At 39.2% G+C, this 144,179-nt stretch overlaps 1 protein-coding gene and 1 non-coding gene across 2 annotated transcripts; one reads left to right on the top strand and one right to left on the bottom strand.

Annotated features, from left to right (window-relative positions):
- Positions 1-41,523: 41,523 nt before the first annotated feature.
- On the bottom strand, positions 41,524-41,595 carry TRNAY-AUA (transfer RNA tyrosine (anticodon AUA)). The gene has a single exon. It is a non-coding gene; the product is annotated as a tRNA-Tyr (tRNA).
- Positions 41,596-51,527: 9,932 nt separating this feature from the next.
- ITPRID1 (ITPR interacting domain containing 1) lies at positions 51,528-140,877 on the top strand. The gene is made up of 13 exons (XM_055589370.1): positions 51,528-51,671; positions 52,950-52,998; positions 53,310-53,353; positions 68,721-68,772; positions 71,278-71,364; positions 73,350-73,552; positions 77,343-77,917; positions 83,203-83,260; positions 131,947-132,029; positions 132,625-133,920; positions 138,882-139,009; positions 139,997-140,108; positions 140,575-140,877. The coding sequence occupies exons 1-13, from the start codon at positions 51,530-51,532 to the stop codon at positions 140,875-140,877; spliced, it is 3,132 nt and encodes a 1,043-aa protein (XP_055445345.1). The 5' UTR covers positions 51,528-51,529.
- Positions 140,878-144,179: the final 3,302 nt, after the last annotated feature.

Here is a 144,179-nt window from a genome sequence, read left to right as displayed (position 1 = left end):
CTGCCTTGGAAAATAGACAGCTCCCACTTCCATTCACATGCCCAGCAGAATCCGGGTGACCATTAGGTGAAGATTTGGAGTGGTTTTAACCACTGAATGGAAAGGAGTGGATTAAAGTGGATTGGCTGATTTAATGTTATTTAAACTGTATGGGCTTCCCAGGTCATGCTAGTGGGAAAGAGCCCACTTGCCAGCGCTGCTAGACATAAAAGACATGGGTTTGACCCCTGGGTCAGGAAGATCCCCTGGAGGAGGGCATGGCAACCCACTCCAGTATTCTTGCCTAAAGAATCTCAAGGACAGAGGAGCCTGGCGGGCTACGCTCCATAGGGTTGCACAGAGACAGACATGACTGAAGCGACTTAGCATGCATGCAGACAAATTGTGCATGGCTTCTCAGTGATCATGTCCATATAATGATAGCAAGAATTGTATCCCCAGTGCCTGGTGCAGAGAAATTGCTCAAGTAGTGAGTGCATAATAATAATTATTATTATATATATTCATACTTTTTCAATCAAGTGCCTGCAATGTACTAGGTGTTATGCTGAGAGATTCACACGTCATTCAGTTCTGTCCTCAACCAGTGAGCTGTAGATCAAAAGATTCAAAACCTTCCCTTAATGTTGATGCTTGCACACAGTATCTCTCAGTAACTGTTCTCTTTAGGGGCCTAGTTGGTTAGTAAATGTTAATCCAACAAGCTGACTCACACAGTATTACTAAGTGCTATTGTTGTCTTCCTAAGGGCCTCTAGGGCTTCCCAGGTGGCGCTAGTGGTAAAGAACGTGCCTGCCAATGCAGGAGACACTGGTTCAATCCCTAGGTTAGGAAGATCCCCTGGAGGAGGGCATGGCAACCCACTGCAATATTCTTGCCTGGAGAATCCAATGGACTGAGAAGCCTGGTGGGCTATAGTCCATAAGGTTGCAAAGAGTTGGACATGACTGAGCGACTTAGCATGCATGCACAAACAAGAGCAGTGTCTTCAATGCTTTAACACCAATGTTCATATATGAAGTGTTTGAGCACCTTGGAAACCTCATAGAGGTTTGAGGGAGCATGAGAGGGTCGCTAGTTACTCACTTGGCTAGCTGTTGGAGATCTGTCCATTTTGAGTAGGGTCTAACCAGGTTCATTGTGTGTGTGTTAGTCACTCAATCATGTCTAACTCTTTGCAATCCCATGGACTGTAGCCCACCAGGCTCCTCTGTCCATGGAATTCTCCAGGCAAGAATACTGGAGTGGGTAGCCATTCCCTTCTCCAGGAGATCTTCCTGACCCAGGGATCAAACCTGGATCTCCTGCGTTGCAGGCAGATTCTTTACCATATGAGCCACCAGGCTCATTATCATACTTGAAAATGTTTTATAAGCAGTGTATCTTCAGGAAAAAGGAGACAGGCACTCTGCTAGGCATTTGAGTGGAATTGTTATTTAATACTCAAATGCCATGAAACACATATTATTATTTAAATTCCTGTGGAAAATGAAACCAAAGCTCAGAATGATTAGCTAACTTAACAGAGGCTACATAGCAAGTAGTAGAATCTGGTTTTAAATATAGGTCTTTATATTTCCGGAGCCCCCAGAACTGAAAGGTTTGGGACTAAGTAATTTAGTCCATTACTTCTAAAACTTTCTCTGGGTAAAAAATCTGATTTCCATGAGATATTCATGAGGGTATTGTGAGATATTCAATAAGGTGGGAAATACTGCTTATTTCACCCTGAATTTGGAGATTCTTGGTGCACACTAGCTCAGTAGAGATCCTGAGAATTGTTACTATAAGGACTCTGTGCTGAATCTATGTTTCCCAAAGGTATTTGACCACCAAGTCTCTTCCCACCACCATTAGTCATTGTTGTTGCTATTCAGGAGATTGTTCTTTGTTTCCATGTAATATATGTTAACATACCATGGACCTTGGATTGTTAGCTCGTAAAACCACAGTTTATTCTGCTTTGATAGGAAATCAAAGTCATAGCAATTACTGATACTCAATATGTATGTGTGTGTGTGTGTACGCATATAAGAACCTGAGAGAGAGAGCAAGTATGCGAGCCTGAGCCCTATCACCATGTCTAATTGGGAAGAAGGGAGTAGGTAAATACAGATAAATTTTGATACTTCAGTTCAGTTCAGTTCAGTTCAGTCGCTCAGTCGTGTCCGACTTTTTGCGACCCCGTGAATCACAGCACGCCAGGCCTCCCTGTCCATCACCAACTCCCAGAGTTCACCCAAAAGATACTTCACTTGCTTTTTATTATAAGTAGGCTCAATCATTACCCCAACTTTCCTTCTTAACCATTATCATATTAATATTGCAGATGGGAATTTAATGGAAAATAATTTTGGGATTAGCATGTTTTCCTGGGAATGGTAGGAATTGGAAGGTGGGGTGGAGTGGCTTCCCAGGTGGTGCTAGTGGTAAAGAATCCACCTGCCAATGCAGGGGACATAAGAGATGCCAGTTTGATCCCTGGGTTGAGAAGACCCCCTGGAGGAAGACATGGCAACCCACTCCAATATTCTTGCCTGCAAAATCCCATGGACAGAGCCTGGCGGGATGGGATCCATCCATCCATACAGTCCATGGGGATGCAAAGAGCACGACAAGAGTGAAGCAATTTAGCATGCATGCACATGTTGGGTGGAGTAGGAAAGCAAGGTGAAGGTGAATTCACTTCCTGGTGTGGACAGATGATGCTATAGTCTTGGATATGACAGAATGTACCAGCTTCTCCTAGGAAAGCTGGCAAGTAGAATGCTTATATAAGTAGCTGGAATCACCAAGGCCGGGAAAGAAGAACCACAATTCCCCTTCTAGTGGGCCATGACCATCTGTGCCATCTAGAATGCCCTCCCATTTTAGATTGAGAAGTGAAGTCAACAAATGGAATCTGAACAAAAAAAGGGAGGAGCTATCCCTTCACCTTGTCTGAAAATAAATATGAGAATTACTAGATCTCACCTTTCTTTAAGGATGGACAATAATAGTGAAACAGAATGGTGACTATGAGAGAAAAATAACCTCTGAACAGGGCACTTGGAATATCACTGGAGAAAACAAGAAAAGGATTTCTACAAATCATCCACGCATGATCCCAGATATGTTTGGCACAGAATAAAAAGACATGGTCTCTTGTGAAACATGAACAGACACAGTCATAAAGAGAGACCAGATTGAGATTAAAAGGTAGGTGTGTGGAATTAAAATGGACTTAAGTGAGATAATAAAGGATTTCAAGGAATCTTAAAATATAATAGCAGCATTAAAGTTTGCATTGAAAGAAAGTAGAACTTATATGTGAAAAAATTATCAGTGATGGGAATGACACATTTATAATTTTTTTCAAGAATACAGAAGCAATATGCAAAAAAGAAAATAATGTTGAAAGAAATGATTATAAACCCTAAGGACAAACATGGATGGCCAATTTGCAAATAAGTATTATTTCTGAATGAAAGCTTAGAAAAAGTAGAAAAGACATAAAATTATAATAATAGAACATTTTCTGCAAACTCTATATGAATTCAAAGAAATAATACATATATCTAGACATTTGGATAAAGACAAACAACTGGGATAAAGATAAAAATCAATTATGATCCAAATAAGAAAAACAGATTTCCTGCAAAGAAAGAAATGTTAGTTTATCTCAATTTCTCATTTATAACCTACAATGTCAGTACACAATAAAGCATTGTTTTTTTCTCTCTCAATGAACAGTGTTTAGACCCAAGAATTTCAGACTCGGACAACTGTGAGAAGGCAAATAGCAGCATATTTTCTGATAAATGCAACTCATACAATATACCAACGACATACCTACTTTACCTGAGAAAATGATTTATAGATCCATCCCAATTAGCCAGGAAGTAAAGCAAACTTCAGAGCTCAAGAAAAAAGTCACAATATAAAAAGAGTGACTGAATACTTGCTGGCCTATTTACACTGTTCTTTGTCAGAACAAATGCATAAATGTTAAACATATTATACACATTAAAATGAGATACTATAGAAACTCCAATCGATCTTAAAAGACTAAAGTACCACTAAAGTTTACATTGGAAAAAAGTAGAACTGACATATAAAAAAAATTATCTACTGTAGATATACAATTTAATATTTTATATATACATAAAATAAGCAAGGTTATAGATGATGTGAATAATATCATTAATAAGATGACTTTATATGTATATATATAGTCTCACATTTACATTCATAAAAAACTGAGAATCCAAAATTTCAGTGCCCATAAAACATGTATGCAAATCAATATATATGAGCTAATTCATATGAACAGTATCAAAAATTCCAAACAAGCAATAGTACAGACCTCAAAGTCTTGATCTCTGGCCTAATGCAATAATACTAGAATTTAATAACAAAATATGGATTTATGAAAGCTTCAGCAAATTAACAACATTTCCAAATAAACCACGTTGAATTTTTGGATTTTGGCTTCCATCTAAAGTGCTAAATTTGGAAAACTCAGCAGTGGCCACAGGACTGGAAAAGGTCAGTTTTTATTCCAATCCCGAAGAAGGGCAATGCCAAAGAATGCTCAAACTACTTCACAATTTATCTCACACATGAGCAAAGTAATGCTGGAAATTCTCCAAGCCAGGCTTCAACAGTACATGAACTGTGAACTTCCAGATGTTCAAGCTAGATTTAGAAAAGGCAGAGGAACCAGAGATCAAATTGCCAACATCCGCTGGATCATTGAAAAAGTGAAAGAGTTCCAGAAAAACATCTACTTCTGCTTAATTGACTATGCCAAAGCCTTTGATTGTGTGGATCACAACAAATTGTGGAAAATTCTTCAAGAGATGGGAATACCAGACCACCTTACATGCTTCCTGAGAAACATGTATGCAGGTCAAGAAGCAACAGTCAGAACTGGACATGGAACAACAGACTGGTTCCAAATTGGGAATGAGTATGTCAAGGCTGTATATTGTCACCCTGCTTATTTAACTTATATGCAGAGTACATCATGTGAAATGCCAGGCTGGATGAAGCACAAGCTGGAATCAAAATTGCTGGGAGAAATATCAACAACCTTGGATATGCAGATGACACCACACTTATGTCAGAAAGTGAAGAAGAACTAAAGAGCCTCTTGAAAGTGAAAGAGGAGAGTGGGAAAGATGGCTTAAAACTCAACATTCAGAAAACTAAGGTCATGGCAGCTAGTCCCATCACTTCATGGCAAATCAATGGGGAAACTGTGAGAAACTTCATTTTGGGGGGCTCCAAAATCACTGCAGATGGTGACTGCAGCCATGTAATTAAAAGACGCTTGCTCCTTGGAAGAAAAGCTATGACCAACCGAGACAGCATATTAAAAAGCAGACCTTTGCCAACAAAGGTCTGTCTAGTCAAAGTTATGGTTTTTCCAGTAGTCATGTATGGATGAAAGATTTGGACTATAAAGAAAGCTGAGTGCTGAAGAATTCATGCTTTTGAACTGTGGTTTTGGAGAAGACTCTTGAGAGCCCCTTGGACTGCAAGATCAAACCAGTCAATCCTAAAGGAAATCAGTCCTTAATATTCATTGGAAGGACTGATGTTGAAGCTGAAACTCCAATACTTTGGCCACCTGATGCGAAGAACTGACTCATTGGAAAAGACCCTGATGCTGGGAAAGATTGAAGGCAGGAGAAGGGGCCGACAGAGGATGAGATGGTTGGATGGCATCACCAGCTCAATGGATATGAGTTTGAGCAAGCTCTGGGAGTTGGTGATGAACAGGGAAGCCTGTTGTGCTGCAGTCCATGGGGTCACAAAGAGTCGGACATGACTAAGTGACTGAACTGAACTGAACTGAAAGTGCTAAATGTTGGAAATCTTTGGAATATGTATGTTGTTGCTTGTTTCAATCTCAGATTTGGGTAGGTGTTAAATAAGATGTCACATTACCAACTTAAGGAAAGGTCAGTTATTTAAAGCAGATTGGACGTTTTTCTTAATAGCTTTTATTACCAAGTGGTACCTCACCTTTCACATCAAATTGCTTTTGTAGGAAATGTAAACTATTTTACAAAGTGGAGAGGAAATTTGACTCCAAACAAGCCTAAGTTGTCCTATAAAGGCTGAAATAAGCAGAAAATATTTGCTAAGTTGGGTATGTGCTCAGTCACCTGGCCCCACCACTTATGAACATTCCTTTCCTGCCCTTTGAGGGTGAGCCTTCAATAGTAAGAGAAATACATACCATCAAGCTCTTTTGTTCTCATTCCTTGGCCTGCCTTTAGCAAGCTTATCTGAATTGTTTATTCTTTGCTTAAGTTGAAAAACCAGTCCCATGAAGACTGTAGAATCTTCCCAGAAGTTCAGACCTTGATTCCTGGCTCTTCTCCAAGCCCTGCACAGGGGAGATGCCAGCCATGTGGGTCACTGACAGTACCACTGAGGACCCTTTGGCTGTGCTCAGACCTAGTGGGTTGGCTTGATTTTGCTTTCTTTCATAATTCAGATGTTCATCAGCTTTGTCCTGTGGTCTTAATGTGTTACTCCATAGCTCAGAAGCCTAAAGGGAAAAATTTCACAGAGTTTTTCAAAACAGAAAGATGTATTTGACTTTTTTTTTTTTTTTGCTATAGCTTTAAAAAAAAATTTATTCATTTTAATTGTAGGCTAATTATTTTGCCATACTTTGACATGAATCACCATGGGTGTACATGTGTTCTCCATCCTGAACCCCCCTCCCACTTCCCTCCCCATCCCATTCCTCTGGGTCATCCCAGTGCACCAGCCCTGAGCACCCTGTCTCATGCATTGAACCTGGACTGGCGGTCTGTTTCACATATGATAATATACATGTTTCAATGCTATTCTCTCAGATCATCCCACCCTCGCCTTCTCCCACAGAGTCCAATAGACTGTTCTACACATCTGTGTCTCTTTTGCTGTCTCACGTATAGGGTTATCGTTACCAACTAAGAAAGATGTATTTGACTCTTAAGCTGCTCTTGAGCACGATGCTACATCCCTACTCTAGAAATTTATAGAGATTTGGCTTTGTTGAACCATAGTGCTCAGTGATTCATATAGTGAAAAAGAATATCTTAAATTGGGTTTGAATTATAATGCGGGTCCTATTTCTGGGCCCCTATGCTGGGACTTGGTTAGGTAGGTGCTGGGCCTCCTAAAACAGGAAGTGGAAAACACAATTTTTGCCCATGACTGGCTCTAATTGCTCATATTTTTAACTTATCTTCTAACAGAGACTAAGGAAGATAGCAAACATCTAGTAAATATTTACTGAAAATGTTGGATCCCAAGAACAAGGTGTATCATGACAATGTTTACTAGATTTTTCTAGAACCTTCTTTGTTTTAAATATGCTGTATCATTATGCATAGAGGTATAATTTTGTTTTGATTGTTGGTTGAAGAAATATGGCTCCTGTGGTCTGGGCTTCAGATAGTTAAAGGAAGATAATCTGTGGACCTGTGTGAAGCAACACACTTTAAACACTTAGCATATCAAGGAAAGTCTTTCAGCTCTGGAGTGATAAAGATCCAGGTTTGCACTCCACCTTCACCATGCACAACTTGTTTGGTCATGGGAAACATTGATATAAAACTAGGTGATATATTGTGGTAGGGAGAGTTGATGTTCTCACGGCCACAGTCATAGAAAAAATATGGAGGGTGGAGAGGGAGAGTACTATGAGGTCATAGTTCCTGGGACTGAAGGTCAGAAACCTTCATTTCCTAATACTGCATACGTTCATAGTGCCTCCAACTCTGTGCCTCCAGCTCTATTTCCATTAAAAGGGTCAGGTTGCCCACAGCTGTGTTCCTAAAACAACCAGAAGGGAGAAGAAAATCCAGAAATCCCTCTATATCTTTTAGCAAGGAGGTTTACTGCCACTCCTGCTCTGTCAACAGACCCAGGAGGATATTTGCAGAGTAGTTTGCATTTCTTAAGTTGTAAAGAAATATTTTCCTCAGCACCACTGTTCTGTGCAAAGGTTGTGAATTCATTCCAGTTTGGTAGGAGCAGGAAAGAAGAGAAAGAAAACCTGTTGCATATGGGAAAACCTTTCACAAGTAAAATTCTATGATAATGAAAGCCTTAGAACAGCCTCTTTATTTATTTGGGTTAACATTTTTCCTTTCTCTGGTAGAAGCACAATACATTCTATCACAGGCAGAGCTTCTCCGTATCTCACTGTGATAGAATAACAGCTTCATAGCTGAATTCCACCTGTACCATTCTCTCACCACAAAGTTTGGCCAGTGGCCTAAAATACTTGGCTGCAGAAGTGGGAAATCAGACTGTGAGTAACTGGTGTGATTAGCTCACCTCTAAACTCAGGGTAAATGAAAATCCCTTTGGTGAGAGTAAGGGGTAGAGATTGTAATAGTTACAGCAACTTGTTTTCAGCCCTGAATAAAAAATTAGCAAATTGACTTGAGTCCAGTGATCAGGGATTCATCAGTAATTGAAAAATAAAGGACCAGATCCACTTACGCAGTCAGATCATGTTCAGAATTTAGAGATACCCTAAGCTGGTCAGATGGCAAAGAATCTGCCTGCAATGCAGGAGACCTGGGTTCAATCCCTGAGTTGGGAAGATCCCCTGGAGAAGGTAATGGCTACCCACTCTAGTATTCTTGCATGGTGAATCTCATGGACAGAGGAGCCTGGCCAGTTACAGTCCATGCAGTGGCAAAGAGTCGGACACAATTGAGAGATTAACACATGCTGGGAACTACAGGAGTCTGATATGGCTGGAGAGTGAAGTGGCTTCTCTGTTCGAATGACTTAATTACTTATATCTATACGCCTTATAAGCTGGTCTGTAGCACACCATAGGTCTTTTTTCCACAGTAAACTCCACAGACAAGTACTAAGCTATCAATACAACACATTTGGACTATTTTAAAGCAAATGAATATTTATTAACTATTTTGTATCTCAAAGCCATTCTAGAGTCAAGTAGGTATAATATTAATATCCACAGGTATGAATGTAGCTTCAGAGCTCTTCTGTCTGATGGGGATTCCCTTATTCTCTCCTACTATTTAAACTCCTAAGGACATAAGGAAGGATATCAGCTCTTTCCTACAGGTTCATATCACCAACTGAGATGCCCACTACTTCCAAGGGAATGTGGACTTAGAAGGAAAAAACAGAAAGATAGCTAAAGAGCAAACCACATTGAAAGGGAGAGAACAACTTGAAGAGCCTATACTGGATAAAGGAATATTAATCAGCCAGAAAAAAACTTTAAATGACTTCATATATGGCAAGGCACCACCTTCATCAAATTATTAAAGTTAACACTACCAGTAGTGGGACTAAGTGACTTCATATGATTTGATTTAATGCACTGAGTAGAACATAGAATCACTTTAGTGTTATTTTTGCAAAACGCATAGCCTGAATCTAATCATGGGGAAACATTGGACAAACCCAGGTTGAGGAATATTCTGCAAGATAATGCTTCAAAATGTTGCTGACATTATATTCAAAATATTTAGGAGTGTTCAAGAATAAAAGAGAATAAAAAACAATATAACTGAATGCAGCTCATGATCCAGCTTTTGTTAGCTCTGTCTTTTGTTATAGAAGACGCTATGGGGAACAAAATGGGTGAGTTCTGAATAAGGTCTATAAATTCAATAATAATATTTTATCAGTGTTAATTTCCTGATTTTGAACACTGGCATATTAGTATCTAGGAGCTTCCTAGACACTAATGGCACAGTGGTAAAGAGCTCACCTGCCAATGCAGGAGATGCGAGAGATGCAGGTTCAATCCCTGGGTAGGGAAGATGCTCTGGAGTAGGAAATGGAAACCTGCTCCAGTATTCTTGTCTGGAAAACCCCATGGACAGAGGAGCCTAGCAAGCTATAATCCATGGGTTTACGAGGAGTTGACTGAGTGACTGAGCACACACACACACATAGTAGTATTTAGTAGACTGCTCTTGCTTTTAGACATTAAACACTGAAATCCTTAGGGATAAAGAGGTATCATTTCTATAATTTACTCTTAGATGATTCAGACCTATATATCTGTATCTGCATAAAGATCATCTATACCTATAGATAGATAGAAATACACACACACACACATACATACAGGGGCTTCCCAAGTAGCTCAGCTGGTAAAGAATCCACCTGCAATGCAAGAGACCCTGGTTTGACTCCTGGGTTGGGAAGATCCCCTAGAGAAGGGATAAGCTACCCACTCCAGTATTCTTGCCTGGAGAATCCCCATGGACAGAGGAGCCTGGCGGGCTACAGTCCATGAGGTTGCCAAGAGTTGGACACGACTGAGCGATGAACCACAGCACAGCATACACACACACACACACACACACACGGAGAGAGACAGAAGGAGAACACAGCAAGTATGGTAAAATGTTAAGAATAAGGAATTGAAGAGTGAGTGACACATATACATCATTTGTACTATTTTTGTAAGTTTTCTCTAAGAATGGAATTATATAAAAATTAAAAGTTTAAAAATATGACTCCCACACAAATTTCCTGTCCCTTTCCTTGCTTATATTTCTCTTCTAAACTTATTATCATCTGACATTTGTTTGATCATTTGCTTTTCTATCTCCCTCCACTGTAATATAAATTCAATGAGACATATTTTATCTGAGCTGTATTACCAGCATGGAGAATAATACCTGACATATAATAAGTGTCAATGCAACAAATAAATGGATAATAACTACTCAATAAATATTCTCAAGAGAGAATATTTACTTTCAGCCTTTTTGTGTAATAGCTACAACCTGGAACAAGAATTCATAAAGAACTTTTGAAAGTACAAATGTTAAATATATTACAGTTACATTATAGTGATATCTAAGAACCTGAAAGAAAAAAAGAAAGTCCTGAAAGCCTCTAAGCAGAAAAAGATCACCTACAGAAGAATGATAATCAGAGAGACATCAGATTTCTCAATAGCAATCCTGGATGCGAGTATATAATGGGATGCAATTTCAGAAGATTGAAGGGAAAAAACATTGAATCTAGAATTTTATATCCAGCTAAATTTTCACTTAAATTTGAATATTAAAAAAGATAGTCTCAGAAATATAAAGAATATCAGAATGAATAGCTATACAGAGAACCCATAAAAGAGAAATTTACATTATAATAGTATAAGGAGAAATCATAAAAATTGAAGTACTAGCCATGAATCAATTTCAAACCATCAACCAACATCACACAAACTAAAAAGAAATCTGCAATGACTTAAAAGAAATCTTATGATTTTAAATATATAATCAATAAATAAGATAAAACAAATTTTCTAATATAGAAGGTGGATATAAAATAAAGAAGTTAACACTTAAAAATAAGGAAGGAGGAAATAATAAAGATTTGAGCAGAAATAAATGGAATAGAGAACAAAAGAGCAATACAGAAGATAATAAAATCAAAACTTGTATCTTTGTAAAGATTTATAAACTTAAGCCATGACTAATCAAGAAAATTTAAAACGTTTTCTATAAAATATTTTGGAAAGTTAAGATATAACTATGGACAAAATAGAAAGCTTGTAAAGTTTAAAATAATATCATGAACAACTACAGGCAACAATTTGAAAAACTTGAGCCAAAGGTATGAATTTCTATAAATATACTAAATATCAAAATTGGCACAAGAAGAAATAGAAAACACCAATAAATCATATCATCAAAATAACAATCTAAGGTCTTCTGCCTACTTTCACCAACAGAAAGCCCCAGGCCCAGATGGCTCTAAATGAGAGTTCTATTCATTTTCAAAAAAAAAAATTTTTTTTTAAAGAAGGAAACTTGATTAACCTTTTTCTTGAGGCTAGTATATTTGTAATTTTAAATCTAGATAGAATAAGAAATGGAAATTGTACATATTTTTCATTTCAAAGCATAGATTATGCTAAGTCACTTCAGTTGTGTCCAACTCTGTGCGACCCCATAGATGGCAGCCCACCAGGCTCCCCCGTCCCTGGGATTCTCCAGGCAAGAACACTGGAGTGGGTTGCCAAAGTCAAATTAGATATTAGCTGATGCTTCTCAGGTGACTTAGCAGTAAAGAATCCTCCTGCCAATGGAGGAGGCGTGGGTTTGACCCCTGGGTGGGGAGGATACCCGGAAGAAGGAAATGGCAACCCACTGTAGTATTCTTGCCTGGAAAATTCTATGGACAAAGGAGCTTGGTGGGCTATGGTCCATGGGATTGCAAAAATGTCTGAAAAAACTTAGTGACTAAAAACAACAATGGAATACTTAGTGTCTTTAAAAGATGACACATTACTTCAACGAGGATTTATCTCAGGAAAGTGGTACATAAAAGGAACACTTAAAAATGAGTAGAAAACTAAGACTAGAAGACAGTCTCCTTACTTTGATAAAGTGTGCATATTAAAGATATCCAGAAAACATCACTTGAATCAGAAACATATAAATTTGATCCTTTTAATGAAGGGAATAAGACAAGGGTATGCCCTCTGTCACTACTTCTGTATTGTTTAAAATACTGTTAGATATTCTATCCAATATAATAATAATAAAAAAGTACAAGATGGAGAAGAAAGAAAAGGTATGAAGATAGAAATTAAGGGGGCAACATAGGTATTGCTGTGAATTATATGATCATCTGCATAGAAGGCTTAACAGAATTTTCAAAATATGGTAACAAATAAGAGAGTTCAGCAAAATTGTCAAACACAAACTTATCATTCTTCTATACTTGTATTAGTCAGAGTTTTTCAGAGAAATAGAGCCCACAGGGTGTGTATATGTGGCTGTGACTGTAGATATCTCTCAACAGATAGATATATACAAAGACATATACATGATACAGAGACAGATATAGACATACACACATACAGAGATAAAGACAGAGACAGAGAAGGATTTGATATACTAAATAAATGGCACCACAAACAGGAGTAAGAAGTGAGTTGACTGAGGATTGTTTAGTGGATAGTATTCAAAAAACTGGCTCATAATACACATAAAATAAGTTTAGGTCCACACTTTATATCATATCTAAAGTGAACTCCAAAGATATAAATGACCTATATATAAAAGGTAAAGCTATAGAATGAATGGGAGAAAACATGCTAATTTTAAAAATCATTAGTTTGGAAGTACTTCTTAAATAAGAACCCCAAATCACAAACCATAAGGCAGATGTTGGATTTGACAACATCAAAATTAAAGACCTCTGTTTAGTGAACTGCTCTATAGATTATGTTAACATATGGGTGGCAGATTAGGGGGAACATATTTGCAACTTCAAAAACCAACAAGGGATTAATCTAGAAAATACAAGGGACTCTAATGAATCAACCAGAAAAAAAAGTGAACACAATAGAAAATAGGGAAAGGTTATGACTATACAATGCTGTTAGTGAAAGTGTGGTAAGAGAAGCAAAAATTTAAAAATTCAGACACACTGCTTTATACTCATCTTGGTGAAAATCAGGTAACATCCAGAGTTGGCAAGCTCTTGGATAATGAGATCTCTCCTGAACCACCGGTGGAAATGCAGACAATAAAGCACCCTTCTCGAGAGCAATGTGTCAGAACTAGGTAATATTAGGAATGCATAAACTCACTATGGTAGGCAAAGGCCTGACTGATCTGTGGAAATGAATACGTACTGCAATGCCATAAGGAAAAAGCAAACAAAAAAAGCAACTAGATTATTCAGTTCTGCTGTGGCATAAAATTTCCTTTGTCACTCTAAGGTGGGCCATTGATGTTACTGTTTCCCACCAACCCTACATTCCCACCCAAAACATTGAAGAAGGTAGCCCAAGATTTTGCTCTGGCGTGACCTTCACTTTTTGAAGCTAACTAAGATCTCTAAACTCTGGAGGTGTCCCCTTGAATTAAAAAGAGACCCCTGGGAGCTATGGTCATTGAAAACACCATAAATCCTTGATCTTAAATATATCATTTACACAAAAGTAAAGCAAAATATAAGCTTAGCCATGTCTGAATCGTCATTCTCACCAATCCTGATTCTGGACCAACCTTGGTGACTTTGACTAGATGACCTTGATCTTAAAATCTCACTACTAGGTATGTAGTCCTGATAAACTCATATACAGCATTATGCAATACTAGTTATGAAAGTGGAGAAGGAAATGGCAACCCACTCCAGTATGTTTGCCTGGAGAATCCCAGGGACAGAGGAGCCTGGTGGGCTGCCGTCTATGGGGTCGCACAGAGTCAGACATGACTGAAGCGACTTAGCAGCAGCAGCAGCAGCAGTCATGAAAGACATGAACAAGAATGCACATTATTTAAATGCACGTGATTGGGTAGCACTAGAGCTCAGTTGAGGTTTTATCAATGGTAGAATGAATAAGCAAAATAAATTGAGTTGAGTCTTGTATGATGAACAAGAACTATATAGGCAAAGAAGTAGGGGAAATTTATGACAAAAGAGGAAGCAGGATCTGCACAGGCATGATGTATGGAAAAATCTTTTGAGCACTTCAAACAAGGTAGCTGAGAAAATTCAGAAAAGAAATGTTCAAGCATAAACAGGTAGTGTTGGTGGAGACAGAGAAGAAAGGAAAAATCTGAGAGCAAATTAGGAAGAATTGAAAAGGCTTGATTGTGCTGAGAATGAAGAAGATGATATATACCTATACACCTTAAATAACTGCCATGTTTCTGACTTGGACTCTGAGTAAATGGTTATATCATTTATTAAGATCAGAAATACAGAGGATTATTTTCTGGGGTTGGAGAAGGCAGTGGCACCCCACTCCAGTACTCTTGCCTGGAAAAATCCCATGGATGGAGGAGCCTGGAAGGCTGCAGTCCATGGGGTCGCTGAGGGTCGGACACGATTGAGTGACTTCACTTTCACTTTTCACTTTCATGCATTGGAGAAGGAAATGGCAACCCACTCCAGTGTTCTTGCCTGGAGAATCCCAGGGACGGGGGAGCCTGGCGGGCTGCCATCTGTGGGATCACATGGAGTCGGACACAACTGAAGTGACTTAGCAGCAGCAGCATTTTCTGGGGTTAACAAGTGCAAGGCTGTGAACAAAGATAAGTTATTGGCTCAATTGTACAGCATTTTCATGTCTACTGGATAAGAAAGTCACATAGACAAGTGATATTATAATCATGTACACAAGATGCATTAAAGGCATTCAAAAGAGATATGAAACTCTAAGATGCTAGAGGGAGAGGGAGTCCAAGTAGAGGCAGGAGACAGAACCTAGGAAAGCCAGGTGAGTACAAGAGAGGTCAAAGCCAAGGTGGAAGGAAACAGCCAGTTTTATGAAGTGATGTCCTGGTCAGGACATTGGAGGTGGCTAAGGGAACATGGACATTGTGCCATCCAAAATCACTTGAGAACTCTGGAAAATTTTCAGGAGTTCCTGGAGACCATCCAAACAGTACACATTACTAACTGTGGACAGCTCCCTTCAAAGGAAATGTCCTCAAGCAATGATACTGCAAAAGGGTACCCAGACTTGGAGATAGAAGCCAGCATTGTGGTTCAGGTCGTGTGACGTCGGACAAAGCAAGTCACCTTTCTGAGTGTTAGCCTCTTATATATTAAACATCAGTCAGTTCAGTTCAGTTGCTCAGTCGTGTCCGACTCTTTGCAACCCCATGGACTGCAGCACGCAAGGCCTCCCAGTCCAACACCAACTCCCAGAGTTTACTCAAACTCAAGTCCATTGAGTCGGTGATACCATCCAACCATCTCATCCTCTGTCGTCCCCTTCTCTTCCCGCCTTCAATCTTTCCCAGCATCGGGGTCTTTTTCAATGAGTCAGTTCTTTGCATCAGGTTGCCAAAGTATTGGCATTTCAGCTTCAGCATCAGTCCTTCCAATGAATATTAAGGACTGATTTCCTTTAGGATGGACTGGTTGGATATCCTTGCAGTCCAAGGGACTAAACGTAGAAGGAGAAAAAAACAAACAAACAATAAAAAACAACAATTTTCCTGCCCTGGGTAAGGGCAAGTCTACAGAAACAAAGTAAAATTAATGTATGTGAAAGCACTTAATGAATCTGTAAGGCTAATACTAATGGAGCATATTATAATCACTAATGTGAATTCACCAAGGAAGAAATGTTGACAATAGAATGTGCTTGCTAGTTTAAGGGTTTGCCAGTCTGTGGGAACAGGGAAATGTCAAGGACTGAGGTCTGACCTAGGGATAAAATTACCAATTCATTCCACCTTCCTTTCAGGGTTCTTATGACAATTAACTTGCCAAGTTTCAACCACAAGACCATATGTTTGTTAGATCAGGTGGGGAAATGTGGTTTATCCTGATTGTTTGTTTGTATTAACATTATTAGTGCAATGCTTCATTTATTATGCTGATCCAAATTCAATCTGTCAGGAGGTTTCTCAGGACACAAAAGTATAAAAATACGTAAGTGCAAGTGATTTTTAGGCTAGGAGAACTAAACACCTCTTCCCCAGCAGATCTTGTGGGCAATCAACTTGGACCTTACACAGAGTTGTACTCATGCTGATCATAGTCCCAACCCTTTCTAAAGCTTTGAAGATCCTTCCAAAGTGTCAGAGGAATATTCCCATGTGCTAATGACAGCTTTAATATTTAACAAACTTTAATAATTCTAATTATTTGGAAGTTGGTATTTCAGTGTTCTAATTCAAGCTAAGTCATTTACCCAACCGAACCACTCATTTTGTGAGAATACAGAGTAACTAAATATATGTTGAACTCTTCCCTTCAATGTTTCCCTCTCACAATTACAAATGATAAGCTGAGTTCAGACACTAAAGTGTAGAATCGTTATAAGTAGCCAGATTCACAATTATTGTTTTCTAAGTCATAAGTCAGCCCACCAGGTGAGAATTCCTTTTTCTTCAGCCTTATCTTGCCCCTTTGCTACCCCACACTCTGCCTTTCAGCCATACAGACAACTTGCAGTTCCCCAAATGTATCACCCAGTTCAATAATTGTGTGCCTTTGTTTATGCATTCTCCAAACCTAGCTCAATCTTTATTTATCAGGAAAGCTCTTAATCATGCTTCAAAACTCATGGCAGGCATTATGTCCTTGGTGAAGTGAAGCCTTCTCAAGTTCCCATTAGATGGTACATCCCCTCTACCTCTCTGCCCTCAGTATTCTTCCATGGGAACCACTGGCTGTGGCCCTCCAAAGGCAGCAAGCTCCACTGGAGAGGGAAGAGTGATTGATCTTCACATTTCCTTTTCCCAGCCCATGGTCTGGCACAAAGTAGATCTCCAAAAATCTTGTGGGGCCAAGGAATGCAGGAAGTCTCCTCTAGTCTGGTTCATTTGTCTGAAGGAGTTTCACTAAGTTCCCTGTTTCAAATTCTTCCTGATATAAAAGATCAGGAAAACAAGTCCCCCCCCACCCCCCGCCTTAGGACAAATGGGCATGGATTATGAAAATGTTATGCAAGATTAAGCAAATGCTACTGACTTTCCTACAGGAACTGTCCACCTATACAACTTTCAGATAGTTCGGCGGTCGAGCTTTTGTTACTAGTGGATGGTGCTGGTGGACAGGACTGTGACAATCGGTTTCTTTAGGGAATAAACTTTTCTTGTTCCCTCAGCTCTACTCCAACTGGAGGAGGTAAGACTGTTTGTCAGAATCTTTCCTTTGTGCCATAGCAACCTGAATGCTCTCCCTGATCTCTGAGAGGAGACACAGGAAATCAGCTTGCTTTCACTCTCTTCCTATCTGTAATAATCTTTTGACTGAAACTAAGCTAACAGGCTTGAGTTGAATGAAGGTGAAATTGAGGGGACTGCAGCTGTTAGAAACAAAATGACGTTAAATGTCATTGGTGATGAGGAGGTTGAAATTTCACTGAGGAACAGACAGAAAAAGGAGAATTAATTCTCCATGAAAAAAGTGAAAAGTGAAAGTTGCTCAGTTGTGTCTGACTGTATGTATGTATAGTCCATGGAATTCTCCAGGCCAGAATACTGGAGTGGGTAGCCTTTCCCTTCCCTAGGGAATCTTCCCAAACCAGGGATCGAACCCAGGACTCCCACATTGCAGGCAGATTCTTTACCAGCTGAGCCACCAGGTAAGCCCAAGAATACTGGAGTGGGTAGCCTATCCCTTCTCCAGTGGATCGTCCTGACCCAGGAATCAAACCGGGGTCTCCTGAATTGCAGGCAGATTCTTTACCAAGCCATGGATGGAAGCAAATAAAAATGAGAATCTGGAGTTGCAGCTGAGAATGACAAAAAAAAATGTGGTCATGAGCAGTAGCTAATTCCAGGAAAGGAGAGGTGTGTGTGTGTGTGTGTGTGTGTGTGTGTTTGGGGGCGGGGGGTAGGGGGGTGGGTTGTTGGGGAGAAAGAGTGAGAGAGAGAAAGAGAGAGAAACTCCAGGAGGTAAAAACTGCTTATAAGTACAATGCTCCATTTCTGATTTCCAGATGGTGATATTTTTGTGTAAGGATGTCATTCAGAAGAATATTCAGAATGCTATAATGAGAACGATATTTTAGTACCTCAACTTTAAGTTGCTAATTAATGAGACATACTAAATACTAATGAAATTATTTTAATAAGACAATAGAACATATTTACATGTATATATATATTTATATATCAGCATATAAATACAATTACTTTATATATATATATATATACACACACACACACACACACACACTCACACACATACACATGTATGTGTGCCTTCTGTTTGCCCTCCTCTCCAATTGTTGGATAGAGGTGTCCACTCTGTTGGATAATGAGAGAAAAGCATATACGTGGTAGAGAGAAACATGGTCCTCATCCCAAAGTTGTCAATGTATTACCTTACGGATCAAAAGAGACTTTGTAGATATGAATAAATTAAGGATCTTGAGGTGGGGAGATTATCTGGGATTATCTGGGTGGGCCCAACTGGACTGTAAACTCCCTTATCCGAGAGAGGGCAGAGTGTCAGAGTCAGGATAGGAGAGGTGATGACATGAATAGAATGTCAGTATCAGAGAGAGATTGGAAGATGCTGTGCTGAAGCTGGAGGAAGGAGCCAGGACTGGAAGAATGTGGGTAACCTCTACAAACTGGAAAAGGCAGGAAATGGATTCTTCTCATGAGCCCTCAGAAAGGAACACAGACTTGCTAACCCTTTAATTTAGCCCAGCGAGGCCCATTTTGGATTTCTGACCTGTAGAATTTTAAGACATTATAATTTGTGCTGTCTTAAGCTACTAAACTTGTAGTACTTTGTTGCAGCTTGATAGAAAACTCAAACAAATGGTAATAGGCTCTTGTAGATGAACTTGATGTTTCAAGGGATCTGTGTCAGTGGGAAATAGGAGTAGGAAAACTGGAGAATGATGCTGATTTAAGAGATGGCAGAACTACTGATGTTGGAAGGGTCTCAGGGTTTGACTTCAAAATGTGCAAGTGACTTGTCCTTTTTCATCATTCTTCCTTAATCTCAGGTCCAAGGAAACAACAATGTAATCAGAATGACACACATATAGCAATATCCTTGCTTTATCACATAGAGTATTTTCTGCATATTGCAGAAATTTTTTCAAGAATAATTTCAGTAGGGCCTTAATGAAATAATTATCCTCATATTAAATCCTTCCATAGTTTAACCACTCTAATTTGTTCAAACCTTTGTAAATTTTCAAGGACAAATTTAACTACAAATAATAAATTATTTAAAACCTACAGTGAAAAGGCTTTCTGAACCAATTCCCACTGAGCAGACATTTCCTGAATCTCAATCTTCTATCATCTTCCAGAAGATGCAAAAGAAGAAGTTGGGCAAGTAACGTAATTTCCCTGGAGTTCTTATTTTGTGAAATTATGCCTAATTCATTGAGATGGGTAGAGAATGTTGAATCTTAGATCTGGAAGGAACCCCAGAGATGGAAGTAGCCCAGGTTCCTCATTTTACATATGAGAAAACTGAATCAGTTACTTCAGTTACTTGCCCAAGATTTCCCATTGCATTGCCCTCTACCTACGCCCCTAAATGAACAACATTCCAGGCTTTGTACTGGACAGTAGCAATACAGAAGTGACAAATTGTTTTGTCCTTAAGAATTGTATAATCTAGGAAGGAAGACAGACAAATAAAACAAATACATAATATTTTGTAAATACAATGATAGAAATAAGCATCAAGAATTGGTTAGATAGAAGGAAGGGCACATAGACCAGATTGGCATCACTCATCATGGATATTCATTGATTTTTAAAATAAAGGCTTTTATTGGCTTGTTTTTATTTTACGAAAGCAATTGGTCCTTGGTCGGTTGTTTTTAAAATACTATCAATAAAATGAAGAAAGTAAAAATTCTCCATAATCATATCATCCAGAGAGAACTACTTTTTTTTTTTTTTTTTTGGAGAATAATTGCTTTAAAATGCTATAGAGGTCTCTGCTGTACCTCAACACGAATCAGTCATAATTATATATATGTATCCCCTCCCTCAGAGAAGGCAATGGCACTCCACTCCAGGACTCTTGCCTGGAAAATCCCATGGATGGAGGAGCCTGGTGGTCTGCCGTCCATGGGGTCGTTAAGAGTCGGACAGGACTGAGCGACTTCACTTTCACTTTCACTTTCCTGCTTTGGAGGAGGAAATGGCAACCCACTCCAGTGTTCTTGCCTGGAGAATCCCAGGGATGGGGGAGCCTGGTGGGCTGCCGTCTATGGGGTCGCATAGAGTAGGACACGACTGAAGCGACTTAGCAGCAGCAGCAGCAGCATCCCCTCCCTCTTGAGCCTCCCTTTCCCTGCCATGCCACCTCTCTGTGTTGTCACAGAGTACCAAGCTGGGCATCCTGTGTTATACAGCAGCTTCCCGCTAGCAGAGATAACTACTCTTAGCATTGTCTTATCAGATCAGATCAGATCAGATCAGTCGCTGTTAGATCTACATAGATATATCCACACAACCATGCAATATGTATGTATTTCTAGTTTGTCTCTCTCAATATATGTATAATTTTAATAGATATATATGCATCCTTCTGCTATTTGTCACTTATTTCAAAATCACTGAATATGAGGGTTAAAATAAATATACTGAGTACCATCTTGTCCAACTGCAAATAAATAATTTTTATAAATTTTTAAATAATTTAAGATATACAGAAAAATGCAAAGATAGTACTAAGAATTCACCATATCCTCTTTGCTCTATTATTAACATCTTACATTAATAAGGTAATTTATTACAATTAATAAATCAATATAGATTCATCATTATTAATTACAGTCCTTACCTTTGTTTCCTTAGTTTTACCTAATATTCTCTGTGCCATTATCCCATCCAAGATACCACATTACATTTAGTTTTCATATCTTCTGCGTCTCCTCTTCACTGTTAGGATTTCTGACTTTCTTGTTTTTGATGACGTTGACATTTTTGAAGAATATTTATCAAATATTTTGTAGAATGTCAACTCTGTTGAAATTTGTCTCATGTTTTTCTTATAATCAGGCTGGAGTTATGGGTGTGAGGGAGCAAGGTCACAGAGTTAAAGTAGCATTCTCATCACATTGCATCAAGGGTGCAAACAGTTAATATCAACATGCTACGGCTATGTCACTTCAGTTGTGTCCGACTGTGTGTGACCCCATAGACGGCAGCCCACCAGGCTCCGCCGTCCTTGGGGTTCTCCAGGCAGGAACACTGGAGTGGGTTGCCATTTCCTTCTCCAATGCATGAAAGTGAAAAGTGAAAGTGAAGTCGCTCAGTCGTGTCTGACTCTTAGCGACCCCATGGTCTGCAGCCTACCAGGCTCCTCCATCCATGGGATTTTCCAGGCAAGAGTCCTGGAGTGGGGTGCCATTGCCTTGTCTGAATATCAGCATGACATGACTGCTAATGTCCTTTTGATGACATGACTTGATCACCTGGTTCACGTATTGTTTTTCAGGTTTCTTTTCTGTAAAGTTACTCCCTCTCACCTTACTATACTTTATTATTTGGAAGAAAGTCACTATGTTAATCCCATATCCAAGGAGTAAAAGTTAGATGGTGCAGTAGCCAAATAAATTATTTGGAGTTCTGCATGGGAGATTTGTCTATTCTCCCCAAATTATTTATTTAAGTAATCACTCTTCTGTATCAGTATGGATTCATGGACATTTATTTTAGATTTGGGATTATTATTCAATACTGTTTTATTTATTGTGTGCTCTTATTGCTCTTATTGATCAATAAGAGCTTTTCCAGCTGGCTTTTGTATCTCTTTGACATCTTACAGCATTGTGTGTGTGTGTGTGTGTGTGTGTGTGTGTGTGTGTGTTTAGCACTCCCTTACTGTAAGATGTTACAAGTTTATCATTTATAGTCCAGCCATCTCTCAAGCTGCATTTGTTCCTTTCACAGAAGAATATTAGAAGCCAAGTTCTGGGTACTATGCATACGCAAGTTTATTACTATTGGGTGTTTTGTTTCTAGACCTTCTCATCTGACAGATAGAGGAAATATATATGTGTATGCTAACTCATCCATATAAACATAGCTATAAATATTTCCATATGTAACCATCTGTATGTATGTTAAGCTAATTGTGAGTTAATACTGATGTCCTCAACTCTAATCCATTACCACCTGGATTCTTCTAGCCTCTTCCCCTTGTTTATTTGTAAATTTCCCCTCCAACTGTGAGAAACCTGGCTCCCACATTGTTTGTTTCTTTTCCCTTTTATTTTCACTTAGCCAAGCTAAGAAGTCATCCCTTTTATTGATATTTTCAAAAAACCAGTTTTTTGGTTTCATGGATTTTTCTCTATTGTTTTATTTTTAAGTTTTATTGATTTTTTGCTCTTATTTTTATTATTGTATTTTCTTCTGCTTGCTTTAAGCTTATATTGCATAGGTTATAGGTTTTAGATCTTTATTATTTTCTAAAATATGCATTTAATACTATAAATTTCCTTTTAAGCACTGGTTTTGATACATCTTACAAATTTTTATAATTGTGATAGGTTTTATTTTCATTTAGTTCAAAATATTTTTAAACTTATCTTAAGATTTCTCATTTAACTCGTGTTATTTAATCTCCAAATATTTTGAGATTTGATAGTTATTTTTTCTGTTACTGATGTCTAGTTTGATTCTACTACAACATGAAAACATAGCTTTGTGATTTCTAGTTTTATAAATTTATTAAGGTACATTTTATGGCCCAGAATGCAAAACTTTGTTGAATGTTCTTTGTGAGCTTGAGAAGAATGTTTATTCTCCTATAGTTGAATGAAATTTTTTATGCATTAAGTTGGCTAATAGTTGGTTAATAGTATAAGTATCTTCACTGATTCTCTACCTGTTTTGTGTATCAGGTACTGAAAGAGGGGTGGTTAAGTCTCCAGTTACAATAGTGGGAATGTCTGTTTCTCCTTTCAGTTATATTAGTGTTCGTTTCAAGTGTGTCTATACTCTTGTGTTAAGTGTATACATTGCCCAGTCCACAAATATACTCCTCACTGCTTAACAGGCCAATAAATTAAGAGATAAGTTGTTGGGGCAAAGGAATAATGATTTTATTCGAGAAAGCAGCAGGCAGAGAAGGTGGTAGACTATTGAACCATCCCACCCGGGTTAGAAGTCAGGCTTCTTTTATACTAAAAGTGTGGCTGGTTATCTCAGACCTCTTGGTGCCGGCCAGACTCTGGAGGAGATGTGATAACCGTTCTTGCAGTTGTCGACATACATGTGATCATAACATTCCTGTAAAGCTTCAGAAAAATGAATGTTATTTTCCATTCTGCAACTTATCATCTTTATATATATATATATATATATGTGAAAAGAGTTATACAATGTGGTAGACCTGGGTTCGATCCCTGGATTGGGAAGATCGCCTGGAGGAGGGCATGGCAACCCACTCTACTGTTCTTGCCTGCAGAATCCCCATGGACAGAGGAACCTAGCAGGCTACAGTCCATAGGGTCGCAAAAAGTCAGACACGACTGAGCAACTAAGCACATCCATGCCTTTAAATGTCAAGCTTGGAAGGCAGAGCTTTGAGAAAGTGTTGCTATAGGCAACACTAGTTTACTGTTTGATGAAAGAAAGATGCAGAGCCAGTATGACTAAGCACAGGCAACAGAGCACAAAGGGTAGAACTAAAGGAATAGATCCAATATGGAGTCAGATTTGTTTTCTGTTAAACATACACATTTAGAATTGTTGTGTCTTCTGGAGAATTTGGCTTCCCTGGTGGCTCAGAGGTAAAGCATCCACCTGCAATGCAGGAGATGCAGGTTCAATCCCTGGGTCGGGAAGATCCCTTGGAGGAAGAAATGGCAACCCACTCCAGAATTATTGCCTGGAAAATCCCATGGACAGAGGAGTCCAGTGGGCTACAGTCTGTGGGGGTCACAAAGAGTCGGACACAACTGAGAACACACACGACCAACAACAACCAACTGAAGAATTTGTACCTTTATCATCACATAATGCCAATTTAATCCCTGCTAATCTTCCTTTTCTAAAGTCAGCTTTGTTTGTAATGAATGTAACTAATCCAGTTTTCTTTTGATTATTGTGGTGTATCTTTCTCCATCCCTTTTACTTTTAATCTATTTGAGTGTTTGTATTTAAAAGGGATTTTAATAAACATCAAATTTGGAGTTTTTTTAACCTTTTTTTTAACCCACTCTGACAATCTCTGTCTTTTAATTACTGTATTTCAAGCAATCACATTTAAGGTGATTATTGATATAATTGGAATAATGTCTCCATGTTATGCCTACTGTGTTTGCAATCATTTTCTATTGTATTTGTGATTTGTTTCTTTTTCCTCCTCTGTTTTTTTTTTGTTGTTGTTGTTCTGGTTTTACTGTCAACTTCTATGACTCTATTCTCTTTTCTCTCTTAGCATGCCCTGTATACTTATTTGAAAGTGTACTGTGTGGTTTCCATAGAGTTTCTACTACTCATTTTTAACTAATCTAAGTTAAATGTATTCTTCATTTTTGTTATAATATTTTTATTTCTAGACTTTCCTTTATATTTTTCTTAGTTTCCCTTTCTCTGCTTATATTAACCATCTTTTCTTGCATGATGTATACTTTTTCCATTAAACCTTTAACATACTAATCTTAGTTATGTTACATTTCTCATCGGATAATGCCAACATCTGTGTCATAGTTGAGTTTGGATCTGATCACTGTTTCACCTCTTTATACAGTGTTTTTTCTTGCTTTTAAATTTTTGTTGTTGAAAGTCACACATGTCGAATCAGGTAATAAGAACTGAAGCAAATGGCCTTTATTATAAGAATTTATGCTAATCTGACCAGAGATTGGTCTATATTAAATGTCAGCCATGGCTATGGATGCCAGAGGCTTTCAAATTCCTCTAGTGTCCTGGTTTTTATCTCCCATCTTAACTTTGGTTTTCCCCAAGTACTCCTCAGAAAGAGAGAGAAAGAGAAGAGAAGGAAAAAGAGATTATAGATCTTTCAGCTGTAACCCACTACTATTATATCAGAACTCTGCTGGTGTGTGAGTAGAATGTGGGAAAGAGAATGCATTCTGCAATCTTTTGATTAGATCTCAGTGTTTTAGTGGGCCTCTAAAACACTGAGGCTGAGACTCAGTGGTTGGGGTTGAGACTTTCACAAATGTTTCTCCAGTTATATAACTTCTTCTCTCCTGCCCTATTGTCATACCTGGAAGAAGCATTCCCAATCTATTTCCTTGAAGTACTGACCCCAATTGACCATGCTTTTTCTAAATGAGACAAGAAATCTAAAGTGGTCTGTAATAGGAGGAATGTTCTTCCACAACTGGGGTAAGGTTCTGGCAAAACATTTTCTCTTGGAGAACAGACCTTTGTTATGGAGAAGGATCTGGTCATATTAATATTTCACAATGATTACTCTTGCCCTATGTCTCCTAGAGCCATGAGAGTCTCTTACATCTTCATTGTGAGGACCTATTGGGTTTCCTGAAAGTAAAGCTCACAAAAATGGGAGAGATTCTCCTGGACTTCATTCTTGAACGATCTTAGATGCTGCCCAAGTGTGCCATATTCACTCTGTTCATGGTGTGGAATAGTAGAGCTTTTTACTTACTAACTCGATGAGGTTTTCTGATGTAAATGGTAGCTGTAATTGCATTGATTCTTCTTGAACCACTGAGGATCCCTTTGGATTAAAACGGCTTGGAGCCATTAGCATAGGCAGTACTGAGTAGTTTCTAGGTTAGCAGATCCATGAAAGGGAAATGACAATGGACAGTCTAGGAAGTACATGTTAGTAATATAGTACCTATTCAGTAATGCCAAAATTGTTAAGTACCCACGACAGTGTATAGACAAGATGAGTACACTCACTGTTTTCAGTGAGATGTCATGGGATATTAGGTATTTTGTTTCCTAATCAAGGGGCTTCCCATGTGGTGCTAATAGTAAAGAGCCCGCCTGCCAATGCAAGAGACATAAGAGATGCAGGTGTGATCCCTGGGTCGGGAAGATCCCCTGGAGGAGGGGGAGGCAGCCCACTCCAGTATTCTTGCCTGGAGAATCCCACAGACAGAGAAGCCTGGTGGGCCCCAATACATAGGATCGCCTAGAGGTGGACACGACTGAAGCAACTTCACATGAACACACTTCCAATCAAGAGTGTGGTAGAGAAGGGGGAAAAGTCAGTGCCCACTTCCTCTACTACTGTCAAGGAATCTTGTTCAGTTTATCAGACATTTGCTGAGTAGTTATTTCCTATGAACAAAGTAACTGGGAATACTGTCCAGCTGCCTGGACTGTCCTAGATAACGTACCCCGAATATCATTCATTTGCATTCTGAGAACATTTTATACCTCAATTACAGCGATGAGCAGTTCACAATATATGCTACAGTTTTGAGTCATGGCTAGTGGTCCCATTTCAGGATTAAAGATTAGAGAACTGCCTCCTTTTCGTTACTTTTCTATATGGTCAGATTTAACATAATCATTGTTAAAAAGCAATTTCAGTTCCTTATTGACTTTTAGCTACTCTGTAGAGTGTGTAATCTAAGTTGTAAGAATGTATATTTTCCCTCATGGGGATCAGTAAAGAGAGGCAGTAAAGAAAGTTTTTCGTTGCCAGTAATAATGCAGCCCATAAACTTTTAAAATATATCTTGAATTGCTCTGCTTCTAAAAAACTTTATTCACCTAGCCTCTGTTATCTTAGGTTATTTTACATGGTATTATAATTTTTGTTTATGACTCTATTTCCATCCTAAAAAACAGTCCCTTAATTCAAGGAGAATATCTCATTTTTATATCTATAGTACCTAGAAGAATGCCAGCCCAGAAATCTTGTGCAATAAATACTCATTGAGATAAAATTAAAATGAGTAAGATCCTAGTTCAATTTGAAATTCAGCCTAGATTTCATGATTGAGCTCTAGACCTATGTATCCAAATTGCCTGCACAGTTATTAGTATTACAATCATCATTATAAATACAAGCTCAATGCATCTAATGACAATTGTATTCAGTTTATAGGCCATTTTTAAGGCATTATTGCTGTGAACCCTACAACATTTCTGTAAGGGGAGCATCTGTAAAATAAGTATCTACATTTTACTGATGAGAATATTCAGATTCAGAAATTAAGACCTGCCCAATGTCTCATAGGTAGTAAATACTGGAGCCAGAGCTGAACTAAGCACCTGTGACTCTAAGTCCTAAGCAATTTATGTCTTTCCTTTGTCCTACAGAGTTTTTTCAGTCTAATGCTCTTGAAATTTGGGACTGAACAGTTCTTTGTAATGGAGGGCGTGCTCTGTGTATTACAACACGCACAACACTATCCTTGGCCTCTGCCCCTGAGACAGTATCCTTCATCCCACTGTGACAACCACAGATGTCTTCAGACATTGTCAAAGGTCCCCTTGGGGGCAAAATCAGTTCCATTTGAGAATCAGAGGTCTAATAGCAGGCACATGATTGTAGGTGTTCCGTGACAAGCATAAGCAAAACAAAAATAATATAGGGGAGTCCCATTCCAGGTGGAGGCAGCATTTGATTTGGATCTTTACTGTAGAAAGACTGAATTGACCAGGGTTTGTTGTGATAAGAATGAATACCAATATTTGTGCACATGCATGATGTGACAAATCTAACTCAAAGGGTTAAATTACAGTATAAGCATAATTAGAGATCTCAATAAGTAAAATGCCATCTTAATGTCCATCTACTGGAAATTAAGAGTTATTTGGAACATGGAGCTATTTGGGGTCAGTTAATCTCATGATATGCATTTAGCATCTCAATTTATCATATTATCTACTAAAGATTATAGGAAAGAATTACCTCTCATTTATTTTTGTAGCTTATTAACCTATAAATCATCTTAATCATCATTTAATTGAAGGGTACATGGAGCTTGTATTTTCTAGTATGTTTCTGGCTCATTGGGAATATTCAAAAAATATTGAGCCTGAGTGTCTTTGCATCAATGTAAAAGGAAGGAAAGCCTACCTTTAGCTCTCATCTGTGTTTAGCTAGGGCTCTTGGACCTGCTGAGAAACTCGCACAACACACATGATAACCAGTTCTCTGACTTAGCTTGCTGGACACAGAATAACTGGGCTAAATCTACTTCCCCTTTATTTAAAATAATTGGAAAACCAAGAAAGATTCTGACAACTCTGAAAAAAAATATGTTCTCTTTTTCTGAACTAAACATTTGGAAAGTATATAAGAGCAACTTTTTTTTGAGTTCTTAGAATATATATATATATATATAATTGTTAATCATATGGATTTGGAAGTCAGATAGGTCTAACTTTGCCTGACTCCTGGGTCTATCCATTATGACTTATGTGACTGGGGACAAGTTGTTTAATATCTGTGAACCTCAGTTTACTCATCTATGAAGTAGAAATAATAATAACTTACACCAAGTAAGAAAATGTACAACTTTTAGTGTGGGATTTGGCACAAGTCAATAATAAAGGAGAGCTATCATTATCATCATCTTATTTTTGTCAACATGGGTATGTACAGAATTCCTATATGGGAAGGACTCAGCTGAAATGAGAGTGGGTATATCTTTGAACTTGTGCTGACATAATCCTTTTTAGAGGATCAGAAACACTCAATTAGTCTTAGTAAAGAATGTGGGTCTGATGAGATTCTAGGGAGGCTGAAGCTCTATCTCCCTATCCCAGGCTGTGTCTCTGATCATTAAAAACCATCACCACCATCATCACTAACATGATCTCCATAAGAGACATTTTCACAGGATATAAGTGGAAAAAGTAAAAGTGGGAACATTCCCAAAGAGCTGGAAACATACTAGAAAACACAAGCTCCACGTACAGTTCAACAATCAATATATCTTTTAATGTTTAGTAATAGAGGGTGAGTATTTGTGAGTAGAAGAGCAATGTCATGAAGCACCAATCAGGAGAAAAGATGCACTAACAGAAACAATGATTCTGAAATGCTGCCCTTTGGGACTCGCTACATCAGGTTGCTTTGGAGAACTTAAAAAGGCAGATTTTCTCATCCTATCCCAGACCTACTGACTAAAATCTCTGGCACTAGAGACTTCCATGCACATTCAGGTTTGAGAACCCTTGAATCAAAAGTCTCATATCTCTGTCATGTCTCCCTTTAATATTCAATAGTTCAAACCCATTAGACGTTTCAGCAATACAACTGACTCTAATCTAGACTTATCAAGCAACCTGATGATTATAATTTGGCTTCTCATGTAGATCAAAGGTTTCAGTTCTCCAGAGCTTACACTTCTGATGTTGACACTCTTGATTCTTCCCTTCAACTTGCTCTGCTTCTCTGTTTGGACCTCCTCTCACTCTGCACTCCTTCCTGTAGTGAACTCACCTGTCACTTTGGCTTCAGTTAGAAGCTATTTTGGGACTGAAGACGCACGTGAACCCAGACTTCATTACTGAACACCGACTCTTGTAGTTCAAACTGCATACTGATACTTTTCTTTGGTGTTTCCACAAGAACCCCAAACTCTACATTTGCAAAACAAAACACACTAGATCCATTTATAAACGTATAACTCCTTCTGTAATCCCTGCTCACTACGTAAAATGATACGGACCAGTTGACCAAGTTGGAAATCTTAGAAAAATCTTTGACCACTGTCTTTCCTCACTTTGTAGATCAGTTAATAAGATCTGCTGATTTTTTTTCTCCCACGTGGTTCTAAAGTAACTCATGTCTTTATCTCCAACTCTGGGTCATGGCTGTGGTCATAAATATTTCTCACTTGGTCCCCAGCCTCATGTCTTCAGTCATGTTCCTTCCACTCATTCCATTCTCCATATTAAAGCAAGAGGAACTTTTTATAATATAAATCCGATTGTGTCACTTCTCCACTACCCTCAAAATTAAGTGCAAACCTCTTAATAGAGTGCAAAATCCTTTATGATTTGGTTACTCCTTTCCTCATCTGTATCACTTGACGTTTACTCTATATGTTATTCAGTTATGTCCAATTCTTTATGACCCCATGGACTGCAGTAGCCATACTTAGACTCTTGCAATTCTTCAATGATACTATTTTCTCTCTTGCCCCCAGACCGTTGTATATACTGTTCCCTTTCCCTGGATCACCCTCCATCTCCCTTCCCCATGCATTTATTTTCTGACACCCTTAAGAAGACTACTGCAGACGAATGAGACTATAAATGAACTCATTTAATTGGAAAGACATTAAACTTGTATCTCTTCTTTTAGCCTATTTTCCCAGGATGACATATCAATGGTAGAAGAATTTAGGATGTTTGGCAAAACTAATACAGTGTTTCAGGTTTAAAAATAAAATAAAATAAAATAAAAAAAGAATTCAGGTAAGGAATTCCTGACACTTTCACTCTAGTGTCTAATATATCAAAAGTTCATTTTGTGATATTGTCAAATGACATAGTTTTCTGGGTCTCACTTCCCTTATCCCTGCCATTGTGTTACAGGATTTCCAAAGAGATCAAAGTTATGAGAATGACATATTTATTGAAAATACAGAAAATTCATGACATTAACTTTGTCAATCTCATTTTTTTTGCTACCCTCATCTCCCTACTAATTGGAACATCCCTTTTAGCTTATTTCCTTTCTGTCTTACCGCTTTTACTGACTTGTTTCTCCCCTAGAATCAAGCTTAGACTCTGTATTTTCCAGGATGGTTTTTTACAAACCCTCAATGATGAGCTGAGGGTTCTAACTATGAAATCCCATAGAACCCTATCCTTTTACCCCTCTAAACTTAGTAACTCAATTGTCATTTTGATTTACTTTATTGCCTACTTCCTTAGACAGTGAGCTAATTCAGCTTTAACTATTTCTTTATTGCTAAGGAAGATATTATTCTGCATGCTGGGAAACAGAACTGGAAGGAAGTGTTTATTTGGAAAGCTGCTGTTAGAGTAGCAGTGCACTGGCTATCAATTTCCCACAGTTTCACATATTCTGCTGTAGTCTATGGTATCTTCTCTTCTGTTGTTGGAAGAGGGTGTTTGCTATGACCAGTACCTTCTCTTGGCAAAACTCTATTAGCCTTTGCCCTGCTTCATTCCGTACTCCAAGGCCAAATTCGCCTGTTACTCCAGGTGTTTCTTGACTTCCTATTTTTGCATTCCAGTCCCCTATAATGAAAAGGACATCTTTTTTGGGGTGTTAGTCCTAAAAGGTTTTGTAGGTCTTCATAGAACCCTTCAACTTCAGCTTTTTCAGCGTTCCTGGTTGGGGCATAGGCTTCAATTACCATGATATTGAATGGTTTGCCTTGGAAATGAACAGAGATCATTCTGTTGTTTTTGAGATTGCATCCAAGTACTACATTTCAGACTCTTTTGTTGACCATAATGGCTACTCCATTTCTTCTAAGGGATTCCTGTGCACAGTAGTAGATATAATGGTCATCTGAGTTAAACTGACCCATCCCAGTCCATTTTAGTTCACTGATTCCTAGAATGTCAACGTTCATTCTTGCTATCTCCTGTTTGACCACTTCCAAATTGCAAAGAAATAGAGGAAAACAACAAAATGGAAAGGCTAGAGATCTCTTCAAGAAATTAGAGATACCAAGGGAACATTTTATGCAAAGATGGGCTTGATAAAGGACAGAAATGGTATGGACCTAACAGAAGCAGAGGATATTAAGAAGAGTTGGCAAGAATACACAGGAGAACTGTACTAAAAAGAGCTTCACGACCAAGATAATCACGATGGTGTGATCACTCACCTAGAGCCAGATATCCTGGAATGTGAAGTCAAGTGGGCCTTAGAAAGTATCACTACGAACAAAGCTAGTGGAGGTGATGGAATTCTAGTTGAGCTATTTCAAATCCTGAAAGATGATGCTGTGAAAGTGCTGCACTCAATATGCCAGCAAATTTGGAAAACTCAGCAGTGGCCACAGGACTGGAAAAGGTCAGTTTTCATTCCAATCCCAAAGAAAGGCAATGCCAAAGAATGCTCAAACTATCACACAATTGCACTCATCTCTAATGCTAGTAAAGTAATGCTCAAAATTCTCCAAGCCAGGCTTTAGCAATACGTGAACCATGAACCTCCAGATGTTCAGGCTGGTTTTAGAAAAGGCAGAGCAACCAGAGATCAAACTGCCAACATCCGCTGGATCATCGAAAAAGCAAGAGAGTTCCAGAAAAACATCTATTTCTGCTTTATTGCCTACGCCAAAGCCTTTGACTGTGTGGATCACAATAAACTGTGGAAAATTCTGAAAGAGATGGGAATACCAGACCACCTGACCTGCCTCTTGAGAAACCTGTATGCAGGTCAGGAAGCAACAGTTAGAACTGGACATGGAATAACATACTGGTTCCAAACAGGAAAAGGAGTACGTCAAGGCTGTATATTATCACCTTGCTTATTTAACTTCTATGCAGAGTACATCAAGAGAAACGCTGGGCTGGAAGAAACACAAGCTGGAATCAAGATTGCCGGGAGAAATATCAATAACCTCAGATATGCAGATGAAACCCCCCATATGGCAGAAAGTGAAGAGGAACTAAAAAGCCTCTTGATAAAAGTGAAAGAGGAGAGTGAAAAAGTTGGCTTAAAGCTCAACATTCAAAAAACTAACATCATGGCATCTGGTCCCATCACTTCATGGGAAATAGATGGGGAAACAGTAGAAACAGTGTCAGACTTTCTTTTTTGGGGCTCCAAAATCACTGCAGATGGTGACTGCAGCCATGAAATTAAAAGACGCTTACTCCTTGGAAGGAAAGTTATGACCAACCTAGATAGCATATTTAAAAGCAGAGACATTACTTTGCCAACAAAGGTTGGTCTAGTCAAGGCTATGGTTTTTCCAGTGGTCATGTATGGATGTAAGAGTTGGACCTTGAAGAAAACTGAGTGCTGAAGAATTGATCTTTTGAACTGTGGTGTTGGAGAAGACTCTTGAGAGTCCCCTGGACTGCAAGGAGGTCCAACCAGTCCATCCTAAAGGAGATCAGTCCTGGGTGTTCATTGGAAGGACTGATGTTAAAGCTGAAACTCCAGTACTTTGGCCACCTCATGCGAAGAGTTGACTCATTGGAAAAGACCCTGATGCTGGGAGGGATTGGAGGCAGGAGGAGAAGGGACAACAGAGGATGAGATGGCTGGATGGCATCACTGACTCGATGGACATGGGTTTGGGTGAACTCCGGGAGTTGGTGATGTGTCGACAAGGAGCCCTGGCGTGCTGCAATTCATGGGGTCGCAAAGAGTCGGACATGAATGAGCGACTGAACTGAAGTGAAATGATGATATCTTATTTAAATATCAGTAACCTCCGATATGCAGATGACACCACCCTTATGGCAGAAAGAGAAGAGGAACTAAAGAGCCTCTTGATGAAAGTGAAAGAGGAGAGCGAAAAAGCTGGCTTAAAACTCAACATTCAAAAAACTAAGATCATGGCATCCGGTCCCATCACTTCATGACAAATAGATAGGGAAATAGTGGAAACAGTGACAGACTTCATTTTCTTGGCCTCCAAAATTCATGCAGAAGACGTTTTAAAAAATTCAGTGATGCACACATAATTTTTCTGAATTAACTGTGCCTCTGAAAAGGAATTGATTTTCCCAGGACCATTTTAGTAGCAGCTTGGTTAAGATCCAATCCTAGCCTCCTAATTTCTAAGGCAGATTTCAACGCATTGTGTACTGCAACCTCCCAATAAGTTATCTACATAAACAATACATATATAACTAATGGCTAACTAAAATATGAGTAATTGATGGTTTCTTAGTGGATGTAATTACATGTCTACTTTTATTTAAAAATCACTTATATAAAATTAGAACTTAAAATATGGACTTCATTTTCCAAGTGTAGTTCTGGATATGATAGTTCAGTTACAGTATGCCTTGCGAGTTAGCCTTTGTCAGACTAAGTTTCTGGTCTTCTTAGGGTTAAATGGGTTGTGGATGCCCACAGGAGGAAAAGGAGGCTGTGGTGGTATCTCAGGTCTCTAGAGACTCCTGGACTTCTGAGAGTAAAGATCTCAGATGCTGGTGGTGGAGAGGTGAGAGAACCCGAAGAGACAAGGGTTTCTCCTAGGGTAGGTTTCAGACCAGTTTATAGGGCTGTTCAGATTCTACTCATTGATACTAGGAGCTCTGCAGAGGAGCCTCACTAGCTGTCATAGAGGGAGAAGGAAGACTCGATGAGGCCCTGTTACCTTAGTCCCCTTGAAGGTAACCTCAGCACTTTCCCTTAACATATTGGGGCTCCTGTTTGTTTGAAATTAAATGTAATTAGAAATGCACGTGTGCATTTCTTAAAACTCTGCTAATGCAGCTTTTCAAAATGAAGAAAATTTGCTAGCGGGCATGACTCAAGGATAGAATCATTTTTAAGGAATGCTTTTAAGCATTATGTCCTTCACAAGATTGCATGCTGAATGTGACTGTGAAATTTAAGTTTTTAAAATGAGGCTGGTAATGTGGTTGTTTACCTTTCAATAATGAAATTGTCTGATCTTTCAACTAAAGTACTTCATAGATACTGAAATACCATGGAGGATAAGACTGACTGTTAGCCCTTAGAATTTGGTCCTCTTCTTTATGGGTTTGGGAGTATGTGTGTATATTTATGTTCTGTTTGCTCTGAAAATTTCCAGTAGAAGTTCTTGAGAATTGAACCTCTCCACCCAGAATATCAAGTTCCACTGTCCTCATTTCCAATGATGGTTTGCAATGCAAATCATCAGGTTGTTAACTCTCAGTACCATAACCATGGTAACCAAATGAAGACAAGTTTGCTTTACTTCCTCAGTGAAGTGCTTTCCAGTCCTATATTCAGACTTGATGTCACTACCAGCAGGTCAGAGGGCATTAAAGGGACAGCAAGAGGATTCATAGAAATAAAAGCACAGCAGGAACCATTGTATCTATTCCCCACACACTCTTTTGAGTCCAGGACATCTTACTAATAGCTTCTTCTTTTACTCACTAGTACTTTTTTGCTGCTTTCTTTCCTTAGAGGGGAGAGTAAAGAGAATCACTATATATCTTTATCCCCACCTTGATCATGGATCTTGGTAAGCAGACTGTCCTGGCTTTCTGTGACTACTTTTAAATAGGCACAAATAGAAACCTAGCTCACAGTCCTGTGGTCACAAAGACTATTTAGTGTTAGAAGCTGTGATGCTCGAGGAGCCAGGAAAGCATCCAAAACCTCTCCAAACACTTTTTGAGAATGACTACAGCAAGTTAACTCCAAGGGCCACTTCTCTGCTGAGACTCCTTTCTTCTGGGATAGTAACTTTCATAATTTATTTGTTTCCAGCCTGTGGGGGAGGGGATATTAGCTCTCTGTTCTCATTTTCTCTCAGTAGGAATTAAAGGGCAGCTGTGGCATGTTCTGAAACTTTTTTTTTTTACCTGCAGCTGTGTGACTGGGTAATTCGTGGGAAGAAAGACTATTAGCAATAAGGTAAGCAATCTAATTGTCATGGTTTCTGGCCTGGATGATTTCTGCATCTCTGTGACTTCCTGGGTGGCTGTCATTAACACACAAAGGTCTAAAACACAGGGGATGGGAATGCTCTAGGCTCAAAGTGGTTACCTTATTCTCCTGTATCATGAATATTGTTTCAAGCAATGTTCATAAGATGAGATACAGAAATTCTATTTCCTTCCTTTTGTATCTGTTGTCTGCATCTTGGATCTCTTGATTCTTTTTTTTCCTTACTATCTGAAGGAAATTTATTACATTAGGATAAAGCCAAAACCCTTTGGCTTTTATCTAATCAGTGAATTTAGTGAATATGAAAACTGAGCCTAATGTGCTCTGGCCATGTGACCTTTTTTGGTATGGGTGGAAACTGCTGTAGAAGTGAAAACTTCTTTTGCAAGAGTAGAGAAAGTTGATTCAGGGATAGGCTTGCCAGACACCCTGTAACGCTTGAATTTTAAATAAATAGCAATTTGTTTTTGGTGTGAATATGTCCTAAATAATGCAGGATCCATTCTTATGCTAAACATTATTTATTTTTAATCCGAAATTTAAATGTAACAAAACACCTTGTATATTTAGTTGCTAAGCCAGACTATTTGATTTAGGGATGAACACTGAAGAGTTATAAGGACAAGAAAAGAGAGTATTCATTTTTCTTACCACAAACCTTTTGCTCTAAAGTTTCGTTGAAAGATCACCTAATTATCATTTTCTTGCTATATATACTAAATTAGGAAATGATTTACTATTGGGATTCAAACCTTAATAGGAAGAAGGAATAGTCAAAAATAATCATAATGAGGCAGGTATTCTCACTATAATGAATTCTATCTGAGAATCTAATTTGGTAACTCATTCTCCTTTTAGTTTTCATTTTTCTTGAATATTAGTAAGATTTATGACCTTTATGGAGAAGGCAATGTCACCCCACTCCAGTAATCTTGCCTGGAGAATCCCATGAATGGAGGAGCCTGGCAGCTTGCAGTCCATGGGGTTGCTAAGAGTCGGACACAACTGAGCGACTTCACTTTCACTTTTCACTTTCATGCTTTGGAGAAGGAAATGGCAACCCACTCCAGTGTTCTTGCCTGAAGAATCCCAGGGACGGGGGAGCCTGGTGGGCTGCCGTCTATGGGGTCGCACAGAGTCGGACACAACTGAAGCGACTTAGCAGCAGCAGCAGCATGACCTTTATATTTTTAGTCATTCATAGATTTTCTGTTTCTGAACTGCCTGATTATTATACTGCTTCTATTTCCATGTATATATGTTTTGATTGCTAATTGCATGCCATACGTTAATGTTATGAAAACTTTTAATGTCACATATACTGCAAGTATTTTTACATTTTGTAAACATTTTGACATGTCTACTATGTTTGATAGAGTAAACTTTAGATTTTTATCTGGTCAAATCCATCATGATTTCCCTTCATTGCCTTTGGTGTCATTTCTCTCTAGACTTTTACCACCGTAAGATTAGGAGAATGTTCACCAATAGTTTATTCTAGGGCTCTTTTTATTTCAGTTTTCACATTAAATCCTTAATGCTATTGAAATTTATTTTGATGACTTGTTTAGGACTGTATTTTCCTTTTATTCATTGCTTTTTAGTTAATATTTAATTTAGAAACAATTGTATATTGACATACAATTGTAGAAAATAATACAAAGCCTTCCTGCCTTAATGCAGAATCTTTTTAACAATGAATACATAACTTATTTCTGCATGTACACATTTTATCCAGAAAGATTTTGTTTTCCAAACATAGTCAATGGGTACAAAGTTGTAATATCATGATCATTTCTTAAGTCCATTTATAATGAATAGGATCTACTCTCTTTGCTACATTCCCTGAGATTCTATGGTTGTGATCACGGTGGAAAAGGAAGAATGACGATGATCTCTCTGATATCAGAAGAGTAAAGAATACTGCTAGAATTTGCCTCAGTAAACAGTCTGGAAGGAAAGGGAATTTAGACATAGGAGCTGGGTTAAATCTTCTATATCTGCATCTATCTATCTATCTACCAAGACATTTGTTATAAGGAATTGGCTCAGACAATAATGGAACCCAAGAAGTTCCATGATCTGTTGTCTGCCAGTTGGAGATCCAGGAAAACTGGTGGTGAGGTTCCAACCAGAGTCAGAAGCTTGTGATGCAAGAGTGCCAATGGTGTCGATCCCAGCTCCAGAGCAGGAATAGACTCATGTCCCAACTCAATCAATCAGGCAGAGAGAAAGAATTTTTCCTTTACCTTTTCTATTTAGGCCCTCCACAGATTTACTGATACTCATCCACAGTGGGGAGAACAATCTGCATTTCTCAGTCTACTGAGTCCAATGCTAATAGTCTCTTTTGGAAACACCCTCACAGACACACCTAAAATAATAATTAGCCGGATATTTGGGTATCTTGTGGCCCAGTGAAAACAACACATAAAATTAATCATCACAGCAACAGATAAGACAACACAAGATTTCAGTAAGTTAACATTGAAGAACATCTGTTTAATTGTTGCAAAGGCACAAGGTAATTGCCCTTTGGTAAAATTTATGCTATTATTGTTTACATGTATTTTAAACCACTTGTCTGGAATGCTTGACTACCCATTATCCCATCTTCAAGAGCCAGGATTCATATTTTTGCTTCAAAGAAGCCTTTTCTTATGCCCCTACATGAACATCTTCCTCTTTTAATTTTTGTGAACAGCTGTATTGTACTTCTTTTAAAATGCATTTTCTGCTTCATGATATTTAGTTAATAAATATTTCTTATACTATAAGCTCCTCAAAATTTCTTTGTATGCAGTAGATAGTAAAATATTAAATTGAATTAGTAGATGTTGTTACTGAATTTAACTTACAGTTCATTTATATCGTGCGCTTTCATGAGCAACTACTAGTGTATAGTGCCTTGCCTGAAATGATGGAGACTATAAAGATGAAGAAGGCAATGGAGACAGAGAAGGCAATAGCACCCCACTCCAGTACTCTTGCCTAGAAAATCCCATGGATGGAGGAGCCTGGTAGGCTGCAGTCAATGGGGTCGTGAAGAGTCAGACACAACTGAGCAACTTCACTTTCACTTTTCACTTTCATACATTGGCGAAGGAAATGGCAACCCACTCCAGTGTTCTTGCCTGGAGAATCCCAGGGATAGGGGAGCCTGGTGGGTTGCCGTCTATGGGGTCGCACAGAGTTGGACGTGACTGAAGTGACTTAGCAACAAAGATGAGCAAGTCACAATTCCCATGATTTTGAGCAAAGACAGAGCCCAGGGTCAGAAATATTAATTCATTCAATAAGTGGTTATTGCTTATCACCTATTATCCATGCTCTAGACTAAGTATCATGCATACAAAAATGAGTAAGTCATGGTCTTTGTTTCCCAGAAGTCCATTTATCTGAGTGGGAAAGGCAGAAATGTAAATAAACTGCTTAAAAGAAGTATGAAGAGTGCTAAGTTGGTGTGAGTTTCAGAAGCAGGCTGAGTTGGGAGTGGAGAGTGATATGAAAAAAAGTTCTACACAATAAGTTCTGTTTGAGCTCAGTGAGATGCTATCCATTAAAGAGAAGGGGCAGAAATGTAGAAGGATCTGCACCCAGTGGGACCAGAGACAAGGACACATTTGAGAACAGCAAGTATTTCTGTGCAACCAGAATATAACTCACATGAAGGAACCTAGATTGCAATGGTGTTGGAATGGAAGACCCGAGGTAGAGCACAGATACCCTACATCCTTTCATTCTCCTTCCCTAGGATGAGGCAAAGCAAATGTTGAGAAGACAAGAATAGAAATGATGACAAAAGAGGGAATCACTGAGAAATAAAGACCTCTTTGAAGTTGAAAGGGGATTGGCACAGACAGAGCTAGCTGTAGGTGAATGATTTGATCCAACTTTACCAGCCTCAAAGTCGTTTCAGGTTTCCAGTAAGCTGTGTATATGATTCTTGAAATAATAATCTTTTAATTATTTTCCCCAACAAAAGAGAAAAACTCCAAGTCCAAGAGAACTGACTTTGGGTTACAACTTGGGCACAACTGCCTTGTCTTTAAATCCAGCTTGCTCCTAAATGGCAGGAGTGAACACCCTTCACATATTTCATGGTGGGAGGAAACCACCCACAGAACAAGTCATCCACAGACTGCTTGTTCCTCCCAACAGAGTGTTGACAGAACACTCTATTCCCCAGGCTCTGCCTCTACTTCACTGAATCATCTGAAATCTTTACAAGTGTTTGTGGGACTTTAATACTTGGATAGGGAGGAAGAGCAGAAGGGCATTCCTGGCTTGGGTTTGTTGTTTGAGTTTTTGAGTGGTCTTCCAAACTTATGAGTAATAGGAACAATGTTTCATTCTTCTCACTTTTATAGTTTTGATGAATATAGCTTTAAAATATTTTTAAAATGTGAGCTCCATTGGTCAAATATCAGTCTATGCGGAGGCTAGAAACTGAGTAATCAACTTAGGAAATTATCTCATCTCATCCAATTCTCTCATATTATGCAAGAAGAAATTACATTCCAAGAAAACTTGATGTGCAATATCATATATAAATTAACTATCTGTTGATTAATTATAATTTTTATTTTCCTGGTGATGAATTAATATCTTTCATCTGCTTGTTAGCTGTTGGAACGCTCATAAGAGAATGTTAAAAAAGGTATCTACTCATAGTTTTGGTCAAAATGGCAGAAAGCGGCATCAAGTGATGACAGAAAATTCTGCTTCAAAATGGTTGTTATATGTTTGTATGTGTGTATGTTGAAGTAGGAAATGGCAACTCACTCCAGTATTCTTGCCTGGAAAACCCCTGGACAGAGGAGCCTGGCGGGCTACAGTCCATAGGGTCACAAAAGAGTCAGACACGACTGATCATGCCTGCACAGGCACATATGTGTGTGCATGAATATGCATATAAAACCTTATCACCTTTAAAGTTCAGATCCATAATGCACTATTGTCTGATTATGTATGCCTATTTCTGGTAAGTTGTTTAACTGATAAACCATTCTTAATGATTTCATAACCAGATTTTCTTCGATATTGTCAGTGCCTTGTTGGCAGTCTTTCAGTCATTCATTCAACAAACATACATTGAGTATCTTTTTCACATAATTTTGATTTGAGAGATAAGATCTCTGTCCTGAAGAAAAACTCAGGGTGGTTAAACTGATGTGTAAGCAGACTTATAAAACAATGTAAAAACTAACAGTATTTACACTATGGAATTAACAAGTAGCTATCAAGGCTACACTCATATAGGGAGAGCATATAGATGGAGAGGATAAGAGGTAGCTGAGGACTGAGGTAAATCCCACTCAAAATTTAGAGGCTGGAAAGGAGAAAACCAGCAAAAGAGTTTGAAAAAAGCTTTGAATAAGATAGGTAATCTGGGAAATTGTGGTTCAAAAAAACAAATGAAAAGATTGCTTCCATTAAGAGGAAGTGAAATGAAGTCGCTCAGTCGTGTCCAACTCTTTGTGACCCCATGGACTGTAGCCTACCTGGCTCCTCAGTCCATGGGATTTTCCAGGCAAGAGTACTGGCGTGGGTTGCCATTTCCTTCTCCAGGGGATCTTCCCGACCCAGGGATCGAACCTGGGTCTCCAGCATTATAGGCAGACACTTTACCATCTGAGCTACCAGGGAAGCCCAATTAAGCCCAATTAAGAGGAAGGGGTCCACCCCACTCCAGTACTCTTGCCTGGAAAATCCCATGGACGGAGGAGCCTGGTAGGCTGCAGTCCATGGGGTCGCTAAGAGTTGGACACGACTGAGCGACTTCACTTTGACTTTTCACTTTAGTGCATTGGAGAAGGAAATGGCAACCCACTCCAGGATTCTTGCCTGGAGAATCCCAGGGATGGGGGAGCCTGGTGGGCTGCCATCAATGGGGTCGCACAGAGTCGGTCACGACTGAAGCGACTTAGCAGCAGCAGCAGCAACAGGAAGGGGTCAACTATAACAAGTGCTGCTGAAAATTCCAAAAGGATAAGAACTAATAGTTGCCCATTATTAAGCTGATTTGAGTGCATTATAAAGAGAATGGGAGGTGTGGATGGGGATCATTCCCTATGCTCCAAGCAAAACTACAAGTTTTGTTTCACATCAGGTTGATAGCCGTGAAGGTGATGGCCTGAGATATAAGAACTCCTTTTCCTCTCTGTCTGCTCTCTTAATTTTAGTGGCTTGATGTGAGATATGAAAGGAACAGAGAAATTAAGGAAGACTCACAAGTTCTTGGCCTGAGCAACTACTTGAATAGTGGTACCATTTACTAAGATGAACACTATAATAGAGCCAGATATGTGGGAGGGTCATGTAGAAGTCAAAAAAAGAGTGAAGAATTCAGTGTGGTACATAATAAGTTAAAGATGCCTATAAGTTTGAGTGGTGATTTGTGTGTCGATGTCAAGTAACTGGGATACCCTATTCTGCATCTCAAGAATCTTATTCTGAACCTATGGACCTGAAATCTGCATTTGGGACTCACCACCAGTTTTCCCTGGTAGCTCAGTGGTAAAGAATATGCCTGCCGATGCGGAAGACTCAGTTTTGATCCCTGAGTCAGGAAGATCTCATGAAGTAAAAAATGGCAACCCACTCCAGTATGCTTGCCTGGATCCCATGCATAGAGGAGCCTGTCACTCTACAGCCCATGGGATCACAAAAGAGATGGACACCTCTTAGCAACTAAACAACAAAGCTGATTGAAGAGCAAACTACAGTAGAGAGAGAAAGGGTCAATGGAGAGTTATTTTAAGATGGAAACATTAGAGCATGTTGTAAACTGAAGAGAATGATCCAATAATTGTGCCCAGGCAAAGATGTGAGTTGAATAAAGGTGAGAGGGGATGCTTGAAATTGGAATTTTGAAGGATTTTTTTTTTTACAATGATGAAGTATGAGAATCAAGTAGAGGAAAGTATTGTTGAAAGTGGGCATATTTTTTTAAATTGAAGTATAGTTTATAATGTTGTGTTAGCTTCAGGTGTACAGAAAAGTAATTCAGTTACATATGCATATACATCTATTTCTTTTTCAGATTTCTTTCCATTATAAATTATTACAAAACAGTGAGTATAGTTCCCTATGCTAACAGTAGGTTTTTGTTGGTCATGTATTTTATATATAGTAGAGTATATATTTAATCCCACACTCCTAATTTATCCCTCGCCTTCTTTCCCCTTTGGTAACCATAGTTTGTTTTATATATCTATGGGTCTGTTTCTGTTTTGTATATCAATTCATTTGTATCTTTTTTTAGATTTCCCATATAAGCATTATCATACCATATTATTTGTCTTTGTCTGCCTTTCTTCACCTAGTATGGTAATCTCTAGGTCCATCCAGGTTGCTGCAAATGACATTATTTCATTTTTATGGTTGAGTAGTATTCCATTGTATGTATACACCACATCTTCTTTGTCCATTCATCTGTTACTAAACATTTAGGTTGCTTCCATGTCTTGACTATGGTAAATAGTGCTGCAGTGAACATTGGGGCGCATGTATCTTTTCGAATTATGGTTTTCTCCGGACATAAAAAGTGGGCAGATTATTGAACTGAGTGTTCAGATGTTGATAAGTCATCTAGATTGACAATGAAATCTTCCAGGAAGATGACTGAAACACCATCTTAAAATCTTGGTGAATGAGGGCAAATGTCCTAGATGTTGATGTCTTGTATAGTCTGATAGCATGCTCTTCAAAGGGCAGAGAAATGGCAATTACCTTTTTGAGAACATAAGGAACTCTGGGGGCTTCCTTTTCAAACTTCTTATGAATGGCATTACAGCTGGAGAGGGGACAAGTCTTCCTGGAGCCCATGGCTCTATGTAGACTTCTCTCAAATCCTGCTACTAGGGAAGGCATTACATATGGAGAATGGAGGAGAGCAAGGCAAGCTTGAGATCCTATGAATGCTTGAACAGAGGCTGTGGTAACAAGGATCCATAGAGAGACAGAGAGCATGAGATCCCTTGTGGACCCAGAGTACCTTGTGGCTGTTCTTTCATTATGAAGTTTTTTTCTTGACCACAGGGCTGATTCAGAAGTGGTGGCCAAGGCTCGATCAACAGCCTGTAAATATAACCTTGAAATTAAATTCATAGTTAAAGGAATTTCCAAACTCTGATATGAGCCTCTAACTAATCTCAGGGAAATCTTCATACTCAACATAATTATGTTATCCTCATACTCGTCAAATACATCTTCTTCTCAACTATCCAAACTAAGTAATCTCAAGATGACGTGCATTGTCTACAAACTAAGGGTGTCAAATTTATATCCTATGAGAAAAACTACTGCATTGATTGGTGATTCATCTTCTTGACAGTTCTTGCCAAAACAATAAGAGGCAACATAGAAAAGAAAAAAGAAAAAAGCTGACCAATGTGGAAAATGATTATTCTGTATACATTTTTCATTAAATTTTCCCAAAAACCCTATGAAGTTATTATTTCACACTCATTACAAAGATGAGGAAATAGATTATCAGAGGAATTTGAAAATTTCCCCAAGGAAAAGTCAGAAAAGTAGCAGAGCTGATTAAAATCTGGAGTTATCTGACCAGAAGGCACTTGCTCTTTTAACCACAAAGGACATGAACTGAGAATGCTGGCTACACCAACTGCATGTTCCTTTTCCAAATAACCAAGCAACAGGTAATAGTTAAAACACTATTTACCCTGGGTAAAGTGCTGTGCTGGGATCTCTGAGGAAAACAGAGATTAAAAAAAAAAAAGAAAAGAAAGCATAGTCCTTATTCCCCAGTATGAACAACCAGTTTGACAAGGTAAGATATTTCCATAGAGATGCACAAGTTAAGTAACTTCAGAGAACAAGAATGTAATCATTATCGCTGCTCTGAGGATCAGATTATCTTATTTCACTGTGTGCTGAAGGCTTCACAGTGAAACCAGCCTGTATGGTTACATTTGCTCAAGTGAAAGAAACTGTGATGTAAAACAACTGTATTAGTAACAAAGCCAATTTTTTCTCATTTTAACCACTTGAAAAAATTTGAAACCCTGATAACATTTCAGCACATTTCTTTTTGTCTCTTCAATTTTGTTTATTTTGCTTTGTTCTTGCAAAATAGGCTTCTTGATGCATATATAGCATCCTCTTGTTTTCATGTTGTTTTCTTTGTTGTTAAATTTGATAATATTAGGAATTTCCTGTGTTATACACATACAGATTAATGACATAGTAATCAGAATATAAAGCTTCCCTGTGGTTCAGCAGTAAAGAATCTTCCTGCCAATGTAGGAGACATAGGTTTTATCACTGGGTCAGGAAGACGAGTTGGAGAAGGAAATAACAGCCCACTCCAGTATTCTTGGGGCTTCCCATGTAGTTCAGTTTGTAAAGAATCTGCCTGCAATGCAGGAGACCAGGGTTCAATCCCTGGGTCAAGAAGAACCCCTGGAGAAGGAAATGGCAACCCACCCCAGTATTCTTGCCTGGAGAATCCCATGGACAGAGAAGCCTGGCAGGCTACAGTCCATGGGGTCACAAGAGTCAGACATGTCTTAGCGACTAAACCAATATTCTTACCTGGGAAATCCCATGGAGAGGAGCCTGGCGAGTTACCCACCACGGGGTCACAGAAGAGTGAGAGGACCTAGCGACTAAACAACAACAACAGTGATCAGAACACCAGGGATCTGAAAAGAGAGAAGGATCTCTCCAGCACAAAAGACAACATAATTCAGAATGAGAATTCACTTTGGGTAAGTCCGAATAGGCAAGACCTAGGTTCCAAGTGGTCCTGGGGACACTGGGTTAATCTAGGGGAGTCAGCAGAGGCCAATGCCATAACTTCTACCCTGTCAGTCCACTGGACTATTTGAGCCTGCCACTTAATCTGTGGGGCTTCCTGGGTGGCTCGGCAGTAAAGAATCTGCCTGCAATGCAAAATGCACAGATTCCATCCCTGGATAGGGAAGACCCCCTGGAGAAGGAAATGGCAACCTACTCCAGTATTCTTGCCAGGGAAATCCCATGGACAGAGGAGCCTGGCAGGTTACAGTCCATGGGGTCGCAAAGGGTTGGACACGACTGAAGCAAATAAGCGCATCATGCTTTATCTGTGTCCTTTTCCAAGAGACTGCCCTGAGGGGTCAAGCCAGTGGATGAAGCCAAAGCAAGGTCACTCAAGCATCAGAGAATACATTTCCAGAAGCAGATTTGTTTACTAACTGGGAAGGCATCCACTAAAACAGAGGGAACAAAAGAATTTTTCTTTACAAACCAGTCCCTTACCTCTGCGTTTAGCAAGAGTTCCCACTTTCCTTGGCAAGCTTTTTTCTATTCTAAGGCCAAGTACAATTGAGCTGGCAGACAGCATATCCTCACTGGCTGTGCAAGGCTGGTGGCTGAGGTCGCACATGTCATTGTCGAAAGGAAACTGGGGGACGTATGTATAAAGCAGCACCTTGATCTAAAGTTTTGATGATTTTTACAGTAACAGGTTTGAAAAAGTCGTTGATAGGTGAAAATTCCACTTTATAGGACAGAAGCAGCAATTTGAGGTCAGATCTGCTTACCACCTCCTGGTCCTACTACAAAGCAAAATCTTTTTGCTACACAGAAACTGACTTTCCGCTAGGTTAATTAAGGAGCAAGATTACTTGGGGAATCTTACTGTTTTGTCACACATTATTCTTTTCTTCAAACCCTGATCCTTTACTGAATCTGATATTTCATGAATGTTGTTGAGCATGATTTTGGGGGTTTCCTCCTTGTGAGATTTTGCAGTGTCAAAGTTGATGCTTTTATTATAATTCACACATACAAAATGCAATTGCCAGAGAGAACTTTTTTACTCAAAAGTTAAATAACTAACATTAAATGTAGTTTCTAAATTTTATTTTGTCATATTATGGGTTCTAGTGTATGAAATAATTCTATAGAGTTTAGAAATATAATCACCTCTGTATAACTTTTGTCTTATGTTATCACTGAAATTTTTATAAACATTTATTTGCTCCCAGAAGACATTTCTAAAATTAACTTTCCAAAATTAGCTGGTTAAGGCCCACCATTAATATAGATATTAACTGTCCACCCTCTGCCTTTATTTTTAATTAATTGAGATTTCTTAATAATTGCTTTTTAAACATAAAGTTAGCAGTCATCCCAAATAATAATTTGCAGTAATTTATTATTGCAACAATAATTGTATATTTATACAAGTGAACAACAGAATTTTAGTATATAAAGCATGTAAGAAAACTCTTATTGCCAATTGCTCATAGAATGCTCACCTGTAATTAAATAAAAATATTCAAATGTTTATAATAATCTGAACAACTTGACTTGTTAAAACACTGATTAGGAATGATTGTCTCCATGTCATATTATCAGTGATTGTGCAGAAGTTTAGGGATTTAAGACATGATGTTGAAGTAGGTATTTGACTATTCAGTCATTTCTTTGAACTTGAAGAATAAACTAACACAATTGCAGGTAGATGCCTGGAAAGAATTTAGTCAAGTTTAATGGTTTTTTACTCTAGCTTTGTTACTTTAACTTTTTTAATGTTTTGTTTTGTATTAGGGTATAGCCAATTAATAATGTTGTGGTAATTTCAGGTGAACAGTGCAGGGGTTCAGCCATACATATACGTGTATCCATTCTCCCCTAAACGCCCCTCCTTTCAGGCTGCCACATAACATTGAGCTGAGGTCCATATGCTGTATAGTAGATCTCTGTTGGGTATCTATTTTAAATATAGCAGTGTGTACCTGTCCATCCCAAACTCCCTAACTATCCCTTTCCCCATCCTTCCTCATCCCCAGCAACCATAAGTTCATCCTCTAAGCCTATGAATCTCTTTCTGTTTTGTAAGGAATTTCATTTGTATCATTTATTTTTTGATTCCACATATAAGGGATGCCATGCTATGTTTCTCCTTCTCTATCTGACTTTCTTCACTCAGTATGACACAGAGTGAAGGTCCATTCATGTTGCTGCTAATGACATTGTTTCATTCTTTTTAAGGGCTGAGTCATAGTGCATTGTATACACATACCATATCTTCTTTATCCATTCCTCTGTCGATGTCAAAATTCCTCTGTCAATTTTGGCTGCTTTTATGCCTTGGCTATTGTAAACAGTGCTGCAATGAACAGTAAGGTGAAAATATACTTTCGGATCATGTTTTTTTGCAGACATATGCCCAGGAGTGGGATTGCAGGGTCATATGGTAGCTCCATTTTCAGTTTTTTAAGGAACTTCCATACTGTTCTCCATAGTGGCTGTACCAATTTACATTCCCATCAAAAAGTGTAAAAGGATTCCCTTCTCTTCACACCCTCTCTAGCATTTATTGTTTGTGGAATTTTTTTTATGATAGCCATTCTGGCTGGTGTGAGGCTATATCTCATTGTAGTTTTGATTTGCATTTCTCTAATAATTGACAATGCCAAACGTCTTTTCATGTGCCCATTCACCATCTGTATGTCTTATCTGGAGAAATGTCTATTTAGGTCTTCTGCCCACTTTTTTGAGTGGGTTGTTTGTTTTGATGCTGTTACAAACAGCGTCATGAGCTGTTTGTAAATTTTGGAGACTAATCCCTTATCAGTCAGGGCTTCCCAGGCAGCGCTAGTAGTAAAGAACCTGCCTGCAAATGCAGGAGACATAAGCAACACGGGTCCTATCCCTGGGTGGGGAAGATCCGCTGGAGAAGGAAATGGCAACCCACTCCAGTATTCTTGCCTGGAGAATCCCATGGACAGGAGCCTGGCAGGCTATAGTCATAGAGTCACAAAGAGTCGGACACAACTGAAGTGACTTAGCACAGCACAGCACAGCACCCTTATTGGTCACATCATTTGCAAGTATTTTCTCCAAACCTGTGGGCTGTGTTTTTGTTTTGTTTATTGTTTCCTTTGCTGTGCAAAAGCTTTTGAGTTTAAGTAGGTCCTATTTGTTTATTTTTGTTTTTATTTCCATTATTCTGGGACACAGATTGAAAAAGATACTGCTGTGATTTATGTCAGAAAGTGTTCTACCTATGTTTTTATCCAAGAGTTCTATAGTCTCCAGTCTCACATTTAGGGCTTTACTCTATTTTGAGCTTATTTTTGTGTATGGAGTTAAAGAATGATCTAATTTCATGTTTTTTACATGTAGCTGTCCAGTTTTCCCAGCACCATTTGTGGAAGAGACCGCCTTTCCAACAATGTGTAGTCTTGCCTACTTTGTCATATATTAATTGACCAGAGGTGCATGGGCTTATTTCTGGGTGTTCTATCTTGTTCCCTTAATCTATGTTTCTATTTTTATGCCAGAACTATACTGTTTTGATGACAGTAAGTTTGTAGAAAAGTCTGAAGTCAGGGAGCCTGATTCCTCCAGTTCTGTTTTTCTTTCTTGAGATTGTGTTGGCTATTCAGGGTCTTCTGTGTCTCTCTACAAATTTTGAGATTTTTTTTGGTTCTAGTTCTGTGAAAAATGCCATTGGTAATTTGATAGGGATTGCATTGAATCTGTAGATTGCCTTGGGTAGGATAATCATTTTGACAATATTGATTCTTCTAATCCACAAACATGGTATATCTTTCCATCTGTTTATGTCTTCTTTGATTTCTTTCATCAGCGTCTTATAGTTTTCAGAGTACAGGTCTTTTGCCACCTTAGGTAGGTTTATTCTTAGGTATTTTATTCTTTTTGAGGTACTGGTAAATGGGATTATTCTTGAATTTCATTTTCTGATCTTTTGTTGTTAGTATATAGAAATACAACAGGTTTCTGTGTATTAATTTTATAACTCGCAACTTTACCAAATTCATTGATGAGTTCTAGCAGTTTTCTGGTAGCATTTTTAGGATCTTCCATATGTGATATCTTATAATCTACAAACAGTGACAGTTTAACTTCTTCTTTTCCAATTTGGATTCCTTTTACTTCTTTTTCTTCTCTGATTGCTGCACTTGCTATTTTAATTTTGTACATATTTATTTAGCACCTACTATCTGCTGATAATTCAAATACTGACAACCAGCTAGTAAAGGAGGCCCTTGTTCTCAATGTGCTGATAGTCTGGGGATTTTAAACAATTTATACAACTGCCCTAGGCTTCTGTCTCCTTTCTTATGATAGGAGATATTAATAAAGGTCATAATGATGTTAATAAAAGCCAAATGAAATGATGGGGGCAGACTATATTTCTTATATCATGTGCATAATATATTTATTAATATCCCAATTGTCTCAACCATCCTTTAGGGCAGATGAGCATGAATCTGCATGCTCAGTTGTGTCTGACTCTTTGCAGCCCTATGGACTGTAGCCCACCAGGCTCCTCTGTCCATGGGATTCTGTATAGAACAGTCTTTTGGACTTTGTGGGAGAGGGAGAGGGTGGGATGATTTGGGAGAATGGCATTGAAACATGTATAATATCATATATGAAATGAATTGCCAGTCCAGGTTCGATGCAGGATACTGGATGCTTGGGGCTGGTGCACTGAGACCACCCAGAGGGATGGTACAGGGAGGGAGAAGGGAGGGGGGTTCAGGATGGGGAACACGTGTATACCTGTGGCAGATTCATGTTGATGTATAGCAAAACCAATACAATATTGTAAAGTAATTAACCTCCAATTAAAATAAATAAATTTATGTTTAAAAAAAACAAAACAAAAGAATAATGGAGTGGGTTGCCATGCCCTCCTCCAGAGGATCTTCATGACCTAGGGATCAAACCTGTGTCTCCTGCATTGCAGGCAGATTCTTAACCACTTCAGCCATCAGGGAAGCCTCATACACAGTTTAATAGGCATGGGAGCATGTTTAGAGTACAGAACCTGGGTTTGAATCCTGTTTGTTGTGTGACTTTGGGTATGCAATTTAACCCCACTGCTCTTAAATTTACTACAAAATTGTGACAATTAGATTACTTCTTTCATTGATGATTAAATTAAATAACAGATTATAGAATTCAGCATAGAATCTAGCACATAATAAATATTCTGCTGAGGTTAAAGTTTATTAAAATTCAGTACAATTTACCCCCAATTAAAAATAAGGGAATGCAGAGAAATTATACAATTTGTACAAGGCCACACAATAAGTTGCAGAGATGAGATTCAGCCAGGTTGATCTATTGCCAACACCCTCCTCATTTTTTACATTTTGGGTCTCTAAACATATCATTATAGATGTAACTATTGGGCAGATTTGTAGGATACTTATTATGTTAATCAATGCTTTAAAATTTTCTCCTTGATTGGGGGCACTCTCCAGTCCAGTTTCTTTGCTTCTCATCCACTTCCAAGACCACTAGATTGAATCTTCCAGAGTGTGGATGTGGCCGGATAAAGGGTGAGGCCCTTACTCCCTGGCCTCCAGCTGTGTCTCCATTGAAAAAGAAACAGTTCTTGCACTGAGGCAGGGAACTTGCTTGGATATGAGCCAGGCTCCCAGAAATTGTGAAGCTGGATCCATTCATTGGATTGTGAGTCCTCTGGTCCTCTCCGTCTTACTGAGCCAAGCCTGGAAGCTGAACTCATTGTGTCTCATTTGTTTGTGTGTGTGTGTTTTTAAATAGCATGAATTACTCTCTTATGATGGAGGAGAAGTCACAACGAGGCCAGGAAAAGAGCAGAAGAGACATCCTGAAGTCCACCAAGCGGGCATGGGCTCCCCTGGATGAGCAGCTGCCCCCTGGCTCTGAGGAGGAGGGCCACAGTCTCACCAACCCCCTGCTGGGTGAGAACAGGCCATCAGGGTTATTTGAAACCAACCTATTATGAGTGGTGAGGGATATTGAGCTTTGGGCTGCGGGCAAATGATTTTGGAACAAGGACTTGACTGTTAAGATGCCAGTGTTGCTGGTATGATAACCAAAAACTTTTATGAAATGGGCACATCTGACTTCACCTACAGACACTTAAAATACAAACCTTCTTAATAGAAACAGACCAACTAAAGAATGAACTTGGCTCCCTTTCCACTCCAAAGTCCCCTCATTCTAAGTCCACTAGGACCCCAAAACTGTGGAGCTCATGCCAGAGATATGAAACTTCTTGCAGGACATCAAACATCTTATTGAAAGGCTCTTATTTGCAGAGCCTTGCACAGGGTGTTGCTACTAATTTTAATCGTTTAAAGAGTAACAAGTAAGAAAACATTTGTCCTTTCACTGTGATTTCTCATTTGCTTGTTCATGATGTTACTGTTTGATGGCTTTTCTTCCTTGCCACCACCAATTTATTCTATCCCTTCACAGTAACTCAGTTGAAGACTAAGCATCTCCCATGTCCCCGTGGCCTTTTTGGTTCACCAGACACCTTGTGAGGGAGTAATTCAGGTATCTTACTGCTTCTTAGGATACAGTCAGAGAAAATAAGCCCAGAGTAACCTGTAACCAACTGGAAAGGAAACAAATATTTACAGGAAAAACTGCTTTTATAGCCTTTCCTTTTTTGCCTCTTGACTCGTTGGTTGAGCCAGTGACAAAGATCCACCTTAAAAGACTGATGCTTTTATAACACAGGGTGCCTTTGGCAATTCTGGGACTGCAGAGCAATTTGCCCCTGGAATGAATGCAAATTTACTTTCTAACCTGGCAGAGAACTCCTTGCAAATAAACATCACTGGCTAGCTGCCTTAGGTAAATGTGATTCAGTAAGGAGAGGCTCCACGTGATTCATATTCAACAAGAGAAAGGCAAAAATCTCCCATGCTTTTTCAGCCTTTGTATCACACCAGGTAATTTAAAAATTATTCTAACATCTCTTGCTCTTTTTTTCCTTTTCACATTTTCTTTCTCTTTAAGTTATAGTCTTTTGGCAAGTTTATACTTTATTCTCAGGAAAAGCCAATTATGGAAAACGGGAAGTTTTGCCTTGGGGGAGAAATGACTCTGCTTATAGAAACATGTAATTAAATACTAGGAAATGGACCTATTGGGTAGTGGCTAACTAATGGGCTGATATCTCTTCACCTGGTTATGTTTTGACTGACTGGTCTGTTTCTCATTTGTAGAAGATTCCAAACAAGAAATTATTCAGCAGTGGCTGGACTCTGGATTCTTGTAAGTGTTTCTTTATGCCCTTGCACATCCTTCTTGCAAAGATCCATGAAAACACTTCTGGGACAGGGTGTGACATGTAGGAATTTTCATTTTAACTGGGTGTTTGAAGGACTAATCTTTTATTGCAAAAGTTATATATCCGCTTAAAAGTACAAAATAGAATAATACTATTTCAGTTCCTAGCTGTTCACTGATTTCCTAAAGTCCTCTTGTCATAAAGCTTAGCTCTTCATTTACTCTGGTCTGTTTAATTAAAAAGTAATTTAGCATAATTTTGTTGTTTGACTCACAATACTTTTGTTTCTTTATAGTGTGTCGGTTAATGAAAACTTTCAGCCAGTCGTCGACCACATTGGTAAGACAAGAAAACCCAAAAGCAGTTATGCTTTGTGGACCTGAGTAGGAGATGTATTAAAATGTTTGTTTGACTAAATCTTTTTAAAATGAGAATTATCAGAGATTCCTAGAAATGAAACAGATCTCGGAAACCATTCAGCTCAATCATTTTGTGTAATATGTAAGACAAGTTCAGAAAGGATAGGTGTTATCAAGCAGCAGATCAGGGACTGGAAACCAGAACTCTTGCCCATATTGTTAGCTCAGACTCTTAACAGAAAACTAGCTGGGTCTGTAAAGATATTTTGCAAGGATGTGATTATGGAAATGAAACTGTTTAATATTTCCTTACACTGTATTGTATTTTTATTTCTAAATCTAGTTTCTACCCTTCAGTCTTTTTTTTTTTAATTTTATTTTATTTTTAAACCTCAAACACTGTATTAGTTTTGCCAAATATCAAAACGAATCCGCCACAGGTATTCATGTGCTCCCCATCCTGAACCCTCCTTCCTCCTCCCTCCCCACACCATCCCTCTGGGTCGTCCCAGTGCACCAGCCCCAAGCATCCAGTATCGTGCATCGAACCTGGACTGGCAACTCATTTCATACATGATATTACACATGTTTCAATCCCATTCTCCCAAATCTTCCCACCCTCTCCCTCTCCAACAGAGCCCATAAGACTGTTCTATACATCAGTGTCTCTTTTGCTCTCTCATACACAGGGTTATTATTACCATCTTTCTAAATTCCATGTATATGCGTTAGTATACTGTATTGGTGTTTTTCTTTCTGGCTTACTTCATTCTGTATAATAGGCTCCAGTTTCATCCAGGGTAAAATTATATCTTCTCTTTCTAATGATGCATTTGTTCTCAAAAAGAATGAATGACTGAATTCTATAGCAAACAGTGTATATATCAAATATGTATTTCCGAGGCAGAAAGTGTGGCACACTTGTTACATTGAGATTTGATAAGAACATTATAAGAAGACAAATAAATTTATCTACAGGTCTCACAGTTTCCATCTTCACTAAATCAAATATAGTATTTCCTAGAATGTAAGACTCCTCAATTGTAAAATGCACCCACATTTTAAGTACCACTCAGATAAGAAAACAAAACAACCATCCATGTCGATTATAACTAGGCATTATAATAGGCCACACTGACTACCAGACACATCCTGATTTCATAGTTGTTAAAATGTGAAAAAAAATGTGTTTAAAAATTGATGAAATGCCCTAAATAACATATGTAAAAATGACATAAAACAAGAATTTAATGACTAGAGGGAAAATTATTATTCTAATTGTTACTTACTTGGCTGGTTTTAATTATTTCACTTTCTTCACTGCCATTTAAATTAAGATTGACCATTTGCTACAAGCCAGTTTAAATTTAAGAATTTTTAAATCTAGGTATATCATTAAAATTTCCTCCTTCGCCAAGCTTATTTTTTTTTAATATGAAAGTTTCATGATGCCAAAATCTCTAAAGATGCTTGCCAATAAGTAGAATTTAAGAACCTTTGTTATTGATAGTTCATTCTCAAGAAAAGACAGGAAGTTAAGAAATATAGTCAACATTTCAGATCCCTCTGATATTTCATCTTTCCCAGTTTATAGTTGGAGGTCTGGCAACCAGTTCTGGGGTTGTCAGTAAATGTATTAGAAACTTCACTTCCCAGGAATTAAGACAAATCACGGACCTTCCTCCTCTGAATCAAGTCAATGAAATAAAGGCATGAGGTGAAGGAAAGAAGGGGTAACAAAATGACTCTGAGATCAGACACACACGGTTTCTATTTCCCAGGGTCTTTGTCTTTAGTAAGGTTTTTAATAATAATGGAATAGCTTCTTACAAGTTTAATTGAGCCTTCACTTTTACAAGGCCCTTCCTCATCTATCATATTTTAAGCTCAATAGCCTAGCAAGGCTGGTGTTCATCTATGTTTCACAGGTGAAGAATCTGAGTGGTCAAGTGCCACAATTTTTAGTCACAGCTGGTTAGAGGTGGGCAGAAGAGCCTGCAGGCAGGCATCCTCTCAGCCTCTCTGGGTGCTGGTTTTACCACAATGAGCTCAAGGCATCCCAAGTCCAGGGAAGCCAAACCCTGCACTAGGAAGTGGAAACTACAACAGTAGTAGCAGAAACTGGAGACCTGAAGGTCATGAGGAGTGTTTCAGAGAGAAAACTGGTGAAACCAAAAGGAACTGAAGTAGAGAAAGGAAAGGAGTCTGTGCTGGAGGGAAAATCGTGAAAAAACTCCCACAATCCCACTATGATATAGAGTGGTGCGTTCATTCTTAGGGCAGCCATAAATAATTACCACAGACTTGGTGGCTATGTCAAGGCTGTATATTGTCACCCTGCTTATTTAACTTATATGCAGAGTACATCATGAGAAATGCTGGGCTGGAAGAAACACAAGCTGGAATCAAGATTGCCGGGAGAAATATCAGTAACCTCAGATGTGCAGATGACACCACCCTTATGGCAGAAAGTGAAGAAGAACTAAAGAGCCTCTTGATGAAAGTGAAAGAGGAGAGTGAAAAAGTTGGCTTAAAGCTCAACATTCAGAAAACGAAGATCATGGCATCTGGTCCCATCACTTCATGGCAGATAGATGGGGAAACAGTGGAAACAGTGTCAGACTTTATTCTTTTGGGCTCCAAAATCACTGCAGATGGTGACTGCAGCCATGAAATTAAAAGACGCTTACTCCTTGGAAGGAAAGTTATGACCAACCTAGATAGCATATTCAAAAGCAGAGACATTACTTTGTCAACAAAGGTCCGTATAGTCAAGGCTATGGTTTTTCCAGTGGTCATGTATGGATGAGAGAGTTGGACTGTGAAGAAAGCTGAGTGCCGAAGAATTGATGCTTTTGAACTGTGGTGTTGGAGAACACTCTTGAGAGTCCCTTGGACTGCAAGGAGATCCAACCAGTCCATTCTAAAGATCATGCCTGGGTGTTGATTGGAAGGACTGATGCTGAAGCTGAAACTCCAATACTTTGGCCACCTGATGCGAAGAGTTGACTCATTGGAAAAGACCCTGATGCTGGGAGGGATTGGGGGCAGGAGGGGAAGGGGACGACAGAGGATGAGATGGCTGGATGGCATCACCAACTTGATGGACATGAATTTGGATAAATTCCGGGAGTTGGTGATGGACAGGGAGGCCTGGCATGCTGCAATTCGTGGGGTCACAAACAGTCGGACACGACTGAGCGAGTGAACTGAACTGAACTGGTGCTTAAAGATAGAAATTCATTCTCTCACAGTTGTGAAGGCTGAAGATCTGAAACCAAGTGTCAGCAAGGTTATTTTTTTTCTCTCTGAAGGCTCTAGGGACGAGGCCTGCCTGGTCTCTTCCTCGTGGCTCCCATCAACCCTGGCATCCCTTTCATCCTTGCATCCTCTGCTGTCTTCACATGGCTGACTTTCCCCACTGAGTTTTCTTCTCTTCTCTTAAGGACACCAGTCATTGGATTTAGGGTTTAAGTCCCACCTTTACCCAGTATGACCTCGCATTTACTAGTTATATCTGCAGAGACCCTGTTTCCAGATAAAGGCTATATTCTAAGTGACATTTCAAATACTGAAGTGAAATTTGGGTGGATACTATTCAACCAACTACAAACAGAAATCATTCTGCTGTTTGCTTCTCTCAGTGATAATTCTGAGGCTTTCTTCATTAAAACAGCAACAACATCCAGGTGCCTGCTCATCTTTCACGTGACCCTGTACCTCTCATGGAAAGCATTCTAGTGGGCCTCAGATAAAATGAAGAGGTGGAATAAGGTTTCAGTGGCCCTGTTGCTGATTTCCTCCTCTGTTTTGAGATGGCCAAGGTCAGGTCTTGGCTTCTTATGGTGATTCTTTGGCTTTCATGATGCTCTGTGGCTCCCTAAATTCTAATTTTTATTCAGCTGGAATCTGGTTGACCCATCTTTTTCACCACCGTTATGCTAGGTAAAGCCCCCTAACCCTTGGCAGTTCAGCGTCTTCAGTAAAACTCAGAGGGGAAAGAAATTAATACATGTCAAGGGCACACAGGCTAGGTACTCTATATGCATATTATCTCATTTACCAGAACCATCTTCTGAGGCGGATATCATCATTATTAACTTCTGCAAAGAGGTAAATAAAGCTCAGGAAGGTTAAGTAACTTGCTCAAAGTAACCAGTCAGGAGGAAAGTGAGTTGAGATTTGAACATGGGTCTGTCTGACTCTGTAGCCACCTGGCCTCTCTAGAGTATAGTATGAATTACTGTCCGTGTTATGCATGGATGCCCCTGGGAGCATCCTGGGAGGAAAGCTCTGCATCAGCATCCCTGCTGGAAAAGTCAAAGCATTAGCAGAGTGTGCCAGCTTCCTGGCAACCACTTCCCCTTCCAGATCTTCTGACTCTTGTACCAGCTTTCAGGGCCACAGCTCAGTTCTCTTGAACTTAAATTTCTTAAAGTGAGACAGTGCTAATTTTTAAATGTCAATCAAGTATATGTAGAAATACAAAATGGCCACATCTGGATCTTAAAATTTAAAAAAAAAAGATGCATCAGAGAATTTTCTGGCAAGTCATAAGTCATTCTACCTTAACTCTAGAAATTTTAAATTATAAGAAACTAAGCTCTTAGAAAATTGACATGACTAAGAAACTAATGCTTAATAGTTGGAAAATTCTGGTTTTTTCCTGAGGCTCACTAGGTTTCTGATCTCTATACGTATCAGTCTCAAAAGTTATAATAATGCTGATTATTATGAGTAATAATTATCATATATCAAGTGCTTATTGCATATTTGAAAACTATTATGACATACTCCTCAAACAAGGTGATTGATTAATTTCATTAAATACTGAAGAAACAGAGACTCAGTAAAGTTGAGAGATTTTCCCAAAACCACATAAAGCCAAAGAGGTGGAAACGTGATTTGAACTCAAGTCTGTTTGATTTCGAAGTTTATTCTCTTCTTACCAGAAACCAGTATACTGCATACCGGTGTAAATCTATGGCTGTTAATTTTCTCCCTAGACTTTCCTTATTTCTGTGAGCCAAGTTTGGATAGCAAAAAGGGACACTTCCTAAATTTAGGATTTTTTTATACTGATAAAACCTTATTTCATTTATACTTGAGGTGCATAAATATTTTAAAATTGTTAACTAAAAAACATATAGAGGAAGATATAAAAAGATATTCTGAAATTAATCTATAAATAACTCCTATAACTCAAATTTGCCTCAGATTTCTCCAGCCTGTGGGTAAACATTACATTACAATGAAATTAGTCCACCAATTCTGAGAGATTATTGCCTCTGTCTTGGTGTCACAGGGTCTATTGTAAAGTATCCCCTGTAAATATTAGTATTTCTGGGAGCCAACAGAAGATGCCTCACATACTTTTATGAAAGAGTTGACTTCCACTGTCACTGCTTCTACTCTAACAGAATTTCCTGGGTGTCAACACGTGGACAGTTCATGTCTCATCACTTCCTGAGTGTCCGTTCTTCTTGTGTTCCTCTGGTGCTCCAATTCTTACAGAATTTATGGAGACACTCTTTTCTATTATACTGCATGTGTGGACCTAGGTAGCATCACTAATGTTCTGGGTCACACAAAACTCATGATGGGAATCAACTTTCAGCTTCTTCCTGCAACCCATATCTCTCTTTGAGTCTTAGACTTAGTCTGGAGACTAGAGAACAAATATGCTATCAACTCCATTTCCACACCCATAAGTACACAAAACTTCTGACAGATTCCCTTTTATTCCATTCTCCAGTTATTTTACAAATATGCATAGACTGACTCCTACAAACTGAATACTCCATTAAGATTGGAGATACTGAAGAAAAAAGATGCAGTGGAGATAGACACAATAAAAAATAAATATTAATATGACTGGAGTATAGACAGTGAGGTTAAATGTCTCAGATAAAGTACCTTTGAGCAGCTACCTGAATGAAGTGAAGGGGTGTGACATTTGCTTATTTGTAGGATGAACTGTTCCAGGCACATGAGACAGAATGTGCAAAGGCCCTGGGATGGGGATGTGCTCTCTGTATTCTAAGAATAGCAAGGAGGCCTAAATAGTTGCAGCTAAGTGAGCAAGGAATACAGCAAAGATATATGAGTTAAAGAACTATTTAGAGGTCACATAATTTAGGGCTATATCCCTGTAAAAATCTTTCTTTTACTCAGAGGGAAAATGTTTTATACAAAAATATTTGTATAATGTTTTATACAAAGTAGTGGCATAGCCTTGGTTCTTTTTAACAGGACAGCTGTAGTGGCTATTTGGAAAATAAATTCTGTTGGAGAAAATGTGGAACAAGGGAGCCCTGTTAGGAGGCTAAGGAAATAACTTATGGAAAAGAAGGTGAGGGTATAGACCAGGGCCATAGCAAATGTTGCAGAGAATAGTGTTAGATTCTGGATATATTTGGAATATAGGTAGGAGAGGATATGCTTGTGGATGTAGAATATAAAAGAGAGAAATAAAAGCCAAGGATGATTGCAGTGAATTTTGCCCAAGCATTTGGGCAGGGTGCATGGTCATTTATTGGAATGGGAAGAACATAGAAGAATCAGGCTTGAGGTAAGAGATGCAATTTTAGGCATCTATGATTCAAATACCTAACAGAAACCTAAAGAGATACTAATAAATAGGGTTTAGTTAGTGTTAGTCTCTCAGTCGTGTCCAACTCTGCGACCCCATGGACTGCAGCCCACCAGGCTCCTCTGTCCATGAGATTTTCCAGGCAAGGATACTGGAGTGGGTTGCGATTTCCTTCTCCAGGGGATCTTACCAACCAGGAATTGAACTCAGGTCTCCTACACTTCAGGCTGATCCTTTACCAACTGAGCTACAAGGGAAGCCCCAAATAGGGATATATTAGTACAAATTGGAAATACAAATCTCGAGTTCAGGGGAAAAGTCTAGGAAGTAATAGATAACTGTTCGGGTCTAGATGGCAGATAGATGATGATAACCCAGAAGTTCAAATACGGTCACCAAGCAAGTGCATAGAGACAGAGAAGAAGCCTGAGAGATATGGAAAAACCAGCAAGGGAGGAAGAGGAGGAGAAGGTCATGAAGTAAAACGAGGACAAAGAGAAAAGTGTCTGGAAGATGAGTAAAGTTAAGGTGTCAAGGAGGGGATGATCAACACTGTCAACTGTCATTAACGGGTTATATATGATGAGGAATGAGAATTGTTTGGTAATTAGGTCACTGGTGACCTTGAAAAGAGCTATTTCAGAGGAATAGTTGGGGAGAAAGGCTGGTTATACGACCTTCAAGTGAGAAATGGGAGTAGAGGAAGTGGAGACAGAAAAGTATTTGGAGGCGTGATGAGGCAAAAGGGAGCAGTGACTAAAACGATAGCTGGAGGAGAGGTGGAGACAGATGTTCTTCTTCTGGGGATGAGAGCTATTACAGCCAGGTGTATTGGCTGATGGGAATGATCCAGTGACCAAGATGTCCTCAGGTGATTGTGACACGTTCCCTGGCTTCTCAGAGCCATCAGCAGAGCCTGCAGCTCCCTCTAGGGCCTTGTCTCTTGAGGCTTTGAAGTCTCTTTCATTGAAACATTGCTTACCCAGATTCACTTACTGATAGAAATCATTTGGGCTGCTCCTTTTATGAAAATTACCTTAAGGCCCTTGCTCCTTCTTTCCATATGAATGTTAAGAATTACCAAAAGTTGGACATCTGCCCATACTACTTATATCCCGAGCCTTCGCAAGGTATGGTTTTGTACTTTCTCCCCTGTCTTCTGACAAACATTAGTGCATATTAGTGGAGTGGTCCCACAGTCTCCTTTTATGTATCTTCAGGGAACCTCTCATCAGGACACATGGATAACTTACAGGAAAGAGCCTCATGGGTATCCTTCAGTTTCCTTCTCTTTTTCCTTTCTAAGAACCACCATCAATGGGTGCAGACTAACTCCTCTTGGTCACCAACTTCACAGGCAAACAAGTCAGATTCTTGGCTTGGGCTCCATAAGGATCCACAGACCTTCCTTTAACCACAGACACAGTAGGACATTCAGAGCCTCTTTGGGGTCACTGGTAGTGCTACAGGGATTGTGGTCATGGATGTTAAGGGTCCTCTTCTTAGGCTGCTGACTCACCCTTACTCCCAGATTCCACTGTAAAACTGTATAAGAAAGCTTGAAGGGAGGAGCTGATGTGTGGCAAACCCACGGCCCCACAGAGAACAAATCCAACATCAGCTCTGTCTGCCTGTGGAGCACACCATCCTGATGCTACCTGGGCAGACATGTACACCCAAAGCGTGAGCTGACATGCAGTTTTATATATCATATTCTTGTTTAATAACACAACCACACATAACTGCAAGTGAAAAAAGTAGAGCCAATTTCAACAGCACGAGACAGGTTCTGTCAAAGTTCTGCTCCATGCCATAGATTACACGATAGGTGCTTAATTCATTTGTCATTTTTACTATTTAGACATTTCTTCACTGTTTCTCAGAGAGGTCCCTGAAGAGTAAACCTATCCCTTTCCAGAGTAATTTTTTTAATAATAAGAACTTGCTAAATCAAGTTCTAAATTTGTGACCTATATTATAGGAATAGATTAAAGTAAATCCAGTGCAACATAATAGATGTTCCCTTTGAAAACATTGTTAGAAAATGTGTTAGAGATGAACATATTGAAAAATAATGCTTTTCAAATGAAAGCATTCAAAGCAGAGAATTGTGCAAGGTGAAGGATGCAAAGATGTAGAATATATGACTCCTGCTCTCAAGTATGTTACTCTGACTTTTCAGGGCCATTACAGTATGAATATAACCTATACCAATTTTCTACAAGACTGTCTAGTCTTATCTCCTCTCATTACATCCCTAGTCCATTCTCTTTCTTCATCCAGTTCTTCCTGTCTTAAAGTCTTTCTTGTTCTGTTTACCTCTCATTCTTCTTTTGAGATCTTACCCAAGTCCCATGTCCTCTGTAAGGCCCTTCCTGACATCTGCCCTAAGAGACTCAAATTGTCTTCTGAACACCAGTCACATCCATCATGGGTTCTATGCTTATGACACTTGGTCTGTACCGCCTCAAATTAGTAAGATATGATCCGTCTTATTAACAAAATTGTAAAGATCACTGAGGCAAGAATCATCTCTAACACAGCTGATTTCCCAAAACCTGCGATTCATGGGGTCGCAGAGTCGGACACGACTGAGCGACTGAACTGAACTGAACTGACTGAGTCAACAAAAAGATATCTTAGTAAAAACTGGTCCATAATAAAGATGATTTATTCAGATTGGGAAATCTCCAAAGAAAAGGTGAGACTTGAACTAGCCAAACAAAGGGGGGTATAGTTTTGAAAAAATAAAGAGACAAAGGATGATAATGTCATTTCCTGGAACCAGGAACCTTTGTTCAAGGAGCTTGAACAAAGGCATAGAATGAGAAGCAAACTGAATGTGTGCAGGAGAGCATGCAGAAGATGGTACAACTAGAGAGAAGGTCTCATGCTAAGAGCAAAGGGAGATATTTTTCTGTCAAATAAGGTGTGATCAGTTTATAAATGCCTTAAAATCCAGAAAGAGAGTACCACCCTTTCTTAGCACAGACATGGCAAAGAAGTATCATCTCAGGTTCCAGGGAAAGGATGGGTAGTGCAGCTGGGGTCTGTGTTGAGTAGAACGGTGAAGCCGTATCTTTGTTCACCTGAATAGAGGGTCATAAATAATAACTAATAATTCCACTGGTGTTGCCTTGGGGAACTGAAGCAGGTGTTTCACATTTGCCATCTCTATTGTATTGAGTTATGAATAGTTTCTTTGGAAGGAATGATGCTGAAGCTGAAACTCTAGTACTTTGGCCACCTCATGTGAAGAGTTGACTCATTGGAAAAGACTCTGATGCTGGGAGGGATTGGGGGCAGGAGGAGAAGGGGACGACAGAGGATGAGATGGCTGGATGGCATCACTGACTCGATGAACGTGAATCTGAGTGAAGTCCGGGAGTTGGTGATGGACAGGAGTCCTGGCGTGCTGCGATTCATGGGATCTCAAAGAGTCGGACACAACTGAGCAACTGAACTGAACTGAACTGATGAATGGTTTCTGAGAAGAGAAAGGACAGATTCCAGTGTTCATCCTGGCAATGGGAAGAGGGTGCATGCTTTGGGAATAAGCTGACCTCAGGTTTGGGAAGAGGGTGCATGCTTTGGGAATAAGCTGACCTCAGGCTTGAGGTGATGAGGGCTTGGGCTGGGTGTCAGCAGAGGAATAGAGAAGAAGAATCCACAGCACCTGTAAAACAAACAACTCTCTGGTTGAACAGAAGCAAAGCATCACAATTAGCTTTAAAGTTCTGAGCATGAGGGTCAGGGAGAATGCCAGAGTTTCTTCTTTGTAAGAATATAGTTTAATAAATTGCCAGCTGAGGCAAACAAACCCTTTTAACTGCCTCTACTCTCTTGGTCATGCAGGAGTTAAATATACAGAAAGCTGCAGAATGCTATTATTTTAGAGCCCTGTGAAAATGTAATTTGATTAGTCTATTGGACGATATTCCAAAGAACCAAATGTCTTCCATGAATCAGTCAGAAATGCTTAGGAAAACCAAAATAAAAAATGCTTTCCAAGCCAATAAAGGTGCTAATTAGTGCCTTCTGCATATCTCACTACATCTTCTCCAGTAATACATTTTGCAGGGTTAAGTGCAGTGTCTGCTGCTTCAGATGGCAGAAGTCCACCTAACAGTAGGGAGGATGGCTGGAGACTCAAGTATCTGAAAGGGAATCAGAACTGGCATTTTAACCCATGCAACGGGATGCATTCAGTAGAGCAGGGAAATTTTTTTCTCACTTTAATTTTCCTTCAGATCAGCCCTTAGGAATCTCGAAAATAGGAGGACCTTAATTTTTTCTTTGTTGCCTCCATGCCTTTAGAGAGTAAAATCTGGTTTTAAAAAACCTAACAAGAGTACTATCTTGGAAAGACAAAGAAATGGAGAAAATACAGAACCAAACACCCAGAGAAGAAGCCAGTGTGGAACTGAGGAGGCCTAGCAGTAAAAAGGGCTTCCCAGGTGGTACTAGTGGTAAAGAACCCGCCTACCAATGCAGGAGACATAAGAGACGGACGTTCAATCCCTGGGTCAGGAAGATCCTCTGGAGGAAGGCATGGCAACCCACTCCAGTATTCTTGCCCCCAGTATTCATGGACAATCCCATGGACAGAGAAGCCTGGTGGGCTACAATCCATAAGGTTGCAAAGCGTTGGACACAACTGAAGGGACTTAGCATTTCCTCTGGAGGAGGAAATGGCAACGCACTCCAGTATTCTTCCCCAGAGAATCCCTTGGACAGAGGGGCCTGGCAGGCTGCAGTCCATGGGGTCACAAGAGTCGGACAGAACTCAGCAACTAAACCACCAGCAGCAGCAGGCTTATGTGGTGAACACAGGCCCATCTGTAATAGCCCCACTTCTTCTACCTGCAGAAGCTTGAGGAACAGTTTGTTTGTAACAGGAGCAGTTTGTCTGTCCCATGATGACATTCCCTGGGTGTCAAATTCGTGCTCTGATTAGAGGTCCCAGACTCCAATGCTTCCAGAAGCCAGTCAGGTGAGTGCTAATGAACCAGGCAGACTAGAAGAGACCAGAGAACTGCAGAGCGGGTCGCCTAACAGAGGCTGCCCTGAAGAGAACTGCACTGGGGCTGCTGGATCTTCTGGGTCTTAATGAAAATCCCAATGCTCCTGAGAACTAGACTACCAGCTTCTGGCTAATTATTGAAAACAGGCAAAAATGCAAGGGGCTGACCCTAACAAGCCTGTCTTCAGGTTCTAGGAAATTTACTTTATACATCAATGAAGCGGAAAACAAAAAAAAAACTAAAACCAAAAAGCCCTCAGGCAGGCATAGAATAATAGTCTCACGCTGTCCTGTGCAAGTTTCAACTGTCTGGGTCCAAGCACTAAGGCCAGTTGCTGCTTCCACAGTCACCACAGGAGGTAAATGCATAACAACACTGAAAATGCCCCTTAGTCTCCTAGGACACTGGGAGCCCCGATGCAACACGGAAATGAAACCAGTGAAGCTGCTTAATTTCTGATCATTGTATTGTAATTTTAAAAATCAGGCTTATCTAGTGAATTTAAATCTGAGCTTGGCAGCAGAGAAGTCTACGCATCTGAATATATTGGATAGAGATTGACGTTGTGTCATTTTAAACAAGATCAAGACGAAAGAGGATGATGAGTCTAACAAAAGATGTAAAAGCTGTATCTGAACATTAGTGAGAGTGGGGTTTGGGTAAGGAGAGTCAAACATCTCGCCCAGCCCCTAATCATCAGCAATGTCTGGGCCTTAAAGGGAGCCATAAAGTGGAAGGAGAGAAAGCCTTTCCCCTGCTGATGCTATAACTGTGTAAGGCTTTCATATGTGTGTCATCAAACCATAAGACTCCCCCACTGTGAACTAGCAGGTCTACTTGGCACATTCCCTAGAAAATATGTTATCTTTAGGGGCTCCTTTTCCCCTGTGGGGCTGCCCTGGGTTTCCTGGCAACCAGATCAGTCCTGAAGCTGGACAGCAGAGCTGCGGTGTGTGATCCATGGAACATGACCACTAAATCTGTGTGGACACTAGAATCCCATGAGGAAGCCCTGGGTGAAGGGACGTGGTAGTTTCTGGATGACTTAGATTTTCTATGGGGCTATGGCTTTTAAAAACCCAACAAGGCTGTGCTAACTCTTTTCATCAATATCTGAAACGGGTCATTTCCTCTCTGACAGTTTGAGCAATTTTCCGTGACCACAATGTCAGCCCCCTGGTCTGGATGTACACGTTCATTCACAAGTTCCAGGAAATCCAGCTCAATAGCCAACAACCAGAAAAGACTGATGTAGTGGCAAGAGTGGTGACACTGGCAGAATATGAAGCCAGATATTCCTGAACTCTAGAATATTTTATGTGAGAAATGCTGCTCAGAAACTCCAAAATTCTCTGGATAAGCACAAATGGAGGCTGACTTTGTAAGATATATGCAAAGCAATAGATGAAAGGGGGGAGAGAAATAGAAAAAAATAACTGCTTAAAATGATAAATATTTATTTTAACCTTTCATTTTGGACAACCTATTATTTAATTCATCAAGTCATTACAACATGACTACCAAAAATTATACCGTGCTTGCGTCTATAACATGATTAATAAAGCGGCAAATAGGCTTTCTTTCCATGTGACAACTTCAATCAATTGGCATTGGTTTTATGATTTGAGCAGCTCTGAGGCTGAATTCAGCGAGCAAGAGTCCAGCATGGATTAGTACTGCCTTCCAGGTGGCTCTATCAGGACTTCCCTGTTAGCTCTGTTGGTAAAGAATCCACCTGCAATGCAGGAGACCCTGGTTCGATTCCTGGGTCAGGAAGATCCACTGGAGAAGGGATAGGCTACCCACTCCAGTATTCTTGGGCTTCCCCTGTGGCTCAGCTGGTAAAGAATCCGCCTGCAATGTGGGAGACCTGGGTTCAATCCCTGGGTTGGGAAGATCCCCTGGCGAAGGGAAAGGCTACCCACTCCAGTATTCTTGCCTACAGAAGCCCATGGACAGAGGAGCCTGGGGGGCTACAGTTCATAGGGTCACAAAGATTCAGACAGAACTGAAACGACTTAGCACGCACACACACCGAAATGAGAGATTTGAACAGATGATGTTTTTCAAACTGTGGATCTTGGAGGTGACTCACAGGGTAAAAGAAGAGCTAAGTGGTAATCCACTTTGTCCAGAACAACACTCCTTTTACATAATTAAATTACTGGAAATTTGTAAAAGAATTCCTTTGCTAAAACCCATATTTTTAAAACTATAGATATAACAGGCAAAAAAGACTGGAATTTGGACTCTATGTTCATTTCTAATTTGGTTCATAAGTTTGAGTCAGATAAGAAATGTCACATATTTATTATAATAATGGTCATTCACCTTGAAAGCGCAGATGTCTGCTACAGGGTTATCTCACGAAACAGGTTCTGAGTACTGCATCGGCCCCTGAATAGGCCTCTCTGGCATCCGACATGTAGTTCTTCTATTCTGTCCTCAGCACCACTAACCAGGCAAATGGACTTGCAGCATCATCTTTCTCACATGTACTTGTTTGCTGAAAAACTTTTTGTGGTTTTCCATGTCCTGACACATACATATAAACTCACCTTTCTGACTTTCAGGTCAGCTACAGACAGTCTGTTGACAGTGTAGTGTCTTGAAACAACAGCACCATCAAAAATAAATTGTTGCCTCCTACTGACCATGGGAAACTCACTTACTCTGAGCCTCAGTTTGCTTCTCTGTTAAGTGGAAATGAATGCTACTTGTTTCATGGATAAATTTTGTGCATGTAACATGCTTAGTACATTGCTTCACACAAAGATAATGTTAAATAAATAGTAACTTATTATTGTTATAATGAGCTTCCCAGGTGGCTCAGTGGTAAAGAATCCACCTGCCAGTGCAAGAGATGCAGGAGACAAGGGTTCTATCCTTTGGAGTAAGAAATGGCAACCCACTCCAGTATTCTTGCCTCAAAATTCCATGGACAGAGAAGCCTGGTAGGCTGCAGTCCTTGGGGTCACAAAAAGAGTCAGACACGACTAGGCATGCACCCACTTATTATCGCTATAATACATAATAAAGGTAATGATAAATTCCTGGATCTGCTATTTTTGACTGTGTGATCATGGGCTCATTACTCAACTTTCCATGAGTCTCAATTTCCTTATCTGAAATGTAAGAGTAAGTGCTAAATCATAAGACTGTTGTAAGGATTAGGTGGTACATATTAATGGAAGATACTCCAGGTATGCTGGGTCCTTCATGTATTGTCTGTCCTTGCTCCTCAATCTTATGTACCAGGAGAGAATATCCCAAAATGTCCTGTGATCTAATCAGCTTAGCCGTATCACTACGTTTGACCTTGCTATAGACCCTCTTCTTTCATGACAACACCACTTCCATTTATCAAGTTATTCCCATTCCTAAAAATCCAAGACAGGTACTTCTTTAATGACAATACCTCTTCCATTTATCAAGTTATTCCCATTCTTAAAAATCCAAGACAGGTACTTCTTCCTCCATGAAACCTTGCTGACTACTTCATTCACTGCTGACTTCCCTCTTCACTGAGCAACTACCCCATTTCCTCAAGGGCTTGTCACACAATTTAGCCATTAATTATGTTCTGTCTTGTTTGGTACAGATGCCTTGTATCTCATGTTGATAACCATCTTGCATATGGAAATCAATCCCATGTTGGCTCAGTTGAGGGTGAGAAAAGTATTCCATGAGAAAACAAGGAAATTAAGCTCATCTCCTCTTTTTTGTTGCAGTTCCTTTTCCTGAAAAAGGAATGGTTCAAATGACTGTGAAAGACTACATGAGGTAGGTGGCAGGATGGCTGTTTCACTCCAGGGTTGTACTGACACGTCTTTCATAAGCGAAATGGAAGTGAGGAGGTCTCTTAGTAATGCCATGGGTCTTGGCATCTTGGCACTGGTTCAGCCAGAGTACCTAGACTATTTTCACCAGCCTTGAGAAAAATAGAGGTTCTTTAACTGTCCTAAAGGAGTGAGCAGAATAAATCAGTAAATGCTGACTTCGGGGGAAATTTAATGAAAATATATTCCTAAATGGTATTCTACCAAAATTCAGCTATTCATGAGAACCTGTTCATAAAATAGTTACATTCATTTTTTCATATTGCCAATGTGATTATCATGCTATTAACTAGACAATATTACACATAATTTCCAGTGCTAGGTAGAAAGCAGTTTGAGTTTCCTAATATGAGGATAGACTAGGTCTCAAAATGGTCCCAACAGCAGCAGCAATATCACCTGTGAACTTAATAGAATTCCAAGTCACTTCAGCACACTGCTTCAGAAAATCTGGACCTAAGGGTCAGAAATCAATGTTTTTGTAAGCCTTTCAAATATTCTGAAGCACACTGTTTAAGAACCACTGGAGTGGACCATGTGCATTGGAGGACTGGGAACTCTGCCTCCTCCACTGTAGTCACTCTTGCATTTTCCAGATCATTCAAACTAGTAGAAAACCAAATATTCAATACTGTATTCTTCCAACTTGTATCAATTCACACCTACAGTGCTACTTGGGCATAATTTTTCCCTCTTAGAAGATTATATGTTTTTGCTAATCACAGAACCATATAGAGATAGGGACCACAGAAATTCTTCAGGAAACTCCTTTTGTGGAAGAGGAAAATGAGAGTCAAAGCCAAGGACTCAACCACGCTCTTCCTTAGAACTGTGACTATATGTGGCTTCCCCTGGATCCAAGTCCAGGCCAGTGACTGGGTAGCTCTGCTGAACTTTACAAAATAAGGTATGAATCTCAAACACGGAGTGAAACAAAAATTATGGCAGGCCTAGGACACACTGAGAGGAGGCAGGAAGTGAAAGGCATCTTCTGCCTGTCTTCCAAGAAAAGTGAAAGCGCTAGTCGCTCCGTCGTGTCCATCTCTTTATACCCCATGGACTGCAGCTCACCAGGCTCCTCTGTCCATGGGATTCTCCAGGCAAGAATACTGGAGTAAGAAGCTATTCCCTTCTCCAGGGGATCTTCCCCATCCAAGGATCAAACCCACATCTCCTGCATTGCAGGCGGATTATATACTGTCTGAGCCCATGCATTGGAGAAGGAAATGGCAACCCACCTCAGTGTTCTTGCCTGGAGAATCCTAGGGACAGGGGAGCCTGGTGGGCTGCCGTCTATGGGGTCGCACAGAGTCGGACACGACTGAAGCGACTTAGCAGCAGCAGCAGCAGAGCCACCAGGGAAGCCCCTCCAAGGCTCCCAGAATCATCTATTAAAACAGAATCTTTATTTTTCAGAAATGTGCACTTTCTCAGCCTTAGGGCAGAGAAGCAATTGAACAAAGATAGGTAGTGCCCAGCTATTCTTACCAAACATGGACAGGACTAAGGCAAATTCAGGAGCCTATGTAAGATAATTTGGTCGCCTTGGGATAATTGATATCAACATTGTATTCTTCAATAAATTATAATTTTTTGCCAACTTCTATTATATTTGATGAAACTAGATGAGTTATAGTATATCTAAGCTATATAAAAGTGAACTGTAACAGTTCTATTCTGTTTGGAAACACTTTCAAGTGACTTGTACTGCCTACTAGGATAGAGAGACACACATTTTCGCTTTTACTGTAGTATAGGGGAGCCCAGGTGGCTCAATGGTAAAGAATCCACCTGCCAATGAAGGAGACACAGGTTCAATCCCTGGGTCAGGAAGATCCCTTGGAGGAGGAAATGGCAACCCACTCCAGTATTCGTGCCTGGAGAATCCCATGGACAGGGAGTGTTGTGGGCTATGGGGTCTCAAAAGAGTCGGGAACAACTAAGCAAGCTGAGCACACACACAGAATAAAGGAGTTTGCTGGAGTTGCACATGGATGACAGCACCTGGGGAGTGTTAACTATGCAATATGAAATCCTCCACCATTAAGGGAAGATGCTTCAGTGACCTCTGAAAGAGAGGCTTACCGTACCTCTTTCATCCCATAATCTTAACTTCTTCCTGAAAGTTAGTGCCTTGCAAAGCTGTTTTCCTGAAAGGTTCCCCAGTGATTTACCATCTGTCAAAAGTGAGACATTCTGTCGCCTTTGTAATGAGCACTAGCGGGCACCTAACACCTAAATTCTCACACCTTCTGTAACACAATGCTCTTGAAGAGAGGAGCAATTCCTCCGCTGCCTGTAGTCTCTTCTTCGAAGATGTGGCCATTATGAGATGATGAGAAATGAAGAGGAAATGCAAGTGTTTGCTCTGGAAGGGAAAGTCACAGTGACCTCCCAGGGGACTCTCTAAATCAACACATCTCATCAGTGGTATTTCCCCCAACTGCAGATCTCTGCATCAGTTTTCAGAAACTCCCACTCTCTCCAGAGGGACCAGTTCCAACTCTTGCCATTCTGCTGCCAGTATACCACAAAGGTATGTGATTTCCAGGCACTTTTTATCCAGAGAAATCGTTTTGTGCAACAGTGGGTTTCATGAAATTACAAACAGGCACTTGAGAAATACTTGTTGAATGAATCGGTGAGAGAATGAATATAGAATTTCCAAACTCCGACCTGCAAGAACAATGTGAAAGTCAGTAAAGTTGCACTAAATATCTGTCATTGGGGAAATGGCCAGATAAACTATTGGCTCACCCATTTTATGGAATTCTACAGAGTGATAAAAGGAATAGACAGAGACAACTTTACTAACTTATAATGATCTTTAAGTAATATTTTAAGAGGAAAAAAATCAAGATGCAGAAAGATACATAGAATAAGTTACTGTTTATAAAGCCAACAAGTGAAAACTATAAAGCATATATGTAACTATATGAAAAAAAATGCCTAGGAGGATACACATAAATTCAGTAGGAAGGGAGTCAGGATTGGTAGGGGTAATAACCAAGGGGAGAGAGACCCTTATGTAAGATATTATAATTTGTAACAAGGTGAATGCATTTTATGTTTTTCTTACATGGGTAAATATAGATAAAAAGTTAATGATGTAGAAAATATTTTTTAATGACAAATCAATCAATACTTATATTCTTGGCCATGAGAATGTGAGCCACTAGAAAACAAGATTATGTTATTTTTGTTCTTTTTTTGTCCCCTGGGTGCCTAGCTGAGAGGCATGACAGACATTCAATGAATATTTGTATAAATGAGTAAGATAAAAATCTGTAGATGAAGTCAATAAATAAAAAATTAAATCTTTCATTCAAAATTTAGATTTTTTTGTAGGAGTTTTTTCTCCCTCAAATTTTTTTCTATAATATCAAATGATTGGCACCCCCAGTTCACCAGTTCTTTCCAATAATTAAAAGATCCAGCCTGAGCCATTTAAGCCCCACAGTAGTAGTTCTTGGCTTATCTTTTCTTCCTTAGTAGAATCAGGAGGCAAAGCACAAGATCTCTATGTCACATAAGAAAGTGTGAAGTTGATGTTGGAACGTGATGCTGGGTGGCCTGCCAACTGAGACTAGAGGTGGCTATTGTTGAATGTGTGGATGGCTAAATAAATGAATTGTAGTTAATCCAATTTAACTGCTGGCATCATGAAAGTAAAATTATCCAAGCTATCTCAAATAAGCTCCCTAGACTTGCATGTAAAAGGTAAACAGAAACTTTTGAAGATGAACCTAAGAAAACCTGATTAAAAGTTCTGGTTCCCATGGAGCCCATGAGTTTTAAACAGTCATTAGCATAGTCACTAAAAAGTTCAGTGATTAGAAAGTGAGGTGGATATATAAATATAATTTCCAGATAACTGAAGCGTATCATTTTAAGTGCCAACACTGAATAGAACAACTTGAAAAAATACTTCTTTTCAGCCAAGTCCAAAAAAATACAGAACATATTTTAACCCCATCTAGGGACTTAAACTCATTATTTGTGATCAGACTTGCAGTGTCCATTTAGTGATATCCTCAACAAATTTGTGTGACTAGGGATGCCCCTGACTGATACTCTTTTTAATTATTTTAATATTTAATAATTTAAATATTCTTTTTAAATATCTTTCTTTTAAAATATTCCACTGTTTTCAGGATTTTTTTTCCTTCTGTTTCATATTGACATCATCTACCATTTTTTGTGGGTATCACTCCACTGCTTCTGGTTTTTGTCCCACAATCTCCTTGCTCCATCTAATTGAACATTTCCATGTTGTGAAATGGAAAACCTGTTAAGTAAACTCATTGTAAAGTACAGACAAGCAGTCCCTGAGTGGGGGTAATGGACTATCCTTTGAGGAAGTATATATGAGCTCTAGTAAATACACCATCTGTTTTTGTCTATTCAGATTCCTCCTTTACTAAATATCTGGAAGATTGAGTGGGTGAAGTGACTAGGAAAAAAATGACTTTTGGTTAAATGAACTGTTACTGGATAAAGATATTCATATTTTCACTGCAGCATTCCGGAATGGCTGGAATTTTGGGAAAAAGATCCAGTGGAGATTCTCTTGGATCTGGGGTTTGGTGCTGATGAGCCAGACATCTGCACTCGAATCCCAGCCAGATTCCTGGGTTGTGGCTCAGCAGCCAGAGGAATCAACATCCGTGTTTTTCTTGAAGCTCAAAAGCAGCGAATGGACACTGAGAACCCTAACTTGTACAGTAAGTGAGGACCACTTGGCATCGGAATCTCAGCAGTGGCCATGAGAAGTCAGATGAACCACAGTACTAGGAGGGATGGGCCAGGAGATCTGTGCAGTAGCAATCAAACCCAGAGCTCAGTGGCTTCAGACAGAAACAGACTTATGTCTTGATAACTCTCTGTGTTCACTGTGGATTGATGTATACATGAGGGGGAAGATGGGCTTCCCTGATGGCTCAGATGGTAAAGAATCTGCCTGTAATGTGGGAGCCTCAGTTGCAGTCCCTGGGTCAGGAAGATCCCTTGGAGAAGGAAATAGCTACCTACTCCAGTATTTTTGCCTGGAGAATCCCATGGACAGATGAGCCTGGCTGGCTACAGTCCATGAGGAGGAAGAGAGATCTGTTCCATGATGTTTTCCTTATCCATGGACTTGACTCCACTGTCTGGAACATACTGGCTGGCAGTAACAGGGAAAAGGTGGAAATAGAGAACCATTTGTTGTTGTTCAGTTGGTAAGTTGCATCCAACTCTTTGTGACCCTATGGACTGCCGCACACCAGGCACTAGGCCTTAAAGCCTCCTGCTCAGAACTTACACATATCAAGTGTGTTCAGATTTCATTGTCCAAAATAAATCATGTGGCCACACTTAACTCCAAAAGGGTGACAATGTGCAATCCTACTACATGCAGAGAAGATAATACTATACTGGTAAATAGCACTAATACATACTGTAGCCACATACCCCGAGGTCAGAGAACCCAGAATTTGGCAAAGCTTATCATGGGTCACTAAGTGAAACCTTAATTTTCTCATCTATGAGGCTTATAACACTCTTATTCCACCATGAGCTGTGATTGGTAGTTATAAATATGTCACATCTTCAGATTTGTGGATTAACTAGACTTCCTTGGTGACTCAGATGGTAAAGAATCTGCCTGCAATTCAGGAGACCCGGGTTCAATCCTGTTGCTGAGAAGATCCCCTGGAGAAGGGGATGGCTACCCACTCCAGTATTCTTGCCTAGAGAATTCCATGGACAGAGGAGCCTGGAGGGCTACAGTCCATGGAATCTCAAAGAGTAGGACATGACTGAGTGACTAATGCATACTTAAATCTTACAGTTATCATGCATGCTACAATTTTTTTCCAACTGGTGGTCAGTGAAATATTACTGTCTAGGACATGACTGAGGTTATTCTTGGGGTATGTGTACTGTGCTCAAGCGATTTGGGAGGAAGATGGCTTGCAGTTAAACAAGTTTATTTGCTGCAAGATTTGTTTAATATGCTGAGCTGTACTCTCAGTTTCCTGGAGGGAGTGCAGTGCAATGTTTTCAAAATCATTTCAATATAGAACCTCTCTTAGAGGAGCCTTGAAGAATATCTCCTCCATAGAATAGTTCACAGTATTCTGGACTGGGAACATGCCAAATTTTTATTAATGAAATGAACTCTTCTAAATAAATTCACTGAAAGAAAAGTCAAGAGAAATGAAGTGTTTCTCTCAAATAGATATCTGGAACAGAGGTTTTGCTTAGATTTTTCATCTCAGTTTCTGTTTCCTCTGTTTTCATATGGGTGAAATGGGTGTCCGAAATCTCAGCAATAACATTTTTTAAAAAGAGTATGCAAAACTGCAAGTGTTGCAAAGTAATGGTTCTTTATCTTTAGAGGAAATTAATATCATCCTTTGTTGTCTCCTCCTCCAAGCTGCACAGAGATGCAAAATTCTTGATCTATTCTTTATTTGGGGAGAATAGCAACACTTACCAATATCTGAGGACTGTTTGAGCTGATCTGTGAAGTAAACATTTCACAGATGAAATTGATACATGGATCATAGGGAAACGAGAAGTCGGCCCCTGATCCTGTAACTGCTGGCCCCCTCTTACTTCCACCACTTAGCCCTGTGCTAACAGTGCATGGTCACTATTCTCATTCAACACTTACTAATACACTTTCAACTCAAGAAGGCTGAGAAGCTCAAACGCAAAATAAGCAATAATAAAATTAGTTGGTTGTCCCAAAGACAGAATGGAAAAGTATGTCTCATTCAAAGTTAGTACAAAAAGTTCAGACTTGAAGGGATAAGAACTGGTTTATTGTTCAGTGTGCCCCAAAGCAAAACAAACAAACAAACAAAAATCCTCATCCAACACTTCATGCTGTTATGTTCTCTGAATTACCTAAACCAATTAAAATTGACAGGCTTTGTCTAAGTATTAAAATCTTCTATAGAATGGATGCTAACATAATCATAAAAGTGGAATGATGATGCAATCATGTTCTTAAGCTTACAACTATATTTAAGTGGGACGTGTAATCAGAATGTTTCTGAAAACATCTGGAACCCAAGAATTTCTCTAGGTCTCAACAGAATATCATCGTCCTCCATAAGAAGCCCATCACATTGGACTAGAAGGATGAATAGTCAGTATCTCCATTTTCAGGTGAAGGACACAAATAGGCACAATGACTGCCTAATGGAGAAGTCTGTACCATTGCTGTGATGGTGCAAACAGAATACGGAGCAGTTTCTACACCAATGGGGCCCTTGACCACTGCTGAGCTATGCAATCCTGCATGCACCACTGGTGTTGAGAGAAGGTTCTGTAATTTAAAAAAGTGTTCCGTTTCCATTACTGTGGTTTTATTATCTGGAGATACAAAAATAGTTTTTACAATTTTTTTCTAAATAGCCCCAAAATAGCCCTTGTTGCATTAGATCTCTCTCATACTAATCAAGCCAGTTCTTGCATATCACCTGGATGACTGAGGACAGATCATCCAGGAAGACTTATAAGTTGAAGAGCTGGCTTGCTTGGAAAGGTAAATGGATTTTCACCTTAACGACTATCTTCTGTTAGAAGACTAAAGACAGTATATTCCCTTTCTGAGCTGAGCACATACGTAATTTTAGCTGATATCTATTTAGCATTGTGCTTTTCCCAACAGATGTGAGAGATACGTAAGACTGGTACTATTACTTCATTCTCCAGATAAGAAACTGGCCATTTACTATGTGCCAGGCACAGGGCTAAACCCCGTGAATCTATTAATTCATTTACTTTGTGGTCATACTTCCAGATATTGGCTGATCTGGAATTTGGATCCAGGCCTTCTGACTCCATATGTCATGACGCCTCCACACTCTCAGGTGAAGGGTGTAGAATTCAGTGGTCCCCAGTCTTTTTGACACCAGGAACCAGTTTTGTGGAAGACAGTTTTTCCGCATACCAAGGCAGGGGAGGGGGATGGTTTCAGGATGATTCAAACACATTATATTTATTGTACACTTTATTTCTATTATTAGTACATTAGCTCCACCTCAGATCATCAAACATTAGATCCCAGAAGTTGGGGACCCCCGATGTAGCTGGAGATGATGGAGCTAATGATGATGATAGTGACTGTCTCAAGCTATGGAAGAATCTTCACGCTACTTCATATGAAGGAAATGAGTTTACTCTTTGCCATTTACTTAAACACATGAGATTAATCTCAAGATTCATCCTTGTCTGTAGTTTTTATAGTTTAACACATAGGAATGATTCGAATCTATATAGTTATGTATATTTAACTAAATATAAAATGTATTTGCTTTCCCTATAACACAGTGATACTTTGTTATATAGAGGAATCTTGTCCAAAGTAACCAGTGATATATATACTAAGGGAAAACTTGAGTTTCAGAAATGTAAACTCCTTCCCATCTTGAAAATCAAGTGTGTTCAATCTCTTCAGTTTTTACTACATTAATGCAGTTTCACTGAAACTAAAAATTGTGTGTTTCTTGAATTATTCAGGTCGTTTCCGACAGCTAGAAATACTGGATCACGTGGCCAGCACTTTCTCGTCTTTACTGAATGATGTTAACATCCTGCAGAACAAAGCTGAAGAGGAAGATGAAGGGAAAGGTGTGCAAAGAACCTCAGTAAGTGAAGCCAAAGAACATCGAAGAAGAATAGGTGAACTTTTTAGGAAAGGCTCAAAGCAGACCATTAGAAAGGATTATAACCTGGGAGCATCAGAGTCACTGAAAACAACAGACAAATTTTCTATCACCTCTACAGACACAAGGGAGCATGGAACACAGGTATCAGCTGTGACAAAGAAATATGTCCAAAGCCATTGGTCTCCTTCGGCAGAGCATTGGTCTCCTCAAGCCTGTGACAGCTTGACACCTCATCATCCTCCCCAAGCTCTTCTGAGCAAACAGGGGCCTCAGTCATCCATGCTGACCAAGCAGGCTCCTCCTTCCTGTGTGGCTGAGGGGTCAGTCAAGGACAGAACTCGAAAGGAGAATTCAATTCAGACTAATAAACTCAAGAGCTTGTCCCGTCTTTCAGGCAAAGCACCAGACTCCTTCGAAATGGAAGAGGTCAGTGTGTTCACGTCTAAGTGAGGGAACTCTCACCATGGCATCTTTCGCCTTCCAGCCCTCATGTAACCCTTTCATCTTTCAGCCCCTCAGCAGTACATGCTATCATTCCAAACTTCTATTTGGTCTAAGACGTTTAAGGTCCTTCTTGTTGCTTCAGTCGGAACTCAACCAGCATGAAACCAGCCTTTGCTTTCTCTTATTTCTTTTCCATTTCTTGCTCACAATTGAATTCACAGGTTATTTTTGACTTTACTTTTCCTCAGTGTCTTATTATGTGTCTCAGTATGCTTTTATCTGCTCTCTAACTTTCCATGTTTCACCTTCTTTGAAGGTCAGTTCAACTACTTCCCACTCAGTGAAGCTTGCCCACCAATCCTCCTCTGTATTCTATAGCCTTGGCTGGGAGAGCTTGTTACAGTAAATATTCTGTGTGTGTGTGTGTGTGTGTGTGTGTGTGTGTGTGTGTGTGTGCACGCACGTGCGCATGTGTGTGGGTGTTGATGACATCTCCCCTGTTGGACTAAAAGCTCCTTCAGGACCAGGTTTTATTCTCAAGAGAATATGTCTTAAAAATACTTCCTCTGCAATGCCTACTGCAGAGCCTTGGACAAAGGAAGTAGGGACTTGGGTTTAATAGTATTTTGTTTGCTTGCTTTGGGATTTAATACTGACATAGCTTGACCCCCATTTCACACATATTCTTTGCCTCTTCATCCCATATTCATTCACACGTGCTAATTTTCATCATTTAGATGGCCAACCAAATGTACTTCTAAGTCTTTTTACAAATAGATACACCTTTTCACTCACTTCTCTGATCTTTAATAATTACAAAGATAGTAGAGAAGAGCAAGTCTTTCCCCCCTTTCCATGTAAATTGTTTGGAAGTGGGATAGAGTATTTATATGCCAGTCCTAAGGTCAGGCCAGCTTTCTTCAAGCCCTCTGAGTGTGAGACACTCTACATGTGAGCCCATTATGCATGACGCTCCAGGGCACAGACTCTGCCCTCAAGGCAGCCACAGTGCCAGTCAGGGATGGACCAGAAACCAACAACACGGTAGGGGTGGAGACAGCTCTGTCGCCAAAGCGACAAGTTTGAACCAGCCATGGGGCAGAGACAACCAAGGAAGCTGTAGGATGTTGAAACTTGACAATAACTTTAAAAGAAGACTGAGTTAGGTGAATGAATATGCCTATTGGTAGGTCTCCCCATCCCACAAAGAGATAGAAATTGCCTCAGTTTATAACTGTTATGATGCTAGTATCTGTCTATATTTTTATATGCATACATTTATGTCAAAAATTATTTTAAGAACCTTACAATATTAATCTCATTTTAAAACAGTAGCAGAGAGACTTCCCTGGTGGCCCAGTGGTTAAGACATCACCTTCCAATGCGGGAAATATGGGTTTGATCCCTGGTTGGGGAGCTAAGATCCCATATGCCTCATGGCCAAAAACCAACACATAAAACAGAAGTAATATGGTAACAAATTCAATAAAGATTTTAAAAATGGCCTGTATCAAAACATCTTAAAAAAAAAACACATAGCATAAAAGTGAATACAAATTATAAACGGAGGAAAAAACAGAGCTTTGATCAATACCCTAATTTGAGTATAAACTGAGATGGCTCTAAAAAAAGAGTATATTGTTTTATTCCATCTTGCAAAACTTATTTAACTACCAAGCTAATAGTTAAATTACTATAAAGAAAATCAAGACAGTCTGCAAGTCGTTAGTCAGTCTGCTGCCTATTTCGTGGGATCTAAATGGGAAATTTCACCAAACTCCAGCCTCTTGACAAGCTCCATTAGACTCTACTGTCCCCCTCCTAAGTTTCTTCTGCTTCAGACTAGGTTGACTTAGAAAGAAACAAAATTCACTGTATGTCATCTAGTGTGAGAGTACAGGCAGAAATGAATACCATCATAGTAAACGTAAAGAATTAAGAATAGAATGTTAGGCCCTGCAGCACATAATTTCAAATATTCATTTATGACAATTATGACAATTACTCAAGGAAAAGATATATATATATAGACACAGATATAGATATAAGTATATATAGGTATGGGAAGGGAGAACACACTAGGACACTAACAAAAGCCTAAATTAAAAAAACACACATTTTTTTGGTACATAGTGAGAATTTGGTAAACATTTGTAAAAGAGTAAAATTAATATTAGAAGTATTTGGTAATATTAATTTAGTCTATGAGTGGCTTCTGTATAAAGACAGAATATCATGTTGAACTTTGAAGTCAACCTTGTTTTTGATATTTCTTTAATATTTACCCAGATTTGTGTAAAAGGGTGTATGTATATGTAAAGCAGAGAGATCCTTCAAAATGATATTAAAAAACTCACTATTTGAATTTTGTTTTCTTAAAAAATATATTTAAAATACTACATCTTCATCACACAGACTGGGAAAAAAATATTTGTTTCACTCAATAGTATATCATTAAATGAAGCTTGGGTAGATCGTAGCTTAAACAGGAGCTAATGCCAGATTAATAGTCATTTTCAATGGCAAATTAAAAAAATCTAATTATGAAAAATGTGTGCAAAATTGGCAGATTGTCATGGCATTTAAAACATGAGCCAATGTACTTATATATCTACCTATCAGAATTTCAACTCTGATTAGCCAACTTGCCTCCAGATCAATTGATGTTTTCATTAAAGTACTACAAGAGACTGAATATGGCAATATTTGGCCACTTCTCAAAATTATGATTCCAATAAAGTTGTATGTAGATAATTTTAATGCAAAAATCAATATATTTTTGTGTTTAATTTTACCTAAACTAAGTCTGTTCCTTTCTTTTTTAATTCCCAAATATATGAAGATAATTTAATACTTATGAAACTTCTTTAATTGTAAACTCTCTTAGGGTGCTTCTTTGTATCTGCAATATAACATCTTTAACCTTCCCTCTTGCTTATATACAAAGATCCTTCTCTCTGGAACTCAAGTGAGAATGGTACCCATATTATTAAATAATGCCAGTCAGCATCTTGTTTAGATGAGAAATGTTTCCAAAGTAATCATCATTTCTTTGTTTTATTTTTTAAATGTATTAGTAAGTTTGGCCCAGGTGGAATGACCCAGGAATATACCTGGTTTCCACTTGAAGTTATTGGGACTTTTTTTGTTGTTGTTCTTTTATTTAATAGATGAAAATCCCATGGATGAAGGAGCCTGGTAGGCTGCAGTCCATGGGGTTGCTGAGGGTCGGACACGACTTGAGCGACTTCACTTTCACTTTTCACTTTCATGCACTGGAGAAGGAAATGGCAACCCACTCCAGTGTTCTTGCCTGGAGAATCCCAGGGACAGGGGAGCCTGGTGGGCTGCCGTCTCTGGGGTCACACAGAGTTGGACATGACTGAAGCGACTTAGCAGCAGCAGCAGCAGTAGATACTTTACATTGCACTAAGTAGATTTTTCTCCAGGGTAATGCTCACAGCAAAACATTTTCTTATTATACTGAAAAGTGTACATGGTATACACTGGTTTGAGTTACAAAACCAATTAAAATAGTGTTAAGAAGTATGTCTACTCAATTACAAGTGTAAAGTAACTTCTCTGCAAAAAAGATACGAAAGATTAAAACAGAAGGAATAAATATTTCTTCTTATATTGCGGAGCCATTTTCTCATGTCCTGTTTATTCGTGGGTTAAAGGTAATTTTTGGCCATGTGTACCACAATGTTTAAAATGTTCATATCATTTGATTCAGCCCTCAATATTCATAAATCAATCCCATATAAATAAAATGAAATGTAGAAATAGATTTTATCTGCTAAGTCATGTTGAACTGTTTTGCGACCCCATGGACTGTCCCCCACCAGTCTCCTCTGTCCATGGGATTTTCCAGGCAAGAATATTGGAGTGTGTTGCTATTTCCTTCTCCAAGGGATCTTCCAGACCCAGGGATTGAACCCGTGGCTTTTTTGTCTCTGCATTAGCAGGTGGATTAGATTTAGGTACAAGGATACTCATCTCAGCAGCATTTCTGTTTGCAAAACCCAGAAAACATTCCATCATTAAGAGAAACATTGAGTAAATCAATGTACCTCAAAATATAGCCTATTGTGTACTCATTAAAGGTGGTATTTTCAAAGAAATTTTACAATATGAGGGGAAAAGGTCCTTCCAAATTTTGAATGAAAAAATTTGAGTACATTACTCTATCCAGAATAAATGTATTAAAAGAAAGCCTGCAAAGACACACTCCAAAATATTAACACTAACCATTTTTTTTACCTTCTTTGACTTTTTATATTTATCAAGTTTCAGTAGTGAGCTGTTATTTTTAAAGAAATATTTATTATTTAGTTTTAGCAATGATTTATTCTCATAAAAGAGTAGTATTCATTAATTTCTAAAAAGAATTTTTAAAATAAATTCAACCCTGTTAATTTGGAAATCAGATTTTCTTTTAGCTTTCTAAGATTTACATAGCAACTGAGTTATGAATTTCCTAAATTGCTCTCCACAAATTTACCAAGTTGTAAATAAATCCCTTAGAGAGCTAAAATTAAATATGGGAAATAACTTGCTTTCTCCAAATATAGTTAATGCTCTTTAGGAGCAAAAAAAAAAAAAAAAAAGGCTTCCTAGGTTAATAGTAATAATATTATGTAAGTTTAGCTCAAATGTCACATCTCCAGGCAGGGTCTCTATTCCTCCCACCCAGACATAATCTTTCCCTCCCCCTCCCCTTCTTTTTTCTTTTGAATAAAGCTTTAAAATTGTATTGACATAAGAGACTTGATTGAATGGAGTAATGGGTTCTATAGCTGTCAATGTGAAAACATTGTAAACATGCAAGTGCTCTCCAAATTGATTTGAACATTCATCCTAATCCCAATTATTTATTTCTTTTATAACCTTTGGCCAAGCATGAAGGACCTTATTTTCCTGGCCAGGGATGGAACCCACACCTCCTGCAGTGGAAGTGCTGCATCTTAACTGCTGGACCACCTGGGAGGCCCCTCTTTCCCTCATCTTATCTCCCTTAGCTCTTTGAATCTTTGATATGAGTGCCTTGTACATGTCACTTGCCTGCAACAGCCTGTTAGCTTTTTGAAGTCAGATATTATGTTTAATCCTCTTAGTAGGAACCAGTCAATATTCATTATATGTTGATTAAACAAATTAAGTGAATTTATTATGAAAGCATTTCTCTTTTTTTTATTTTATTTTATTTTTAAACTTTACATAATTGTAAGCATTTCTAATAAGATTGATATATTTTGGTGTCTCAGGTCCAGAGCTTTGAAGAAGAGACCAGCAATCCTGTCGACATGACTTCAGAAACTGTAGGTAAGACTTCATCAAGGTGTACAATTTCATCTTTCAGAAAGAAAATGTAATGAACTAGTACTCAACTTTCTTAATATGTAGAGCTTATTTAGGAGCTTATTTAGGAGATGCGACACCTACTATTACTACTACTTGTACCTACTACTATTAAACGCCTACTAGCAATGCGTATGTACATGTAAATTTCAAAATAATTACTACAGAAATGTTCAATATTCCTGGGGCTGATATAGTTTGTGTCCTATCTAACAAAAACTCTATATGACCTGAATAGGCTAGTGGAATGGATTTCACACAGAACTGGGACTGAGTGAATGCGTTCTTACTCCTACTGACAGTTGCTTGCTGTTGCACAAGTCACACCAATTTCAGTTCAGTTCAGTTCATTTCAGTCACTCAGTCGTATCTGACTCTTTGCAACCCCGTGAATCGCAGCACGCCAGTCCTCCCTGTCCATCACCAACTCCCAGAGTTCACCCAAACTCATGTCCATTGAGTCGGTGATGTCATCCAGACATCTCATCCTCTGTCATCCCCTTCTCTTGCCCCCAATCCCTCCCAGCATCAGGGTGTTTTCCAATGAGTCAACTCTTAGTGGACCTTAGTTTTTCCATCTGTGATAAAGAAAGAAGTGTAGATAATTTTTAAGTTCTCTGCTGGCACTTATAATCTAAATTAAGTGATCCTATAAACGTCATATTAAACTCTCAATGGAAACAAGTTGCCTAGATGTAACTTTCCAAGTCATCTCTTGGATTGATGTTATATCATCCCAGACAACAGAGAAGGAAGTCTTTCTCTACTGCTGGGTCTTATGCTGCCATTCAGCCATCACTATGATTCAGCATTTCCATGATCCTATAACAGAGCTAAAAGTAGACAGGGTTTAGTGAAGCAAAATAAAGCAGATGAAGCTCGTGTGTTTCCTGGAAGAAAATATGCAAATTTTAAATTTAATTTAGTGTGGTGTCAAACACATATTTTTCATTACAAAGTGTATGTATGGGCCTCATTTTGCTAAATGCTGTTTAGAAATTATGCATTAGTAATTATAGGGTCCTGCTGATTACATAAATTGTTATCCTGCTCTTCAAAGTAATTACCACCTAACCTACATTGAGGTTTATAAGACAGAAATAAGCATCTGTTTTCCATCTAATTGAATGATTCTCAATGAAGCTGGAGGTCCCCTTGCTGATAAGAACTGCCTTCCTTTGACATTCAATTAAGAGGTCTGCTGATATCACGTAATTCACCTCAGTCATTCTGAAAAATGATTCAGAAAGTTAGGCAAAAGTGCTAATCTACATTTAATCTCAGATTCAGAGAGCAAATTAAGATGGGTGAAGGTTAACCTAATGGAGAAAATATGAATTCTAGTAAAGCAAATGTGATTTTATTACTTTCAAAACCACTGTTGTTAACCCAAGAAAAATAGGACTGAGAAGAAATAAGTAAAACTAGCTTGATTAATGGGGAAAGGGGAAACTATTACTTTGATATATATATATATATATATATATATATATATATATGAATGGATTATATGTACATAAATTGTATATGCACATATTATATATATATATATATTTGCACATATGAAATAATGAACATTGACACAAAGTTCAAAAGATGACTTTACACAAAAGATGAAGGCACATGGACTGTTTGACCAATAGGATGTGGAAGAAGTGGTGCTGTGCCTCTTCCAAACATATCCTTTAACCCATCCTACTGACTCCTGGCTCTTGAGATACCTGCTCTTGGAACATTTCTTCTGAGAACCTGATCCTCATACTGTGTGAAAAGTGCAACACATGGGTGTGCCACATGTGTGACCACTTTGAATGAGTATCCCTGTGAATACACCATCCTTGTTACCCAGTCCAGTCAGACTTTCAAATGGCTCCAGCCCAGATGCTATCTGACTGCAGCTGCCTGAGACAATCCAAGTAACAAATGCATAGCTGAGCTGAAGCAGCCCATGGAACCGTGAAAGTAATAATAAATTGTAGTTTTAAGCCACATGTGTGAAAGTGAAAGTGTTTGTCCCTCAGTTGTGACCGACTCTTTGTGACCCCTTGGATTGTAGCTCACCAGGCTCCTCTGTCCATGGAATTCCCCAGGCAAGAATACTGGAGTGGGTTGCCATTTCCTTCTCGAGGGGGTCTTCCTAACCCAGGGACTGAATCTGGGGCTCCCGCATTGCAGACAGATTCTTTACTGTCTGAGCCAACAGGGAAGCAACAATAAATTGTAGTTTTAAGCCACACAGATACACACAAATAGACAAAGGCGTGTAACGAACTCTTGAAACACCTTTAACACTTAGTTTTAAGATATTTTATACTTCATCTACTCATGTACAATGCTCTAAACACTAGCATAAAAAGTGTATTTAAGCATTTCCCTAAATAAATGAGCAAAATTTCTTCTGATGAAAGGTTAGGACCCAAGGCCACAAATGCACCATCCTCCCTTTGTCATTGAAAAATTATCGCCGGAATGACAAAGAATATAAATATAAGAAGGAAACAAGTAACCGTGTGATTAGAAAATTGACAACAAAATCAATCATTCATATTCTAGAATCCTTGAAGAGTTTGTTTGAGATATATTGTGAGTGAAGTTGCAGACAAATCTATAATAGGAGCTCACCTAGGTTTTAAAGAGTTAAGTGTACATGTTATGGTCATAATTTTCAAAAGAATCTAAGTTAATTCTCAAATTAGGCAAAATATACCTTTCCTGTCACTTTTTAATACCAGCAAACACAGAAAAAGTACCACAATATCTAGTAATTCACAATTACAGGCTATTTCAAGAAATGCCCACAAATGAAAGAATGACTACAAAGAATCATTAAGAATCCTCAGAAATGAATATCCTCAGTGAGATGTATGAAGACACTGCTTCTATGTACGAGAACAACCTCTAGTAAGTAACCAATCCTTTCAGGTAAAATACACAGTGTCTGATTCTGTTTTTGATAATGACTAAGAGATCAAATTGCCAACATCTGCTGGATCATGGGAAAAACAAGAGAGTTCCAGAAAAACATCTATTTCTGCTTTATTGACTATGCCAAAGCCTTTGACTGTGTGGATCACAAGAAACTGTGGAAAATTCTGAAAGAGATGGGAATACCAGACCACCTGACCTGCCTCTTGAGAAACCTATATGCAGGTCAGGAAGCAACAGTTAGAACTGGACAAGGAACAACAGACTCATTCCAAATAGGAAAAGGAATACATCAAGGCTATATATTGTCACCTTGCTTATTTAACTTCTATTCAGAGTACATCATGAGAAATGCTGGGCTGGAAGAAGCACAAGCTGGAATCAAGACTGCCCAGAGAAATATCAATAACCTCAGATATGCAGATGACACCACCCTTATGGCAGAAAGTGAAGAGGAACTAAAAAGCCTCTTGATGAAAGTGAAAGAGGAGAGTGAAAAAGTTGGCTTAAAGCTCAACATTCAGAAAATGAAGATCATGGCATCTGGTCCCATCACTTCATGGGAAATAGATGGGGAAACAGTGGAAACAGTGTCAAACTTTGTTTTTTTGGGCTCCAAAATCACTGCAGATGGTGATTGCAGCCATGAAATTAAAAGACATTTACTCCTTGGAAGGAAAGTTATGACCAACCTAGATAGCATATTCAAAAGCAGAGACATTACTTTGCCAACAAAGGTCCATCTAGTCAAGGCTATGGCTTTTCCAGTGGTCATGTATGGATGTGAGAGTTGGACTGTGAAGAAAGCTGAGTGCCAAAGAATTGATGCTTTTGAACTGTGGTGTTGGAGAAGACTCTTGAGGAGTCTCTTGGACTGCAAGGAGATCCAACCAGTCCATCCTGAGGGAGATCAGTCCTGGGTGTTCACTGGAAGGACTGATGCTGAAGCTGAAACTCCAATACTTTGGCCACCTGATGCGAAGAGTTGACTCATTGGAAAAGACCCTGATGCTGGGAGGGATTGGGGGCAGGAGGAGAAGGGGACAACAGAGGATGAGATGGCTGGATGGCATCACCGACTTGATGGACGTGAGTTTGAGTCAACTCCGGGAGTTGGTGATGGACAGGGAGGCCTGGCGTGCAGTGATTCATGGGATCGCAAAGAGTCGGACACGACTGAGTGACTGAACTGAACTGAAGTAACCCCCAATGGCCAACCCTCCCACAGATAACTCTGAATTCTCAACAAAGCAACCTAAAGTCACTAGAGAGTGACCAAAAGCAGGCAGACTGTGCAGAAAGCTTCAACACTTGGGATAAAAGAATGCCACTGAGTGAATTTCCTGTTTTGTTTTAAGTCACTTAGCCTAAAGCAAGAGCTAATTTACACCACTCTAAAAATTTTTATAGAAATTATCAGTCTTACTAGCTAGAAAAATCAGAAGACGGAGTTTAGGGCAATAACAAAAGCTGGAAAGTGAGGGGAGAAATCCCAGAAAAGAGAGAGTCTAGAGGACAATCTTCAGAGTCCGAGTATGAAATCTACTCACATTGCTAGTCAAACTAAACATGCGTGAAGAAGCCTTTAAGAATCTCAGCTAAAGCTAAAAGAGTGAAATGACATTTCCAATTGGACTTTGATTCCAGCCAGTTTTCCTGACTGCTAAAACATCATATCATTTACAATGTCTGGGTACAATAAAAAAATTACCGGAAAATAGAAGAAAAAAATAAGAAAATATAACTTAGGCTGAAGAAATGGCAATTAATGGAGATAAACTGTGAGAAAACCAAGATGTTGGAATCAGCAGAAGAAGTATCTTAAAGAGCTTATTCTAATCATGCTGAAGGATGGAAAGAAAAAATATGCTCACAATTAATGAAACAAGAAAATCTAAAAAGCAAAATAGAAATTATAATAAAAATGAAATGGAAATCCTGTAAGTGAAAATCTATATTTTCTGAAATACAAAACTTACTGCATGGGCTTAACAGCTGATGAGCTTTATTTTAAATGAGAAAATAAAGACTTGGGAACTTGATTCCAATAGAAAGTATCCAATAAACTGAAGAACAGGAGAAAAAAGACATTAAAAATCACATGAAAAAAATTATCTGAGTCTTAGGAGCCTGTGGGACAACATCAAAAGCTCAAATATACAAGAAATTGCAGTCAGAGAAGGAGAGAATGGAGAGAACTGGGCAGGAATAAAATCTAAAGAAGTAATTATGGAAAATTTCCCAAATTCACTCAAAGATTCACATTTACAGACTCAAGAAGTTCAGCAATTCCCATGTATGAAAAGTACACAGAAAACTATTCTTAGTGTCAAAATTATAATGAGAAAATATTCAAACAGGGACATTAAAAATTACATGGTGTATATAGGGAATAAAATTTGAGTGACTGAAAACTTTTCATTAGAAATGATGGAGACCAGCAGGAAGTAACTGTCAACCAGATTCTGTATGCAGCAAAAATGTCCTTCAGGAAGGAAAATAAAGATAAAAGAAATTTTAGAAAAAAGAAAGCTAACATTATCAGCATAACTGTACTGTAAACAATGCTAAAGGAAGCGCTTCAGACTAATGATAGACAGTGAACTGTAATGTTAATACCAAACACCAACATGATACCTATGACAATTTTAGCTTGGAGTATGGGGAGGCTGGTAAATGGATCAATACAGCTCAGAGTTTTTACATCTTATGTGAAATAGTACGATATTAAATTTAAGTACGCTGTGAGGTTATAAAACAACCATTTAAAAAATATAGTTAAAGCAAAATGCTAATAGAAAAATTAAAATATAACTCAAAAAATACAATGAAGACAGTAGGTGACAGATTGAATGCTAGAAAAAAAATAGCTGAATAAAAAGTAGGAGACATGTGTGAGAAATTGTTTAAGAATAAAGTGGAAAAATGGAATGGATATAATAAACAAAATGTCAAGGAAGACAGATCCAAGGAGTGTATTATATAGACGTAACAGGTGGTTAGAACTGGACTCGCCCCGTCTTAGTTTTGACTGAGGTTCTAAAAAAGATAGATATCAGATACAAAGTCAGTATGTGACAAATTTGTACCCGAAACTTTTCTAAGGAAATTGTAGGGCCCAGTTACACAGCTCGTGAACCCATCGTGTATTTTAAGAGGGGCCAAGTCACAGAGAGAGAGAAGACTGCTGAAGATACTTCACTGGGGAGCAGTAAGGCCCTGCTCTGTGTCCCTCCATCATTTGGAGGAGGACTGGAGATGCTACTCTGAGCACCAAGCAGCAAGAGACCCCTGAAGGAGACCACTCACAGAGCACTTCATTGAATTTAAGGAAGACAGTCACAGTGTGACGGGTACTCTCCTGGGTATTTCACGTGCATTCTCAAAATAAGCACTGAGTTGGGCATTATTACTACTTCTAATTATTAGACGAAGAAACTGTAAGACAGAAATGTTAAGTATCTTTCCATAGCCCCGTAGTAAAAAGGGGTTCCAGGTTTCAGGTCAGCTAGTACCAGAATCTGTACTCTTAAATACTGTACCATACAACTTTGAAATGACCCCTCTGCGGTTGGAGGACACATGGTTGGTGCATGAGAGTAATAACAACAGGCTTAAAATGGACTGTGACTCGAGTCTGAAAGCTGCTCAAGAACCAGTCAAGAAGACAAGAGAAGAGTTGACCAGAATATTTCCTCAATTTCAAGATGAACAAGTTTTCATTAAAATCAAGATATATTTTACAATTGATGGCAGGTCATAATTTAATTGGCAGATGGCTGTTTTTCTTTTTGAGGAGTATACAAATAATAGAAGTCTTAAAATTGATACCGTTTGGTGGCAATGGGTCTAGAGAAAAGTAAATGCCACCGGACCAAACTACAGACTGCAGTGAATCGTGTTTACACGGCCATAACAGGATAAACGCTGTGGATTCGTTTTCAGCTTTGAGAATCAACAAATAGGCAAACACGGAGGCTTAATTCTGGCACTGTTGGAAATATCAAACTGAACATTTTAAAGGTAGAATTATATCTGTTGGGAAGTGGTCAATGAAAAGTCTGAAGACAAGGTGCAGGAAAGAATACGGACTTTCCTCCAAAAAGAAAACAGATGGCACCTAACCTAGGTGACTGAGAAGTGGTTTCTATAAACATATGAGCAAGCTTAAAACCAACAATGAATGGTGCCAATTCTAGGTTTAGAAATTTTAGGGAGAAATTACCACTGTCAGGACTACAAGGGCAGGGGAAGGAGTAGTGATGACTAAAACCTAGGATGAAGAGTTACACAGAAAGCTGTGGCTTTTTTTAAAGGGAGGCAACCAAACTATGGGTGACCCAGGAGGGAGGCAGGAGGAAAAACAAACACTCCAAACTCCTTCCCTTGCCGTTCTTCCATCTCCAGGACCAAACTCAAGATGATACCAGGTATCAAGGAAGCTCATTGATTCAGTCCATATGGGACCCATAGAGTAGGGTGGAAAAGAAAAGATACTAGATCTGGGGAAGCAAATAGAAGACATTAAGCACAGTGCACCAATGTCTTTACCTTAAATAGAAATCTGGCAAGATACTGAATAAAGCTCATAGACTGAGCAAGGAAAGTTTAGATAGGTGATAGGCAGATAGATAGATACATACATATGTAAGGACAAAGGGAGTGGAGTAGCAGTGTAAATTAGCTAAACTTTATTGTTTATAGTGGAATCAGAAGGACTTGGATTCATATTCTACCTATTTCCCTGCTTAAAATGGCTAACCTAAAGCAAGTCAGTCCAACTCCATGCTTCAATTTCCTTAAAAGCAAACTAATAGCAATATAATTTATAGAGGTGTCGTGAAGATCAAATGAGTTAATCCACGTGAGGGAATTGGAATATGTTAAGCACTCAACAATATGTTATTGAAAATGAGTCAAAAATAGAGATGAAGTATATTATTTAGAAAGAAACTATATAACAAGAAGAATCACACATAGAAAGTGTTAAAAGCAATTAAACTTTGGGGAATTTCATTACATGGTTCTTAGTACTATCTGATTTTTTTTAATGTGTAAGTCATGTATGCACGCTTAGTTGCTCAGCTGTGTCTGACTCTTTGTGACCCCATGGATTGCAGCCTGCTAGGTTCCTCTGGTCCATGGCGATTCTCCAGGCAAGAATACTGGAGTGAGTTGCCATGCCTTCCTCCAGGGGATCTTCCCAACACAGGGATCAAACACAGGTCTCCCACATTGCAGGCAGACTCTTTACCATCTGAGCCACCAGGGAAGCCCAAGAATACTGGAATGGGTAGCCTATCCCTTCTCCAGGGGATCTTCCCAACCGAGGAATCAAACTGGGGTCTCCTGCATTACAGGTGCATTCTTTATCAGTTGAACTACCAGGGAAGCCAATGTATAAGTCATTCTTTGATTTAAATAAGCCAAGTACACAAATGAAATGAGAACACCTAAATATCACAGTGAAATGTGTGAAGTACAAAGATAAGCTGGGGAAGGGTTTATCCACAAATTCTCAGACAGAAAAATACAGATTACTTACAAAGTAAAAAATTTCTGTGACATTAGCACATTAAATGATAGATAGTAATAAACTACCATACATTTAATTTAGAAGCTGAACAATGTGAACCTATTTTTTATACCCATTCATATGTTTTCCATGTGCAAGGGCAACATAAAGTCATTTTCAAAGGAGGGTTTCCCTTCTAGGACAATGTTCTAACTGATTAAGATGTTACTCAAAACAATATACTCTAGAATAATTCACATAGAGTATGGAAAAAATGAACTCAAAACCAACTAAACATACCGAGTTTAATTATTGTTAAATTTTTGGAAAGACAAAAATTACAAAGTAACTTGGGATAAAAATAAAATCTACAATAATGTTTAGCTTAAATCCTATTTTGATTACAACAAACTACTGGGAAAGGTTGAAAATAGGATAAAAGAGAAATAAAGACAAATGCTATCAAGGTTATAATATTAAAATCTAATAAAGTATACTTCAAAATAAGAAAGAATTAAAAAGAGGACTTTAAAAACTAACCAAAATTATAAACCTCATTTAAGATTTAACAGTAATGAATCATTACATATCAAATAATTAACATATAATATATAAAGACTGATTTTATGAATTTGTGAGAAGCCCCTACAAATCATTTAGAACAACAATAAAATCATAGATTAATAAGGGAAGGAAATAAATAGGACATTAAGGGCAGAAATATACAAGCTCCATTAAAATGGTAAAATATGATCAATGTCTCTTATAACTAAAGAAATACAAATTTAATCAATAATGATAACATATGTTTTTTACCTGTCATATTAGCAAATCTTAATATTTAAAGATTTGTTGGGTTTCCCAGGTAGCTCATTTGTAAAGAATCTGCCTGCCAATGCAGGAGATGCGAGTACGATCCCTGAGCCAAGAAAATCCCCTGGAGAAGGAAATGGCAATCCACTCCAGTATTCTTGCCTGGAGAATCCCATAGACACGGGCTACAGTGCATGGAGTTGCAAAAGAGTTGGATATGACTTAGCAACTAAACAAAACAACAACAAATATTTATCAATGCCTAATGATAGTAAAAATTTAAAACAAACACTCAATGTTGGTTGAAAGTTAAATTGTCATTAGTTAGAGTATAATCTGTTCATGTTGCAGTTTTAAACGTATGTAACTTTTGGTGATGGACAGGGAGGCCTGGCGTGCTGCGATTCATGGGGTCGCAAAGAGTCGGAAACGACTGAGCAACTGAACTGAACTGAACTTTCATGTGACTATTATAGTTCTGAAGCTTGACCTACCAATAGACTCAAATGTACACACAAGGATTTTTACTATAAGACTGTTCATAAGAACAAATAACTAGAGGCAGCCTAAGTGCAGAAAATACGTTTGCGTTAAATAATTATTGTACATCCTTTTGTTAAAATCTGTTCAGATAGTGTTTTATTTAATGAGGCATGTGTTTATGTGCTGATACAGAGAGGTCTCTGAGATATACAGTTGTTAAAGGAGCGGGGGAGATATGTGCAAAAGAGTCTGTATAAATACTTCTTTGTATTAAGACAATGTCTATTTCTATTGAGGGAGCAGAGCATGTGCAGGATGCTTCTGGAAGAATGTGTGAGGGACTACTAATGGCAGTACCTTACCAGAAGGAAAACTAACATGTTTTAAATTAATTGGCATCTTTTATTATGTTACCATGTGCATATGTTATTTTCATAACACTACTTAGCAAAAGAACTCTGCCACACTATAGGAAATTGACACAATAAAAATGGGAGATTTTGTTACAAAAATTATATATATTAAGGTATACAGCATGATAATTTGATGCACATGTACATGTGAAATAATTCCTATAGTCAAGCTAATTAACATATCATCTCTTCACATAATTAACTTTGTGTGGATGTGTGTGTGTACTAAATGAACCTGAAATCTCTTTTAGCAAATTTCTAATATTCAATATAGTATTATTGATGATAGTCATCAGGCTGTACCTTACATCTCTAGACTTACTCCTCCAGCACAATTGCAGTTTTGTACATTTTGAGCAACATCTTCACTCAAATTGAGAGATTTTAATATTCTCATCTTTTAAGGTCAAGCATGAAATAAAATATGATGAAAAATATATTAACATTATAATTTATAATAAGCACTTAATAGCAAAATATTTAATTAAATGTTCTTTGCCAATGTTCTTGGAATATTTATTAAGCTATCTAACAAATAGTTATATATTTGTTAGATATCTATAGGGGCTTCTCTTGTAGCTCAGTCGGTAAAGAACCTGCCTGAAATGCAAGAGACCTGGGTTTGATTCCTGGGTCGGGAAGGTCCTCTGGAGAAAGAAGTGGCAACCCACTTCAGCATTCTTGCCTGGAGAATCCCATGAACAGAGGAGCCTGGCAGACTACAGTCCATGGAGTCGCAGGAGTCGGACACAGCCTAGCGACTAAACCACCACCAGCATCTATAAATCATATGCCAAGATTATTTCATTGATATCGTATATACACACATACTCACAAATAATGTATAGACCACTGCCATAGATATAAATGCAGTAATGTTTGATTCAATAATTAAAGTATAAGTGACACTTTTCTCCTCCAAACAAACAAAATTCCAGATCCAAGACTTGGGAACTGAGTCCTCCATCTTAAAGAAAAGTACAGAAAATGAAAAGTTAAAACTATAAATTCACATCATTTGAATAATAATGGAGAACATTTCATATAAAATTGGAGAATTGGAACAAAAGCACTGATCTGAAGCTAATTCATAGTACTATTTGCTTTCATAATCAAACAATAAAAAGCTAAAAGTAAGCATTTGTCTCAAGATATAATCACACAAACAATAAGGTAAACATATTAGAGATTAATGGACAGGTAGAAACGAGTAATGTGAGAAGCAGAAAACAAATGATTTGACAAGTGAAATCCAAGCACTAGTTTTATTTTTTTTGGAGGTGGGGGAGAAAAAAGCAACACTGTCAAAAAAAAAAAGAGAATAATGCATACAAACAAAATTAAATAATCAAAGTAAAATTAGAGGAAAGACACATGATCACTCATAAATAAACTGTGTAATATGCAAACCCTTTTCTAAATTATGAAGATACACAAGTACTACTAGTGAGACTAAAACCACAGATAATTAACAAGGATGATATTTTAGGAAAAAATATATTTATATCATTAAATTTTATACTAGTATTATTTACCAATATTTATAAATACGTACATATATATATATATATATATATATATATATATATATATATGCTATGCTAAGTCACTTCAGTCGTGTCCGACTCTGTGTAACCCCATAGACGGCAGCCCACCAGGCTCCCCCGTCCCTGGGATTCTCCAGGCAATAACACTGGAGTGGGTTGCCATTTCCTTCTCCAATGCATGAAAGTGAAAAGTGAAAAGTGAAAGTGAAGTCGCTCAGTCGTGTCCGACTCTTAGCGACCCCATGGACTGCAGCCCACCAGGCTCCTCCATCCATGGGATTTTCCATTCAAGAGTACTGAAGTGGGGTGCCATTGCCTTGTCCGATTATATATATATATATATATATATATATATATATATATATATAAAAGATCCCCTGGAGAAGGCAATGGCTACCCACTCTAGTATTCTTGCCTGGAAAATTCCATGGACAGAGGAGCCTGGTGGCCTATAGCCCATGGGGATGCAAAGAGATGGACATGACAGAGCAATTAACACTTTCACTTTTCATATATAAAATTAACAAAATAACCTAGCTACATAAATAATACAGAGAGAGAAACAAAAAAATTAAGTTTATCAAAAAGTATCTCTGAGAATGGCCATGAACTGCAATGCTATAAAAAAAATTATGTGACCAGACTCAATTTTCTGCAATTCAGATAATGCAAACATTTATAACTCTTTCCAGTTCCTTACAGATATTTTAAAAATCTGATATCAAAATATGACTAAAATAATTCACAAAATTGATAAATTTCACCTGTGAATATATATGCAAAATATTTTAATAACATAGTGATGACTTAAGTTCAATAAAATATAAAAGAATACCAATCCTTGAACAATTCTCTTTCATTCTGAGATTTCTGTAGTGTTTCAGCAGTTGAAAAACTAATATAGCTTATCATTGACTACTATAATAAATTCTGAAAATAAATGTTAGAACTTGATGAAAAAAATGTGTATGTTCATAAAATATTTCACTCTATCAACATAAATTTCAGATAGATGAAATTTAAGATAGACAGTTAAATGCAAAAAAAGAAAAGCAAATTATAAAAGTCCAGTGGTTAGGGCTCTGAGCTTCCATTGCAAGAGACACAGCTCTGACCTCTGGTTGGAGAACTAAGATCCCATATGCCTCATAACACTGCCAATAAATAAATAAATACATTTTGAAAAAATAAAAGGGTTACAAATAAATGTAGATGAATATTTATATCATTTGAAATAGAGAATGATTTTAAAAGCTTTACTTAATGGGATATTGGGATTAACATATGTACACTGTGTTCAATTGCTCCAGTCATGTCCGACTCTTTGTGACCCCACGGACTGCAGCTTGTCAGGCCCCTCTGTCCATGGGATTTTCCAGGCAAGAATATTGGAGTAAGTTGCCATGCTCTCCTTCAGGGGATTTTCCTGACCCAGGAATAGAATTTGCATCTCCTGCATTGCAGAAGGGTTCTTTACCACTGAGTCACAGGGGAAGCCCATATATACACCACTCTGTATAAAACAGATAACTAATGAGAACCTATTGTTTAACACAGGGAACTCTGCTTAATGTGTGGTGACCTAAATGGAAAGGAAATCTAAAAAAGGGTGGATATATGTATACATATAACTAAATCATTTTTTTGTACAGCAGAAACTAACAGTGTAAAGCAACTATATGCCAATAAAAATTTTAAATTAATTAATTAGAAAATTTTTTTAAGTTTTACTTAAAATACAAGAACAATTAAATTAATAATTTTTTCTACCCAAAATGAAAATCTATATGTGAAAAACATAATAAAGAATAAAAAGGTAAATGACAAGCTGGGAGTATATTTTCAACATAAAGAAAAAAGATTGTGATTTTTTACTATATAAGTATTACTACATATCAAACATCCAACAAGAATAATAATATCTTTCCATAAATTTAAAGATGGACCATCGTCAGTAATGTCACTTAGAGCATATTCCATTAACAGTTTCAAAAAAATTAATAATCTCAAAATATACAGGGAAGAAAATAACAATATATAAAAGCAATTAATTATTAAATGTCAGAGCAAAGAAATAAAAACTCTTTGCAAGGGAAGGGAAGTTTCTTAACCTAACGTTATCTGTGAAATCTTGGTAGCAAATATCGATCCTAACAAAGAAACCTTAGAAGAATTTCACTAAACCAGGAACAAAATCTGTTAACATTGCGTTTATTCAACATTGAACTAAAAGTCAAAGCAGAATGACAACACTATGAAATAAGTAGTGTATAAACTTAAAAGCTCTTCACATTTGCAGGCAAGATGACTGTCTATATAGAAATCTCAAGGGACTAGATAGATGTATTTAGAATAATAAGATTTATCAAGCTTATTGAATTCTAGAACAAAATTCAAAAATCATCCCATCCCATGCATCAGCAATAACCAAAGGAGATCATTAGAGAAAACAAAAAGAATTTCTTTCATAATTTTGACAAAAACAATAAACCTATAAAAGTGCTTTGGAATATATCTAAATGAAGACTCAGAATATTTATTAACAATTATACTTTATTACCATATTTCATAATGAAGACATAAATAAAAACAGAGTTATGCTCATGAATGGGAAAATTCAATGTCATAAATTAACTCATTACCAATTAATCTAGAAATGCAAACAGCTTCAATAAGATTTCTGATAAGGTTTTTGTAGGTAGGACTTACAAAATTGTTCTAAAGTTCATATGTACTAGTAAAGGGCAAAGAAAAGCTAAGATAATTATGAGGATCATGGAGGATGAATTTGCCCTACTAGAAATCAAGAGATTTATTACATAGGGCTTCCCTGATAGCTCAGTTGGTAAAGAATCTGCCTGCAATGCAGGAGACCCCAGTTCGATTCCTGGGTCAGGAAATCCCCTGGAGAAGGGATAGGCTACCCACTCCAGTATTCTTGGGCTTCCCTTGTGGCTCAGCTGATGAAGAATCCGCCCACAATGAGGGAGATCTGGGTTTGATCCCTGGGTTGGGAAGATCCCTTGGAGAAGGGAAAGGCTACCCACTCCAATATTCTGGCCTGGAGAATTCCATGGACTGTATAGTCCATGGGGTCACAAAGGGTCCAATACGACTGAGCGACTTTCACTTTCACAATTGTAATTGTCTCTGTGCCATTGCTAAAATAAAATGAATGACCAACAAAACAGATCAGAAACAGATCCAACCCCTATATACATGGAAACAATAAGTCAGAGAGAGCATTTCAAAATCAGTGGAGAAAGGATGAACTGAATTGACCATTCATATGGAAAAGATAGAAAATTAAACCCTTGGCTTGCCTTGGCTTGCCTCATACACAAAGATAAATCCAAAGTAGAACAAAGGTCTAAATGTGAAAGACAAAGCTTTGGTATTTACAGAAGAAAATACAGAGGGTTACATTTATGACCTCACAATAAGAAACAATTTCCTAAACAGGACACTCAAAAAGTATATACTATAGCACCCTATAAATAGAAATATTGATAATTGCTTCCTTATAATTACTAATATTGGTTCACCAAAGATAGCATAACCAAAGTTCAAAGACCAGTCATGAAGTAGAAGATATTTGCAATTTATATACAACAAAATATTCATTCCCAGATTTAATAATGTCTAAAAGTCAATAAGAAAAAGGCAAATGACTAAACAAAAATAGACAAAGCATATAAATATATATTCGCAGAAAAGTTGGCCAATAAAGAAGAAAAAACGCTTCATCCCATTATAATCAGGAGTAGATAAATTTTTAGATCCAAAATATTGGTAAATTTTTTAGATTTTGATACTACCAAATGTTGGTAAGCCTGTAGAGAAAGGGGAGGACATACTGCCAGTGAGATTATGAATTGGTACAACCATTTTGCAAAGCAGTTTTCAAAGCAGTTTAGCAAAATCTAGTAAGGTTTAAGATACAGAGTCTCTGGTTCATCCATTTCATTTTTAGTAGATGCCCTAGAGTGATCTTCATATATATGCAGAAGAATGAAGGTATAAGAATATTTTTTTTGCAACACAAATAATGAGAAACTGAAAACAACATAAGGGCAATCAAATCAATAACAAGAATGTTAAAAGTAATATAGTCATATAGTGCAATAATACACAGCAGTGATAATAAACTAGTTATCCACATGGGATAATATCACAAATATAAGGTGGATGCAAACACATCACAATTGGGTGTATAAATACATAAACAATATAGTGGCCTTAGTAACATTTGTTATGTATTAGTGCATTTAAAGTAAAAGCATAAAATTATGCAAGGAAAAATATAAACACCAAATTCAGGATCTTGGTTAACTGACAAGCAAGGAAGGACTGAGGACATGGAATCAGGACAAGATAAACCCAGGGCTTCCACTTTATCAGTAGTGTTTCCTTTAAAAGAAAAATCTGGAGTATGAATAACTATGGCAAAATGTTTCACTTTAATAGAGCTGATGGATGGTTACAAGGAATAGACATTTGCTGTGTTATTTTTTTAACCCCTCATGTTTGAAATATTTTCCAATGTGAGAAAATTTAACAAAAACCAAAGATGGGATTTCCTTAGTGGCACAGTGGACAAGAATCTACCTGCCAATCAGGGGACACAGGTTCAGGCCCTGGGCTGGGAAGATTCCACATACCATGGAGCAACTAAGCCCATGCATTACAAGTACTGAGCCTGAGTGCTGCAACTACTGAAGCCCAAGAGCCTAGAGCCTGTGCTCTGCAAAAGAGAAGCCACCACCATGAGAAGTCCACACATCGCCATGAAGAGTAGCCCGTTTGCCGCAACTACAGAAAGCCCAAGCAGAGCAACAAAGAGCGCAGCCAAAAAAAAAAAAAATTAATTAATTTTTAAAAAACCTAAAGGTGTCAGTAGGAATTTTATTAGACAATATAATGTAAATAAAGCCATTTTCAACCTCAGTAGTAATTTAAGAAATATAAATTTAAATTACACTAAAATAGACATGTATGGATGTGAAAGTTGGACTATAAAGAAAGCTGAGCGCCAAAGAATTGATGCTTTTGAACTGTGATGTTGGAGAAGACTCTTGAGAGTCCCTTGGACTGCAAGGAGATCCAACCAGTCCATCCTAAAGGAGATCAGTCCTGGGTGTTCACTGGAAGGACTGATGCTGAAGCTGAAACTCCAATACTTTGGCCACCTTACGTGAAGAGTTGACTCTTTGGAAAAGACCCTGATGCTGGGAGGGATTGGGGACAGGAGGAGAAGGGGATGACAGAGGATGAGATGGCTGGATGGCATCACTGACTAGATGGACATGAGTTTGAGTGAACTCCGGGAGATGGTGATGGACAGTGAGGCCTGGCATGCTGTGATTCATGGGGTCACAAAGAGTCAGACACGACTGAGAGAGTGAACTGAATTGAAAATAGACAAATGAGTTACTAAATTGATGGAGGTATAAGAAATCATGATGATCTAATATTGGCAAGAATACTCATTGTTTTCTGAAGTCAATAAAACAATACATATCATAAATATTGCAAATGGTTTACCTTCTAAGCTGTGTGTACCCTCTAGACTGTCATCCTAAAACAAGAGATGTGAAAAATTAGAACTAGCCTAGATATCCATCATAGAAGATAGCTTAAATAAATAATTCTGGGTGTTATGCAGTGATAAATTAGAATACAACTGGTATTTTATACCACAGTGGTTACAGACTTAGAGTTAGGAGACAAAAACAAATGTGTTAGTCACTCAGTTGTGTCCAATTCTTTGTGACCCCATGGACTGTAACCTGCCAGGCTCCTCTGTCCATGGCATTCAGCAGAAAAGAACATGGAGTGGGTAGCCATTCCCTTCTCCAGGGGATCTTCCCAACCCAGGTCTCCCATATTGTAGGCAGATTGCATGTTCCTACCAGAAAGTGAAAGAGGAGAATGAAAAAGCTGGCTTAAAATTCAACATTCAGAAAACTAAGATCATGGTATCCGGTCCCATCACTTCATGCTAAATAGATGGAGAAACAATAGAAAGAGTGTCAGACTTTATTTTTTTGGGCTCCAAAATCACTGCAGATGGTGACTGCAGCCATGAAATTAAAAGACGCTTGCTCCTTGGAAGAAAAGCTATGACCAACCTACACAGCATATTAAAAAGCAGAGACATTACTTTGCTGACAAAGGTCCATTTAGTCAAAGCTAAGGTTTTTCCAGTAGTCATGTACGGATGTGAGATTTGGACCATAAAGAAAGCTGAGCGCCGAAAAATCAATGCTTTTGAACTGTGGTGTTGGAGAGGACTCTTGAGAGAGTCCCTTGGACTGCAATGAGATCCAACCAGTCCATCCTAAAGGAAATCAGTCCTGAATATTCACTGAATGGACAGATGCTGAAGTCCCATACTTTGGCCACCTGATGCGAAGAACCGACTGATTGGAAAAGACCCTGATGCTGGGAAAGATCGAAGGTGGGAGGAGAAGGGGACGACAGAGGATGAGATGGTTAGATGGCATCACCGACTCAATGGACATGAGTTTGAGTAGGCTCCAGGAGTTGGTGATGGACAGGGAAGCCTGGCATGCTGCAGTCCATGGGGTCACAAGGGTTGGACATGACTGAGTGACTGCATTGAACTGAACTGAACAAGAAAGTATCTCAATTTGCTTATATAAAATTATGTGTTTAATCCATAAAATATACATAAAAATTACATATGAGATAAACTACAGGTGATAGTTTGGTGACTATCTCATGGTGATGAGTTTCAGGTAATATTTTTTTTCTGTACCATTTTTACCTTTGATATCATACAAATTTAAATGCTTTAAGCAAGTTTCTAACCCTTAGCCCTCTGACAACAACAGCAACAAAAAATAAATCTATTGATCCATCAAGATACAGAGAGAGGGAGAGATCACAGTATCAACAGTGGCAATCTCTAGATGATAGAATTACATATGGCTTTTCCTTATTTTGCTTATCCATATTTTCTAATTTGACTATGCAGAATGATTATTCAACAAACATAACCCTAAATGTTAATGTTTACAACTTAAATATATTTGGGGACTTAGTGAAAACTAAATTATTAATGTTTTGCTAGTAGAATTTTTGCTCCAAAGCAGATTTGGAAAAGGTAAGTTTCATATCCTATATCCTGATTGGTCTTCTTTCTCATCAGTTACCACCAAACTAGAATCTGTCTATTCTCTCTCAGGTTTTCCCTTCCCTCCGGTCACCTCCTTTCCTTTTCTCTTTCTCTCCCTCTTCCCTTCCCCTTTTTCTCTCTCTTCCTCTTCCTGTGTTATTTCTAAGAGGCTAAAATTCTAATTTAGAAATCAGCAAAAATGGCTCATTTCCTTCATTAGGCAGACAAATTCCACAGTCCCTGCTATCTTCCTCTTCTGTTTTTTCCTCTACCTATAACCACTTCCCTTTGTTGTTATTGCCCTTGATGAATGACACCTCCACCCTGAAGAATGTGGACGAAACTGTAACCACTTGCCCTCTTGTGCTAAACTGTGTTCTTCTTAGGAATAGGAATTTTGTCCTATTTACCTAGTATTCCCAACCTAGCACAGTGCCTGACCTACTGGGGAATCCCATACATACATGTTGCCTCCCCACAATGGTCTTTACCATCCAGGCCTCTCTTGTTTGAGCCAAAAGAGTTCCCAATTCTAATTCATGGAGACTTAATATTGCAGCAGTGCATTATGGGCAGAGTATAATGACTTATAAGGTAATACATCATAATGTAATACATCTTAAATTGTAATACATGGTATTTTTAATGATTTCACTTGCATGGATTTCAATGTTTTATATGAATATATCCAATTTGTACATTCTTTTTAAATGTATAAATTGCTCTTTCAATCTTTTCATGTTGCATTTAGTACTAAGTAATGTAGACAATTTACTTTGCTTTCATACACATTGCAGCAACATGTCTCAGAAAGCTGGTTTACCTGAATATATGTGGAATCAGTTGCCGAACTTTATATTCCAGTCAATTGCAATTACTATTAATAAGCAGTTAATTACTTGTTAATTAACAATTACATCAACATACAGATTTGCAGTATCCCAGGCAGTTTGAATTACATTCAGATCAGATCAGATCAGTCGCTCAGTCTTGTCCGACTCTTTGCGACCCCATGAATCACAGCACGCCAGGCCTCCCTGTCCATCACCAACTCCCGGAGTTCACCCAGACTCACGTCCATCGAGTCAGTGATGCCATCCAGCCATCTCATCCTCTGTCATCCCCTTCTCCTCTTGCCCCCAATCCCTCCCAGCATCAGAGTCTTTTCCAATGAGTCAACTCTTCACATGAGGTGGCCCAAGTATTGGAGTTTCAGCTTTAGCATTCCTTCCAAAGAAATCCCAGGGCTGATCTCCTTCAGAATGGACTGGTTGGATCTCCTTGCAGTGCAAGGGACTCTCAAGAGTCTTCTCCAACACCACAGTTCAAAAGCATCAATTCTTCGGTGCTCAGCCTTCTTCACAGTTCAACTCTCACATCCATACATGACCACTGGAAAAACCATAGCCTTGACTAGACGGACCTTTGTTAGCAAAGTAATGTCTCTGCTTTTGAATATGCTATCTAGGTTGGTCATAACTTTCCTTCCAAAGAGTAAGCGTCGTTTAATTTCATGGCTGCAGTCACCATCTGCAGTGATTTTGGAGCCCAGAAAAATAAAGTCTGACACTGTTTCCACTGTTTCCCCATCTATTTCCCATGAAGTGGTGGGACCGGATGCCATGATCTTCGTTTTCTGAATGTTGAGCTTTAAGCCAACTTTTTCACTCTCCACTTTCACTTTCATCAAGAGGCTTTTGAGTTCCTCTTCACTTTCTGCCATAAGGGTGGTGTCATCTGCATATCTGAGGTTATTGATATTGCTCCTGGCAATCTTGATTCCAGCTTGTGCTTCTTCCAGCCCAGCGTTTCTCATGATGTACTCTGCATATAAGTTAAATAAACAGGGTGACAATATACAGCTTTGACGAACTTCTTTTCCTATTTGGAACCAGTCTGTTGTTCCATGTCCAGTTCTAACTGTTGCTTCCTGACCTGCATACAAATTTCTCAAGAGGCAGATCAGGTGGTCTGGTATTCCCATCTCTTTCAGAATTTTCCACAGTTTATTGTGATCCACACAGTCAAAGGCTTTGGCATAGTCAATAATGCAGAAATAGATGCTTTTCTGGAACTCTCTTGCTTTTTCAATGATCCAGCGGATGTTGGCAGTTTGATCTCTGGTTCCTCTGCCTTTTCTAAAACCAGCTTGAACATCACATATTGCTGAAGCCTGGCTTGGAGAATTTTGAGCATTACTTTACTAGCGTGTGAGATGAGTGCAATTGTGTGTGTGAATTACATTACTTAATGCAATTATCACATTATTCTTTCCTCTTAAAAAAATCATTTTATTTACTTACTTATTTATATTTGGCTGTACTGGGTCTTTGTTGCTGTGTGAACTTTTCTCTAGTTGCAGTGTGTGGGCTTCTCGTTGCAGTGGCTTCTCTTGTTGCAGAGTACGGACTCGAGGGCACATGGGCTTCAGTAGCTGCGGCTCCCGATTCTAGAGCACATGCTCAATAATTGTGTCACATGAACTTAGTTGCCCCAAGGCATGTGGGATCTTCCTGGCCCAGAGATCAAACCCGCGTCTCCTGCATTGGCAGGTGGATTCTTTACCACTGAGCCACCAGAGAAGCCCCTATTCTTTCCTCTTTAGAGATAAGATGTCAAGAAATTAAGTAACTTGACTAAGCTTACACAGTTGGGAAGGACCAAAAGTCAAGGCAAGATCTTTTTAATTCAAATCTACTCCTCCTTCCATACTAAATTCATTCAACAAATATTCAGTGAGTACTTATCCATACAAGAACCTGCTCTAGGTGCTGGGGATACAAATGGAACCCAAAGAAAACTTAGTCTCATAGAGCTTTCAAGATTTAGGAAACCAATTAATTATTAAAATACAATTGTGACAAGTGTCAAAAGCAAAAAACAAAAAAATGAATCGAAAGCTACTCACATCCCAGCAACAGCCAAGCACAGATCAGAGTGCATTGATAAAGCATCATTTTAACTTCTTGGCAACATTTCAGTGCTGACTCGTCAGGCACACTTCTGAGGACTTTCCATCAATTAATTCACGGACTCCTCCCTTGGAGGTGGATTCTATCATTATCATTCCCATTACACAGATGAGTTAACTGATATAGAGAGACTGTGTGGCTGCCCACGACCACACATCTCAGAGCCCCTGACTGTTTCTTGTTTCTGGTTGCCTTCTAAATTGCCTTTGATAGAATCCCTGTGATGATAAGCTTCAGAGCTTATCATGCCTTAAGTCCTAGTTCAGAAAGTCTACTGAAACAGCGTTGCTCAAGATAAAACTTAGATCATGACACTTGGAAGATACTGATTTCTATGATAACCTCCTATATGAGAACCAACTTTGGCATCCATAGTTTCATACCTGGATTATTATCACTGGCTTCCCCAATGCTGTGATCTGCTAACTTGAAGGTAAAAATGGACCCTGTTGGCCCTGAGAAGAGGGGCTGGAGTGCCCACCTCTTTTGTTGTTTGCTTGGCTAGGTGGTGTTATTTTTTTTTGAGGGCGGGGGGAGATCAGTGCACAGGGAAGGGGATAGCCAGAATGAAGGGATCAGATTGCTGGCGACTGCCTGTTCACAAGACAGATTAGGATCAGGACACTGGTGCAGCACAAGTCTCTGTGGCTCTGTCCCTTGGCTCAGTCGCCTGGCCTCAATTTGAGTCCAATTGCTTAATTTTCTGCACACCCCATGAAAGCCAATTCCCATGCTGCTCTGTGTCTTCTTTATATTTCTCCATAATGCCGTCTCTGGCTGTTTAACTGCGTCAGGCTTTATGATGAGGGTTACTGTTTGGTTTTTTCTTCGTTGGCAGTAGGCAAAGACTTAATTTTAAGAGGCACACTCAAACTCAAACAGCCCTGAACGGCTTACACAGAAAGCAGGGTGTTTTCTAGGCTTGTTTTTGAAATATTACAATTTTTTTATTAGGCAATTTTATCATTGTTATAAATAAGTAATTGTACTGGGGAGAAGGGATAATCCTTATTTAATTAAATTCATCTATACTCCCAGGTTGGCAGCAACAAGACATATGTGAGACTAATACCCACAGCCTGCCTCTTTGCATGTGCAATTAAAAATTCACTCTACAGTAACACTGCCAGTTTCGTGTTGCTTTTGGCATTTACAAATTCTTTTATTTTGTGACTTTTTTTTTTACCATACACATATGCTGGAGCAGATGTTGCTTATTTGTTGTTTATTCAAATCTGTAGGCTCTGGCAGCTAACTCCATTGTTCTGTAATGAAGCTTTATTCACTGTCCTGTATTAGGACCCAGCGCCTGCACGAGAGGCTGTGTTCGCTCCCAGTAGGACACCACAGTTATTGCCCTTGTAGTTGGCTGTTTATAGTCGGAAGCTTGCAATGGGGAGAAAAATCAACAACAACAAAGGGCTGGGTGGTTACATTCGGGGTGAATGGAAAGGAACAGAACAGGCGGGAAGGTCACCCTGCATTACTCTGCTCTGTAGTTCTGCCTGGTGGCCTCGGCCTGGCATACAGGCTCATCTGTTGTGGGGATTTGGGGTCTGAGCCTGGGAAACATTCCCTCCCTGCTCTTTCTCTTCTTTTTCTTTCTTTTCGTCTCTCTAGCTATTTAATTCGTTCACAAGCAGGGTGTCTAGTGCATCTTCCCACCCTCTACTCCACCCCCCTTCTTCCCAGTGCATACACAGATTCATTAACAGCCACACTTAGTCCAGCACAAAACTCTTTCTTCCATATATCACACCCTCATCACATCTTTCCTCATCCACATACTGTTTCTGGCTGCCTGTGTCTTGGGATAGCCACACTTCATAAAGTCGAGAATGTCAGGTCCACGTTGACCAAAATAAAGACCTGCTGATCCCTAGAGCTTCAATGCCAATTTGGAGACGTTCGCCTTCTGGAAAACCCCTGTCTTGGCCAGGAGGCAATCAATCAGAGATGTAACCACCTCCATCTGGCACATTATGACATGGAACCTCACTATTAACACATTTGTGATTCATCTTGTCCCAACGAGTGGTGCCAGGGATCAAACCACATCCTCCCTCCCGTGGCAGCTGGGAGCACTCTAGCTTCCCAGCATGCAGAGTTAACACATTGGCTCCTGTGATATCGCAAGTAACAATTCTTTTAATTATCACACCTTCCTTCCCCCTCCCCACCTACTCCACAGACATTTTGGCACCATGGGGATATTTTGCAGCCGGCAATCAGTACTTTTCTTAATTGACTGAGTATGTTCCAATAGCATGGAAGCTGTTATTATCCACTATCATATGAAAGGGGCAGTTGCTTGATGCTAAGTTCTGTAGCTATAACCCTACATTTGTTTGGGAGCTTTTACTTCCATAAGGATGCTCTAGTGTTCATTCATGCTTCCGTAAGGATGCTCTAGTGTTCGTTAAAAAAAAAAAATTCATTTCTCCTAATTGTTCATACATTCATATGTCCTTAGGATTGAATTCAATGTCTTTCTCATTCTGGCCTCAGTCCATCTTGACAGTCTCAACTCCTTTCCCACAGCCCAGATTGCATATATTGGGGTTTCTCTGCATCCCCTAGCATTCCCCACTTTTATATCTTTGTAGCTGCATTGCTTGCTTTTCACAGAATTCATTTCCAATTTTCTTTTCCACCTGCAAAAGTCATCCACACTTCAAGGTCTTAGTTCTGTTATTGCCTCTTCTATCATCTCTTCTAAGAACTGTATTCCCTGGAGTACTCCTTCTTTAGTGCCCCCATAAATTTTGATATGCCTTTACCATAGGCCTGAACATAGTTTGTCTTGAATTGTAATTAGTTGGTGCAAAACGTATGTCCATAACTAAACTTCTATTTATTTTAAGTATTCTTTGCCTACATCTCTGTAGCCATGTCTTGACTAGGGCTTGATATCACATCTGTGGAGTGGTTAGCATTGGAAATAAGATTAAGGAATGGGGATAAACCTGTATTGAGTATTCTATGTGCTGAACATCACACACAGCACTTCACATTCTTAACTCACCCTTAAAACTACTATCAGAATAAGTGGATTTTACTCCCATTTTACAGATGAGGGAACTGAGGCTCAGAGAAGATAAGTAATTGGATCAAGATAACCTATTGAATGGCTGAACTAGGATTCACAGATCTATATGATTCAAAAACTTTTATTCCTGCCAAAACATTCCTCTATTTCCCTAGCAAAATCTTAATGTTATGTTAGAATAAAGATACAACCATAATATTAAAATGTAGATAGAATTAGATTTATAATTCATGAAAGCACCACTCTCCTTCTAAGGAAATATTAAAATCAAAGTATATTAATATGATTGACATGATCCACACCAAAAAAGGGCACGGGCAAACCAAAGTTTATGAATTAAGCAGAGGTTGAGTTTATTTAAATCCAGGCTTAATAATAATAATAATTAGTAGTAGTATCATTATATAAAACATCACAGAATTATGCTAGATGAAAATAAACAAGAGAATGTTCTTTGATGCCCCTTTTAAAACTTAATTTTTTGTTTAGCAAAACAAATGATATGTTTTGGGGTGTTTTCAGAGGATAACATATGTCATATATGAAACCAGCAATCATTTATTTTAGCCTGCTGCTGCTGCTGCTGCGTCACTTGTCGTGTCCAACTCTGTGCGATCCCATAGATGGCAGCCCACCAGGCTCCCCCGTCCCTGGGATTCTCCAGGCAAGAACACTGGAGTGGGTTGCCATTTCCTTCTCCAATGCATGAAAGTGAAAAGTGAAAGTGAAGTCTCTCAGTCGTGTCCGACTCTTAGTGACCCCATGGACTGCAGCCTACCAGGCTCCTCCGTCCATGGGATTTTCCAGGCAAGAGTACTGGAGTGGGGTGCCATTGCATGAGGTTGTTTTGAAAGAGAATTATAAAATCGATCTTTCACAGGCCTTTTTTTTTTTTTTGAGCCTGGAAAGGTGATTATGGAAGGAATGGAGGGTGTAGCTAAGAGTAAATAAGGGAAGAGAAAGAGGATACATTTCAGGTTTTATTTTTTTAAATCACATGATTTATGCCCTATTCTTGGGCTTCCTGGGTGATTCAGTGAGTAAAGAATCCACCTACAATGCAAGAGACATAAGAGATGTGGGTTTGATTCTCTGGGTCAGGAAGATCTCCTGGAGGAGGAAATGGCCACCAACTCCAGTATTCTTTCCTGGAGAATCCCATGGACACAGGAGCCTGGCAGGCTACAGTCTATAGGGTAGCAAAGAGATGGACGAGACTGAAGCAACTGAGTACACGTGTATCCATGCCCTATTTGCCCCAGCTCAACCTCACCACTTTCCCCCACTCCTTTCAAGGTCCCTTTAATTACTGACCAAGTGCTAGTATAAAACCATACAAGGTGAATATTGCATTAAGAAACTAGGCCATTAATAAGGGAGTTTGTGTTTTGCCAGAAGTCCAAGGTGAAATGAAATCAATGTGAAGATCAAAGGGTTGGGGGAGTGCATGGGGAAAAGCTTAGCTTCCCACCTTCTTTTCAGGAATCTATTGGGAGGAAGATCCCAGTTCCTGTCTTGTGTAGCACACATTTGCCTGTATGATAAGCACAAGGCTCCAGAAAAGTTTGAGGAAATGAAAAGGAAACTGGTGCTAGAAGAGGCTTTGAATATTAGGGTTTTTCCTCTCATATCTGATTTTTTTTAATTACTTTTTTTTATTGAAGGATAATTGCTTTACAGAATTTTGCTGTTTTCTGTCAAACTTCAACATGAATCAGCCATGCTGCTGCTACTGCTGCTAAGTTCCTTCAGTCATGTCCGACTCTGTGCAACCCCATAGACGCCCTCCTACCAGGCTCCTCTGTCCCTGGGATTCTCCAGGCAAGAACACTGGAGTCGGTTGCCATTTCCTTCTCCAATGCATGAAAGTGAAAAGCCAAAGTGAAGTTGCTCAGTCGTGTCCGACTCTTAGCGACCCCATGGACTGCAGCCTACCAGGCTCCTCCATCCATGAGATTTTCCAGGCAAGAGTCCTGGAGTGGGGTGCCATTGCCTTCTAGGTATACATATATCCCCTCCCTTTTGAAACTCCCTCCCATCTCCCTCCCCATTCCACTCTAGGTTGATACAGAGCCCCTGTTTGAGTTTCCTGAGCCATACAGCAAATTCCCATTGGCTATCTATTTATTTTGAGTGTTCACCCCACTTTGGAAAGAGAGTTGGCATTATCCCCTCTTAGTCTTCCCTGGGAAAGTTGAAGCCAGAGGTGAGACTGGTTCTTCTCCCTGGGAAGAGAGGTTAGAGCGTGGCTCCAAGCCAGAGCAGCTGAGAATTTGATTGGTTTCTTCTGCTGCCAACTCTAGTCTGCTCTGGTGCCCACACAGACTTCAGCGATGATATCTGACATGGTCTATTTCTTTCAGCATGTGCAATTTGCCCACCTGCATGGCAATCACACAAGTTTAACCTTGGTTATGGTCTCATGCATTAACCGATAAGATTTAAAGTTTATTTTTAAAAAGATAACATGTTACAAATTTATAAATACTCTACTTTCACTAAATGACTTTCTTTTAAAAATGTACAGAGTCTACAAATTCAGAGCTCTGTTTCAATAACTACTGTTCCTATTGTATTAATAGATAATATTATTAGTGTAAATTCTTGCCTCCTGAACAATATGACTATGTCAAAAACCAATGTTTGCTCTTTGCTAACTGCGAAGTGACCAAATTATGATTCCTAGCTGTCCAAAAGGCCTAACATGCATACCCTGGTAATCTAGGGGGGGACCTGACACTTCTTTGAAACTCAAAAAGTATTTATTTAATGGGTAAGTGAGACAACAAAGATTTCTCAAGAGGACTGTATGTCTGCCTATGAAAAAAAGAAAAAATCAAGCCCCTTTGTAAATGTCTTCATAGTGCAATGACATGACAAATAGAGTAAACAGAGAAACTCATGATGGCCAAGCTCTAAAGGCTTAAATAAAACCAAGGCCACTTAAATAAAATTTTGCAAAGATAAGGCAGTGCAGTACCATGGATTTCTGTTGACCTGACTTGATAACGATAAAAAGCTTTGAATATAGAAGAATAAAAAAAATGGTATGCCCATCAGACTATTATTTTCAAATATTAATATCAAATAACATATCAGCTGGGGATTTCATCTGAAAAATTATAAATTTGCATGGAGATATTGAATGAAAGAATGAACCAAAATATTTTTGGCAAAGTGTATCTTTTTCTGTTTATTTTCCTTCGTACGTATTAGAACTCTTCCTACACTTTCCAATACCTTAATATATTTTTTCACAAAATAAAATTTTACATCAGATAAACTAACAAATCTAATAAGTTCAGTTTACTCTTGGCAGCTACCCTGATGGTAATTTCTATCCTTGGTTTCCTCTGGATAGAATGATTTCTAAGCTTGCTATCAAACTGTCATCCTCGGGGATTTTCCTTGCCCTTTTTTTTTTTTTCCCCTACATCTTTGATTATCCTTTTCCTAGAGCTCATTTTTCTTTGGGTACCCCCTTTTCTCAGAGAACCTCCTCTAGTGATTTCATTAGATAAAAAAATGTTTAATCAGGAAACAAAGCTCTGTTCTCAGTGTGTCTTTCTAATCAACTAGATGGTGCCCCCTAATATCTGATGCACAGTGGTCACTTTGGGATCTTAGTGTCACCAACTCTTCATGTTTTTTCACTTCAGCTTGAAGGGCCTCCACTAGTTTTTCTCATAGAGCAGGTATGCTAGTGATGTTGTTGCTCAGTCGCTCAATTGTGTCTGACTCTGCAACTCCATGGACTGCAGCATGCCAGGCTTCCCTGCCCTTCACCATCTCCCGAGTTTGCTCAAACTCATGTCCACTGAGTCAGTGATGCCATCCAACCATCTCATCCTCTGTCGTCCCCTTCACTTCCTGCCTTCAATCTTTCCCAGCATCAGGATCTTTTCCAGTGAGTCAACTCTTCACATCAGGGGGCCAAAGTATTGGTTTCATCTTCAGCATCAATGAATATTCGGGGTTGATTTCCTTTAGGGTTGACTGATTTGATCTTCTTGCAGTCTAAGCGACTCTCAGGAGTCTTCTCTAGCACCACAATTCAAAAGCATCAGTTCTTTAGCATGCAGCCTTCTTTACGGTCAAGCTCTCAAATCCACACATGACTGCTGGAAAAACCATAGCTTTGACTATGCAGACCTTTGTTGGCAAAGTAATGTCTCTGTTTTTTAATATGCTGTTTAGGTTTGTCATAGCTTTCCTTCCACGGAGCAACCGTTTTTTAATTTCATTGTTGCAGTGACTGTCCACAGTGATTTTGGAGTCCAGGAAAAATAAAATCTGTCACTGCTTCTACTTTTTCCTCTTCTATTTGCCACTAAGTGATGGAATGAGATACTGTGATCTTAGTTTTTTTAATATTGAGTTTTAAGCCATATGTACGGTCTTCCAGATCCATAGGAATATATTGGAGGTTTTCAACATCTTCTATGGATACTAGTCAGCTTCAGGTTTGCCCCAGGTGGAATCACCGTCTCAGGTAACTGCAATGTTAAACAATCCTCGTTGGTTGTTTTTGACAAATACCCTGATAATGTGACTTTTCCTCACTTAAGGATGTGTGAGTAAGATCAAATAAAAACAACTTTACTGAATGGGGCTCTACCAGAGAGCTGCCAGCCAGGTCAACTAATGACAATTCTCTAGGAATGGGGCTTTTCTGGGAATTTCACACTTTTTATGCTTCCTCTAGTAACTACTAAGGCTTCTGGTTTTCACAGCTATTGTTGCTGGTTTTCAAGGCTAATACAGAACTGGGGGAAAATGATGAGACTAGGGTAAGTTAAAATGCCACAAAATTCACTATTCTTATTTATATCCAGGGTTTTTTTCCTCTTGAATAAATGCTTCTTAAGCTGTTACAAAATTTCTAGAGTTCAGAAAAAGTTAATTTTGAAAAATTTTGCCAGTGTTCTTGTGCTTTTGTATAGAAATGGGGTTTGAGAGGCTATTTTTCCATCACTTCAGAAGTACTTCTCTTTATGTCTTTGTGATAAAACAAGTCTATTTACTATAGTTATAGCAAGATATTTGTAAAGAAAAAAAATTTTATGTATTCGTTCTACCATTTTAGTCCAGGGTCTACATTTGTCGAATTATTCTGTAACAGTGGATTGAAACATTTCTACTAGTAGAATATCAGGTAGTAAGATTCACCAGAAGGAAAGATATTCTTGGTTAAGGCCATCCTTCTTTTAAATCCCCATATGATCAGCAGTCTGTTTTGTTTCAGTCTAAAGCCAGATTCAGTGATTATGTTTATATTTATGTTGTATATGCAACAGCATTCTGGACTTTCCTGAATTTGAGATAGCTTCTCAACAATGCAGATATCATTTTGAACTCTTTATTGCTTTTAGTGCAGTATAATGACATTAAGTTACATTTGAGTTATTCTTGCCATTGATAAGAGCTTCAGATTTGTCTAGTCCATAAGTTTTTCCTTACTGTTACCAGTACAATAGCTTAAGCAGTCAGGCTTATACACATTTTTTCAGATGCTAAATTATTGTGGATTTAAGTGACTTGCTACAAACCAACCAACTAGTAAGCACCAAGGTTAGAAGTTGAATTCAGGTCATCTATATTAAGATTTAGAGACCTCTTCACTATACCATCCAATGTCCTTGACTCCAGGTATCATGGCCTTTCAGATTGTTATTTAGTCCAAACCATCCAGTGCTTAAAATACCTATGTAATCTCCAATATTTTCTTAAGCACCTAAAGTAAGGAGGATGGAGAAGTCATTTCATCAATATTTCCAATAAAATTATGCTTTATAAAGGAAGATTAGAGCTAGTGATCTTTGTTTTTCATGGAGAGCAGGGTGTGGAAGAAAAGAGAGATTCAACTTTAGCTCATTAGCTTCTTTTTTTAAAAAACCTGCATGCAGGTTTGCAGATTTATACTTTTTCTAGTAATTTAACAAATATTTATTCAACCCCTATTATGTGTCCAGAGCTTTAAATAATACAAAGTCTCCACAAAAGGAAGAGATAACATACAATTAATAGGTGTATACATCTTATCTTATAAATAGAACAGTTTTCTGTTTTGTCCAATACTGTATGCCCAGATCCTTAGGACATACCCAGATCCTGATACATAATGAGTGTTCAATAAACATTTATATAATTAATTAACCAATAAAGTAATCTGAAAGGTTATAAAAAATAAAATGGAGTAATAGAGTATAGGGTGTTCTGGCACATTACATTAGGTGGTTAGGAAAGATTCTCTGAAGACAGGGGATTGGACATGCTTGTCATCTGATTTTAGAACAATCATTGCTCATTTTTTTAAAAAACCTACTTCAGAAACAAACACTGAGAAAACTCTTGACTCAGAAATTCCATTTATCCCTTCTCCTGCGTTGCATGGGGATTCTTTATCGCTGAACCACCAGGGAAGCCCCTTCAGATCACAAGGAACCCTGGAATGTCATTTCTTATCCCCCAGAGTAGAATGCCAGGACCTCACTTCAGGTCCACTGCTAATGTTTTGTATCACCATCAGCCAAGGGATTAAACAGATATTTCTTTTTAAATATAAGCTGTAGGCTTGAGAGTGCTCCTTAGTTTAAGTTAATTTTTATTAATTTCCTTAAGAAGCATTAGAGTGACTTCCAGAAAGTATATATTGTTTGGCAAAACTCTAGAAATTACCATAATCCAGAATTTAGTTCTTAGAAAATAAAGTGATACAGATTCATATGTTGCCAATATGTTCTCCTTTCTTCTTTGGACATGGGTGTAAGACTGATTGGTGAAATACCAACGATTTAATACGTGTGCTTTCACGGGAAAAGCATGAACATAAGATCAGGTCACATTGTTTGTGTGATCTATGGAAAGTTATTTGAGGTCCACAAACCCCAGTGTTTCCATTTTATGATGGGCTGATGAGATCTAACCAAGCTGGGCAGTTGTAAGGGTCAGAAACAATATGTACAGAACATCACGAACAGTAGTGGCACACAATAAACAGCGGCTATTAGTACTGTTATTACTATGGATTCATCTTGAAAGTCATTTGTAAATCCTCTTCTGTCATTTCTATGGACAAAGATATGTAGACATGCTAAGTGACTATCAAGAGACAGTCCTTAGTACTCTCTTAAGCAAAATGAGACATTAACTGATTAAAACAAATGGAAGTCTTCCCTTTGATTTTTATAAGCAAAGTATGTGTAATTACATAGACTTTCATTTTCAGATATGATCCAGATTATCACCAGTAATATACTAAGTTACTAATTAAAGAATAATACAAGCCGTGCATTGGAGTTTACTGAGAATTCTAATTCAGTTTTCTATAAAGAGGCCTAGCTGCTACACAGTACTTTAACAATATTACAAGATACCTACTGTACATACAAACATGGAAATTATTATAATTCTACAATTTTCAAAAATTATGGTTTGTTATCAATGTATGTTAGTTGAGACAGTAAAGAATCTGCTTGCAAAGCAATAGACCCGGGTTCAGTCCATGGGTCAGAAAGATCCCCTGGAGAAGGGCATAGCAACCCACTTCAGCATTATTGCCTGGAAATTCAAGGATAGAGGAGCCTGATGGGCTAGTCTCTGGGGTTGCAAAGAGTAGAACACAACAGAGCGACTAACACGATCAATATATTATTAATAGTAACAGTATCTTGAACTGATCAGGATTTTCAGTTGTGACTCTTTCTTGATTTTTGTAATGTAAATTATTGTCAATTTACTTTTTTCATTTATACTATTTATGATTAGCCCTTAATATCCTGCTGCTGCTGCTGCTGCTGCTAAGTCACTTCAGTTGTGTCCAACTCTGTGCGACCCCAGAGACGGCAGCCCACCAGGCTCCCTCATCCCTGAGAATCTCCAGGCAAGAACACCAGAGTAGGTTGCCATTTCCTTCTCCAATGCATGAAAGTGAAAAGTGAAAGTGAAGTCGTTGAGTCGTGTCCGACTCTTTGCGACCCCATGGACTGCAGCCTACCAGGCTCCTCCGTCCATGGGATTTTCCAGGCAAGAGTACTGGAGTGGGGTGCCATTGCCTTCTCTAGCTTAATATCCTAGTGATGAATATTTATAAATTTGGCCTATTGCCTTCAATAATTAGATTTTTAACATTAGGTGCTAACATTTGTTCATGAATCATTCCTACCATTTATCTTAGATTAGGTTCCCCAGGAAGAGTCTTTGTAAAAGATTTGTCTTAGACTGATTTATTAGGAAGTATTCCCTGAAAAAACAGTAGAGGGATGTGAAGTAGGACTGGCAACAGAATAAGGTAATTCACTTTTTAACACACTCTTCCACACACTGATAAAGATCTAATTTTTTTCATCATCTCTGATTCCACAGGCACTATCTGTTATTTTAGCTTTGAAAAGAGCTATGACCTTAAATCACAGAGTAGATTCCCTAGATAGCTGGGAGAGTAGTTTTCATGTTTTTCTTTTTTTTTTTTTTTTCTCTGATTCCCTCTGTGCCCAAAGCAAGAAACAGCATGAGAATCAGTACAAGTGAATGAGACAAAACCCACAAGTCCAAAAAAGTTTCTCAGATGCATATGTTGGCAGTGTAAAAACATTAGCTTGTCTTTTAAACAACCGTCAGACTCCCAAACCTTTCCTGCCTACTTTTTGCCTTCCCAAATCTGAGTACTTCATTAATAAAAAAGAATGATTTTAATCTTGGTAGTTTACATATATGGTGTGTCTGTCCTGGTCACATTCCAATCTAGATAATTATATCTTCTCTTCCTCAAACCCCCTGTTGCTTATATTCCAAGTGGCATTCTTCTTTCCTTTTTAACCACGGGCTTCCAGGCATCACCCTGAGATGGTAAACAGCTGGAGGGAGCTACCCCAGAGATAGCTGCACATCAGCGGCAGTTGTGCTCATCCCAGTATAATTTATCTATCAACTTGTTCAATTTTTAAATTTCTTGGCATGCTTCAGGGAGAAAAGCCTAGAGAAGGGAAAGTCCTATTGTTACTCCTATAACCTCAGTAGATTTGAAGCACTGCTCTAATTAAAATGGAGACAACACCAGCAATTAAAAAGTGATAGTCCTGTGCAGAGAGGATGATTAATATGGAGTTTTTCAATAACAAGTATTTCTTTGATAACCTATAATAAAATTAGCCTCAAGTTTTAGATGTCAAGGTATCATACCTCAGTGCAGCATTAAGCATTTCTACATTACACAAGAGGGGTGTTGAGATATATATAACCAAATACCTTTAGTAATTTACTTAAAATCTATATCAGCATAAAATCAAAACTATCTTGACTTTTGTGAATAACACTGCACTGTAGGTGGAAAGAACAGAGTTCAGACCAATTATTTCAGAGGAAACATATTCTGATTGGTCTCCTCCATTAACAGTCCCTCTTTAGACAAGTCCCTTACCTTTCACATCATTCAATGTGCCATTTCTAAAGAAAAAATATCACTATATTCTCTTGTAATTTTCTGGTTTATGTTTTTGCCCCATTCCTGCTCTCACAGTACTTTAGGGACAGTGCTTTACCTAAAATAAATTCAGTAAATTTGACTGACAAAGTGAACATTAAGTATCTGAATTTCAGATGAGAATATTTGACTTCAGAAGAAAGGCACTTAAACATACTTCTAACACAAGTCACGACTTCCCTTTCACTTTTCACTTTCATGCATTGGAGAAGGAAATGGCAACCCACTCCAGTGTTCTTGCCTGGAGAATCCCAGGGATGGGGGAGCCTGGTGGGCTGCCGTCTCTGGGGTCGCACAGAGTCGGACACGACTGAAGTGACTTAGCAGCAGCAGCAGCAGCAACACAAGTCACTTCAGGAAAAGAAAATAAATTCCCTCTTTTATTTGTATGATAACAAGGGAAGGGCTTCCCAGGTATCTCAGTGGTAAAGAATCTACCTGCTAATGCAGGAGACACTAGAAACTTGGGTTCAATCTCTGGATCAGGAAGATGATCCAGAGGATCATCTGGATCACCTGGAGGAGGAAATGGCAACCCACTCCAGTATTCTTGCCTGGAAAACCCCATGGACAGAGGAGCCTAGCAGCCCATGGGGTCACAAAGAGTTAGATACAGCTTAGCAACTGAGCACATACATGTGCAAGGGAAATGGCAGGGAAAAACAACTTCAGAAGCATCATTATTCATTGATATTAGAGAAATTGTACATGCTCTTCAGAGATTCCCTGGGTACTAAGGAAGGCTAGAGAAGACAGAAGCCAACTGGTTCACAAATGCTTAGGATTCACATGCCTTTTTGGTACTCATTAGTGTTATGAGAGCAAAGACTTTGATGTCTGAATCCAGATCAAGGGTATAACCATGTCTCCAAACTTAAGAACTTTTCAATTTTGTGTGTATCTCTCCAGTCACCACCAAGTTTGCCCCTCTTCCCAGTATAACCAATATCCCATAACAAATAATTGGGGTTGTCTATAGGAAAATGGAAAGAGGGCAAGTTTACATTATTCTTTGGGAGATCCCACTCATGTCCTTTGCTTTTAATAAACAACACTGCTAAAGGCATGTGGGTTTTGCTAACTCTTGTTATCCAAGTTTCACAAATATTTGTTTCTTTGTTGATCCATAGCCTAATTCCAAGACAAAATGCCTCTTGCAGAGTCCTTCCTTTTCCTTGGAGAAGGTAGAGATGATGTCAGAAAAGGCTTTAAGCCAAGAAAGTAAAAGGCAGTCAAAAAGGCCAAGGCAGATTTCAGGAACTTCCCTTCCTTAATTTGGTTACAATGTAGAACTCCATAATTAAAGTTGAGTATAAAGCCTTTCCAACAATTATTTCTAATCTGTGAATGAGGAAACCAAGACTCATAAAAGTCAAGTAACTTGGTCAAGTTCACCCAGCTGGCAAGTGTTGGCTAACCCTAACCCAGATCTCTGTGACTTCAAACGGAGTGCCCTGCCCAAATTCTGTGTGGCAAATAATTTACTGGATGTAACTTTATTGCAAAATGAATTTTGCTGATGCAGATTAAATTTTATTAGAAGCCAAAGCAGATAAAATGTGTTATCACATGTGTCGTGATGGAGTGTTTGATGCAAAGCATTTCAATATTCATGCTGTTAGACCTGATTACTCACTATCTTGTAGTATGTCTGAGAGAGGAAATCCTCTCTGCTCTTCTCCCTGTTTACTTTCGTCTTCTTATAATTTCTAAAATATATACCCTCATTATCTTTAATATGAGGGTATTATTATTAACCATAAATATCTTTAAAAATAGATTTAGTCCTCCTCCCCTTCTTTGTCTATAAATACATGCAGGTTATCTTCTTCATGTCTTGGTAGGCTCTAGTGGAACATATTGAGCCAATATGCATACTCAGATATTTAGGGGTGGGCATAGGTTTATAGTTATTTCAGGCAATCAAATTGTTGTCACTATAAAATGGAACGCTTACTGACTACATTTCTAGGCCACCCCTCATACTTTACATATGCGGCGAGAAAGGCCCACAAGGTTAGTGACTCATTTCGAAGCCAGTGATGATTAGTGACAAATCCAGACCCAAGAGTCTTCTAAATCAATTCTGAGTATTTTATGATTAACCATGTGCAACATGTTCCCCAATTATTCTTTTTTTAAATGATATCTGTAAAGGTAAATTTAAGCAGGTAATAGAATTTGATGGCAGGAAAAATGTCTGATTCTTTTCAATCCCCAGAATTTACCTTATGTGCCCAGAGCAAACATTCATGTTGCTGGGAAAACCAATGATCAAGTAGTTTTTTAAACAAAGCAACCTCTTCTTCAAACAGCTAAAAATTTGAGTAAGCTTTCCTTAGAATTTTTTTAATATTTTCTTTATAAAGTTATTTTTATAAATGCTTAATTGAAAATAAAATGGTTTCACCTTAAATTCAAACATGATATATATTTCAGATTAAGCTACACTGGATGTATTAAGAAGGTTCTTTAATTACATATACTTGGTGATGATAAAAAAAATCTTGAGTAAACTTTGTTAAGATTTCTTTATGGCAAAATTTGTAATTTTTCCAGTGTTAAAAGGAACCCAAGTTTATTCTAAAATCAAAGAACAAACAGAAGTTCAAGTGGGTTGCAAACTTGGCAAAAACATGTACTACCAAGAAAAAAAGAATTCAGCCTCAAAATCTGTTACTGCTGTATGTATCTTCTGGTTTTTCTTTTGTAAAAACAAAGGCCAGGAAAAAAAGAATCATAACATCACACAAAGCAATGGAAGTTACTTTGTGTAACAAAAGACATTAAAATTGCTGCTTGAAATTAAGCCAGTTGTATAATTTCCTTTTGAAAAGTCCATTCGAAATAGGCCATCTTGTGACCAGGCTTCCCAGATGGTGCAGTGGTAAAGAATCTGCCAGCCAATACAGGGTTCGATCCCTAGGTGAGGAAGATCCCATGGAGGAGGAAATGGTAACCCACTCCAGTATTCTTGCCTAGAAAATCCAGTGACAGGGGAGCCTGGCATGGGGTTGCATGGAGTTGCAAAGAGCTGGACACTGAGCATGCACACACGCAGCTTATGACCACAATCATGCGTTAGGTTTGGGTGTTGTAGCCTTATTCTGAGCAGTATGATTAACAACATTCCAATTACAGTCACTCATCTGGTGCTACTAGGTAGAAATAAGATTTTCTAATATACTTGTATTTGCATTTTACTATTTATAGATCTGTGATTATCTTTCTCCTTTGTTATCATGCCTTCCTTTGCTATCATGAATATCACAAAGATACCTACCACAGCTTCATTTGATTTTTTTTCCCCTGTAATAGGTATTCAGAATTTCTCTTCTGAATAGTTTTTAGATTTGAATCCAAATAGTTTACTCGTGTTGGTGAAATCATGCTTTAAGGGAAAAGACAGTATTGCTGAAACCCCAGATAAAGGGACTTAGTTTCAAAAGTGTCCAAAGGCTCTTGTGAGAAGGACATTTTTACTTTGTAAGGGCTACTGACATCATCAGAGTTCATTCTCAGAACATGAGACTGTGAACTTCTGCAGAGGAGAGACACAATGTTATTTACATGGTATCCCCTAAATCTAGAACACTGCCTGCCTCACAGTAAGCACTCAATAGATATTTCTGGAATGAATGAATAAATACATGAAGCTATTTTTTTTTTCCTAGACAGTGGCTAGTCATCAGCTTTAAGATTACTTTATTTCATTGCTTAGGAGGCATGCCTTGTGAATTATGTGTTCCTAAAACATATGTTGAAAAAGATGTTCTAGTGTATTTTTTTCTAGTGTATTTTTATTGTTATTAAATTAAAAGGCGCTTTAGTAATTTTTCTTTACCATCTATTTTACCCATAATCTGTGCCTTGTCCACTAAAAAGTTCCTCACAGGCTAGACTGTGTCTTTCAACTCTCTTCATTCCACCAGTGCCTGGCACAGAGTAGCAAATTAGTAATATAGTTGTTAAATAAATGAATGGGAATATATAAAATAATTTTATCAGACTTTAAAATGACTTAGAAGTAATAAAAAATAATATTGATAGTGCAAAAATAAGAAGGTAATATGAAATACATTCTTTAGACAAACATCAAAATGAACAGGACAGAGAGGTGAAAGAGATTAAATATGACAGATATGGAGGTTAGTGTCCAGTCCTCTGTCGATCTTTTCTCCAAACTAGAGTGGGTTCAGGTCCCTAAAAACCCTAATCCCCTTTCTATTAAAAGGAAACTAATTAGGATTAAAATAAAAAGATACAATGCTACGTGTTTTGTACTAGATTTGCAAGATATTTTTAATTGTCTGGTTGATTGTACAGGATGTTACACTCGGACAAAAAGGCAATAGCATATTCAAAAGAGTTTAACTGAAGAGATCTTTGAAAAAAAACTATTTCTGAGGTGAGCTGAATTCAGGGCACCTATAAGATATGGGGAAGCACCCCTAGGCTAGCAAGAGCAGAAAGCCATGACCACTCCTAGGTCTGAAAATACAGTGGGAAAGAATCATGTTGCTGGAGCCTGGTAAAAGTGGAAGCCTTGGAAGGAAAACATCTTACCTGGAGATTTCATCATAAAGCAGTGCAGCTATTTTCAAATGGGTCCCTGAAGGAGGTTGTGGTAGATAGGTACTCAATATTCTTTGTCCTGCTCTTCAGTCTCTACTGGTGCCTCCCACTCAATGAGCACAAGTGAAAACCTGTAGTGCGTGCATGGGTGCTCAGTCACTTCAGTGGTGTCCAACTCTTTGCAACACCATGAACTGTAGCCCACCAGGCTCCTCTGTCCATGGGATTCTCCAGGCAAGAATACTGGAGTGGGTTACCATGCCTTTCTCCAGGGAATCTTTCCTAACCCAGGGATCAAACCTGCAACTCCTGCATTGCAGTAGGATACTTTACCCACTGAATCACCTGGGAAGCCCCAACCTGGAGTTTAGAAAGGGCAAAATAACTGGAATAGTGACAATAAAAGCCAGGGAGGGCAAGTGGAGGGTAGCCAACACACAGCTGGCTTCCCTGAGAGTTTCCCCCTTGTCCCCAGCACAGCCACATGTCTTCCATCTGTCCCCTAGAATGCAGTTAGACAAAAATCATAACCTTGATTCTTGATGAAAATTTTAGTTCTCCAGCTTGGTAAACCCAAACTTTTTTTCCATTCTCATCCTGGATTATTACTTTTTCAAAAATTATATTTTTAACAAATAGTTTTTCCTTATAAGTGCAAGAAAATTAGATCTAATTTGGATTGTTGTTCAGTTGCTAAATTGTGTCCAACTCTTTGCGACCCCATGGACCCTAGTCCAGTAGGCTCCTCTGTCCATGGAATTATCCAGGCAAGAATACTGGAGTGGGTAGCCATTCTCTTCTCCAGCAGATCTTTCCAGCCCGGGGATCAAACCTGGGTCTCCTGCATTTACCATCTGAGCTAGGGAAGCCCAAAACACACTATATGCCTTTGAATTATGGGAATGGATTGCCGTTTCCTTCTCCAGGGGATCTTCCCTACCCAGGAATCGAACCCAGGTCCCCACCCCCACATTGCAGGCAGATTCTTTACCATCTGAGCCACCAGGGAAACCTTTATGAATTACAAGAAGGCAAAAACAAGTTTAAGAAATTATAGTCCAACTGTCAAAAGAATAATCATTGAAAATTAATCATACTAATGATACTAACAAATATTGAGTGCCAGGCACTAGGGCTAAGTATTTTACATTATCTCCTTAAATCCCCATTTATGTTTCTGAGAAAGCTATATATGATGCAGGTCAAAAGCAGGTCAGCTTAAATGTGAAATTATGTTCTTTATTAATACAACAATAGAAGAGCAAATAGATTGTAACTTATGTTCCAATTCTCATTGATTAGTATTAGCCTTTAATAATGTTGAACTGATAAATATTCTGAGGCTGAATCCAAGCTCATCAGAAAAGAATAGCATGGGATATTAGTGATGCTTACTTTCTAAATAAAAGAGAGAAAGAAGATTTGTATCAAGTACACCATGTGTGTATTACATCAATCACAATTATAAAATTAGATAACATAAAATTATAAACAATAAGACCAAGTGAATATTTTATGAAGTAGCTATAGATATAATAAATGAATCCAAGAAAGAAAAGATTCAAAGGTCATTAAAAAATTAACCACATTTAAAATATAGAATCACAGAAAAGTTTAAAGAAAAATGAATCAGCAAAAATAGGCCAAAAAGTACACTAATGCAAACCAAAAGAAAATGAAAATTCCAACATTATTATTATTAGAGTAGAATTCAAGTAGAAAAAAGTATATACTAAAACTAACGAAATAAGGCCAAAGCTATGATGAGAGGCAGAAACTTAATCTTTCTTTAGAGACTACAGAATGAAAATAAATTATTTATTTGACTGATGACATTAGAAAATAAGTAAGAAAAAGAAAGTATTTCCATTAATTCAAGAAGTAGGAATTTTAAAATGTCAGTAACTATTGTAGACATTAAAAGGTGTCAAAGAATTTCATCTTTTAAGATGCTCCATGATTAGTGGTTTTATGGCTGAGCACTTTTAAAAGTTTAAGGAAGTGATACCACTTAAACTTTCTAAGCTGATTAGAAAGCATAGAAAGAAAAAGAAAAAAGAGAAACCTATCTGGTTATTCTTTATACGAGTGGCACAATTATGATACCAAAATCTGAAAAAGAAATTCATGTGCTTACAAACACACACATGAACAAACACACTCACACACACAAATTATAAAGAACTTTTGATAAAGAAAAATTCACAGTACATTATGTGAAAAGAAGCAGAATATATACTGTCTATGTTATGATTATTACTTTATAAAACGTATATATACATTTGAACTGTGGTGTTGGAGAAGACTCTTGAGAGTCCCTTCAACTGCAAGGAGATCCAACTAGTCCATCCTAAAGGAAATCAGTTCTGACTATTCATTGGAAGGACTGATGCTGAAGCCGAAACTCCAATACTTTGGCAACCTGATGCAAAGAAGTGACTCATTGGAAAAGATCCTGATGCTGTGAAAGATCGAAGACAGGAGGAGAGGGGGGATGACAGAGGATGAGATGGTTGGATGGCATCACCAAATCAATGGACATGAGTTCGAGCAAGTTCCAAGAGTTGGTGATGGACCGGGAAGCCTGCCATGCTACAGTCCATGGGATTGCAAAGAGTCAGACATGACTGAGTGACTGAACTGAACTGATACATGTGCACAAACAAAATGTAATGGATTGAAATAGATACATATTACTTCCCTGAATGTTTAGATTAAATATAATTTTTATTTTCTTTTGTATGCTTTTTCACTTTCCAAATTTTTCTACCATTAAGTATTACTTTTATAATGTTTCTATAATGGTATTAAGCCAAAAGATTATAGAGAAACAGCTCTGTTTATTGACAGCTCTTTTAATGATAAAGGAAGGTTATTCTGACTAAAGAACAAAGGAGAAATTGCTCAACATGGAGCAACAAACAAAAAAACAGAAAAAAAAAAAGGAGGAAGAGAGGGAGAGGGAGTGGAGAAGGGGGAAAAGGCAAAAGGAAAAGGAAGGATTCCCAGGTAGTAAGAAAGAGATTAAAACAAAAATGTCAGCAGGGCGCTAATGGAAGTTACCAAATCCCTAGGTATTGGGTTGGCCAAAGTGTGGGTTTTTCCCTAACACTTTATGGAAAACCCCTAACAAATGTTTTGGCCAACCCAATATAAATCTTTATACGATAAAACTCCTCTGCCTCCAGCCTTCTGGCATCAGATCAGATCAGATCAGTCGCTCAGTCGTGTCCGACTCTTTGCAACCCCATGAATCACAGCACGCCAGGCCTCCCTGTCCATCACCAACTCCCGGAGTTCACTCAGACTCATGTCCATTGAGTCAGTGATGCCATCCAGCCATCTCATCCTCTGTCATCCCCTTCTCCTCTTGCCCCCAATCCCTCCCAGCATCAGAGTCTTTTCCAATGAATCAACTCTTTGCATGAGGTGGCCAAAGTACTGGAGTTTCAGCTTTAGCATCATTCCTTCCAAAGAAAGCCCAGGGTTGATCTCCTTTAGAATGGACTGGTTGGATCTCCTGGCAGTCCAAGGGACTCTCAAGAGTCTTCTCCAACACCACAGTTCAAAAGCATCAATTCTTCGGTGCTCAGCCTTCTTCACAGTCCAACTCTCACATCCATACATGACCACTGGAAAAACCATAGCCTTGACTAGACGAACCTTTGTTGGCAAAGTAATGTCTCTGCTTTTGAATATGCTATCTAGGTTGGTCATAACTTTCCTTCCAAGGAGTAAGCGTCTTTTAATTTCATGGCTGCAGTCACCATCTGTAGTGATTTTGGAGCCCAGAAATAAAGTCTGACACTGTTTCCACTGTTTCCCCATCTATTTCCCATGAAGTGATGGGACCAAATGCCATGATCTTCGTTTTCTGAATGTTGAGCTTCAAGCCAACTTTTTCACTCTCCACTTTCACCTTCATCAAGAGGCTTTTTAGTTCCTCTTCACTTTCTGCCATAAGGGTGGTGTCATCTGCATATCTGAGGTTATTGATATTTCTCCCGGCAATCTTGATTCCAGCTTGCGTTTCTTCCAGTCCAGTGTTTCTCATGATGTACTCTGCATATAAGTTAAATAAACAGGGTGACAATATACAGCCTTGACGAACTCCCTTTCCTATTTGGAACCAGTCTGTTGTTCCATGTCCAGTTCTAACTGTTGCTTCCTGACCTGTATACAAATTTCTCAAGAGGCAAATCAGGTGGTCTGGTATTCCCATCTCTTTCAGACTTTTCCACAGTTTATTGTGATCCACACAGTCAAAGGCTTTGGCATAGTCAATAAAGCAGAAATAGATGTTTTTCTGGAACTCTCTTGCTTTTTCCATGATCCAGCGGATGTTGGCAATTTGATCTCTGGTTCCTCTGCCTTTTCTAAAACCAGCTTGAACATCAGGAAGTTCACGGTTCACATATTGCTGAAGCCTGGCTTGGAGAATTTTGGCATTACTTTACTAGCATAAAGTAATTTAGTTTCCTTTACTTCCTTTAATTTTTTAATTAATTAATAATTAATAATAAATAAATTAATTAAATTTTAATTAATTTAATTTACATGACTTCCTTCTGGCATAGAAAGAAGAATTAAATCACTTCAAGTATATCTGCCACAATCACAAATATTCTCAGCCTTTGTTCATTCTATACTCCAGTCAAGATAAATATAAGCTCTGTGAAAGTGTTAGTCACTCAGTCGTGTCCAACTCTTGGTGACCCCATGTACTGTAAGCCCACCAGGCTCCTCTATCAATGGGATTTTCCTGTCAAGAATACTGGAGTGGGTTGCCATTTCCTTCTCCAGGGGATCTTCCCAATCCAGGGATTGAACCTGGGTCTCTTGTATTGCTGGAAGATTCTTTACCATCTGAGCTGTACTTTTGTTGATGTGTCTTTGGAGTTTCTAGAGCAGTGTAGGATCCTGCAAGATCCAGTGAACATTCGTTAAATAGAAGAATGGAGCCTGCAAGTGAGCATCCTCAGGCTCTGTCTCATGGCCTGTTCTCATCAGAATGTTAACACGGACTTGGCCCACAGCAGGAGTGTGTTTCAAACCCATAGATATCACAGAGCTTTCAGAATGCAGATCAAAATCATCCTTGACAGGATGGAACCGTGGTCCCAGATTAGCTAGGTCAAATTTTGTAAGAATACAAGGGACTAATCTCAGTACAACTCAACGTTGCAAACACAGCCTCTGACTAGACTAACCTTAGGCTGTGTGTGTAGAAATGAAATATCGAGAGGAGGGAAAGACAGTCTTGCTCAGCTCTGTACTGGTCAGACCGTGTCTCAATCACTGAGTCTAGTTCTGGGTGCCCAGATATTTTTCTGGGCCTGTACATGAGAGCTGCCTTGAGGAAAATGGGTCAAACCACATTTTCTTGGTGCCAAATTCTGGGTGCCAAAATATTTTATAGCAAATATTTTTAAGTAAGTGCACAAAACACAAATGGCCTGGAGACCCTGCCCTCTGAGGGCTGATTTAAGGGGGTCTGAGGAGATTAACAGGTGATGGACAGGGAGGCCTGGAGTGCTGCAATTCATGGGGTCGCAAAGAGTCCGACACAACTGAGCGACTGAACTGAACTGAGGAGATTAAAGGTGAGGAGAAAAGCCTGCACATGAGAGCTGCCTTGAGGAAAATGGGTCAAACACTTTCAGTATAACTCCACGGAGTGAACTATGACAAACAAATGGAAAGTGCTAAAGTAGATTTGGCTCAATATAAAGAGGTATTTTCTATAAGGTATGATACACTCTGACTATACAGGAGTAGGTCTCTGTCACCACAAGTGGGCAAGCACCAGCTAGATGACCATCTATAAGAAATATTCTGGAAGGGACTCTTGCACTGAATGGTAGGTGGCACCAAGAAGGCTTCCAACCTGGGGGACCAACTGGCCCATAGAGAGGTTTTGTTTGTTCTACAAGTGAATTTTTATAAATGCCTTTGGGTGACAAACACTCTGGAGTCCAAACCATCCACACTGCTCGCTATTGTCTTGAATCTTGCTGCTTCACATACTTTTGCGAACTACTCAGCTTCCACGGGCATTTGAGTTTGCATAATCTGAAAGGCACAGTCCAGTTTCAAGATAATTTGCCTCTGAGATGCAACTTCACCATGGAGCTGTCACGGAATTTTCTACCATTGTGCAATGGAAGAGAAAAGACTTGACAAAGAGATAGGTAAAGTAGAATAGATCCGTGAAGGTGGGAACCCCAAGCAGCCTAGGGTTGAACCATTTCTTTTGCTCTGCACAACAAAGTGTACATCACACCTCGAAAGTTATCGTGAAACTGAAAGTCACTCAGTCGTGTCCAGCTCTTTGTGACCACATGGACTGAATTCTTCAGGCCAGAATACTGGAGTGGGATCCAGGGGATCATACCAACCCAGGGATCAAATCCAGGTCTCCCAGGATTCAGAGTTTTTATCATTAACTCAGCTCAGAAAACCAGCCCCTTCTTGTTGACTTGAACTTCCCACGTGGCACTAGTGGTAAAGAACTCCTCTACCAATGCAGGAGACATAAGAGACACACATCCTTGGATAGGGACGATCTCCTGGAAGAAGGCATGGCAACCCACTCCAGTATTCTTGCCCGGAGAATCCCGTGGACAGAGGAGCCTGGAGGGTTACAGTCCGTAGTGTTGCAAAGAGTTGGATGCAACTTAGCAAGCACTCATGTTGACTTATCTGCTTAAGCCATTCAGACACGCTTGTCAAACCCTGACTCTTCTGTGCTGTGGTTGATGTAATGCTGCCACCTGGTGATTATTTGGACAAAGTGCCTGAGGCATCAGTCTCTCAGGCAGAAATGTTTCACACTCCTGAGTTGGTGAAGCAATCTTGCCCGGGCAGATTCTACCTAATTGGAAGGATAAAATCCTAACTCTGTGAGGACAGCTCTGTGCTGAAAAAGATAATTTCTAATAAATATTAATAATGGAGCTCATTAATGATATTTAATAATGACATTAGTAATGATTTAGCCAACTCATTGGAAAAGACCCTAATGCTGGGAAAGATTGAAGGCAAAAGGAGAAGGGGGCAACAGAGGATGAAATCATTAGATAGCATCACTGACTCAGTGGACATGAATTTGAGCAAACTCCAGGAGACAGTGGAGGACAGGGAAGCCTGGTGTGCTGCAGTCCATGGGGTCAAAGAGTTGGACACAATAGCAATGATTGAGTTGTGATACAGAATATAATATCAAGATATGTCCTGCAGTAAAACTGTGCATATAATTACATCATCTTTTCCACGTCCATAAATTCTTCATGTATGTATTACTGGAGAGTATCCTCTTTGCAACCCCAGAAGCAACATTATCAACAAATTTACTTTTTTCTCCATGGGGAAACAGAGAGAGTAAGTGGCATACCCAAGACCACACTGCTAGTAAGTAAGAGAGTCAGAATCTTAACCCAGTAGATCTGGATCCAGGTTTTCTAGAGGACTCGGTTATGGAGGCAAATTAGATCTTTGTACATTGTAAAGAATTCAAGCCCCTCCCCACCCCCACCCCAGCACTATGGGACTGGCAGAGTGGGAGAATCAGCAGTCTAAGGGCATGACAAACCCACTATGGGGTTGGTGGTGGTTTGAAACAGGATCCGCCCAGTAGGAGAGGATTTGAATAACAATAAGGGGGAAAGGACTGGTAGGGGTAAGGGATAAGGAATAGGTCAAGGCCCCAGTCTAGTGGAGTAAGGAAGAGCTATGACTCCCTGGGCTTGCTAAGTGCATAGGGAAAATCCTATTGGAGATGATGAGGCTTCTAAAGTTCCGCCTGTCTTGGCCTCAGTAGTTTCAGGAACTGGGTTGATGGCCTGCGGGTGCAGGCACTAATTCCATTACTCTTGCCAGACAGTAATGGGATATATTGTCTTCTAAGTCATGCCCTCCCTCATACTGCATACTAGGTGTAAGGGTCAGGGGAGTGCTAAATGATATACATCTGTCTTTGTCTGTTTGCTTAATCATCCATTATAGCCATCCTGGACTAGGCAATTTCTCATTCTTTGTATCATGTAATTCCTACCACTCTAAGAGAATATTCAGAATTCACAAACCCAGTTTTGAGATGTTTATCATCAAGTTGCCCAAAAAGGGTGGGTTATAGGCAGGTAGATTTTTAGTCTCCTGAAGAAACTAAACTGTTAGTAAATTGAACCACATTTTCTTGGTGACTTGCTCAAAATGATTCAGATGCATGTATTTGGCCTCTAAAATACAAGATAAATAAAGTTCTACTCTAGATAGACGGGGCTTTCCTGGTGGCTCAGAGAGTAAACAATCTGCCTGCAATACAAGAGACACAGGTTTGATCCCTGGGTCGGGAAGATCCCCTAGAGAAGGGAATGTCAGCCCGCCCCAGTATTCTTACCTGGAGAATTCCATGGACAGAGGAGCCTGGTGTGCTACGATCCAAGGGGTCACAGAGAGTTGGATGAGACTGAGCAACTAATACACACATTGGAGAGAACTATGCCCAATTCCACCATTAAAGAGAAGTTCTAATTCACTTAAATCAGTTTCAGGGGTTATTTTTGCTTATTATAGGTGTTTGTGATTTACACAAGTACAGTTAACTAAACCTAACAGTTATATAAATATATCCCTTTTAGAGGAAATTACTCTCTACTTTTTAGGGACCTTTCATGTTTGCGGGCTTTTATTTTCATTTTGACCAGATTGTCTTGAACCTACAAGCATGTAGATGGATGGGCTCTAACCTATAATTCTGTTCTAGTGCTCTAATATATCATTTCACCCAAGAGTTATGAGAAAGGGAAAGAATGGCAACCATTTTATATGGAGCTTATATTCTAGAATAGCTATTGCTTAGGCATTATCTTGGAGAAGGCAATGGCACCCCACTCCAGTACTCTTGCCTGGAAAATCCCATGGATGGAAGAGCCTGGAAGGCTGCAGTCCATGGGGTCGCTGAGGGTCGGACATGACTGAGTGACTTCACTTTCAGTTTTCACTTTCATGCATTGGAGAAGGAAATGGCAACCCACTCCAGTATTCTTGCCTGGAGAATCCCAGGGACTGGGGAGCCTGGTGGTCTGGAGTCTATGGGGTCGCACAGAGTCAGACACGACTGAAGTGACTTAGCAGGCATTATCTGGAAAGTTTAAAGAACAGTGATGTACCAGGAGTCCTTCACAGGCTGTGGCACAAATCTTGAGCCAAAACAAATATAGCAAAAGTGAAAAATTGCAGACTCTGTTTTGGCCATTCTTCAGCAAGTTTCAACTATCCTGTTGAATATCTTTGGGTCTCCTAATGTTTATATAGCATGGTGGAAGGGAGATGTAACATTCAGTCCTTTGCAATATATATATACACAGATACACAAATTTGGGTGTTTTTTTCTTGGCAGTGGGGCATTTAAGGCTGCATTTCCTTCTGGGTTTTCTTCCCCTTAGTAAAGATGCATCTCACAATCAGATTGCTATTTAGTTTTAAGAGATGTTAGTTCCTCTTCCTTTGTTTCATGCTTTACTCCTTGTAACAGGAAACCAGTTACTCAGTTTTACATGGACCCTCTGATAATTGAGGGAAAAATTCTTGAAATTCCCTCGTTCCTTTATACTTCACACAGTGGACATCTCTTGAGGCTCTATGGTATGTCAGGCACAGAGAGGATTTGACCTCAGTCTGGGTGCCTGTCTGTTTTCACCTTACTCACCGGAGGTCTCTTTATTCCTTTCTGCAGGAGCCATGGTGAACAGAGCAAACAGCTGCCAATCTGACAGCAGCGGGTTCCTGGAGGAGCCACCGGAACCACCACCCCTGCAGGTAGAGGGCCCCTTGAGAGTTGAAATAGGAATAGAAGGACTGATAAGATTAAAGTGTGTTACCACAGTTGAAAAGAGCAACCAATGCTTAGAAGACATGGGACAGGCACCCAAGGAACAGGGGAGAGTGGAGTCACGGGGGGCAAGTGCAGAAAGCTCAGTGCTCCTTCCCTTCTTATTTTCTTTTGATTTTTCTGAAGAAAGTAACTGAGCCTCATTGATAGGTCCCAGGTAAAGGGCTTCCCAGGTGACCCAGCGGTCAACCTGCCAATGCAGGAGACACAGGTTTGATCCCTGGGTCGGGAAGATCCCCTGGAGAAGGGAATGGCAACCCACTCCAGTATTCTTGCCTGGAGAATCCCATGGATGGAGGGGCTTGGTGGGCTACAGTCCTTGGGATCGCAAAGATTCAGACATGACTGAGCAATTAAACAGCAACAAAGTAGTAAACTCACATAAACCTGATTTTGTAATCCTTGTCTCATGATTCCTAAGTCAATGATAATGGGGAAAAAATGTAAAATGAAGTATTTCTTAAACCTAGTGCCTCTCCCTCATTTCTGACCCATTTGCCTTTATTCCCGTTTCTCCCACAGATACCCTCCTTGCCAAGCAGCCCGAGTCCTGCTGAGAATGGATATGAAACGCCAAGGGCTCAGAGCCACAGCTTCGAGTCTTGTCAGCAAGAGTCAGATGAGTCTGATTCCAAGAGTATAGTGAGCACATCTTTTTCAAGTCAAGACTGGAGTGTCTTGGAAGAGAAAGCCTCAGCCTTTATGGTGGAAAAAGAGTCTCAGTCAGAGGGCATGGGGTCGACCCCAGAGCTGTGGACCCAAGATCAGGCCCTTGATAAGAGCATCCCTGGGGTAGAACTGCCAAGGAGAGGTGGCCAGCTATGGCAACAGCCACCCGTGCCCCAAATTGAACACGAGGCCATTACAGGCACAGTTACCGTCAAATATGGTAGCTCTACGGGTGTTACAGTGACACACATCACAGATGCAAAGGATGGGCTTCTGCGGCCTGAGCAAGCTGGGGAAGTACACGTGCACAACCACCCCTGTGAGTCTGTGAGATCACCCGGAACTGACCCTGCTCCAGACAAGTCCCCTCATGATGACTCAGGGGCCCCAAGAGGAACAGAAGGCAGTAAACTCTGTCCTTCCATCAACAATGCCTTACTGATGCAAAACAGTGTCCCGAAGCATGTCCCCAAGCCCAGGGAAGCCACGTCCTATACAAGGGACCTTATTCAAACTTCTGGAATGTCCATTCTCCATCTAGACAAGGTGGCTGGAGATAGTCCCCGAGGGAGAGCAGTGTGTAGAGCTTTGGGTCAAATACCACTTAGGGAAGAATCTGAGATGGGAGACCTTCCTCCAGATACTAACTTACATGCTGCTATCTCCATGTCTGTGACAAGCCAGCTGTCCTCCAAACTGGCATCACCTGCTCAGAATGCTGTGGTCTTGGGAACAGATTCTAAAGGCGTGATTTTAGAATACACTGTGTGTGACCCTGTTACTGCAGCAGAACCAGGACTGGGGTCGGAAGCAAGACAGTTCAATGATGTTTCTGTTCAGACTGACACATGGGAGCCTCCGCCCTGGCACTGCTGTTCAGCTCCAGGTAAAAAGGCCCCACCCCTCACCAAATCTGTCTCTTTAGACACAGGCTTCCCTAGGAACTACCCAGGGGCCACCTGCCAAGCTGTGCCCACCCACTGCTGCATCTGCTGTCATCACCACCGCCACTGCCCCGCGGAGAGGCAAAGCCCCAACTCTGTGTCTCCAACTTGTTGGCATTGCTTATGCTTACATAATCATCTGGAAGCCCAGCTCATGAAGACTTTGAAAGTCCTTCAGGACACCACAGTGAGGGAGCTGTATTCTGTAAGTATTTGCCTCCACAAAGTGGGGAAGCAGAAGCAGCAATACATACCTCAGGGAGGATACTCAGCCTCCCTTTCTGAATGTGAGCTCTCAGGATATACCTTTCCATTGCAAATCATGGGTAGTAGCTGTAAGTGCTTTATCGTTTATAATATACTCTTGCAAATGTCTTTTTTTTTTAAAGGTAGCCATTGACTTAGTTCTTAAATGCTCTGATTTAACACCTATAAAAATTTATTTGATATTGTCTTAAGCAGCAGGCACTGTCAATAATTTTTATTTATTTGCTTATTTTTATTTATTTATGTTTGGCCATGTGGCTTGTGGGATTTTAGTTCTTGATCAGGGATAGAACCTCGGTCCCTTGCAGTGCAAGCATGGAGCTCTAACCACTGGACAACCAGGGAATTCCCATAGATTTCTTCTTATTTGATATTTCCAATCACCTCATGAAGGAAGGAAAGCAAATTTTATTATTAACCCCCATTTTACACTGGGATATAAAACAGTACATTCACAGGTAAGGTTCTAAGCATTCATGCATCTGTATCTCCTCTTCAGTTCAGTTTAACTGAACATTCTCTTATATTCACTTACCTGTATAATTGTGAGGAAGACGTGTCATCTCTCTGAGCTTAGTTCCCTTCTTATAAAATAGGGAGATTACTTATGTCACTGACACAGGATTGTTTTAGGATTAAATGAGAGAAAGCTTGTAAGGCACGCAGCACAGTCAGACACTCAGTGCCTGGCACATAAAAAGCCCTAAAAAATGCTAGTTGTGTGTGGTTGTCAAGTTTTGTTATTTTTTTATTGTTCAGGTCTTGAATTATAGAGCTTCTCATGTCAAATAGAGGAACTTTTGGTCTACTTTTGCTAAGTTTGTTTAAAAGTGGACATGAAGATTACTGAGAACTGAAGGAGCCTCAGCCCTGTTCAGTCCCTGATAAATCAACAAGCATTTAGCAAGTCCTTCCAACGACTTCAGCAGTTCTCAAGGTCAGAAATAATCTGGGCTGTCAAGGTTAGCCACTGACTTAAAAAATTATGAGTACGACACGTAAAACTTTTGGGAAAAAAGAGCACATATAATGTAGGACTACAGCTGTTCAGAGGAGAATGGAAGGCAACTACAGTTTACTGAGTTCCTGCTATTTGGTGCCTTCTATGTTACCTTCCCATTCTTTTAATTCCACAAATAGTTACTGAGTGCTATGCTAAGTTATTTATGCCACGTCAAATAACCCTCATTTTCATCCATACCATAAATTTTTATTGATTCCCTAGTATGTGTCAAGTCTTCCCTCTATTACAGATGAGAAAGTAAGAACTGAGAGAGTTTAAGTAATTTTTCAACTTCCCCCAACTACTGAGTACTAAGTCCAGATTCAAATTCAGACTTGCTGCTGCTACTGCTGCTAAGTCGCTTCAGTCGTGTCCGACTCTGTGCGACCCCATAGACGGCAGCCCACCAGGCTCCGCCGTCCCTGGGATTCTCTAGGCAAGATCACTGGAGTGGGTTGCCATTTCCTTCTCCAATGCACGACTTAGCTGCCACCAAATTCTTGGATAATATATTCCAAAGATGTGTCCAACTTCAAGATATGTCCATCTGTGTAAGTGAAATAGTAGCATAAGAAAGTGATTGTTTGAAAGATACAGCAAATTACATGGTCCTTCAACATAGAAAAATCTGTATAAATGTAATATAAACATAGAAAGTGATTATATAAAAGATAAAATAACTTACTACTTTTTTTCAGATTGTAAAACTCTCAGGTATTTGTAATATTTTAAAATGAGTCATTAGTGAGGGCTGAACTAGTAAAAGAAGGTGTCAAGATCAGTTCTAGGTATAATATTATTCTGAAGCTCAGTGGGAGCAAAGAGCTAAGGCTAGTGTATAGCTGGGGTCCTTTGGAGTAAAAAGACCAAGGTTCAAATTCTGAAGAAGAGTAGGAGTCATTGTCATTGTCCTCATCAGTGTTAATGAGAGACTGTAAATGCTGTACAGCAGTGATTTTCAATGGGAAATAATTTGCCTCCAGCCCTGGTGCCATTTGGCAATAATTGGAGACATATTTGGTAGTCATAACTGGGGTAGGTGCTACTTGAATTTCGTGGGTGGAGGTCAGGGATGGTGCTAAACATCCTACAATACATAAGTCAGCACCTTAAAACAGAGGCCCATCTGACCTAAAATGTCAACAATGTCAAAGTTTAAAAACTTAGCTCTAAAGGAATAAACTGGACCATATAGTTCATGTAGGAAAATGTTAGAGATGAAAGATGGCTGGAGAAGGTGATATTTTAAGAGGCTATAAGGGAAAAATATTAAATCCTACAGTTAGATACTCCAGTTTCTATGGTAAAAACCAGATTGTTAATCTAACATATATTGAAAAAATATTTTTTCTAATTTACATTTTTAAGATGTTTTACAGGAATATATAAATTAAATCCTATTTGGCTTTATATTTTGTTTCCAATAATAAAGCATGAAAATCAAATCTGTGTTTAAGACTTCAGAACAAAGGCACAGATAGAACGTGCTCTTGTGGGTTACCTAAGATAATGGTTTGTTGATATCATTAAATCTTATAAAGATGTGAATTATTCACAATAATCTGTTAATTCAATAAATTTTTTTCAGACAAGAAAATTAGACATATACAGAATAAGAATTGTGGATATTAGAAGATTCATCTACAATGTTTATGATTTAGATTTAAAGAAAAAAGTCATATGAATTTTTAAAAGTATTATGAACCAATTTTTAAAAGTAATATGAGCCATTGGAAGGACTGATGCTGAAGCTGAAGCTGAAGCTCCAATACTTTGGCCACCTAATGCAAAGAGCCGACTCACTGGCAAAGACCCTGTTGCTGGGAAAAATTGAGAGCAAGAGGCGAAGGGAGCAACATAGGATGAGATAGTTGGATGGTATCACCTACTCAATGGACGTGAGTTTGAGCAAATTCCAGGAGATGGTGAAGGACAGGGACGCCTGGCGTGCTGCAGTCCATGGGGTTGAAAAGAGCTGGACATGACTGAGCAACTGAACAACAATGAGCCAATCAAACGTTAAGGGTCAATATTGTTGCTCTTACTGTTGAAGTTAAAGTTTGTTTTAAGGCCCAGCCTGGGTCAGAGACTGGGGCTTCCCTGGTGGCTCAGATGGTAAAGAATCTGCCTATAATTCAGAAAACTCAGGTTTGATACCTGGATCAGGAAGATTTCCTGGAGAAGGGAATGCAACCCACTCTGGTATTCTTGCCACTCTAATATTCTTGCCTAAAGAATTCCATGGCCATGGGGTTGCAAAGAGTCAGATGTAACTAACACTTTCACTTTTGGGGGAATCAGAGAGTAGATACTGCATTGTATTTGAATTAAAACCTAGTCTTTATGTTGGAAAAAAAGAGTTCAAAACAGTCTCCTTTTTTTTTCCCTTCTTGCCTAAAGAAAAGTGAAAGTGTTAGTTGTTCTGTTCTGACTCTCTGTCCTTCGAATTACCCAGGTAAGAATACTGGAGTAGGTAGCCATTCTCTTCTCCAGGGGATCTTCCCTACCCAGAGATCAAACCCAGGGCTCCCCTATGACTGGCAAATTCTTTACCATCTGAGCCACCTAAGGGTTCCTTTTTGTCTGAAACTATTTTTTTGCCTGTTATAGAGTGGAAATGCAGTTTCAGTGTTCCCAAATGACCAGGAGATGGCAGCATTTCAGAATCTTCCACATCATTCCCTTCACAGGGAGCACTTAACACCATCAAGTATTCCTAAACCTCAGGCCCCATGCCTTCCAATCACAAAGGTGATTGGATATCTAGGTGAAGCATAAAATTCTTTTATAATGTTCAGCCTACTTGAGCACCATAGTTACATTGCCCTCGCCTCACTGTTTCTAGAACTCAGTCACCTTGTAAGAATTCACTGCCTGATCGGATCACTCCTAAGGGACAAATAACTTCATGCGACCAGCTACACTGTAGCTGACAAATCAACTGGGCTTGGTGGCTGCAAGAGGACATTCAAATAGGGAAACCAAGGCAACAGCCTCGTCATATAGAGCATAAGGTTTAAACAGTGATTCACATCAGGAACGATGAGGGGCAAAATTGGAAGGGCAGACAGTTCAATTCTAGATTCCAGTCCATGGAGGATGGGATGCCTAGTCTATGCCTGCCTCACTGTGAATGAGCTTGTGAGCTGGTGGGGCTGATTCTGCAGATTTCAACCACTGGACACCGTGGTTAAGCAGCTGTCATTTAGTCGCTAAGTTGTGTCCAGATTTTTTGCAACCTCGTGGACTGTAGCCCTTCAGGCTCCTCTACCTGGATTTCCCAGGTATAAATACTAGAGTGGATTGCCATTTCCTTCTCCAGGAGATATTCCCAACCCAGGAATCAAACCCTCATATCCTGCATTGACAAGAGGATTCTTTACCCATGAGCCACTAGGAAAGCCCGTAGTTAAGCAGAGCTAAGACTAGTAAAAAATATTCTAAGCAGACTCTCTAATCAAGCACATATCATCCAATAGACGTGTTCAATATCACTGAGATTCAGAGTGAGGCAGGACTCAGCACCAAAGTAAAACAAGATTATACAAGACTCAGCTTTTCTAAACACAACCCTGCATTATGGGGCCCTACCTCTCTGATCCTGTCTACATCCTTACACCCTATATTACCTAGGTTTCCAGACTGACTTCTTGTCCCTGGAACATAATGTCTCCAAGGGCCATCCAATAGTCACTGCTCTCTTGTCCCAGCCACATATGTCTCTATTTGACTGAAAAAGCCGAAGTCTAGGCTTTTCCTGTTCTCTCTCCAGCACATTAGCAGCAGGGCTGCATTGCACACAAGAAAGCCCAGGTGGGAAGGCAGGTGCCACTGCGGTGAACTCTTGCAGTGACTCAGAAGGCCCTCGCTTCCCAGCTCTTTCTAATTGCTCGCAGTGCACAGTCCATGCGATGGAAACAATGAAGACGGTGTGCCAGAGTTTCCGGGAGCATTTAGAAGAAATTGAGCAGCACCTCAGAGGACAACAGGCACTCCTTTCCAGGGACATGACAGAGGAGGAAAGGTAATTATCTAAGAGAGCCATAAAAGTAAGTACCAGCCCACATACCTGGAGCAAGGAAAGGTAATCAGGGCAGGACAGATGTGCAGCAGGGAGCAGGGCTAATGAGAAACTGGCCAATTTTTCCTTGCTTTCCTGTTCCAGGTCTTACTTTCTCAGTGGGAGTCTGTGAGAGCCATTTACTGGATAGCAACACTTACTTTTCAAGGCCAGGCCTCCTTGAGGTCAGAAAATAGGCAGCCACTGGGAAGAGGGGCTAGCCAGCAGGGTCTTTAACCATCGTGAATGAAGCTCTCACAAAAGCAATATTGGCGGTTTTTAGAGTTTTGAAAATCTGCACTATTTTCACATAGATGAAAAGTATATATCCCAAAAGTAGATTAGGCATTGCCTGGGGCTGGGGATAGGAATAGGGATTAACTTATAGCGGGGCATGAGGCTTCTTACTGGTGAAATGTAAATGTTCCAAAATTGAATGATGGTGATAGTTACACATTTGGCAGATTTACTAGAAATCATTGAATTATTTTCTTAAAATAGGTAAACTTTATGGTACATAGACCAGGAGTCACTAGCGGTAAAGAACCCACCTGCCAATGCAAGAGACATAAGAGATGCAGAATCGGTCCCTGGTCTGGAAGATCCCCTGGAGGAGGGCATGGCAACCCACTCCAGTATTTTTGCCTGGAAAATCCCATGGACAAAGGAGCCTGGAGGGCTACAGTCCACAGGGTCACAAAGAGTCAGACACAACTGAAGTAACTTAGCACACACATATATGCTACATTAATTATTCTGCAAAGAGTTGTTTAAAAAAGAAAGAAAATTTGCCCTAATAATAAACCCATGCCTGCAATTGAGACGAATAAAGATGGTGACTCTCTCTTTTAAGATGTGTCAAAGGTGTAACCTACATTTTGAGAGGGACCATGGAAAACTATACTTGGAGGTGATTGTGAAATATGGTTATGTTCTACTATTTACCCACAGGGAGGAGGCTGAGCAATTACAGACATTACGGCAAGCCCTGCGGCAGGAGGTGGAAGAGCTGGAGTTTCAACTGGGAGACCGGGCTCAGCAAATCCGAGAAGGGATGCTATTGGTACAGGCCATGGGGTGTGGGGTTTACTCGATCCCACCCACTGTAGCAGGGGTAAATTAAATGGTAAACCCGATTGTGCAGCCATTCCAGATTCTAAGATTAGATGCCAACACCTTGATTTTAAGTACAAAGAAATTGAAGCCCAGAGAAGCACGTTGCCTTGCTCAGGGCCACACAGCTGGCTGGTGGTGATTCCAGACCAGAACTCAGGTCAGCTAACCTCCATGCCAATCTTTTCCTCTGCCCTGTAAGCAATATATAAGTATCAGTGGCCCATTTCCCAATGAGAATAGGAAACCGCTTTTGACCTCATGTGGGCTAAGTCATTGCCGAAATCTGTTGCCATCGCGCCGAACCCACCCTAGGGAATTCACCAAACGTCAACGCCTTTCCCACCAGTCTGAGTTAGCTACTTCATGTAAATATGGAAAGTGGTCCACACATTTTGTTCTTGTTTTCTTTTTAGCAGCTTGAGCTTCTCACAGGGGAACCACCTGAAAATGACACAAATCTACATCAATATAACTGGACAGGAGAAAAGAGTGGCCGGACTCCAGGGGCTAAGATCCACTCTGCCATGCATCCTGAGGCTGCCCTTCCTCCTGGTGATGGCCAGCAGCCTCCCTGCTCAGGGACCCATTTAACTGCCTTTACTCCACCTATCTTGGGGAGCAGTACTGGGATGTCTCCTCCATCGTGGGCAGAATTAGATCCAGGCCCTCCATCAAATTGTCCTGTTGGAGAAGAGGATACAGATGTCTTCCTCTAGGTCGGAGCAGGTTTGATGACCTTCCTACAAAATGTAAAAGCACATGCTAGCCAGAGCAAGCATATCTAAATTTTCCCTAAGGAGAAATACCTATCAACCCTTCATCAGCTGCTGTTTTTTGAATATTCTACCCTATGGTTAAACCTGGGAGGAATATGTTAATATTCATTTGATATAGGATAAGTGAGCACCTACTGTGTGCCTGGCATCGGGTGCAGTAGCCAAGATATATAGGTATAGATACACCTCAAGGGGCATGTGGCGTCCTGTCTTTGCCCTGCTGAGTATGCTGGGGAAGACAGAATGTAAACATATACATAGGTATGAATCTGAAACTGTGAATGTGCTTTGAAGGAAATATATTAACAGGGTTTCATGAAAGAGAGTGTACCAGGGAGTCTGAGTTAACCTCAGCATATCAGGAGGGTTTGCTTGAATGAGTGACAATGGAAAGAGGAAAGAAGATCCAGGTCTCAGAGGTACCAGACTGTCCTAAAGCCTTGAGTCAGTCAGCGAGCCAGACTTACTGAGGAGGCTCCCACCAGGTGTCAGGACGCTCTCTTGTGCTGGAGACAGAGCTGTGAACAAGAAACAATTTCTACTCAAAAAGAAGTGGAAGAGAAGTGAGAAGCAGCAACCACACCAACAAACAAGTAAATAAGATAGTGTCAGGTCTGCGCCATGGTGAAGACTCTGTGGTGATATTGTAGAAGATGATGTGAGATGAGTAATGTGCCTTGTACACCAGAGCAATCGGCCTGGATCAGGGGAAGCTATATGGGCAAGACCTGAATGTGAAATCCTGGGGAAAGAACATTTAAAGCAGAAGAAATGGAAAGTTTAAAGGCTCCAAGACACAAACCGCCTTCATTGTGGAGTGAAGGAGTGACAGGGGAGTGAGGGAGGGGAAGTCTGAGAGGTGGCCTTCAGGATGACTGTAGGCTGGCGTCTGAGAGCCCGAGTTTTTTCCAAGTGTGATGGAAGGCCACGGTGGGTTTTAAGAAGGGTTGTCATATGATCTGACTTACATTTACCGTTCACCCTAACAGCCTTGTGGAGAAGGCACCATTGGAGACTCACCACTGGGCAGAGTTCCCAGTTAGAATTGAGCTCCCAGTTAGAAGGCAGCTGGTGTCACCCCCAAAGGGGAGAAGCAAAGCTGTCACGTGTCTTCCATCCAGCTGGGGAGGCTAGTGAGCCCCCTACCCCCGCCACCCCAGGGAAATGCAGGGAGCTGTGCAGAGCAATTGAGTACACTGGCCGTCTCTAATGCAGCCGGACATTCCAAGGAGGGGAAATGCATGAAGAATGGAACCGCCAGAAAAAACTTCATGGAAAAGTAGCCCCTTGAGGGAAGTTCATAATTTATATAAGATGGGCAAGTGCAAGGACACTAGGAAGTTATTTCACTGGAAACTATTTATTACTAGAACCTAACTCATAGTCCATTTCCATTCTTCATCCCCCTTGTGTTTTGTAAACCCTTTGGCTTCAGTGAAGCCCTTCTCCCCTTCTGGCCACCCTGCAGTTTCCTCTGTTGACTATACTTCCTCAGAGTGTGGACATCCCCCTTCCATCCTCAATTGTCTTCTTTGTCTCCCTCCATACTTCGTCTTTCTCAATATACACACTCACTCTAGAGACCCAGGCCCCAGCTCTCTCCAGAATTCCTCTCCAGCATTGTCTACTCTCCACAAGATTGTTTCATCTGGAAGAACTGTCTCCGTGTCTTACTCAGTATCAATCTTTTTATTTCTGTATGATACACAGCATCCCATGCTAAGAGCTTATATGACGATCTCTTATTCTCAAAAGCAGCCCACAGCAAAACTGCTCATTAGACATAGAAAAATACTTTTTCTGAGAATCTGTATTAAAGCTAAAAAAGTTCTATTTGGGAGTTTGGAGTATTGACAAAGCTCAGACGTGTTTTTGACCTGAGTTGCTTCCACATGAAACAGGTGGAAATGATATTTGATGGTTGTGAGTTTATACAATCAAATTGCATAAAAGGGACCAACCCTGTAAGTTGCCATATAAAAATAGAAGTCTTTTACCTGTAACAAGACAGACTTCCCCTCTTTGGAGCCTCTCAGTGCTAAGGGAAGCATTCCCCATGTGAATGAGGAGGAGGCTAAGATACAGAGAGAATGATCTATACACGTACACACCGAGTCCTGCACTGTATTACTAATCAGAAGCACCTGCACACTGGGATTAAGAGTTCAAGCTCTAAATTTAAATCGAGACGCTTAAATCCAGCTCCACTATCGATGTTGGATAAATTGCTTACCCCCAGTGCCTTCATCTGTACATTATTAGAGTTAATGCACATTTAGTCCTTTAGAGCAAGCCTGCAACATTGTTCCCATATGATTCCATGCAGAGTACAGCTCAGTATGATTACTATGCTGATGATGAGGAGAATAAGAGTAGAGGCGATTTTTGAATATCTACTTATGTGCACGGTACCGGGCCAAGCACTTTATATGCATTATCACCTATCTTATCACCTAGAGGCAAGAATTAACACACACACACATACATGTGCACACACATACTCAAAAAAACTATGAATTGTCTACGTTCTGACAACTAGTAAGGAATTGAGTTGACTCTCTGATTCCCTGTTTTGCCAGTGGTTCACCATTATGGCTCTACCAAGCCATAGGGCTTGTGTGGAGCCTACAGGTGCGTCCACATCAACCAAGTAGCCCTGCTTCTGTCTGTGATATTTATTTAGCTTTAGCAGAGATTTTCCTTTAAAAAAAAATCTCATTCTGTATAAAAGTTTGAAAACAGGGCACTATGTTAATGGCATATGACTCTTATAGTCAAACATAGCTTCTGAGTTGCTTTCTTACAAAGTGATGACTTCCTCCACAAAGACTCCTTGGGAACCTACCATCCTAGCAACTCTTAGCTTACTATGACTTGTCCCATTGCCAAGAATAATGCCAAGAGTTCCTTTGTAGTCCCTGAATGATTTTCTGGGAAATATCATTGTTCTGTCTTCAAGTTCCAAGATCCTTCATTCTCTTTTTTACGAAGTTAAACCTATCCATGTTAACTTTATTCAGGGAAATCCAGGCCACATATTTGAAATCAGAAATCATTGCAGTAAATATTTGTACAAAGTTAAAACATAGAAAATCTTTTAATTATAAAACACAACTCAGGGTTGGAATGATTCCATTTCAATGAAAAAGAAAAAAAAAATTTAAAAAAACCACACTGCCTGATCATTTTCAAATTTAGAAATTGGCAAGGGAACAATTTAACTTCTTTTATATGGAAGGACA

Source organism: Bubalus kerabau, chromosome 8 (genome assembly GCF_029407905.1).
Source record: "Bubalus kerabau isolate K-KA32 ecotype Philippines breed swamp buffalo chromosome 8, PCC_UOA_SB_1v2, whole genome shotgun sequence".
Taxonomy (NCBI): Eukaryota; Metazoa; Chordata; class Mammalia; order Artiodactyla; family Bovidae; genus Bubalus; species Bubalus kerabau.
This window is presented reverse-complemented; position numbering and strand designations above follow the sequence as displayed.

Excerpts from the sequence above, each read along its gene's own strand:
- ITPRID1 (XM_055589370.1), top strand. The coding sequence starts at position 51,530 with ATGGAGGAGAAGTCACAACGAGGCCAGGAAAAGAGCAGAAGAGACATC. Across the intron at positions 73,553-77,342 it reads TGAGAACCCTAACTTGTACA|GTCGTTTCCGACAGCTAGAA; the intron begins GTAAGTGAGGAC and ends TGAATTATTCAG. Across the intron at positions 140,109-140,574 it reads TCCGAGAAGGGATGCTATTG|CAGCTTGAGCTTCTCACAGG; the intron begins GTACAGGCCATG and ends TTTTCTTTTTAG.